The 142,336-nt window shown below is 46.5% G+C and overlaps 3 protein-coding genes and 3 long non-coding RNA genes across 18 annotated transcripts; 5 read left to right on the top strand and 1 right to left on the bottom strand.

Annotated features, from left to right (window-relative positions):
* The first annotated feature begins 30,999 nt into the window (after positions 1 to 30,999).
* On the top strand, positions 31,000 to 46,596 carry LOC310758762 (gallinacin-13-like). Of its 2 annotated transcripts, XM_083605696.1 has the most exons (4): positions 31,000 to 31,138; positions 35,314 to 35,462; positions 45,234 to 45,317; positions 46,516 to 46,596. In XM_083605696.1, exons 1-3 carry the CDS (start codon positions 31,081 to 31,083, stop codon positions 45,273 to 45,275), a joined length of 249 nt encoding a protein of 82 aa, XP_083461822.1. In that variant the 5' UTR covers positions 31,000 to 31,080; the 3' UTR covers positions 45,276 to 45,317; positions 46,516 to 46,596. The 2 variants fall into 2 exon arrangements, with proteins under 2 accessions (XP_083461822.1, XP_083461821.1); XM_083605695.1 differs by lacking the exon at positions 46,516 to 46,596 and having other exon boundaries at positions 45,234 to 45,816.
* A 2,785-nt stretch (positions 46,597 to 49,381) lies between these two features.
* MTMR9 (myotubularin related protein 9) lies at positions 49,382 to 82,288 on the top strand. 4 transcript variants are annotated; one of them, XM_083605239.1, is made up of 11 exons: positions 49,382 to 49,455; positions 51,086 to 51,450; positions 57,398 to 57,506; positions 59,565 to 59,690; positions 60,415 to 60,588; positions 61,022 to 61,239; positions 67,416 to 67,577; positions 68,496 to 68,637; positions 72,401 to 72,621; positions 74,134 to 74,285; positions 75,693 to 82,288. In XM_083605239.1, the coding sequence occupies exons 2-11, from the start codon at positions 51,266 to 51,268 to the stop codon at positions 75,869 to 75,871; spliced, it is 1,668 nt and encodes a 555-aa protein (XP_083461365.1). In that variant the 5' UTR covers positions 49,382 to 49,455; positions 51,086 to 51,265; the 3' UTR covers positions 75,872 to 82,288. The 4 variants fall into 4 exon arrangements, with proteins under 4 accessions (XP_083461365.1, XP_083461364.1, XP_083461363.1 ...); XM_083605238.1 differs by lacking the exon at positions 49,382 to 49,455 and adding an exon at positions 49,533 to 49,675; XM_083605237.1 differs by lacking the exon at positions 49,382 to 49,455 and adding an exon at positions 49,618 to 50,129.
* On the top strand, positions 75,560 to 116,206 carry LOC310758647 (L-threonine 3-dehydrogenase, mitochondrial-like). 9 transcript variants are annotated; one of them, XR_014545852.1, is made up of 10 exons: positions 93,897 to 94,252; positions 105,599 to 105,791; positions 106,341 to 106,383; positions 106,795 to 106,865; positions 108,432 to 108,581; positions 108,688 to 108,860; positions 110,499 to 110,589; positions 111,998 to 112,267; positions 113,894 to 115,181; positions 115,330 to 116,206. XR_014545852.1 is itself a non-coding variant. In XM_083605455.1 (9 exons), exons 2-9 carry the CDS (start codon positions 105,608 to 105,610, stop codon positions 114,040 to 114,042), a joined length of 1,131 nt encoding a protein of 376 aa, XP_083461581.1. In that variant the 5' UTR covers positions 75,560 to 75,572; positions 105,599 to 105,607; the 3' UTR covers positions 114,043 to 116,206. The 9 variants fall into 9 exon arrangements, 5 of the variants coding, with proteins under 5 accessions (XP_083461581.1, XP_083461583.1, XP_083461579.1 ...); XR_014545853.1 differs by lacking the exon at positions 93,897 to 94,252 and adding an exon at positions 101,304 to 101,967; XR_014545854.1 differs by lacking the exon at positions 93,897 to 94,252 and adding an exon at positions 101,941 to 103,051.
* Positions 86,025 to 90,094, top strand: LOC310758980. Its single transcript, XR_014546147.1, has 2 exons — positions 86,025 to 87,180; positions 89,947 to 90,094. It is a non-coding gene; the product is annotated as an uncharacterized lncRNA (long non-coding RNA).
* Positions 116,207 to 118,415: 2,209 nt separating the features above from the next.
* LOC310758789 lies at positions 118,416 to 128,070 on the top strand. The gene is made up of 5 exons (XR_014545905.1): positions 118,416 to 118,532; positions 119,294 to 119,352; positions 120,985 to 121,012; positions 125,811 to 125,867; positions 127,858 to 128,070. It is a non-coding gene; the product is annotated as an uncharacterized lncRNA (long non-coding RNA).
* Positions 128,071 to 134,915: 6,845 nt separating this feature from the next.
* LOC310758774 lies at positions 134,916 to 141,472 on the bottom strand. Its single transcript, XR_014545882.1, has 3 exons — positions 141,320 to 141,472; positions 139,584 to 139,713; positions 134,916 to 135,139 (listed from the first exon to the last, which is right to left on the bottom strand). It is a non-coding gene; the product is annotated as an uncharacterized lncRNA (long non-coding RNA).
* Between the last annotated feature and the right edge of the window lie 864 nt (positions 141,473 to 142,336).

The raw sequence follows: 142,336 nt of genomic DNA, 5'->3' as shown, positions 1-142,336 counted from the left end.
TGCCAAGCAGGAAACACCATCAGAGCACTCCTGACATATGGTTGTCAAGCCTCTGCTTAAAGACCTCCAAAGAAGGAGACTCCACCATACTCCTTGGCAGCAAATTCCACTGTCGAACAGCTCTTACTGTCAGGAAGTTCTTCCTAATGTTTAGGTGGAATCTTCTTTCTTGTAGTTTGGATCCATTGCTCCGTGTCCGCTTCTCTGGAGCAGCAGAAAACAACCTTTCTCCCTCCTCTATGTGACATCCTTTTATATATTTGAACATGGCTATCATATCACCCCTTAACCTCCTCTTCTCCAGGCTAAACATGCCCAGCTCCCTTAGCCGTTCCTCATAAGGCATCGTTTCCAGGCCTTTGACCATTTTGGTTGCCCTCCTCTGGACACGTTCCAGTTTGTCAATGTCCTTCTTGAACTGTGGTGCCCAGAACTGGACACAGTACTCCAGGTGAGGTCTGACCAGAGCAGAATACAGTGGCACTATTACTTCCCTTGATCTAGATGCTATACTCCTATTGATGCAGCCCAGAATTGCATTGGCTTTTTTAGCTGCCGCGTCACACTGTTGGCTCATGTCAAGTTTGTGGTCAACCAAGACTCCTAGATCCTTTTCATATGTACTGCTCTCAAGCCAGGTGTCACCCATCTTGTATTTGTGCCTCTCATTTTTTTTGCCCAAGTGCAATACTTTACATTTCTCCCTGTTAAAATTCATCTTGTTTGTTTTGGCCCAGTTCTCTAATCTGTCAAGGTCGTTTTGAAGTGTGATCCTGTCCTCTGGGGTGTTAGCCACCCCTCCCAGTTTGGTGTCATCTGCAAATTTGATCAGGATGCCCTTGAGTCCATCATCCAAGTCGTTGATAAAGATGTTGAATAAGACCGGGCCCAAGACAGAACCCTGTGGCACCCCACTAGTCACTCTTCTCCAGGATGAAGAGGAACCATTGATGAGCACCCTTTGGGTTCGGTCAGTCAGCCAGTTACAAATCCACTGACCTCCTGTTCTCCTTGCTGTTCTACTGCTAAGCTGTGGCTTCTCCTTAGAAATGCCTCCCAGATCAAAATGCTCTTTGAAGTCCAAATGAGGATCCAGTTTAGACCGAAGACCACCTTCTCTGTGCCATCGCTTTTCCATGGTGCCCACACCACCCCTTTGAGGTCTGTCTTCACCACAAGGACATAAGAAGAGGCTTCTGAATCAAGCCAATGGCCCAACTTGTCCAGCACTCTCTTCTGTCAGTGGCTGACCAGATACATGTGGAAACCACAAGTGGGATCCAAGCACAAGGGCACTCTTCCCTCCTGGGGTATTCAGAAGCATCTACTGCCTCCAGCTGTGGAGATGGAGCACAGCTAACATGGCCAGTAGCCACTGATAGCCCTCTCTTCCATGAATTTCTGTAATCCTCTTTGAAGACCATCTAGGTTGGTGGCCATCGCTGCCTTTCCCATTAAACCCATACCTCTATGTAGTCTGGTGGCTATTACTGCCTTTCCTATGAAACCAATACTTTTCTCTTGAATTCAGGCCAAGGCAGAAGCCCCTTCAGTCTGTCTTATCAAACACAGCCCCTTCTTCCCACCATGTAGAAGTTTGGTTCATACCTGCAACAGCCATGTCAGCAACAACCAACATCACGATGGCCAAGGCAAGGTAGAGAGCTCTCATGGTGGAGTTCTGGTTGGGTTCTCTGGATGAACACAGAAGGACAGTGGATGAGCTGAGGACTCGGTGGTGCTTGCAGTCAGGGGCTCTGCTCTTTTATAGTGGGAATATCTGGTAGAGATGACATGTGGACATTCATGTGGCTTACGTAGCTTCTGCCCTTTTGGTGCATGCTTTTCTTATCTTCTCTTGCCCAGTACAATGCACACTGATGCAGTCTTTTCAATGGCCATTGTTCATTGGGTTCATCCACTTTATTCTTTTTGTGATAGCCATGTTCACCTGACCACCAACCTGCCAGACTCCAAAGGAGGAACTCTATGTCTTTATGATCTGCTGTGAAATGTATGACTCGCTGTTAAGTCATAGTCAAGGCAGCCAAATTCAACAACCATTTGGGTGCTGACAGTGTCTCAAGATTAGTGAGCCCAATGGAGCAAGGAATTTGGGTATTGGAGCAGCAATGGGTCTGAAGGACCTGCTGCAAATGAAAAGGGAGCAATAAGGCAACCAATTATTTTGAGTACTGGTCTGCAAGGTTTGGTTGTAATGCCCATTGGAGAGATGGGGAATCTACTCAGGGGGTACTAAGAGGCAAAGGAGCAGTCGTCTTCTTCTCCTTCTTCATTGGCGATCACTCATAGCTGAGTAAGATTGTTTTCCATGAACACGGTTTTAACAATGAGTCTGTAAGTGACTGTGGAGGCCAATTCTGGATCCACACATCCTTCCACAATGGGGACATTGGTTTCCGGGTGGGAGTTGATCACGTTGAGGGTTTGCCAAGTGTGCCTTCCTGTTAGCATGTTTCTCCCTTTCGTCCTGAGTTGGAGCATCTTCAAAGCCCATGACACCTTTCTCATACACACACACACACACACACACACACACACACACACACACATTGTTGAAGGGTGTCACTACATCCAACTTATAAATAACAAGACCCAAAACCGACTCCTCTATGTCATTGCTTTCCGATGGGGCCAACACCACGCCCTTGAGTTCAGACAAGGGCAGGAGCATCTTCTGTCTTCACCATAAGAACATAAGAAGAGGCTGCTGGATTAGGTCAGTGGTCCATATTGTCCAGCACCCTCTTCGGTCAGTGCTTGACCAGATGCCTGTGGGAAACCCGCATTTACTGTCTCCAACTGTGGAGATGGAGCACAGCTAACATGGCCAGTAGCCACTGATATCCCTCTCCATGAATTTCTATAATCCTCTTTGAAGGTCATCTAGGCTGGTGGCTATTACTGCCTTTCTATGAAACTGATACTTGTCTCCTGAATTACGGCCAAGGCAGAAGCCTCTTCAGTCTGCCTTATCAAACACAGCCATTGGGCTCCATTGGGTCTCTAATCTTGAGACACCGTAAACACCCAAATGGTTGTTGAATTTGGCTGCCTTGACTATGACTTAACAGCGAGTCATACATTTCACAGCAGATCATAAACACATAGAGTTCCTCCTTTGGAGTCTGGCAGGTTGGTGGTCAGGTGAACATGGCTATCACAAAAAGAATAAAGTGGATGAACCCAATGAACAATGGCCATTGAAAAGACTGCATCAGTGTGCATTGTACTGGGCAAGAGAAGATAAGAAAAGCATGCACCGAAAGGGCAGAAGCTACGTAAGCCACATGAATGTCCACATGTCATCTCTACCAGATATTCCCACTATAAAAGAGCAGAGCCCCTGACTGCAAGCACCACCGAGTCCTCAGCTCATCCACTGTCCTTCTGTGTTCATCCAGAGAACCCAACCAGAACTCCACCATGAGAGCTCTCTACCTTGCCTTGGCCATCGTGATGTTGGTTGTTGCTGACATGGCTGTTGCAGGTATGAACCAAACTTCTACATGGTGGGAAGAAGGGGCTGTGTTTGATAAGACAGACTGAAGGGGCTTCTGCCTTGGCCTGAATTCAGGAGAAAAGTATTGGTTTCATAGGAAAGGCAGTAATAGCCACCAGACTACATAGAGGTATGGGTTTAATGGGAAAGGCAGCGATGGCCACCAACCTAGATGGTCTTCAAAGAGGATTACAGAAATTCATGGAAGAGAGGGCTATGTTAGCTGTGCTCCATCTCCACAGCTGGAGGCAGTAGATGCTTCTGAATACCCCAGGAGGGAAGAGTGCCCTTGTGCTTGGATCCCACTTGTGGTTTCCACATGTATCTGGTCAGCCACTGACAGAAGAGAGTGCTGGACAAGTTGGGCCATTGGCCTGATTCAGAAGCCTCTTCTTATGTCCTTATGGTGAAGACAGACCTCAAAGGGGTGGTGTGGGCACCATGGAAAAGCGATGGCACAGAGAAGGTGGTCTTCGGTCTAAACTGGAGCCTCATTTGGGCTTCAAAGAGCTTTTTGGTCTGGGAGGCATTTCTAAGGAGAAACCACAGCTTAGTGGTAGAACAGCAGGGAGAATAGGAAATCACTTCCCCTCAGAAAGGATGTTGTGTTCGAGGCAAAGGTTTAGAAAAGGACAAACAAAGGGGTGGAAGCAACTCCCCCAGGAGACAAGGGTACAACATTTGGGACTTCTTCAGCTAGAGAAAAGGCAGACAAGAGGAGGCATGAAAGGGGTGCCTAAAATCATGCGTAGAGAGGAGAAAGGGGACAGAGAAAAGTCAGAGGTTTCTGTCCACAACCCCATGCAGACATTTCTCCGTCCTCTGGCCAGAGGCAAGAACGAGGCAACATTCCATCTCAAGAGCACATTCCAGCCAGGGAAAACCACAAGAGGAGTGTGTGGAGCTGGGCAGTGGGAGGGGTGGCCTAGGAAGGGGGTGTGGCTTGAGCCAGGCAGAGAGATCTGAAGGGCTGCACTGAGCACCCAAGGCTGAGGTTCCCCACCTCCAGCCTCTAACATAAATGTTTGGTGTGAAGCTGCTTCCAGAGAGAGACCATAGCTCAGGGGTGGAGCATGTGATTTGTCTTGCATGCAACTGGGCATTCCCTCCCTGCAGATCCTTGGTGGGAGCTCCATCCACAGGGAGGTGATCTTGCTTTGCCTCAATATTTATTATTCATTCAATTATTTCATTTATATGCCACCTTTTCCCCATGTTGTGTACATGGTTCTCCCCCTCCTCATTTAAGCACCGCAACACCCAGTGAGTTTCACGGCCGACCAGGGGTTTGCACCCTGGTCTTCCAGGGCCTAGTCCATCATTCTAACCACTAAACCACACTGCCTTTCTCTTCCTCCTGCAGGAACCTGTAAGGGGAAGCCCACCTGCAGTAGCTACGGAGGCATCTGTGGCACCCACTGCCTGAAGACTCGACACTACCACACCTGCGACTGCGGTAGTGCCGTCTGCTGTTTGCCTCACAAGAAAGGCTGAGCAGGAGGCAGGCCGCCTCACGAGGAGGAGCTGGAGACCCTGTCCTTCACCACCCAGCTGTGTAGAGGGGCCCACCATGGATGCTTCTCCTCAATAAAATGACATGAACGTCCTTGGCGAGTTCTGTGTGCTTCTTGCAGAGGGCAGGCAGGGAGGGAGAACTGTAGGGCGGTGGGGGTAACACATACGGTTCAGATGCTTGGCATTTCCAGAGCCTCTCCCTAATAATCATCCCAGTGCACAAAGTCCTTTAAGGTAGCGTCAGTCAACCTTGCTCCTCTAGCTCTTCCCTAGCTCATGGGACACTCCCACCATATTATCATGGAGTGTGCTGGGCCCAGGGGTAACCCGGCTAATGTGGTCTAGGTCCAGTCCCGAATCCAAGGTTTCCGCGAGGAGTCAGTCCGACAGGACAGAGGCAGGAAACCAGGCAAGGTCAGGCACAGGATCACAGGCATGTTCTGGCAAACAGCAACATTGCTCCCGCAACCTGGGGTGGGGTACAGCAGCCTTTTATCTCTGTTGGGGTAACAGCCGGTCCTGATCCCCCAGTGACTCGCCTCCCTGTCTCACCCGAAAGTAAGCACTTCTCCTGCGAGTACTCAGGTCTCTCCTTCTCTCAGACCTCAGTCTCTTCAGCTCAGGAGACATCTGTGGGTTACTAGACCCAGAGGCCGTCTCAGCCTCTCTTGACCTAATTGGTAGTGGTGCAGCTGTAAGTGATGGCCCAGCTGAAGGCAACGAGGTCATCCCTGCATCTGGAGCCAGGGCAGGCTCAGGCCCCTGACTCGGTCCAGCTGGTGTTTGTTGCAGGGGAACCTGTGCAGACTGGGGCTCTTCAGGATCAGGACCCAGACTTGGTTCAGCTGCTGCCTGAGGCAAAGGATCCGGTGTGGACTGAGACTCCTCTTTCTCTGAGTCCGAGCCCGAGTCCCAGGCCATCACATGGAGCAGCGGAATGCAGAGGAGTGGGGAGAGGCACCAGCTGGGGAACCCCAGCTAGTCAAGATACCCATACATTATCTTCAGGATCATTGGGCACCCCTGAATGCCAGCCACTAGGTAACAACACCAGGAAAGGGCTTTTGTGTCAATCAAAACAGGTGATGCTGAGACCCTGAACCTCCCCAACCCCCACAAAAAAAGAAGGCCAGGAATGTTTATCGCTTCCATGAAAACAGACAAAATAAGCAACCAATGTATCCTCAAAACTGGACCCCATTTCTTCCCCTGCCCAAAAATAGGAGGTGGAGTTTTTGAGGGCACTGAGGTGCTCCAGATACCATGTTGCCCCCTCCCCCGATTAATAGAACCAGATGTCATGGACTGGCTGGATTCAGATGTGCAGAGGTATCAGGGACTGGGCAGAGGTGGAATGGTGGAGACCACCTCCCCAATCTGACCCTTCCAGAGAAGAGGAAGACAGTTCAGAATTAAAACCAAGGTTTGAGGGAGGTCACAGCTCAGAGGCAGATGAGGAGGAAAGCTGGGAAATAAGCATTCCAGACCCCCCCCGAACCTGGCAAGCCTTGAAAGTAGGAGAGCAAAGAGCTCAGAGACAGAGGACCCTAAGTGTCACCCAATGGGGAGGTGATGACAGTGATGAATAAGGAAGTGTGAGAAAGGGGGGGGGGTTAAGAGTCACTCGGGACAACGCCATTATCCAAGAGGCTGTGTTCCAAGACTTTCTCTGTGAATATTGAATAAAAGCGGATGGTAAGACACATTCCTTGTGAGGGTGGTTCCTCTGCCGCCTGACATACAGTCCCTTGGGGGAGGGGATGAGGGGACTATTTAGGGGGTAAAGGTAAAGGTAAAGGTACCCCTGCCCGTACGGGCCAGTCTTGACAGACTCTAGGGTTGTGCGCTCATCTCACTCTAGAGGCCAGGAGCCAGCACTGTCCGCAGACACTTCCGGGTCACGTGGCCAGCGTAACAAGCTGCTCTGGCGAACCGGCACCAGAGCAGCACACGGAAATGCCGTTTACCTTCCCACCAGTACTAAGAGGCAAACGAGCAGCAGGGGTAGCTGGAACTGTAAATGATGGCATGCCAAGGCTCTATGACCTCCTCACCTCTGATATAGTAAAATAACCAGACAGGACAATGAGTGTAAGTGAAGAAAGGGTCAAATAGGCCACAAGTTTATTGTTTATATGTGAGAAGGTTTGGCATTGCCATTGGGTATGCCATTTTAAATCTAGCCCGTCTGCTAGATTTATACAATCCGTCTGGGATTGTATTCTAGGGTAAACCAACCGAAGGTGGGGGCCCGTATGATCTACATCAAATTGGGGCATCCCCTAGGGGTCGCCGTTGGAGGAGTGCTATGACCCAAATCCCCACCTGGGCATCTGAACAGAGGCATCTCCTCACAGATACCCTTTCCTAGGGAGGGGCAGGCAGAGGCTACAACCTCCCTTCCATGCAAGACTAAGGCTTACCCAATGCCTAGCCGCACAAAGCTGTGACAAGTATTAAGAGCCAATTTGCTCAGCGGAAAAATTACTGCCCAACCCCAAATACTGCAGCCAAAAATGTCCATAGCAAAGTCAATAACCAGCAAATAGCCAATATTAGACCCAGGGCTGTCATTAGCAGATGTGGCACCGGGGTGCAAATATCCACTGAGCACCCCCAAATTACCACGGATAGTGTGTGGGGAGGGGAAGCTGCGCACTGTCAGCCATGGGTGGGGGCACAACTCTCCCCCATGCTACTGCGGGAGAGCAATCCCCGCAGAGGCTTGGGAGGGAAGCTGTGCGCCTGCCAGCCATATGGTTGATGGGGCGCAACTCCCCCACTCGCTGGGGCGCCCCTGAGAGGCCGGCGCCCTGGTGCAATGCACCACTAAGCCCTATGGGAAAGACGGCTCTGATTAGACCTCAAAAGCTTGCTCGTTATTTTGTGACATTTTTTGTTGCTCCTAGCAAACAAAGCAGGGACACAGGTGGCGCTGTGAGTTAAACCACAGTGCCTAGGACTTGCCAATCAGAAGGTCAGCAGTTCAAATCCCCGTGACGGGGTGAGCTCCCGTTGCTCGATCCCTGCTCCTGTCAACCTAGCAGCTCGAAAGCACGTCAAAGTGCAAGTAGATAAATAGGTACTGCTCCAGCGGGAAGGTAAACGGTGTTTCCGTGTGCTGCTCTGGTTCGCCAGAAGCAGCTTAGTCATGCTGGCCACATGACCCGGAAGCTGTACGCCGACTCCCTCGGCCAATAAACCGAGATGAGCGCCTCAACCCCAGAGTCGGTCACGACTGGACTTAATGGTCAGGGGTCCCTTTACCCTTTACCTAGCAAACAAAGCACCCAGTGGTAGGGATGGGGCCAAACATTTGATTCAGTTCTCATTGATGACTCTACCCAGTTCAGTTTCTTAAAATGAGGAACTGAATCAGGGAGATTCATCGATCCCTACTCAATGGTCAGTTTTTTGGGGGGAATGTTTCTTATGGACCAACAAGACTTCCTTTGTATTTTCATGTATCAGACATTGTGACTTTGCTATGAATCTGAAGTAACTCCTGTATGTTTGTTGCTTGTTTTTAAGGTTAATATTGGTGGACTGATTGCTGCCTTTAAAAAATGGAAGATGCTCCCACTTTTTGAGAGTTGCTGGATGCAGCTTCCTCCCCAGTTGGAGACTTCTTTTGCTTCTGCCCCAAAGCACCCACATTTTTTTAAAAAAATTAATAAATCCCTTGCAACATTTTCAATGCTGATATGAGCTTGTGCCTTGCAATAAAAGCAGATTAAAATACCCTGTTCCCTTTGTTTCTGATTTTCAGTTGCTTGTAAAGCCAAAAAGGCACAATGAGAAGGCGGTGTCAGCAGGCATGGCTGTGCAGAAGCTCAAAATGTCACTAGGAAAGAAGCCTAAAAGGGGGAGAAAATCTCCAAAAACAATCCAGTGAGGAGGACTGGGCCACAATGGGGAGAAGGAAGAATGCCAAAATATGGGGGATGGAATGAGAGGGAGAGGGAGTTCTGTTCAGTTTGCATTTAAATGACAACCAACCTGATGAGCACTATTTGGAAAAACGCACAAACTGAAACATGGCCATCCTGCCAAATTCACATTTCTCTGAATTATGTGATGCAGTTCTCCAATCAAACAGTGTGTTCTTTGAAAAAAGTGTATGGTGAAGAACAACTGCACAGCTATGCCGATATTCATGAAAACAACATACCAAAAGGAATCATAACAGGGAATATGGCTTTGCAAAAAGTTGTGACTTCTTAAGTGCAGCACCAGTCCCTTGGATGTATAATATTTTATTAATTATTTCAATCAAATCCCCGATAACTTTCAGATCTTGACACACACAACCCTCTCCAGCCTCCTCTTCTGTCACTGGTTCTGGACTGCTCCCTGCCACAGCCTCTCCCTGCTCACTAAACCACATTACAGTGGACCCTCTGGATACGAATGTAATTCGTTCCAGGGGTCCGTAGATACCCCGAAAAATCTGCAAGTAGAGGCACTGCGCACGTGCATGGCGCGATAGACCGCTTCTGCGCATGTGCGGTGAAACCTGGAAGAATACACTTCCGGGTTTCCACGTTTGCAACCCGAAAGTTATGTTACCCGAAGGTAACGTAACCCGAGGGTCCACTGTACATCTTCAGTTTCCAACAGCTCCTCCTCCCATTCTGCTGCTTTTTCTCCCTCTGACAACTCATCGTCATCCCACCACTGATCCCCTGGCTCTGAACCTTCTTCTTTTGGAGATTTCACAGCTGGTTCCTCCCACTACCCCTCTGAATCCAGCCAGTCCATGACATTTGGTTGTAGGGCCCACGTACCTACGGGACCGCCTCTCCTGGTATGCCCCACGGAGGACCTTAAGGTCCACAAATGACAACATTTTGGAGGTCCCAAGTCGCAAGGTGGTTAGATTGGTCTCAACTAGGGCCAGGGCCTTTTCAGTAGTGGCCCCGACTTGGTGGAACGCTCTGTCACAAGAGACTAGGGCCCTGCGGGACTTGACATCTCTCCGCAGGGCCTGCAAGACAGAGCTGTTCTGCCTGGCCTTTGGTTTGGACTCAGTCGGACCCTTATATTTCCCTCCCCTTATGGTTTTGATCTATGAGCTACTATTAAAATGAGGCTGCATTTTAAATTGTATTTTAACCCGTATTTTAAATTGGTTCCCCCTGCCTATTACATTTTTTTTGTAATTTTACTGTTGTTAGCTGCCCTGAGCCCAACTCTAACTGGTGAGGGTGGGGTATAAATAAAAAATTATTATTATTATTATTATTATTATTATTATTATTATTATTATTATTCCGGGGGCAACATAGTATCTGGGGCACCTCAGTGCCCTCAAAAACTCCACCTCCTTTCCCCCCCTTTTTTTTTTGCAGAGGACGGTGTTGGGGGACTGTTTTGGGGAGACATTGCCTGCTTTTTTTGTCTGTGTCCTATTTGTTCATGGAGGTGATAAAGATTCTTTGTCTGGTTTTTTTTTTTGTGTGGAAGAAATTTTAGGAGTCTCAGCTTCGCCTGTCTTTCTCATGAGAGAACAGAGAGCCAGTGTGGGGTAGTGGTTAAGAGAAGTAGTCTCGTAATCTGGGGAACCAGGTTCGCGTCTCCGCTCCTCCACATGCAGCTGCTGGGTGACCTTGGGCTAGACACATTCTTTGAAGTCTCTCAGCCCCACGCACCTCACAGAGTGTTTGTTGTGGGGGAGGAAGGGAAAGGAGAATGTTAGCCGCTTTGAGACTCCTTCGGGTAGTGATAAAGCGGGATATCAAAATCAAACACCTTTTCTTCTTCTTCTCCTGTGAAATGGGCATTTTGCAGTGGCCATGGCAGCTCCTTAAATTTCCAGATGTGTCCCTGGGCCCTAAAAGTTTGATGCAAAAGCCTTCTCCTGGTATTGTTACCTGGCTACTGGCATTCAGGGGTGGCCTCTGAACCTGGAGGTAATCTACAGTCATCATGAATAGTTGGGGTTCCCCAGCTGGTGCCTCTCACCAGACTTCTGCATTCAGATGGTCCATGACAATATGGTAGGAGTGTCCCATGAGCTAGGGAGGAGCTAGAGGAGGAAGCCTGGGATAGGCTACCTGGACAGGTGCTATGCAGAGGGGCACAGATGTTGCTTTCAGCCTCAATGTGACAAGATGGAAACCCTTTTTTCCTTTTGCAGGTGGAAATATTTGCAGAAATCATCAAAGGTTTTGGCTTAGTTCCTGTGGGGACAGTCTAGCCACATTAGACTAAGGGTAGTAGGAATAGTAAAGGACTTTGTACACTGAGAAACGGCTCTGGAAACACCAAACATCAGAACTGAATATGTTGCCCCCCCACCCTATTGTTCTCCCTCCCTGTCTGCCTTCTGAAGGAAGCACACAGAACTCGCCAAGGACATTCATGTCAATTTATTGAGGAGAAGCATCCATGATGAGTACTCGCAGGAGAAGTGCTCGCTTTCGGGCAAGACAGGGAGGTGAGTCACCGGGGGATCAGGACCGGCCGTTACCCCAACAGAGATAAAAGGCTGCTGGACTCCACCCCAGGTTGCGGGAGCAATGTTGCTGTTTGCCAGAACATGCCTGTGATCCTGTGCCTGACCTTGCCTGGTTTCCTGCCTCTGCCCTGTCGGACTGACTCCTCGCGGAAACCTTGGATTCGGGACTGGACCTAGACCACATTAGCTGGGTTACCCCTGGGCCCAGCACACTCCATGATAATATGGTGGGAGTGTCCCATGAGCTAGGGAAGAGCTAGAGGAGCAAGGTTGACTGACGCTACCTTAAAGGACTTTGTGCACTGGGAAAAGGCTCTGGAAACCCCAGGCTTCTGAAATGACTATATTACTGCCACCGCCCCACACTTCTCCCTCCCTGCCTGCCCTCTGCAAGAAGCACACAGAACTCGCCAAGGACGTTCATGTCATTTTATTGAGGAGAAGCATCCATGGTGGGCCCCTCTACACAGCTGAGAGGTGAAGGACAGGGTCTCCAGCTCCTCCTCGTGAGGCAGCCAGCCTCCTGCTCAGCCTTTCTTGTGAGGCAAACAGCAGACGGCACTACCGCAGTCGCAGGTGTGGTAGTGTCGAGTCTTCAGGCAGTGGGTGCCACAGATGCCTCCGTAGCTACTGCAGGTGGGCTTCCCCTTACAGGTTCCTGCAGGAGGAAGAGAAAGGCAGTGTGGTTTAGTGGTTAGAATGATGGACTAGGCCCTGGAAGACCAGGGTGCAAACCCCTGGTCGGCCGTGAAACTCACTGGGTGTTGTGGTGCTTAAATGAGGAGGGGGAGAACCATGTACACAACATGGGGAAAAGGTGGCATATAAATACAATAAATGAACAAATAATAAATATTGAGGCAAAGCAAGAGCATCTCCCCGTGGATGGAGCTCCCACCAAGGATCTGCAGGGAGGGAATGCCCAGTTGCATGCAAGACAAATCACATGCTCCACCCCTGAGCTATGGTCTCTCTCTGGAAGCAGCTTCACACCAAAGATTTATGTTAGAGGTTGGAGGTGGGGAACCTCAGCCTTGGGTGCTCAGTGCAGCCCTTCAGATCTCTCTGCCTGGCTCAAGCCACACCCCCTTCCTAGGCCACACCTCCCATTGCTCTGCTCCACACACTCCTTCTGTGCTTTCCCCTGGCTGGAATGTGCTCTTGAGATGGAATGTTGCCTCGTTCTTGCCTCTGGCCAGAGGATGGAGAAATGTCTGGATGGGCTTGTGGACAGAAAGCAGCCTGTTCACTTTCTCCATGCCACACATGATTTTAGGCACCCCTATAACGCCTCCTCTTGGCAGCCTTTTCTCTAGCTGAAGAAGTCCCAAATGTTGTACCCTTCCCTCCCAGGGGAGTTGCTTCCAGCCCTTGGTCATTTTGTTTGTCCTATTCTGAACTTTTGCCTGGAAGACAGTATCCTTTTTGAGGGCATGTGACCTCCTGTTCTTCTTACTGTTCTACCACTAAGCCTTAGAAATGTCTCCCAGATCAAAACACTGTTTGAAGCCCAAAGGAGGATTGAGTTTAGACCCAAGACCGACTGCTCTATGCCATCACTTTCCCATGGGGCCCACACCACCCCCTTGAGTTCAGACCAGGTCAGGAGAACCTTCTGTCTTCACCATAAGAACATAAGAAGAGGCTGCTGGAGCAGTTCAATGGTCCATCTCATCCAGCACCCTCTTCTCTCAGTGGCTGACCAGATGCCTGCGGGAAACCCACAAGCGGGATCCAAGCACAAGGGCAATTTTCCCCCTGGAATATTCAGAAGCCTTTACTGTCTCCAACTGTGGAGATGGAGCACAGCTATCAGGGCCAGTAGCCATCAATAGCCCTCTTCTCCATGAATTTCTATAATCCTCTTTGAAGGTCATCTATGTAGGCTGGTGGCTATTACTGCCTTTCCTATGAATCCCATACCTCTCCTTTGAATTAAGGCCAAGGCAGCAGACCCTTCACTCTCTCTTATCAAACACAGCCCCTTCTTCCCACCCTGTAGAAATCAGGTTCATACCTGCAACAGCCATGTCGGTGACAACCAACATCACGATGGCCAAGGCAAGGTAGAGAGCTCTCATGGTGGAGTTCTGGTTGGGTTCTCTGGATGAACACAGAAGGACAGTGGATGAGCTGAGGACTCGGTGGTTCTTGCAGTCAGGGGCTCTGCTCTTTTATAGTGGGAATATCTGGTAGAGATGTCATGTGGACATTCATGTGGCTTGCGTACCTTCTGCCCTTTTGGTGCATTCTTGTCTTATCTTCTCTTGCCCAGTACAATGCACACTGATGCAGTCTTTTCAATGGCCATTGTTCATTGGGTTCATCCACTTTATTCTTTTTGTGATAGCCATGCTCACCTGACCACCAACCTGCCAGACTCCAAAGGAGGAACTCTATGTCTTTATGATCTGCTGTGAAATGTATGACTCGCTGTTAAGTCATGGACAAGGTAGCCAAATTCAACATCCATTTGGGTGCTGACGGTGTCTCAAGATTAGAGAGCCCAATGGAGCAAGGAATTTGGGTATGGGAGCAGAAATGGGTCTGAAGGACCTGGTGGAAATGAAAAGGGAACAATAAGGCAACATGGGCAATCTTCCCCCCTGGAATATTCAGAAGCCTGAAGTACTGGTCTGCAAGGTTTGGTTGTTCCCCCTTGGGGGGGACTACTTAGGGGGTACTAGAGGCAAAGGGGCAGCAGGGGTAGCTGAAACCATAAATGATGGCATGCCAAGGCTCTGTGACCTCCTCGCCTCTGATATAATAAAATAACCAGACAGGACCATGAGTGTAAGTGAAGATAGGGTCAGATAGGCCACAACTTTATTGTTTATATATGAGAAGGTTTGGCATTGCCATTGGGTATACCATTTTAAATCCGGCCTGTCTGCTGGGAGTATATTCCAGGGTAAACCCAACCTAACGTGGGGGCCCGTATGACCTACATCAAATAGGAGCATCCCCTAGGGCAGTGGTTCTCAACCTGTGGGTCCTCAGATGTTGTTGGACTACAACTCCCATCATCCCTGAGCTCTGGCCTTGCTAGCTAGGGGTGATGGGAGTTGTAGTTCAACAACAACTGGAGACCCACGGGTTGAGAAAAACTGCCCTAAGGGATCCCCGTTGGAGGAGTGCTATAACCCAAACCCCCGCCTGGGCAACCCTACAGAAATATGTCTTCACAGATACCCTTTAACGGGATACCATTTCCTAGGGTGGGGCAGGCAGAGGCTACAACCTCCCTTCCATTCAAGACTAAGGTTTACCCAATGCCTAGCCACACAAAGTTGTGACAATTGTTAAGAGGAAGGCCAAAACCACAGGACCAGAGTCAATTTGCCAAGTGCAAAAATTCCCTCCTGGCCCAGAATATTGTAGCCAAAATGGTCCATAGCAAAGTCAAAAACCAGCAAATAGCCAATATTAGACCTCCAAAGCTTGCTTGTTATTTTGTGACATTTTTTGTTGCTCCTAGAAAACAAAAGTTTTTAAGGTTAATATTGGTGGACTGATTGCCGCCTTTGGAGAGAACTCATGAGAGTTCTCTCATGGTGTTCTGGCTGGATTCTGTGGATGAACACAGAAGGAAGGACAGAAGATTGGCTGAAGAATCAATAGTGCTTACAGTCAGGGGTTCAGCTGTGTAATATAGGGGAGGCCTGGGATAGATGTCATGCATGTATCAGCAAGCTGCTTGCATAGATTCTGACATTTTGTAGATGTTGTTTTTCTAGTCCTCAGAACAGGGAATATAGAACATAGAATACATCACTTGCTATGAATCTGCAGCCAATGAAGGCCCAAACCAAAATCTATTTGACTTTGATGGTCCATCATGGTTAGAGATAGCCGGTGTCAGAAGTTGGGTGGGAATCAGTGCCACAGAAGGATGTGTTAGACAGATAAAAACAAAGGAATAAAGCGACCTGTTTGTCTGAAAAACATGTATGGAATGATGCACCACTCACACTCCATATTTATCTATCTATCTATCTATCTATCTATCTATATATATATATATATATATATTGTCCAATAGCACCTTATAGAACTGGGACGCAGGTGGCACTGTGGGTTAAACCACAGAGCCTAGGACTTGCCGATCAGAAGGTCGGCGGTTTGAATCCCCGCGAAGGGGTGAGCTCCCATTGCTTGGTCCCTGCTCCTGCCCACCTAGCAGTTCGAAAGTGCGTCAAAGCGCAAGTAGATAAATAGGTACTGCTCTGGTGGGAAGGTAAATGGTGTTTCCGTGCACTGCTCTGGTTCGCCAGAAGCGGCTTAGTCATGCTGGCCACATGACCCGGAAGCTGTACGCCGGCTTCCTTGGCCAATAAAGCGAGATGAGTGCTGCAACCCCAGAGTCGGTCACGACTGGACCTAATGGCCTGGTGTCCCTTCACCTTTACCTTTACCTTATAGACCAAGTAAGTTTGTTCTGGTATAAGCTTTAGTGTGAATGCACACTTCTTCAGAAGAAGTGTCTGAAGGGATCTGAAGGAGTGTGCATGCACACAAAAGCTCATACCAGAACAAACTTACTTGGTGTGTAAGGTGCTACTGGACAATTTTTAAAAAAAATTAATTTTTATTTCGATTGCGTCAGACCAACATGGCTACCTACCTGAATCCATATTTATCTATGTTTAACTCAACAGTTGCCCTCCAGATGTTTCCTGTCTACAAATTCCATTAAGAAGAGTCCTGATGGATCAGTCTGAAGGCACATTGGGGCCAGCATCCTGTTCACTCAATGGCCAACCAGGTCCTTATATGGGAAGCTCGCAAGTGGCATCTCAGTCCTGACAACCTGACTATTTCGCCATTTTATCTGGGGCTGATGGGAGTTGAAGTCAAGCCACATCTGGACCTTCACAATCTCTCCATCCCTGGTTTAACCCAATCAATGTGCATAGTGGTTTGCAAAGTACAGAGGGAGAGGTTAACACTCCTGGAGAGTTCACAGTCTAAAATTCAGCACATTGTAGAACTCTACAATTCTATGAAATCATAAAATTAAGTTGGCTAAGTCCTGGAGAATAAAATATGCATAGACCCCAGGCCTAGAATGGATCCTTGTGGCACTTCAGAACTGAAATATACTCAGAGTCGCAAAGTGATTTCATGCTCTTTATTCAGCTCATAGTGGTGAGGAGGAATGAATGAAAGTCCCCTCAAGGTATCTGCTTTATATACATTATTTACACAATGGGCTGCACATGATTGGCTAATTCCGGAATTCTACTGTAAGCCAATCAGGTTGTGGATTCACTTCTATCTGGAGCATGATTGGGTGGTTCCTGCCAACCAATCATATTGCTGCATTGTTCTAGGACCAATCTGACTGCTGCATTCTGAATCCTATTGTTCTAGGACCAATCAGACTGCTGCAGTTTGGATCCTATTCAACTCAGTACATAACACCCCTCCCCTCTAAGTTCCAGTCCTGCCCGGGAGGTCGCATTCATAGTCCTCGAGGTACGCCGGTGGCCTACGTGTGCGTTGCGGCCTGGGGTGTTCCCTGGTCCGGGGTTCAGGTTCTGGCTCATGTTCCAAGGATGCTGGCTGTGATGGGCCTGTCTGGTCTGGTACAACCGGCTCGCTCAGTCGTGGTTCTGGTTCCGGTGTCCTTTTGGCTTCGCGGGTCCTCTCTGTATTTACTGATTCTGCCTCTCCTGCTGGCCCCTCCTGCTCTATGGGCCTCACTGCCCCTCTGTTCCCTTGGGACTCCTCTGACCTTTCCTCCTCCTGGTTTTCTCCCGGGAATCGTCGCCGTATCTGGTCGCAGTGGCGGCGCCAGCATTGCCCCCCATCCGTTAGCACCTCGTACGACACGGGACCAGTGACCCTGGTGACTGTGGCGGGTACCCATGCAGGGCCTGCCCCAAAATTCTTTGCGTACACTGGGTCCTGGGCCTCGAAGGTCCGGGGGTTCCTGCCTTCCCCCACCACTACCTCATCCTGAGCTCTATCGGGGTGAAGGCGGTCCAATCTGATTGCAAGGCGCCGACCCATTAGTAGTTCAGCGGGGCTCCGGCCAGTCGTTGAGCTGGGGGTGCTGTGTTGTGCTAGGAGGAATGTGGCAAGGCGGTACTCCCAATCCCCTTGCGTCATGCGGCGAAGGGTGTCCTTGGTGGTCCGCACCATGCGTTCTGCTTGGCCATTGGTGGCAGGGTGGAATGGCGCCGAACGGATGTGGCGGATGGCGTTCTGCGCTGTGAAGGTTTGGAATTCTCCTGACGTAAATGCAGTCCCGTTGTCTGAGACGAGAGTGTCAGGGAGCCCGTGGGTTGCAAACAGCCTGCGTAGTACCCGGATGGCTGCGGACGTAGAAGTGGACGGTACCAGTGCGACTTCCAGCCATTTGGTGTAGGAGTCCACCACTATGAAGAATGTTTTCCCCTGAAAGGGGCCAGCGAAGTCCACATGCAGGCGTGACCATGGTGCTCGGGCGGACTCCCAGGACTGGACTGGGGCCCTTGGGGGATCTGGGCGGGATTCTTGGCAGGCCTGGCAGTGTTTGACCCAGGCCTCTATCTCTCCGTCGATCCCCGGCCACCACACATAACTCCTGGCAAGGGCCTTCATTCTTACTACCCCTGGGTGTGTCTCGTGTAGGGCTGTGAGGACCCTTTTGCGGAGGGGCTGGGGAACAACGACCCTGCTTCCCCATAACAGGCACCCCTTGTGGGCTGACAGTTCATGTTTGCGGGTTGTGTAGCCGGTGAATTCTGGCCCGGGGCTGCTGCTGGGCCATCCCCTCCACACCCAGTCCAGGACGCGGGAGATGACCCTATCTTTCTTGGAATGGTGTGCAACTTCTTGTGCCTGAATGGGGCGGTCGGGAAGCAGCTCCAGGCTCATAACCTCTTGTGCAGGTGCTGGGTCGGGGCCTGTTTCCGGTAGTGGTAGCCTGCTGAGGGCGTCCGCATGGCCCATCGCCTTCCCAGGGCGGTGAATCAGTGCATACTGGTAGCTGGCAAGGAAAATTGACCACCTGAGGACACGAGGAGACAGCACTTGGGGGGTCTGCTTTTCGGAGGCAAACAAGCCAAGCAAGGGCTTGTGGTCAGTCACCACGGTGAAGGGCCGCCCGTACAAGAAATCATGGAATTTTTTTACTCCCTTCACGATTGCCAGACCCTCCTTGTCGATTTGCGAGTAGTTCCGCTCGGTTGCGTTGAGTGTCTGGGAAAAGTATGCCACCGGTACCTCTCTTCCATCCGGGAGTTGGTGTCCCAGGACAGCGCCAATGCCATAGGGTGAGGCGTCGCATGCTAGCACCACCGGCAGCCTCTCGTCGAAGTGTGCCAAGACCGAGTTTGAGACAAGCAAGTCCTTGACTGCCTGGAATGCGGCCTCCTGGCGCTGGCCCCACACCCAAGGGGCCCGCTTGTCCAGGAGTCTGTGTAGGGGCTCCGCTACCGCCGCCTTGTGGGGAAGGAAGGAATGGTAAAAGTTCAATAGTCCCAAGAAGGCCTGAAGTTCAGTCTTGTTCTTGGGCGCTGGGGCATCACAAATGGCCCGTACCTTGTCCCCAGTCGGGTGGACCCCTTCTGCGTCCACCATAAATCCCAGAAAGTCCACCTGAGGCACTCCTAGTAGACATTTTTCCCGCTTCACCTTGAGACCCGCCGTCTGGAAACGGTGCAGAACGGTGCGGAGGCGGTCCTCAAACTCCTCTGGTGTGGGCCCGGCAATCAACACATCATCGAAGAAGGGGGTGACGCCAGGAATCCCTTTAAGGAGAGAGTCCATTAGATTCTGGAATATGCCTGGTGCCACGCTGACACCGAATTGCAGCCGCTTTACCCTGAACGCTCCTCTGTGCGTCACAATCGTCTGTGCCTCTGCTGTGGCCTCATCTACTGGCAGTTGTTGATATGCTTGGGCCAAGTCCAGCTTGCCAAAAATTTTCGACCCAGCCAGGGTGGCAAGGACATGGCTGACCACTGGCACTGGGTATGCATGGGCCGTGAGGGCCTTGTTTATGGTACATTTGTAGTCTGCGCAGATGCGGACCGAACCATTCGGCTTGACGGGTGTGACGATTGGGGTTTCCCAGGGGGCATTAGGCACCGGCTCCAGCACGCCTTGCTCCACGAGTCGGTCCAATTCCTCGTCTATACGGGGTTTCAGGGCGAACGGGACCCGGCGGGCCTTGAGCCTGACTGGTCGTACTGCGGGGTCAAGCTGTAGAGCAATGGGGGGGCCCGTATACTGTCCCAATTTCCCATCAAAAACCCCCGGAAATTCCTTGCATATGGCGTCCACGTCCACTTGTAAGCTCGTGTGGTTCACCCCGGTGACGGCTAGCCCCAGTGGTCCAAACCATGCCAATCCCAGTAAGCTAATGTAGGGGCCCTTGACCACAAGCAAGTCCAGTTGCCGCGTCCGCCCTCGGTATTGCACCCTGAAGGTCCCCACCCCCATTGTGGGGACCTTACGTTTCTGGAAGTCCCGGAGGGTGAATGGGGCCGGCCTGAGTTTGGGACCCCCAGTAGGACACAGTTTCCTTAAGGTCCTTGCCGAGATTATGGATAGAGTTGAACCCGTGTCAAGCTCCATGCGGCATGGGGCCCCCTCTATCTGTACCTCTACATAAATTTTCTCTACGTTGGGGTGGGGCAACTGGTATACCTGGAAGTCCGTGAGCTCCGTCGAGTTGCCTTGGTGTGTTGGGCCCCGGGACCTGGGGCTCTTGGATTGGTCATCTGATGCCTGGCGTCGGGTGGGCCGAGCTCGACACACCCGGGCGATGTGTCCCAATTTTCTGCACTGCCTGCACTCTGCGTTGCGGAAACGGCAGGTCCTCCTCTCGTGACTGTCTCCACAGCTTGCGCAGTTCCCTGCTTCTCGTCGAGGCAGCTGTGGTATGTGGGCTGCTTGAGTGCGCTGCTGTACTCGGTGCACCTCCTCCCTGTTGGATCCTGAGTCGTCGGTGAGGTCTTCGTGGTGGACCCTCGGTTGGGACGGCTGGCTCGGCCGTGCCTCTTGCGTCGACCTCTCGGCAGCTTCCGTTGCCAGGGCCTCCTCCAGAGCGACCTGGAACGTTAGGTCCTTCTTAGCGTAGAGGCGTCGTTGCAGCTTCTCATCCTTCAGGCCACCGACGAGGCGGTCACGAAGCATGTTCTCCAGCTCTGAGAAGTTGCAGAACCGGGCAGCTTGGCGGAGAGAGGTCACAAACCCAGTTATGGTTTCCCCAGGGGCTTGCCGCTTTGCATAGAAGGCATTTCGACGAGCCACCACAGAGGGCTGTGGCGAAAAGTGCCCCTTCAGCTGTTCCATTATTGTTTTGTATGGAACAGTAGCGACGTCTTCGGGTGCAAGGAGAGCCCGGGCGATTTCAAACGTCTCCTCTCCGCAGACGCTGAAGAATATCGCCCTCTTCTTGGCGTCTTCTTCATCGGTGACCCCTTTGGCTTCTAGGAGGAAGGTGAAACGGGAGGCATACGCTTCCCAGTCTCCAGATGCTGGGTTGAACGGCGAGAAGCTGCTGTCGGTTGCCATTCTGAGTTCCTTGTGTCCCGGAGCTGAAGCCTGGATACACGGTGCGAGGCAGCGGTGCGGCAGGTGGCGGTGCTGCGGTGCTGTGTGTGGCAGTCAGCTCAGCGGGATCCCACCTTCGTCGCCAGTGAAATATACTCAGAGTCGCAAAGTGATTTCATGCTCTTTATTCAGCTCATAGTGGTGAGGAGGAATGAATGAAAGTCCCCTCAAGGTATCTGCTTTATATACATTATTTACACAATGGGCTGCACATGATTGGCTAATTCCGGAATTCTACTGTAAGCCAATCAGGTTGTGGATTCACTTCTATCTGGAGCATGATTGGGTGGTTCCTGCCAACCAATCATATTGCTGCATTGTTCTAGGACCAATCTGACTGCTGCATTCTGAATCCTATTGTTCTAGGACCAATCAGACTGCTGCAGTTTGGATCCTATTCAACTCAGTACATAACAAGAACCAAAACTTTCCTCCTTGTTCTCCCTCCAAGCTGGATATTAAGGAAGAGAAGCGATTTTGTGCAATCAGCTGAGTCATGGTTGAACTAGCAGGGAGAATGTCCCATAAACAGTGGGAGGAGGCAATGAACAATAAGCATTGGAAATGTGGCAACTGGGAGGAAAATGCCTGTGAGGAAGTTCAGTGGGCCAGCATGACAGTTTGGAAGAGCAGGCAGGGAAAACCTGCTGACCCACAATCATCGGTCTTCCTGAACGACTCGGCTTCTGATAGCTTTGCCAACTCACCACATAATGAATCTGCTCCAAGTTCCATCCAGTAGAAATGCATTCTCCCTATTACTCCCATCAGCACTACTAAGAAGACCCCCATTCCCTCAATAAAGAAACTTCTTTTCTCCCTCTCTCTCCCTGCTAGAACTGAGGGGTAGCCAATGAACCTGGGTGTTAGAGGACTCGGTACAGATAAAGGAAAGTATTTATTCAGGCAGTGCATAGGGAAACTATGGAACTCACTCCAGCAGGAAGCAGATGGCTTTAAAAGAGTATTGGAAAAATTCATGGAAGAGAAGGCTATCATTGGCTACTAGGTGCAATGGCTATCTCCAGCTGGATACTCCCTGGTTCTAAATGGGGTAACTGTGGCCCTGAAGGACCAGGTGCACAGCTTGGGAGTCATTTTGGACTCACAACTGTCCATGGAGGCGCAGGTCAATTCTGTGTCCAGGGCAGCTGTTTACCAGCTCTACCTGGTACGCAGGCTGAGACCCTATCTGCCCGCAGACTGTCTCACCAGAGTGGTGCATGCTCTGGTTATCTCTCGCTTGGACTACTGCAATGCGGTCTATGTGGGGCTACCATTGGAGGTGACCTGGAAACGACAACTAATCCATAATGTAGCAGCCAAACTGGTGACTGGGAGTGGCTGCCGAGACCATAAAACACCGGTCCTAAGAGACCTACATTGGCTCCCAGTACATTTCCGAGCACAATTCAAAGTGTTGGTGCTGACCTTTAAAGCCCTAAACAGCGCAGTATCCCTGAAGGTGTGTCTCCACCCCCATCGTTCAGCCAAGACACTGAGGTCCAGTGCCGAGGGCCTTCTGGAGGTTCCCTCACTGCGAGAAGTGAGGTTACAGGGAACCAGGCAGAGGTCCTTCTCGGTGGTAGCACCCGCCCTGTGGAATGCCCTCCCATCAGATGTCAAGGAAATAAACAACTATCTGACTTTTAGAAGACATCTGAAGGCAGCCCTGTTCAGGGAAGTTTTTGGTGTTTGTAGTTTTATTCTGTTTTTAGTGTTCTATTGGGAGCTGCCCTGAGTGGCTGGGGAAATCCAGCCAGATGAACGGGGTATAAATAATAAAATTATTGCAATATTATTATTATTATTATTATTATTATTATTATTATTATTATTGCCTGCATTGTCAGTATGCCCCTGAATATCAGTTGTTGGGACTCACAGGCAGGGAGAGCACTGTAGTGCTCAGGTCTTGCTTACTGGCTTCCCTTTGAGGGAACTGTGGATTGGATATTCTGGACTTACTGCACCATAGGACTCTTCTTAGCTTATTGAAGAGATTTTCACAGTGTTATAATCAAGTGTCCATACACAGGGCTAACCTGCCCGAGGAAATGGGGCGTGCAGATAGAAAAATGCACTTTGCGGTGCATTCCCCGCCCCTTCCTTACAACAAACAGTCCGATTTTGCTTGAAGTGGGTGTTAGAATTCCTGATCTATGGTTGCAGTCATGGGATTGTTGTCTTTCACATGACAGTATATGTTTTGACTCTACAGAGTGGGAAGTGACGAAGACAAGATGTTTGTGTTGCTGCGTTCCATGAAGTGGGACTATTGTCCTTTGTTCTTTTTTCTGTCTGATGCTAGAGAGAGAGGGAGCCATGTTGCAGTGCTCCGTGTGTGTTTATATGTAAATAGGTAGATTAGCCAAAATGATGAGTTGCTGTCACGCAAGGGGCGCAAATTCTGTGGATCTCTAAGTGTGCCAGTGTCGGTTGGCATTGGTCTCTGTGATGTTCGGGCTGAAGAAAGCTTATGAAGCTCCTGAACAAACGACCAGGAGGGAGAGAACATGCCAGTCGGGCATGTGTCTCTGCCAGGGTCCTACTCGAGTGTAGGCTGAACTCCTGACAGCGGGTCCATTGGGTGAGAACACCAGCTCTGCCTTAATTGGTGAGCCTGAATTTGCTGTTATGCACTTGAATCCCACCTGTCTACAAGCAGTTGCAGACACATTCCAGATCACCTGGGATGATCGATTCCCAGTGTACACCTAGAGAGCCCAAGGTTGCATCAGTGGGTATTGGTCTTTGCCTGCGTCAGACTCCTCCTTAAGGTGCAGCTGTGCTTCCCACAGACTCGCCTGACGCCGAGTGAGACTCTAAAGGAGCTCCTGGTTCTTTTGGGACCCCGGTCGTATGCAACGCTGCTTGTGCCCCGATTAACCTCTCTGAGAAAGTGAAGTGAGGCAGGAGGAGTTGGGAGGGAGAAGGAGGCTGGTTTGGCAGCTGCCTTCTGCTCCAGAGGGAATGGTTGGAGCAAAGGCACTTTCCTGCCTTGCTCCAGTGAAGCTGAAAGAGCCATCCGTGGCTGAGAGAGAGCGTCCTCAGAGGAGAGGAAGCCTGGGCCACTGAGTTTTTCAGTGATCATGCCTTACAGAAGGGCAGATCTCCAATGAGATGGAGAAGTCACTGTGGAGATCTAAACTCTTCCCATGCTTCATGGGAACAAATAGGAATCTTCTTTTTTAAAAACCCTTTACCTAGAGCATGTCTGTCTGTCGGCATATCTATCTATCGCTATATCCATCTATCTAAAAGCTCAGCAAAAAATATAACAAGGTGTGACTGGACCATTCTGTGAATGGTCACAGAAATTGGACAGCGAGAAATAGTCGAACATACAACAACAACAACAATTTATTATTTATACCCCGCCCATCTGTCTGGGCTTCCCCAGCCACTCTGGGCGGCTTCCAACAAAATATTAAAATATAGTAATGCATCAAACATTAAAAGCTTCCCTCAACGGGGCTGCCTTCAGATGTCTTCTAAAAGTCTGGTTGTTGTTGTTCTCTTTGACATCTGGTGGGAGGGTGTTCCACAGGGCGGGTGCCACTACCAAGAAGGCCTTCTGCCTGGTTCCCAGTAACTTGGCTTCTTGCAGTGAGGCAACCGCCTAAACGGTCTCGGCCTACTATACCTGAAGGAACGTCTCCACCCCCATTATTCTGCCCGGACACTGAGGTCCAGTGCCGAGGGCCTTCTGGCGGTTCCCTCACTGTGTGAAGCAAAGCTAATGTATTAACTTATGTGCATTGCTTTTGTATACATACAATAAACATTTCCCATTCTTTTTTTTTAAATAATATTCATTACTTTTAAACCTTACAAAAAGGAGAAAAGAAAAGAAAAAAGAAAAAGCAAAAGAAAGAAAAAACAATACAGTACAATATATAAACAACACACAACACAACATTAACACATTAAACAAAACGAGAGCAAAAACAATTCAAAAAACACACATCATACCATCTCAATATCCTCTCTTTCATTCCCTTGTTTCATCGACCTCCTCTCACCTCCCTTTTTGTATTCCATTTCTATTAATTATTTCAGCAAATCCTTTCCATCTTTCTCTATTTTCTGTCATATGGTTATCTTAACATATTTTAACCTTATTTTCCATTAATACTATAATACTTATTTATGCTTAATTCCTTATAACATTTCTGCTAAAGCCGTATAATTCCCTTCCAACATTTTTCTAACACTCATTAATTTTACATTATTTCCATATATAGATTTTAAACTTTTTCCAATATTCTTCCACCGTCTCTTCTCCCTGGTCTCGGATTCTGCCAGTCATTTCCGTCAATTCCATATAGTCCATCAACCTGGTGATCTTCTGTCCGAGGCTCTTAACTCTTTTCCAAGTCCCTTCTGCAAGTCTTCTTCATATTTATACATGCACTTTACTTTGTCTTCTCCTGATCTTGTTCTTATTTTCCTTCCTTTGATGCTGAAGAATAGATCTCGGGGAAATTCCCACCTGGCAATGTTTTTATTTTTTTATATATAAAATATTTATTAAGGTTTTACAAAAAACAGAGATTTACAGAATAAAAGAAAAACAAAAAAAGAGAAAATAAGGAAAAATACAAAAAATACAAAAATACATGGAGAAAAAAAAAGAAAATACAAAGTACAAAAAACAAATAGATAGGAAAAACTTAAAAACAAATCCATTTTTTGATATCTTTAAGCTCATTTGCTTGTTTCCTTGACCTCCTCTCACCTCCCCTTTTTGTATTCCCGTTTACATAATCAATTCAGCAAATCCTTACCCTCTTTCATTTATCTTAACTCTATATCTTAACATATTATAGCTATATGTTTTCATCCATTATCAATCCATTTTTGCATATTCTTATTAACCTTGTTGCTAATGCCACTTAATTTCAATCCAACATCATTCTAACATTCATTAATTTTACAATATTTCTGCAAATAGTCTTTAAATTTCTTCCAAACTTCTTCCACCAACTCTTCTCCCAGGTCTCGGATTCTGCCAGTCATTTCCGCCAATTCCATATAGTCCATCACCTTCATCTGCCACTCTTCCAGGGTGGGTAAATCTTGTGTCTTCCAGTACTTTGCAATAAGTATTCTTGCTGCTGTTGTTGCATACATAAAGAAAGTTCTGTCCTTCTTTGGCACCAATTGGCCGACTATGCCCAGGAGAAAGGCCTCTGGTTTCTTCAGGAAGGTATATTTAAATACCTTTTTCATTTCATTATAGATCATCTCCCAGAAAGCCTTAATCTTTGGGCACGTCCACCAAAGGTGAAAGAATGTACCTTCATTTTCTTTACATTTCCAACATTTATTATCGGGCAGATGATATATTTTTGCAAGCTTGACTGGTGTCATGTACCACCTGTATATCATTTTCATAATATTCTCTCTTAAGGCATTACATGCTGTAAATTTCATACCAGTGGTCCACAACTGTTCCCAGTCAGCAAACATAATGTTGTGTCCAACATCTTGTGCCCATTTAATCATAGCAGATTTAACCGTTTCATCCTGCGTATTCCATTTTAACAGCAAGTTATACATTCTTGAAAGTATCTTAGTTTTGGGATCTAACAGTTCTGTTTCCAATTTTGATTTTTCCACCTGGAAGCCAATTTTTTTGTCCAAATTATAAGCCTCTCTTATTTGATAATAGTGAAGCCAGTCTCGCACTTTGTCTTTTAATTTCTCAAAACTCTGCAATTTCAATTTGTCTCCTTCTTGCTCCAAAATTTCCCAATATTTCGGCCACTTGGCCTCCATATTGAGCTTTTTCTGAGCCTTTGCTTCCATCAGTGATAACCACCTTGGGGTTTTATTTTCAAGTAAGTCTTTATATCTTATCCAGACATTAAACAATGCTTTCCTGACAATATGGTTTTTAAATGCTTTATGTGCTTTAACCTTGTCGTACCACAAATATGCATGCCACCCAAAAACGTTATTAAAACCTTCTAGATCCAAAATGTCTGTGTTCTCAAGAAGCAGCCATTCTTTCAACCAGCAGAATGCTGCTGATTCATAATAAAGTTTAAGGTCTGGCAGGGCAAATCCACCTCTTTCCTTTGCATCAGTTAGTATTTTAAATTTTATTCTGGGCTTCTCGCCTTGCCAGACAAATCTAGAAATGTCTCTCTGCCACTTCTTGAAACAGTCCATTTTGTCCAAAATTTGCAATGATTGAAACAAAAATAACATTCTTGGCAATACATTCATCTTTATAACAGCAATTCGACCCAACAAGGAAAGCTTCAAATTTGACCATATTTCTAAGTCCTTTTTCACTTCTGACCAACATTTCTCATAGTTATCTTTAAATAAGTTTAAGTTCTTAGCAGTCATATTAACCCCCAGGTATTTTACTTTCTTAACCAATGTTAAACCTGTCTCCTTCTGAAACCTCTCTTTCTCAATCGGTGTTAAATTTTTCTCAAGAACTTTAGTTTTTAACTTGTTCAACTTAAATCCTGCCACATGACCAAATTCTTGAATCAGTTCTAATACTCTTTTAGTATTAGATTCTGGCTCCTGTAACGTCAATACTAAGTCATCTGCAAAAGCTTTCAGTTTATATTGTTTGGCTCCGACCTGTATACCTTTAATCAGACGGTCCCTTCTGATCATATTTAGCAAAACCTCCAGGACCGAAATAAAGAGCAATGGGGAAATTGGGCAGCCTTGTCGTGTCCCTTTCTCTATCTTGAGTTCCTCTGTCACCACATTGTTAACTATTAGTTTAGCCTTTTGTTCTGAGTAAATTGCACTTATACCATTTTCAAACCCTTGACCAACCCCCATCCCCTGAAGATTTTTCTTCATAAAACTCCAAGAAATATTATCAAAGGCTTTCTCCGCATCTACAAAAATTAAAACTGCTTTAGTATTGATGTTCACTTGCAACTTCTCCAAAATGTTAATTATATTCCTCGTGTTGTCAGACAAGTGTCTACCTGGGAGAAAACCGGCTTGGTCCTTATGTATCTCTTCCACTAATACTTTTTTCAATCTTTTAGCCAAAATATCAGCAAAAATTTTGTAATCCACATTGAGCAGGGATATGGGGCGGTAGTTCTTAAGTTGTGTCTTTTCAGACTCAGTTTTCGGTATAAGCGTAATATAGGCTTCCTTCCACGACTCTGGCGCTTTTTTCCCCTCCAAAATTTCGTTTTTATTCCTTCTCGACAAGTCAGCCAAATCTCCATAGTTAAAACTAAGATTCAAAAGATATTTCCAGACGTATTTCAAAGTTCCTCCAAATCTGGCGGTCCCCACAACTCCAGTCTCCTCCTGACCCAAGTCCAGGTCCCAAAGGTCAGTAAATCCCTGCATGAAGGGATCTATCCAACTTTCCTTCTCCAGTCCAAGCGGGGCTCCAATCCTCAAAATCTGACTTTCTCTAAATTCAATCATAAAAGGCATCAACTTATAGTCATCAAATTGCATCTGTAAGGCTGGGGCTCTCTCCCTCTCCACTTGTGCTACTTTAGGTTCCACAACAACAACTTTCTCCTCCGCCTTCTCCTCAATTTGCCATGTCAAAGTAGATCCCTGTATCGATTCCTGAATAGTTTCTGTATTAATATTCACTTTTTGTCCCAAATTAGTCACTTTTTGTTCCAAGTTATCAATTTTTATAGTCATCGCATCCGTCTTCTTATGGAGCTGTTCCAGTGAATCATTTATCTTACATAATGCAACCACTAAGGCTTCTGTCAACATCTTAACGGTCCAAGGTCAATCCCAGATTCTCACAGTTTTTTATCTTGCAGCTGGAAATTCCCCCAGCTCAGCTCATGTAACAATTTCAAAGGCTTCCTCTAGGGGGAAACAATTTCTATTTGTATCAATCCTTTTAAGCACAGTTCAAGCAATAAAGTTAGTTTCAATTTTCAGTTACTTTTACTCCTTTTTAAACGCAGAAGGAGACAATGGAAACAATGTATTTCTCTTATTTAACTAACTGTCAACAAACGATCTATTCACAGTCAATGAGCATTTCCAAAACTTCAGTCTTACTAGCAGCCCGTTTCCAGGTTCAGAGCGGTGGTAATTTGACTTTCTTCACTCTCTCCTGCAGGCTTACGCGATCCAAAATTTCCCCCCTCTTCTCCTGCTTCCAAGGGGGGTTTGATGATTTTAGCCGATGGAAGTTTAATCCTTTATGGAAGGCTTTCCAAGACTTTAGCTTGCAGCCTCTTTACTTCAGTCTATTGACAAAAGGGGAAGCGGACTTCCTGTTTGAAACCTCCCCGTTTCAGTGCCAAATTAAGACATTTAAAAATCCAATTTTCCGTTCTACTCATGGGTAGTTGTTTTAAGATCAAATTGTCCACAGGAAAAAAGTCAGCGCTCTCCGGCAACAGCAATGCGGCTTCACTCCGTGAAAAAAGCAGTCAATTCGAAGCACCGCCCCACTCACCCCACAGCGCTCCGGATCCCCGAAACCGGGTTTCCCCGCGAGTAGGGGAGGCGCAAAAGGTGCCAACCGAATCCCACATTCACAGGCTTCTCCCGCCTGTGATTTTTTGTGGGTCCCCGCCTTTGCCGTGGCGGCCAGACCCTAATTTCCACGAAACAAATTCCTCCCGATCAGAGGAATTCAGCCATTGCCGGAGGCGCTAACCCGGAAGTCAAACATTTCCCATTCTTCTTTATATTGTTGTCATCTCAATTTCTCAATTTCCCAATTACCGGTAACTTAACGATTTCAGGGTATTCCATTAATTTACCAGCCTTCTTTGGTTGGGACTGCATTGGGCTAACAGTATCCAAACGGTCTTCTTCTTCTTCTTCTTTTACATTTCCAACATTTAAATGAGGTACAAGCCGTAAACTTTCAACCGTTCTTCCAAAGTCTTTCCCAATAGCAGGTACACCCTTGTGCAAATTAATTGAAACACATATACGTACATTAGTAACGGATATGACCTCCGTTATTTTTAAGCAGCATTTGAACACTGCTTGGCATGCAGTCTACTAGTTTTGAACAGTCACTGTTGATTTTTGGATCCCTGTACCACACTTGAATCAGCGCCTGAAGGAGCTTCTCCATCGTGGTACAGTCTACAGCACGGAGACGACTTTTCATACACAGTGGTACCTCTGCTTGCAAATGGGATCCATTCTGGAGCCCCGTTTGCAACATGAGCAGAATGCAACCCACGTCTGCCTGTCTGCGTGTGCATGGGTCGCGATTCACCGCTTCTGCGCATGTGTGTGATGTCATTTTGAGTGCCTGCGCATGCATGAGCGGTGAAACCTGGAAGTAACCTGTTCCACTACTTCTGGGTTGCCGCGGGACGTATCCTGAAAGAACGTAACCTGACCCGAACGTAACAAGAGGTATGACTGTAGCCCACAAATTCTCAATGGGATTTATGTCTGGGGAATTCCCTGGCCAATCAAGTACCTGTATTTGCTGATCTTTCATGAATTTCTTCACCACTTTCTAGGGGGCTAGATCCTGCTGCAATATCCCAGTACCACCAGGATACCTCTTTTCCAGCTCTGGACTAACTCTCTTTTGTAGAACCTCAATATATTGTGGCGAGCGCATCACTCCTTCTGTTGGCTGCAGGCTTCCGACACCATAATGATCAACCGACTTTTCATGTTTGTTTTGAGTACAGGATTATGAGTAAGACAGAAAACAAGCTTTGTTTCAATTATTTTGCACAAGGGTGTAGCTTCACTCTCACCCTCCAGGCTCTGTCCTGCCTATGCCTGCCCCACTTCTGATCACTGTCTCCAGTATGTTTAACGTCAGAGGTTGGCTGCCCTGAATTTGAGCAATGCTACAAAAGCCTTACACATCAATCAGGGCGCCCATCGTTCTCCGAGCTGGTGCACTGGGGTGGAGCGACACTCGAGCATGGAGGAGGAAGAGTTGGGAGGCCGGAGACTCTGTGTTCCTTCACACACACACCCTGCAGTTTCTCAGGCACATCTCTTTTGTCGTTCACTTTCCTTCTTGGGTGCTGCCAGGCCTCTCACATCCTATCAACTCGCACCCATGGGGCATTCTGTAGTTCTTTTCCCTCTCTTCCTTTTTCTCTCCATTGCTCAGGCAGGTAAGAAAAGCATTTTGTGTATGTGTGTGTATGTGTTGGGGGGGTTCCTCTTATAGCCTTGGTTTGTCTTCTAAGGGCTTATGCACAACTCCATTTCCTCCCACCTCTTTCCCCTGGGAAAACATGAAGTTTAGCACCAAAGGACAATCGGGTTGTCCATGGATTGCTCCAATTTAGCACTAAAGAGCAGTATTTCCAGGGGGGAAACAGTGTAGCAGTGGCAAAACCACTCGGACGCATGCCTAGAAAAGTGCAGGACACGCAGAAAAGTTCTCAGACCCGGGTTTTCTAGCCACGGGACATGCAGAAGTGTGGATGTACCCTAAGTGAAAGGGAGATATTTTCCTCTCTTTTTCAAACTACTAGATATCCAGAGAAACTGAATGTGCAAATATTCAGGTCAGACAAAAGGAGGGACTTCTTCACGCAGAGAGTGATGATGATGATGATGATGATGATTTTATTTATACCCCACCCATCTGGTTGGGTTTCCCCAGTCACTCTGGGTGGCTTACAGCACATAAAAAATTGTAAAACCCTTCCAAGGGAAAACCTGCTCTTTAGTGATACATCAGAACAAATGGCAATCTGGGGGGAACCCAAATTCCTGTTAGCTCCGATTGAGCACTAAAGAGCAGGGTTTTTTCCAGGAGGATGATGGAAGCAGCAGAACAAGGGGAGGTGTAGATAAGCCAGTGTGTATATGCATATGTTTTTATTGTGAAATCAGTTTGGGAAGCTTTATGAGAAGCGATTTGTAAAGGAAATTAAATGAATAAATATTCAACTGAACAGTGCTTTTGGGTTTACATATCTTTGTGGATAAAACATATTTTTGAATTTGCCAATTCAAAAGTAGATTATAAAGCAAAGTGAGTGCTAAATATGGCAGTTTTGGTAAAGATTAGCAGGAGGAAATAAGTTAAAAAGTGCAATGGAAGCAGAGTATGCCTATTCACAGAACAAGATAAATGTTTACCCACACCAAAGTTGTAAAGATCAGAACGCATGGATGCTCAGAGCGCACAGTTAAACTATGAAACTCAATCCTGCGGAAGGCAGGGATGGCAACCAACTCAGATGACTATAAAAGAGGATAATAATAATAATAATAATAATAATAATAATAATAATAATAATAATAATTTATTATTTATACCCCAGCCACCCTGGGCGGCTTCCAACGGAATATTAAAATACAATAATCTATTAAACATTAAAAGCTTCCCTAAACAGGGCTGCCTTCAGATGTCTTCTAAAGATCTGGTAGTTGTTTTTCTCTTTGACATCTGATGGGTGTTCCACAGGGCGGGTGCCAATACCAAAAAGGCCCTCTGCCTGGTTCCTTGGAACTTGGCTTCTCACAGCGAGGGAACCATCAGAAGGGCCTCGGCGCTGGACCTCAGTGTCCGGGCAGAACGATGGGGGAAATCCATGGAGGGTAAGACTGTCAATGGCTATGTTCTGCTTCCACTGTGAGACGCAGTGTACCTCTGAATGTCAGTGTACTGCTGGGAAAGTAGGGAGAGTGCTCTGGTGCTCAAGTCTTGTGGACTTCCAAGAGACATCTTGGAGGAACCAAGGACTGAGCTAGGTGGACCTTTGGTCTGACCTATCAGGGTTCCTCTTATATTCACCTTACATTCTCCACTAGGTTGGCTGGGACTGGGAAGGAACCCGCCCGCTCTGTGTACCCCACTCTGCCAGCTTAAAATGGGAGCCCTGCTCATGGAGGGCAAGCTCCCTGGCACTGTAGCCCAGAGGAGAAAAACAAGGGCAGAGCCAATCAGGGATCCAAGTATTCGCAGTTACACCTTCCCCAGTTCCATCTGAACCGTGTACAGTCGTACCTTGGAAGTCAAACGGAATCCGTTCCGGAAGTCCATTCGACTTCCAAAATGTTTGGAAACCAAAGCGTGGCTTCTGATTGGTGGCAGGAAGCCAATCGGAAGCCACGGAAGCCCCATCGGACGTTCAGCTTCCAAAATATTGTTCGAAAACAGGAACACTCACTTCTGAGTTTCAATCGTTCAGGAGCCAATTTGTTCAGGAGCCAAGTATGACTGTATTGCAATAATAATAATAATAATTTATTTGTACCCCAGCCACTCTGGGCGGCTTCCAACAAAGATTAAAAACACATTAAAATGTCACACATTAAAAACTTCCCTGAAAGAGCTGCCTTCAGATGTCTTCTAAATGTCAGGTAGTTGTTTATCGCTTTGACATCTGATGGGAGGGCGTTCCACAGGGCGGGCGCCACTACCGAGAAGGCCCTCTGCCTGGTTCCCTGTAGCTTTGCTTCTCGCAATGAGAGAACCGCCAGAAGGCCCTCGCCGCTGGACCTCAGCGTCCGGGCAGAACGATGGGGGTGGAGATGCTCCTTCAGGTCTACTGGGCCAAGGCTGTTTAGGGCTTTCAAGCTTAACACCAACACTTTGAATTGTGCTCGGAAACGTCCTGGGAGCCAGTGTAGGTCTTTCAAGACCGGTGTTATGTGGTCTCGGTGGCCGCTCCCAGTCACCAGTCTAGCTGCCGCATTCTGGATTAGTTGTAGTTTCCGGGTCACCTTCAAATGCATATACAGCGCATTGCAGTAGTCCAAGCGGGAGATAACTAGAGCACGCACCACTCTGGCGCATGGGGTGCCCTCACTGTGGCCCAGTCCTTAAGATTTTAAGAAGAGCCTTCAACTGCATCAGGCCAATGGCACATCTAGTCCATCGTCTTGTTCTCACAGTGGCCAATCTGATGCTTGTGGGAAACTAGCAAACAGGATCCAAGCATAAGAGCCCTCTCCCTTCTCTGCAACTGGTCTCCAGCAACTGGTATTCAGAAGCATTGCGGTTGTGGAGGCAGAACAGAGGCACCCAGTCATTGATAACCTCTTCTTCCTCCTCCATGAATTGTCTGGTTCTCTTTTAAAGCCATCCAAGTTGGTGAGCATCACTGCCTCCTGTGGGAGTGAGTTCCATAGTTTAATGGCACCGTGTGAAGTTCTTTTATCTGTCCTGAATCAGAGGGCACAAATGCGCACCCTAGGCTAGGCCAGGGGTGTGCCCAGTAGCAATGGCCACTCCCCTTCTTCTCTTAGCAAACACACGCACAGGACACCCGAAGCATAGCTGTCAACCGTCCCTTATTTGGCGGGAAACTCCCTTATCCCAGCGCCGTTTCCCGCTGCTGTCCCGGATTGATGATGTCCCTTAAATTTCCTGGGTTTCATGCTCGTCCAGCTCGGGAGGGAAGCAGCGGCTTGGGGTCCTCCGCCGCGAGAGAGTGAAAGAGAGCGTGCGCACGAGCTGCCGCATCTCTGTCTCTCCCTTTTCCCCCTCAGGGACACGTCGTGAGGAGACGGGTGGCGGTGGGCAGGCAGACAGCCCCTCTCTTGCGAGACTTCTGCCGCGCTGCCAGGGGAAGCCGGAGGCGGAAGCGGCGGTGGAGGAGGTGGCCTGAGGAAGGAGGAAGAGGAGGGGATGGGGAGGGACGCAGAAGGGGGGCACTTCAGCGGCCGTCGCGGCGCCGCAACCGCCTCATGCCGGGCTCGTGGGCGGTGTGGGCGAGAGTCTCTCTCCCTCCCTGCCTCTCTCTCGGGCGGGGAAGAGCTGATGGAACTCCTCGCGCCAGGAGGATGGCAGCAGCCCTTACGTGCTGCTTAGCATACCGTCCAACCAGTGCAGCATCTTAATGTAGTGATTTCCCCCTCTGCATTCCTTTCATAACTCCATTTTTATAAATCATTTGTCCATCCATAGTTCAAATTTTTACTACAAGTTTTCTGTCAATCCTACCAATGTATGTAACTCTTTACAATAGCTTTTCAAATAAATTATAAACTTTCCCCATTCTTTATTAAAGAGGTCCTCTTCCTGGTTTCTAATTCTGCCTGTAAGCTTTGCCATCTCGACGTCGTTCATCAGTTTTGTCTGCCACTCTGCTTTGGTCGGAGTTGTAGACCCTTAGGATCACCTAGTCCAACCCCCTGCAAAACACAGTCAGTCGCAGTAAAAGCAGCATGGCTCCATCATTGCCGGATTTCTGTATAAGCTAAGCCAAAATCCCTTATTTTGGCTGCTGATCCCTTATTTTCGAGGCTGCTGGTCCCTTATTTTCAAATCTGTAAGTTGACAGCTATGACCCGAAGCTGATGCCCAGAACTGTTTTTCCTGGTCCAGGACGGAGAAGGCAAACAGATACGCAGACCTGCATCCTCCGGGACGGCTACTGCAGGAGCAAATGCAACGAGACCACCTGGGCCATCCCAGAATTAGACCTTGGGACCTGCGCCAACGGGAAGCAGAGGTGTTGCCGACCTGAGGAGCTGGTAAGGGAGCCTGTAGCAGTGACACCAGCAGGGTTGTGGCAAATTCAGAACTGCAGGGTCTCTTTGTAGGGTTGCCAGGTGAGGAGCATCCCAGATCCTGAGATTTAAGGCCCAAAGCTGTTGACCTAGGGGTGGCCCCCTGATAGTGTCACAGCCCCTCCAAGTGTCCCTATTTTCCAGGGACAGATCCAGACTTAACAGAGTCCATCCCGGTTTCTGACTTGATCCCGGAATGTCCCGCTTTTCCTTCTGACGTCCCTATTTTTGATAAATGTTGGAGGGTATGAAGTTATGCGACTCCTGAGCCAAGGAGATAAGGAATTATACAACCGGCTTCCACGCTGGTCATGGGACCGAGACGGCTCTGGTCGCCCTAACAGATGATCTCCGCAGGCAGCTGGATTGAGGCGGGTCAGGGCTGCTGATTCTTCTAGACCTGTCAGCAGCCTTCGACATGGTCGATCACGAACTCCTAGACCACCGCCTTGCCGACGTGGGGATCCAGGGCACAGTCCTCCAATGGCTGTGCTCGTTTCTCTCTGGTCGGGGACAGAGGGTGGCGCTTGGGGGGGAATTGTCATCGCGCCACTCCTTGGTGTGTGGAGTGCCTCAGGGTGCGATTCTTTCCCCGATGCTTTTTAACATCTTTATGCGCCCCCTCGCCCAGCTTGTTCGGAGTTTTGGGCTGGGCTGCCATCAGTATGCTGATGACACCCAACTCTATCTGTTGATGGATGGCCATCCTGACTCGGCCCCAGACACACTGATCAGATGCTTGGAAGCTGTGGCTGGATGGTTACGTGGGAGCCGGTTGAAGTTAAATCCTTCGAAGACAGAGGTCCTCTGGCTGGGACGGGACGATATGGGATTGAGGGGGCAACTCCCATCTCTTGCGGGGGTGCAGTTAGTGCCAGCACCGTCCGTTAAGAGTTTGGGTGTAATCTTCGATACCTCCCTCTCTATGGAGGCGCAGATTACAGCTATAACAAAGGCGGCATTTTTTCATCTCCGCCAAGCTAAGCAGTTGGCCCCTTATCTCTCTCGCCCTGACCTAGCCACTGTGATCCATGCGACGGTCACCTCCAGACTGGATTATTGTAACTCGCTCTACGTGGGGCTGCCCTTGAGACTGACCCAGAAACTCCAGCGGGTGCAGAATGCCGCGGCGAGACTCCTTATGGGGTCTTCGCTGCGAGACCACATTCATCCGGTGCTATATCAGCTGCACTGGCTCCCAGTGGAGTACAGGATCAGGTTTAAGGTGCTGGTTTTAACCTTTAAAGCCCTATACGGCCTAGGACCCTCGTACCTACGGGACCGCCTCTCCTGGTATGCCCCACAAAGAAACCTACGGTCTGCAAATAACAACACCCTGAAGGTCCCAGGCCTCAGAGAGGTTAGGCTGGCCTCAACTAGAGCCAGGGCCTTCTCGGCTGCGGCTCCAATCTGGTGGAACGCTCTGTCACAAGAGACTAGGGCCCTGCGGGACCTGACATCTTTCCGCAGGGCCTGCAAGACAGAGTTGTTCCACCAGGCCTTTGGTCAGGGCGCAGCCTGACTCCCTCCTCTGGCAACCTGCACAGAGTTTTGCTTAATGGTTGCCATTAACTTGATTTTAATTAATTTTTATAATGAAATATTTTTAGAATGTTGGTTTATTTGATTGTTTGATTATTTGATTGTTGTTAGCCGCCCTGAGCCCGGCTTCGGCTGGGGAGGGCGGGATATAAATAAAATTTATTATTATTATTATTATTATTATTAACCTTTAGAAGACATCTGAAGGCAGCCCTGTGTAGGGAAGTTTTTTGTGGGGTTTTTTACTATTTAATGTTTTATTATGTTTTACATATGTTGGAAGCCTCCCAGAGTGCCTGGGGCAACCCAGTCAGCTGGGCAGGGTATATTAATATTAATTACTAATTACTAATAAATAAATAATAACTAATAATAATGGCCTCGGTCCAGTATATCTGAAGGAGCGTCTCCACCCCCATTGTTCTACCTGGACACTGAGCTCCAGCACCGAGGGCCTTCTGGCGGTTCCCTCCCTGCAAGAAGTGAGGTTACTGGGAACCAGGCACAGGGCCTTCTTGATAGTGGCACCCACCCTGTGGAATGCCCTCCCGCCAGATGTCAAAGAGAAAAACAACTACCAGACTTTTAGAAGACATGTGAAGGCAGCCCTGTTTAGGGAAGCTTTTAATGTTTGATGCATTACTGTATTTTAATATTTTTTGGAAGCTGCCTAGAGTGGCTGGGGAAGCCCAGCCAGATGGGCACGGTATAAATCATAAATATTATTATTATTATCTTATGATTTAAACATTAACATTAAAAATATGATAAAACATCAAACATAAATAATAATAATTGAATAGGATGTCCCTATTTTCATCAGAGAAATGTTGGAGGGTATGGTGCCATGGGGGAGACCCCAGCTGATGTCACTGGGCAGGCCCTGGAGACGGAAGTTCATTGGGAAAGGGGAGCAGAAGAGTGCAGACTCCCCTCACTGAGAGTCTATGCTATAATTTGCATCCAGCTTAAGCTTGAATGCTACATGCACTTCTTCTTCTTCTTCTTCTTCTTATCCTTCTTCTTCTTCTTCCTACTTGGAGGTTCAGGCCCTCCACTGGTCACTTGGAGGGGGCCAGGCAAACATCTCTATTCATGATAATCACAGCCATGCCCCACTCACATCCACAACCCTTCTAAGATTATACTGCCTTCTACGACTATACGATACGATATGATAATCTTTATTGTCATTGTCCCATACAGAACAACAAAATTGAAAAAATCTACATCAGACGTTCAAAAACCAACAAGCCTGCTATCCCAGCCTGGTTAACCCCCTAGAAACTCTGATACCCCATAATTAAATGCAATATACTCCCATAGAGACTACCTTAAAGGTAAAGGGACCCCTGACCATTAGGTCCAGTCGTGGCTGACTCTGGGGTTGCGGCGCTCATCTCGCTTTATTGGCCGAGGGAGCTGGCGTACAGCTTCCAGGTCATGTGGCCAGCATGACTAAGCCGCTTCTGGCGAACCAGAGCAGCACACGGAAACACCGTTTATCTTCACGCTGGAGTGGTACCTATTTATCTACTTGCACTTGACGTGCTTTCGAACTGCTAGGTTGGCAGGAGCAGGGACCGAGCAATGGGAGCTCACCCTGTTGCAGGGATTCGAACCGCATACCTTCTGATCGGCAAGTCCTAGGCTCTGTGGTTTAACCCACAGCGCCACCGACCTTCGCCCTGGAGCATACAGTGGCTAAAAGGCTCTCCTTTTATGCTGACTGGGCGCTCATCCACACCTTTGCTTGTGCAGTGCTAAGAAAGCAAATGGCTGGGTGACGCTGTGGGTTAAACCACAGAACGTAGGACTTGCCGATCAGAAGGTCGGTGGTTTGAATCCCCATGACAGGGTGAGCTCCCGTTGCTCGGTCCCTGCTCCTGCCAACCTAGCAGTTCAAAAGCACGTCAAAGTGCAAGTATATAAATAGGTACCGCTCCGGCGGGAAGGTAAACAACGTTTCCGTGCGCTGCTCTGGTTCGCCAGAAGTGGCTTAGTCATGCTGGCCACATGACCCGGAAGCTGTACGTCGGCTCCCTTGGCCAATAAAGCGAGATGAGCTCTGCAACCCCAGAGTCGGTCACGACTAGACCTAATGGTCAGGGGTCCCTTTACCTTTACACTTTATGCTTTTTAGGCATGGGTGTGTGAAATATACTCAGAGTCGCCAAGTGATTTCATGCTCTTTATTCAGCTCATAGTGGTGAGGAGGAATGAAATGAAAGTCCCCTCAAAGTATCTGCTTTATATACATTATTTACACAATGGGCTGCACATGATTGGCTAATTCCGGAATTCTACTGTAAGCCAATCAGGTTGTGGATTCACTTCTATCTGGAGCATGATTGGGTGGTTCCTGCCAACCAATCATACTGCTGCATTGTTCTAGGACCAATCAGACTGCTGCATTCTGAATCCTATTGTTCTAGGACCAATCAGACTGCTGCCTTTTGGATCCTATTGTTCTAGGACCAATCAGACTGCTGCAGTTTGGATCCTATTCAACTCAGTACATAACACCCCTCCCCTCTAAGTTCCAGTCCTGCCCGGGAGATCACATTCATAGTCCTCAAGGTACGCCGGCGGCCTACGTGTGCGTTGTGGCCTGGGGTGTTCCCTGGTCCGGGGTTCAGGTTCTGGCTCGTGTTCCAAGGATGCTGGCTGTGATGGGGCTGTTTGGTCTGGCGCAACCGGCTCGCTCAGTCGTGGTTCTGGTTCCGGTGTCCTTCCGGCCTCACGGGTCCTCTCTGTGTTTACTGATTCTGCCTCTCCTGCTGGCCCCTGCTGCTCTATGGGCCTCACTGCCCCACTGTTCCCCTGGGACTCCTCTGACCTGTCCTCCTCCTCCTGGTTTTCTCCCGGGAATCGTCGCCGTATCTGGTCGCAGTGGCGGCGCCAGCATTGCCCCCCATCTGTTAGCACCTCGTACGACACGGGGCCAGTGACCCTGGTGACTGTGGCGGGTACCCATGCAGGGCCTGCCCCAAAATTCTTTGCATACACTGGGTCATGGGCCTCGAAGGTCCGGGGGTTCCTGCCTTCCCCCACCACTACCTCATCCTGAGCTCTATCGGGGTGAAGGCGGTCCAATCTGATTGCAAGGCGCCGACCCATTAGTAGTTCAGTGGGGCTCCGGCCAGTCGTTGAGCTGGGGGTGCTGTGCTGTGCTAGAAGGAATGTGGCAAGGCGGTACTCCCAATCCCCTTGCGTCATGCGACGAAGGGTGTCCTTGGTGGTCCGCACCATGCGTTCTGCTTGGCCATTGGTGGCAGGGTGGAATGGCGCCGAACGGATGTGGCGGATGGCGTTCTGCGCTGTGAAGGTTTGGAATTCTCCTGACGTAAATGCAGTCCCGTTGTCTGAGACGAGAGTGTCAGGGAGCCCGTGGGTTGCAAACAGCCTGCGTAGTACCCGGATGGCTGCGGATGTAGAAGTGGACGGTACCAGTGCGACTTCCAGTCATTTGGTGTAGGAGTCCACCACTATGAAGAATGTTTTCCCCTGAAAGGGGCCAGCGAAGTCCACATGTAGGCGTGACCATGGTGCTCGGGCGGACTCCCAGGACTGGACTGGGGCCCTTGGGGGATCTGGGCGGGATTCTTGGCAGGCCTGGCAGTGTTTGACCCAGGCCTCTATCTCTCCGTCAATCCCCGGCCACCACACGTAACTCCTGGCAAGGGCCTTCATTCTTACTACCCCTGGGTGTGTCTCGTGTAGGGCTGTGAGGACCCTTTTGCGGAGGGGCTGGGGAACAACGACCCTGCTTCCCCATAACAGGCACCACTTGTGGGCCGACAGTTCATGTTTGCGGGTTGTGTAGCCAGCGAATTCTGGCCCGGGGTTGCTGCTGGGCCATCCCCTCCACACCCAGTCCAGGACCCGGGAGATGACCCTATCTTTCTTGGAATGGTGTGCAACTTCTTGTGCCTGAATGGGGCGGTCGGGAAGCAGCTCCAGGCTCATAACCTCTTGTGCAGGTGCTGGGTCGGGGCCTGTTTCCGGTAGTGGTAGCCTGCTGAGGGCGTCTGCATGGCCCATCGCCTTCCCAGGGCGGTGAATCAGTGCATACTGGTAGCTGGCAAGGAAAATTGACCACCTGAGGACGCGAGGAGACAGCACTTGGGGGGTCTGCTTTTCGGGGGCAAACAAGCCAAGCAACGGCTTGTGGTCAGTCACCACGGTGAAGGGCCGCCCATACAAGAAATCATGGAATTTTTTTACTCCCTTCACGATTGCCAGACCCTCCTTGCCGATTTGCGAGTAGTTCCGCTCAGTTGCGTTGAGTGTCTGGGAAAAGTATGCCACCGGTACCTCTCTTCCATCCGGGAGTTGGTGTCCCAGGACAGTGCCAATGCCATAGGGCGAGGCGTCGCATGCTAGCACCACCGGCAGCCTCTCATCGAAGTGTGCCAAGACCGAGTTTGAGACAAGCAAGTCTTTGACTGCCTGGAATGCGGCCTCCTGGCGCTGGCCCCACACCCAAGGGGCCCGCTTGTCCAGGAGTCTGTGTAGGGGCTCCGCTACCGCCGCCTTGTGGGGAAGGAAGGAATGGTAAAAGTTCAATAGTCCCAAGAAGGCCTGAAGTTCAGTCTTGTTCTTGGGCGCTGGGGCATCACAAATGGCCCGTACCTTGTCCCCAGTCGGGTGGACCCCTTCTGCGTCCACCATAAATCCCAGAAAGTCCACCTGAGGCACTCCTAGTAGACATTTTTCCCGCTTCACCTTGAGACCCGGCGTCTGGAAACGGTGCAGAACGGTGCGGAGGCGGTCCTCAAACTCCTCTGGTGTGGGCCCGGCAATCAACACATCATCGAAGAAGGGGGTGACGCCAGGAATCCCTTTAAGGAGAGAGTCCATTAGATTCTGGAATATGCCTGATGCCACGCTGACACTGAATTGCAGCTGCTTTACCCTGAACGCTCCTCTGTGCGTCACAATCGTCTGTGCCTCTGCTGTGGCCTCATCTACTGGCAGCTGTTGATATGCTTGGGCCAAGTCCAGCTTGCCAAAAATTTTCGACCCAGCCAGGGTGGCAAGGACATGGCTGACCACTGGTACTGGGTATGCATGGGCCGTGAGGGCTTTGTTTATGGTACATTTGTAGTCTGCGCAGATGCGGACTGAACCATTAGGCTTGACAGGTGTGACGATTGGGGTTTCCCAGGGGGCATTAGGCACCAGCTCCAGCACTCCTTGCTCCACGAGCCGGTCCAATTCCTCGTCTATACGGGGTTTCAGGGCGAACGGGACCCGGCGGGCCTTGAGCCTGACCGGTCGTACTGCGGGGTCAAGCTGTAGAGCAATGGGGGGACCCGTATACTGTCCCAATTTCCCATCGAAAACCCCCGGAAATTCCTTGCATATGGTGTCCACGTCCACTTGTAAGCTGGTGTGGTTCACCCCGGTGACGGCTAGCCCCAGTGGTCCAAACCATGCCAATCCCAGTAAGCTAATGTAGGGGCCCTTGACCACAAGCAAGTCCAGTTGCCGCGTCCGCCCTCGTTATTGCACCCTGAAGGTCCCCACCCCCATTGTGGGGACCTTACGTTTCTGGAAGTCCCGGAGGGTGAATGGGGCCGGCCTGAGTTTGGGACCCCCAGTAGGACACAGTTTCCTTAAGGTCCTTGCCGAGATTATGGAGAGAGTTGAACCCGTGTCAAGCTCCATGCGGCATGGGGCCCCCTCTATCTGTACCTCTACATAAATTTTCTCTACGTTGGGGTGGGGCAACTGGTATACCTGGAAGTCCGTGAGCTCCGTCGAGTTGCCTTGGTGCGTTGAGCCCCGGGACCTGGGGCTCTTGGATTGGTCATCTGATGCCTGGCGTCGGGTGGGCCGAGCCCGACACACCCGGGCGATGTGTCCCGATTTTCTGCACTGCCTGCACTCTGCGTTGCGGAAACGGCAGGTCCTCCTATCGTGACTTTCTCCACAGCTTGCGCAGTTTCCTCCTTCTCGTCGAGGCAGCTGTGGTATGTGGGCTGCTTGAGTGCGCTGCTGTACTCGGTGCACCTCCTCCCTGTTGGATCCTGAGTCGTTGGTGAAGTCTTCGTGGTGGACCCTCGGTTGGGACGGCTGGCTCGGCCGTGCCTCTTGCGTCGACCTCTCAGCAGCTTCCGTTGCCAGGGCCTCCTCCAGAGCGACCTGGAACGTTAGGTTCTTCTTAGCGTAGAGGCGTCGTTGCAGCTTCTCATCCTTCAGGCCACCGACGAGGCGGTCCCGAAGCATGTTCTCCAGCTCTGAGAAGTTGCAGAACCGGGCGGCTTGGCGGAGAGAGGTCACAAACCCAGTTATGGTTTCCCCAGGGGCTTGCCGCTTTGCGTAGAAGGCATTTCGACGAGCCACCACTGAGGGCTGTGGCGAAAAGTGCCCCTTCAGCTGTTCCATTATTGTTTTGTATGGAACAGTAGCAACATCTTCAGGCGCAAGGAGAGCCTGGGCGATTTCAAACGTCTCCTCTCCGCAGACACTGAAGAATATTGCCCTCTTCTTGGCGTCTTCTTCATCGGTGACCCCTTTGTCTTCTAGGAGGAAGGTGAAACGGGAGGCGTACGCTTCCCAGTCTCCAGATGCTGGGTTGAATGGCGAGAAGCTGCTGTCGGTTGCTATTCTGAGTTCCTTGTGTCCCGGAGCTGAAGCATGGATACACGGTGCGAGGCAGCGGTGCAGCAGGTGGCGGTGCTGCGGTGCTGTGTGTGGCAGTCAGCTCAGCGGGATCCCACCTTCGTCGCCAGTGAAATATACTCAGAGTCGCCAAGTGATTTCATGCTCTTTATTCAGCTCATAGTGGTGAGGAGGAATGAAATGAAAGTCCCCTCAAAGTATCTGCTTTATATACATTATTTACACAATGGGCTGCACATGATTGGCTAATTCCGGAATTCTACTGTAAGCCAATCAGGTTGTGGATTCACTTCTATCTGGAGCATGATTGGGTGGTTCCTGCCAACCAATCATACTGCTGCATTGTTCTAGGACCAATCAGACTGCTGCATTCTGAATCCTATTGTTCTAGGACCAATCAGACTGCTGCCTTTTGGATCCTATTGTTCTAGGACCAATCAGACTGCTGCAGTTTGGATCCTATTCAACTCAGTACATAACAGTGTGAGTGGTTTCGCACTCAATCAGAGCAAATGACAACCCATGAGAAACCTGCTTGCCCATTGTTCCAATTCAGGGCTAAACTGTAGGTTTGTCGGCTGGGGTGGGGGAGCGACAGGGAAAACAGAGATGTGGATGAACCCTGACTCCAGGATACTGGAGACAAAGACCCTGCTATGGAAATAATGATAGGTCATGTGTTGGCTACTCTACTTCTCTGCCTGGCCCTATCAGTCCCTACGGTTGCCATACATCCCAGACATAGCCAGAATACTGCAGTTGGAAGCAATGTCTGGGCTGAGATCGTTTAAAAGTCCTAGAAAATCCGGATGTCTGGCAACCACTGTCGGAAGTGTAGATTTTGTGGTTTTTAATAATAATAATAATAATAATAATAATAATAATAATAACACACATCTGGCTGGGTTTCCCCAGCCACTCTGGGTGACTCCCAACAGAATATTAAAAACACGCTAAAACATCAAACATTAAAAACTTCCCTAAACAGGGCTGCCTTCAGGTGTCTTTTGAAAGTCAGATAGCTGTTTATTTCCTTGACATCTGGTGGGGGGGGCGTTCCACAGGGCGGGCGCCACCACCAAGAAGGCCCTCTGAGATTTTGCAAAGAAAGCTCAACAACTTTTGTGTCCGGGTTTTCACTTTTTGAAATATGGCAACCCTATCAGCCCCCCACTCCACACAGGGCTCAGGACAACTACAAGGGCGGGGGGGGGGGGGACAACACTCCTTCCTACTCCCTACAGATGGAAAATGACTACAGTGGTACCTCGGGTTAAGAACTTAATTCGTTCTGGAGGTCCGTTCTTAACCTGAAACTGTTCTTAACCTGAAGCACCGCTTTAGCTAATGGGGCCTTCTGCTGCCGCTGTGCTGCCGCTGAACAATTTGTGTTCTCATCCTGAAGCAAAGTTCTTAACCTGAGGTAATATTTCTGGGTTAGCGGAGTCTGTAACCTGAAGCGTATGTAACCTGAAGCGTATGTAATCCGAGGTACCACTGTACAGAGCTGCAAAAGGAGAATTGTTATGCTTTCATGGTCTGACTGCAAACGTTCTCACTTAGCTTCCCAGCCACCAGGAGATCTCAGATGGACCCCAGCCGTGACAATTGCCTTCCTTTCCTTTGGTGTGTTCTTCATTCGGGAAGGTAAGAAGGGCTTTGCCTTAGTGTCTTGGCTCTGCAGGCAGAGGGTTTGCATGACAGGACTGGGAAGGTCTCTTCCCTGAAGCCCCACAGAACGACCGCCAGAGTCCCTCCAGACACAATTTCTGTTCTCATCCTGAAGCAAAGTTCTTAACCCGAGGTACTTATTTCTGGGTTAGTGGAGTCTGTAACCTGAAGTGTATGTAACCTGAAGCATCTGTAACCTGAAGTACCACTGTAAATATATAAAGAGATATTTGAAGATGGCTCTCATACCTCCTCTGAGTCTCCTCTTTTCCAGGATAAACATACCCAGCTCCTTCAAGTGCTCCTCATAAGGCTTAGTTTCCAGACCACTGATCACCTTGGTTGCCCTCCTCTGCACACGTTCCAGCTTGTCGACATCTTAAATTGTGGTGTCCCGAAATGGACACAGCATTCCAGGTGTGGTCTAAGATGGAACAGAGCAAAACCTCTTACTTCCCTTGATCTGGACAATATACTTCTGTTGATGAACCTGGAGTGATACTACAGTGGCTGCTCCAAGGCACTGTGGGTAATTAAAATGACTTCTGGAAGCTAAGTCTGCAGATGCCGCACGTCAAAGCCCCATAGGACCATGGTCATGGGGGGACCTTGAGATGGTCACCATCACTCAGCATAGCCTACCTCACAGGGTTGTTGTGAGAATAAATGGGAGGGGAATGGGGGGGAAGAACCATGGGTATCACACTGAGCTCCTTGAATGGTCTCCACCCCCATCGTTCAGCCAGGACACTGAGATCCAGCGCCGAGGGCCTTCTGGCGGTTCCCTCATTGCGAGATGTGAGGTTACAGGGAACCAGACAGAGGGCCTTCTCGATGGTGGCACCCGCCCTGTGGAACGTCCTCCCATCAGATGTCAAAGAGATAAACATCTACCTGACATTCAGAAGACATCTTAAGGCAGCCCTGTTCAGGGAAGTTTTAAATATGTAACGGTATATTGTTTTTTAACACTTGATTGGAAGCCGCCCAGAGTGGCTGGGGAAACTCAGCCAGATGGGCGGGGTATAAATAAATTATTATTATTATTATTATTATTATTATTATTATTATTATTATTAGGGTTGCAAGCTGCAGAAATGGCTGCCAGGATTCCCCTAGGACTGGGGAAAACAAGCTTCGCCATCCTATCACCTCTGTGTCTCCTCTTTTCCAGGCTAAACATACCCAAGTCCCTCAACTGTTCCTCATACGGCTTGGTTTCCAGACCCTGGATCATCTTGGTTGACCTCCTCTGAACATCTTCCAGCTTGTCAACATCCTTCTTAAATTGTGGTGCCCAGAACTGGGGCCTGACCAACTCAGAATGCAGCAGGACCACAACTTCCCTTGATCAGGACACTATGTTGATGCAGCCTAGAATCACATCAGCTTCTTTTGCTGCTGCATCACACCGTTGACTTGTGTTAAGCTTGTGGTCCACTAAGACCCTTAGGTCTTTTTCAACTGGCAAGCCCAGTTGTGCGTCTGATTATTCCTGCCTAAGTGCAGAACCTTTCGTTTATCCGTAGTGAGACTGATTTTTTGTAGTTTAATAGTTTTGGCCCAGGACTCCAATCTGTCAAAGCCCTCTTGAACTCTGATTCTATATTCTGAGGTATATTCTCCTCCCAGTTTGGCACCATTGGCAAATTTGAGAAGTATATTCCTTTATCCCCCCCAAATAAAAAAAATTGCCAGTAGCACCTTGGAGACCAAACTAAGTTTGTTCTTGGTATGAGCTTCCATGTGCATGCACCAGACCTTTATATATAGTGAGAGGGTGGGGAGGGGTATTACTCAGAAGGGTGTTGGGAATGGGTGATTTTGGCTGATAGGTGTGGTAAACCTGTTGACGACTGTTAACGACTGCAATTGGTCTTACAGGAAAAAGCAAGGGATGCAATGGCCAAAAATAGCTTTATCATGTATAATGAGATAAGAATCCAATGTCTCTCCATGGCTTTAAGTTACAATTCAGCAACTTCTCTTTCCAGTCTATTTTGTTGGACATTTTAATTTTTTTTATACTGTACAGTGGTACCTCAGGTTAAGAACTTAATTCATTCTAGAGGTCCGTTCTTAACCTGACACTGTTCTTAACCTGAGATACCACTTTAGCTAATGGGGCCTCCTGCTGCCACCGCGCGATTTCTGCTCTCATCCTGAAGCAAAGTTCTTAACCTGAGGTATTATTTCTGGGTTAGCAGAGTCTGTAACCTGAAGTGTCTGTAACCTGAAGCACCACTGTATATTTCTACTGCGTCAGACCAACACGGCTACCTACCTGAACCTTTATCCCAAGTTATTGAGGATGATAGCTTATGATGCCAATACAAAATTGTTGCATGGAAGGGAATGGACTTACGTGCTCTGTTTGACCAACACTGGAACAGCAAACTGCTTCCCTCTAGTGTCCACATCCACAAAAAACCACAAAGCCTTGTTATTTGCTTTAACAGCATTCACATTCCCAATTTTGAAGCACCTCATTTATGGGGTTAGTCCTTAAGACAGAGAGCACCCTACCCATTAATCTCACACACATGGGAAGGTACTCTGCATACACTCAGAGGCACTTCTCTCCCTTCAAATTCTACAAAGGACTGAGCCAAGCCCCAGGCACAATATATGCATATGTACACATAAAAACAATACACTCACACATATATGCATATTAGTATAGTGGTGCCCACCCTGTGGAACTCCCTCCCTTCAGATATCAAGGAGATAAAAAAATACACAACTTTTAGAAGACAACTGAAGGCAGCCCCGTATCGGGAAGTTTTTAATGTTTGATGCTTAATAGTTTATGTTTTTATATGTGCTGTAAGCTGCCCAGGTAGGCTGGGGAAATCCAGCCAGATGGGTGGGGTATTATAAATAAATAAATAAATATTTTAAATTAAAAAAAAATACACACACATATTCAATGACCAATAAAAGGAAATACAACACACACACACACACACATACATGTACAGTGGTACCTCGGGATGCGAACAGGATCCGTTCCAGAGCCCCGTTCACATCCTGAACATACCGCAAGACGTGACAGCGCATCTGCACATGTCGCCACTTCCGCGCATGCGCATGACGTCATTTTGACCGTCTGTGCATGCGCGAGCGGCGAAACCCAGAAGTAACGCACTCCGTTACTTCTGGATTGCCGCAGAGCACAACCCGAACGAGCTCAGCCTGAAGCGTATTTATCCTGAGGTATGACTGTATATGAGGGATGCGGGTGGCGCTGTGGGTTAAACCACAGAGCCTAGGACTTGCCGATCAGAAGGTTGGCAGTTCGAATCCCCGCAACGGGGTGAGTTCCCGTTGCTCGGTCCCTGCTCCTGCCAACCTAGCAGTTCAAAATCATGTCAAAGTGAAAGTAGATAAATAGGTACCACTCTGGTGGGAACGTAAACGGTGTTTCCATGCGCTGCTCTGGTTCGCCAGAAGCGGCTTAGTCATGCTGGCCACATGACCCAGAAGCTGTACGCCGGCTCCCTCGGCCAATAAAGCGAGATGAGCGCCGCAACCCCAGAGTCGTCCGCGACTGGACCTAATGGTCAGGGGTCCCTTTACCTTTTATGACTGTGTGTGTATGTGTGTGTGTGTGTGTATATATATATATATACACATACATATACACACACACATACATATATATACATGCATACATATACATATACACACACACACATATATTTAATACATATATATATATATACACACACACACATATACAGTACATACATACATATATATACATGCATACATATACATATACACACACATATATATTTAATACATACATATATATATATATATATATATACACACACACATATACAGTACATACACATACACACACACACATATATATATATATATACATACATACACACACACACACATAATATATTTTATATATTATACCCACCCACACCAATACACACGCACATTCACGCACAGCAACATTCACGCGCACAACGGCCAATTCAAAGCAAACCCTCGCCTTGCCTCGCCCGATTATGACGGGGCAGGATTTGACACCGGAACCTCCGCATTGCGCGGCCGAGTTTCCAGCCGGCACCTTCCCTCCCGCGGCCCATTTCCGGTAAGGGCAAAAAGAGAGCGAGAAACACACTAAAGAGAGGTGGGGAAGGAGAAAAGCGAAGGACCCGGATGCAACTTCCGCGCTTCTCAGCGGCCTCCCCTCATTTCGCCGCCCGGCGAGGGCGGATTGGTCGCCGGGGAGCGTCACGTGGGGGCGAGGCGGCCCTGCCCCCCCGACACTCCGCCTCCGGGCAGCGCCGGCCCCGCCTCCCGGCTGTTTCGTGTGTATTATCATTATTATTATCGCTATTATTATCATCATCACTATTCCTCTCTGTCTCTCTCCTCATTTCCTCTCCCCCCTCCCCCTCCCTCCCCAAAAATAACGGCCAACCGCCTCAACATCCGGGTACCGGCGGGGAGCTCTTCCTGTCTCCTGGAGCCTCTATAGGGGAGGCAGAGGAAGGAAGGAGGGTTGGTTGGGGGCAAAGGAAAAGGCTTCTAGACTGGGAGAAAGGCGGGGTGTGTGTGTGTACATATATACACACCTCTATCTCTACAATATTGCATATATTGCGTGTGGCATCCAGACTATTATTATTATTATTATTTTAAAAAACAGCCTTTTGTTGCCAGTCCCCCCCACCCCCCAAAATATTCCTCCACTATGGAGTCCAAGACCCCCCTCTGACAGCTGGGGGCCCAGCCCCCCAACCTCCTTCCCCTCTCCAAAAGGTGGGTATTGATTCTTTAATTCTTTCTCTCTCTCCCCCTTCCTCACCTCACCTCAACAAGTCCTTCTAAGATTAGGGGGGTTCCCTACCCCACAGCCCTCTGATTTGTAGAAAGGAGTTTGGGGGGGGTTGTTCGGTTATTGGTTTGTTTTCATTGCACTTTTTGTGTTCGCGTGTTGCGGGCGAAGGGCGGTGTGCAGTTTTTATTAAATAGAGTAATAGAGTAATAATTGCTCCCATTTCTGCTCCCATTTTATTAAATAGAGTAATAGAGTAATAATTGCTCCCATTTCTGATTCCGTGAACTGGGCAGGGGTAGGTGGGAGGCGGTTACCCTTTTCTGTTGTTAGGAGCGGGGAGTTCAGCTGCCTCTCCCTCCCCTGGGTGTGTGGGTTATATGTATGGAGGGGGGAACCATTCTCAGGCAACTGGACCCTCCACTGAATTGGAATCGCTGTTCTGCACAAGGTCTTCCCTGGCTTCTGTGTTAGGGGAGCGTGGGTTTATTCTGCACCTGTTATCCATGCCTAGGAGCTGGAAATGGATCCGCTTCTGGTGGTTTGTGGATGGGAGAGTCCGAGTGGGTGGGTTTTGAGGTGTTCTGACCACACCAGGTGCTGTGATTTTAGTCCTTAGTGGTGGGAGGGCAGGACCTTTGAATTCTCTCCAAAAGTCCTTAAGGCCCTTAATAACATGTTAAGACTTCTGCTTTACATCCTTTTGCACATTTGCACCTGGAGAGAGCTGTGATTGTGACATCCCCAGATACCTGCCTTTTCATTAGCACCTTGGTTTGTGACATCTTCCCCACCCACTCCCCAGAGAGCTTTCCTCTTTCCTAAAACTTCTCCCATACCTTGTAAGTTATTCTGCCCCTTCCTCAAAACACCCTTAATATTTGCCATCCTTTTCTAAGCTAGAAATGGTTCATAATTTCTCATGTCTTCCCCCAACCAGTAAGAAATTGGATCCTGCAGCGATGACCTCTGCTGGGCTGCTAACTCTCAGCTAGTGCCGTGACCTTGAAGCTTGTGGCCTCCTGTGGAAGCTACCAAGAATTTTGGGTTATATCTTGCTGGAAGATTCGAGTTGGCACCGGTTTGCTTACAGGAACGTTGTGCTGGAGCTGAGGGAAACATGGAGTTTGCTGAGCTCATCAAGACGCCACGGGCCGACAACGTGGTCCTTCACCGCCCCTTCTACCCGGCAGTGGAGGGGACGCTGTGCTTGACAGGCCATCACCTCATCTTCTCCTCACGGCGGCAAGACAATGTTGAGGAACTGTGGCTTCTGCATTCCAACATTGACTCCATTGAAAAACGGTGAGGGAGCTTTTATCTTTGCGTTGCAGGCAGTTACCGGAGGAGGAAAATGAGCTGTGTACTGCAGAAGAAACATGTAATTTTCATTCAATACCAACATTTGAATGTGTAAGAAAAAAGCATTTGGAGACAGCATGGTGGGCAAGGAAAGCATATACAGTGGTACCTCGGGTTAAGTACTTAATTCGTTCTGGAGGTCTGTTCTTAACCTGAAACTGTTCTTAACCTGAAGCACCACTTAGCTAATGGGGCCTCCCGCTGCTGCCGTGCCGCCGGAGCACGATTTCTGTTCTCATCCTGAAGCAAAGTTCTTAACCCGAGGTACTATTTCTGGGTTAGCAGAGTCTGTAACCTGAAGCGTCTGTAACCTGAAGCGTATGTAACCCGAGGTACCACTGTACACTCAGGTCATTATTGTGTGCTTCCCAAAGGCATCTGGTTGGCCACTGCGAGAACAGGATGTTGGACTAGAGGGGCCATTGGCCTGATCCAGCAGCAAGTTATTCTTATGTCCTTATGAGTTTGTCCCACAAAGCCCTACATAAACTGCCCCCAAGTGACCTGAAAGACTGTTCTCCCATTCCATACTGCCTGAGTTTTGAGATCTTTGGGAGATGCTGTCCTTCTGCCCTTCCATCATCTGTAGCCTGTTTGGCTGGAACTCAAGACAAGAAAGGGCCTTCTCAGTGGCTCCTCTCAAGTTCTGGATCTTCTTAAGAACGTAAGAGCCCCACTGGATCAGGCCAAAGGCCCAGCTAGTTCAGCATCCTGTTCTCACAGCAGCCAACCTGCAGCTTGCCAACTCCTTCTCATAGAATCAGTTTTTTAGGGTTTGTGCAGGCAATCCTCCTCTTTGCAGGAAGTCTAGGGCTAGAGTGTCCTTGGTAGAAGGCTGTCCAGCCACTGCTTAGGGACCTCTAGTGAAGGTGAGCCCATCATCTCACTAGCCAATTTCTCCTCTATAATTACCTTCTGCTGGCTCGATTATTCAGTCTCATAAGCTGTTTTTTATGGCCATTGTAAAGTTTTATTAATGTGTTCCAGTCTGCCTTGGTTTTCCCCCCCTATTATGTATATTTTCTTTTTCTGTTGCCTTCAACACTGTTTGTTGGGATAGTATTTTTTTACAGAACACTGAAGAAATGTATCTATGTACTCAACACCATTCCAAGCAACCCAGTTTAATTATTGTCCATTTTACTGAGAGAGGAGGGGTTGCCGGGGCTGACCACCTAAGTGAATATATTCCTGGCCTGACATTTAGACATAAGGAATGTACAGATCTTATTGGACAGCGACAGTGGTTACATGCCAGTGTCCTGCTGTCCCATGGAAATGAACATGGGTGTAAGCATGCCTGGTTTTGTGCTGGGTCTTAACCAAGGATGGAATCATAGAATTATAGAGTTGGAAGGGAACCTGAAGATCATCTCATCCAACCCCTACCAATGCAGGAATATGTATTGTATGTCCTGCATGGGGATCGAACCTGTGACCTTGGCATTATCAGCACCATGCCCTAACCAACTGAGCTATCCTGGCCTAAGGAACATAGAAAGCTATCTAGTACAGAGTCGGACCACTGGTCCATCTAGCTCAGTACTGTGTACGTTAACTGGCAGTGGCTTTCCTGGATTTTGAAAGGGCAGCCATTCAGCCCTGTCGAGATGCCAGGGATTGAGGCTGGCACATTCTGTGTGCCAAACAGATGCCCTACCACTGGGCTGCAGCCCTTCTGCAAGAATGATTGATGGCATGACTTGGCATGCTTGTAATATTTCCCTTAACTGAGTGGGTGGATGCCCTGCCCTGCCAACGCATATGCCTCAGGACTGGATTATTTTTTTCAGTTGTGGTCAGGAAGAACTTTTGCCCTAGTCAGATTAGCTAAGCATCTGTTTTATCCTTTTTACTTTTCCTGCTGGTTAGGAGTGGGGAGCCTGCCATCCTTCAGATGTTGTTGGACTCCCAACTCCCATCTGCCCCAGCCAGCACGGCCGATGCTGAGGGATGATGGGAATTGTAGTCCTGCATTGTTGTCGGGAAGGCCACAGGTTCCCCACCTCTGCTACAGTTCACGATTCTGGGAAAGACTCAGCCTCTGCCTTTAAACAAGGGAAAGGTCTGCTCATACTCAGCTGAATTTTACTTTATGGCTGTCAGTTTTTATATTTGCACCCTGGAGGGCAGGACTCTGGGGATTAATCACCATATCTAAACTGCTGGGTTAGACTACAAGGCGCATCTAGTTTAGCAACTTGCTTCCTGGAGCATCTGGCCAAATGCCCTCAGGGAGCCCACAAGTAGAGCTTGAAGGCAGTGGGCCTGTCTGTTTGCATTGCCCCACTCCCCAGCAACTGTTATTTCGTGGTATACTGCCCCTGAGCATGGAGGCTCTGCTTAGCTCCCTTAACTTGTAGGCACTAGGAGACCTAATTGACCTCCATGAATGTGCTTGATCTTTCTTTCAAACACCATTTCCGTAAGGCTCATGGGCACATTGGGATTTTAAAGTCAGCGCCTTTGGATTTTTAAATGGGTGCCTTAGGCACCATACTTCTTGGAGCTTAATTCTCCCCCTGCCTCAGATTAATTCCCAACCCCAAATGAGAGACAGACAGAATGTGCGTGTGGACACACTTCGCTTTCCAAGGGATCTGGATAAAAGTCGGATCAAGTAGAATTAATCTGAGCCTTGAGAAGCACATAAGAGGAAGTGGGGAAGAGCGTCAGTCTTCCAACTTCCTAGTTCAACTGTAGGGACTTTCCAAAGGAGGCAGGGGTGACCACCCCTCACCATCTCATGGCCAAGAGGGGCGGCAAGTGGCAGTGCCAGGGGGAGGTCAGAGGCTTTGTGGGCATCAGGAGAAGCCTGCAAGGGGGATCATTGCACCCACGGGCACCACATTAGCAACCCCTGCCGTAAAGTAATTTTGCAGAAGAAATACCTTCCTTTTGTTTGTCCTGAGCCCACTGCTACCCAGAATGAGACTGTTATCTAGATGCGGGTGAGTGGGACCGTACTTTGGGAAAGGCATTGAAGTTTATACGGTTTGGGTCCCTCCTCTTCCTTTGTCTCCATGACTTCTCCCCTGCCGTTTTCAAAATCCCGAGCGAGCAAGAGGCAATTTGCTTGCAAGGGCTCAGTGTTGCTTTTCTCCCGGTAGCCTGGTAGAGAGAGACGAACTGCAATCTGCGGAGCCTTCATTTTTGTTCTCGCATCCTACTCTCTGGCACGCGTACCTTTCTTCCGAACTAAAGAGCAGCAAGCAGTTTGGAACAGTGTTGAAATGGGACAATTAACCTGCTTACCCTCCTGCCAGGCTCTTTTGCAATTTCCTTGAATGCGAGTAAATGGGGAACTGGCGCAGCGGAGCTTCTCCTTGTAAGGGCAGCAGTGGCTGCTTGATCTATTTAAAAATATTACCAGGGCCGTTTGGCAGTTCACAGGATTACTTGGAAGGGCGTTAACGTCCCATAGTGGTTGGCTAGTCACTTCTATAGGGTTGTGTGGCCTTGCCGAAGGTGGGGAGGGGCAGCAGCTCAGGGAGTAGCGCATCTGCTCTGCATTCAGAAGGTTTAATCCAGGCATAGGCAAACTCAGCCCTCCAGATGATTTGGGACTACAACTCCCATCATCCCTGACCACTGGTCCTGTTAGCTAAGGATGATGGGAGTTGTAGTCCCAAAACATCTGGAGGGCCGAGTTTGCCTATGCCTGGTTTAATCCCCAGCATCTCCACTCTGGGCTGGGAAATGATCTCCATCTGAGACCCTGGAGAGCTGATGCTGGTCAGAGTAGACCACACTGACCAATGGCCTGACTCTGGATAAGGCAGCTTCCTGTGTCCCTTATACAGAGGCTGCATCCACATTGTACATTTAAAATGCCGCACTTCCACTTTATAAACAGTCACGGCTTCCCCCAAAGAACTCGGAGCTGTAGTTTGTTCAGGTTGCCAAGAGTTGTTCAGGGACCCCTTTATCCCCCTCACAGAGTTGCATTCCCAGCGTTCCCTGGGAAGAGGGATTCCCACTGTGGCAACTGTAGTACTGGGAGGGGAGCAGCGTGTTGTGCGGATGTGGCCTGGGTTTGAACTCTACGTATTTCCCTAGAAAAGGTTTAAAAAAGAACATTCTGTATGTGCCACTCGTTGCGTTTCCGTCTCACGCCTCCCCAAAGACAACACTTTTCAGTAAATCAAAATGCATGCTGTAAAAGTCACAAGGTAACTGGAATACACCTCCCATGGGCCCCTGTGGAAGAGCATTCCTGCTGAGATACGACAGGCGCTCGCTGTCTGAACCTTCTGGAAACCACTGAAGACATATTTGTTCCAATAGGCGTTCCCAGCTGGATAACCAGGTCCCTGGTTAATCTCAGGGTTGTAGGTTTGAGGGTTGTAGGACTCTTAATCTCAGGGTTGTAGGTTTGAGCCCCACATTGGAACAAAAGATTCCTGCCTTACTGGGGGTTGGACTAGATGACCCTCGTGGTCCCTTCCAATTCTGCTCCCCTCCCCCAAAATGTCCAGATGTCACTTTGTGTACCTGTCTTAGTTGCCTCTGGGTAAATAACTGGAAAGAGGTAGATGACAAACACCCTTCCTGTTATCCAAGCTTGGCTGGAAGGTCAGTAAAACTTGGGTTTTGTAGTACTAACACATGTTCAGCAGGAAATAAACAAAAAACTGCCAATGTAAACACAGCACTCCCTTGTGTATCAGGTTTCCTCCCTGATAAGATGCCTGAAGCAACAGAAGCTCAGCTGTTTGCAGGAAGGGAGAAAGCTGCCTTTTACTGAATTGAACCTTTGGCCCATTTAGCTCAATATTGTCCACACTGGCTGGCAGCAGCTCTCCAGGGTTTCAGGAAGGCTTTACGTGGAGATACCCAGAACCTTCTTCATATAAGGCAGATGACACTGAGCAGCGTCCTCCTGGGTGGGGAAACTGTTTCCTATTGAGGAAGCATGTGTGCTACATGCTGTATAGGGTCCAAAGTTTTAAGAACCCTTGCTTTAGACCAAAGGATTGTTTAGACCTGACAGTGCATAATGTAACCCGCAAATCCCTGGCTGACCTCATCCACTCCTGCTAATTTGGTGCGTCTGCGCCAATGACTTAGCAGTCCCTCGCCATGGAAACCCTGATCTTTTATGTCTGGCCCTGCATGTCTGACTCTCCCTAATCCTTCCTGGTTGCTTGATTGAGCTTAACCTGATCACAACTGTGATCCGCTTTCCTCTTTTTAAGCCCACTTCACTTTCTCTGCTACTAATGCTTCAAACTGACGGGATCGGAGTCCCCCTCATTCCAGTTTTCCGTATGAGCAAGGGCTCTTCTGTGCATCCCCTCCAGAGCTGCAGAGTTCTGTGTCGTTGCAGTTTCTCTCCTTTCTGCACCACCGTCAAATTATAATACCAAGCTCCTATCCCTCATGGTTTGGGAGGGAAATCTATGTCTTAGGTAAGTGAAGGAACCAAAGAGACACGCGGGCAGGCTCTGCAGAGGCGAAGGATGGAGCTTCATATTTATTTATTTGCATACCACTTAATTGTAAAAACCTCTAAGCAGGTTACAGAATGTTTAATGGTTTGGACAGTGGTGGGTGGAATACTTGCAGGAGCAAACCAGCAGGTGTGGGAAAAGCTAAGCACCCCCCTTCCCACTTGACAATTCTCCTTTACGAATCACATCCCACCCCTTGCTAAGATCACTTGCAGTTCTGTTCTTACCATTTTTCAAACCAGCTACTTCTGCCCCTTAAATGAAGGGTGTGTTAGCAGCTACATTGTGATGGGTTATAACCTCTTGTTGGTTGCGCTGCTTGCTGTTGAATGCAGCAGGTTCACTGTAAGCGGCTGCCTTTGCAGGCTTGCAGAGCATCCCTGCAGAGCATCCTTGCATCCTCCTCTTAAACGCACCTGCCTTTTGTGTTGCTGCAGTTTTGTTGGCACCATCGGCACCATCATCATCAAATGCAAAGACCTGCGGATTATCCAGCTTGACATCCCCGGCATGGAGGAGTCTTTGAACATAGCTGGCTCCATCGAGGTAAGCTGATCTGTAGAAGTTGAGAGAAAATGGCAAAAACCTGACCCGGTTTTTCAGGGGTCCTCGTTGGAAGCTAGGGTGGTGCTCAGTTCCACAAGAGCAGTGGGATTTTTTTTTTTTAAATGATCGTTCAATCTTTGAGAATCAAGAAAATAAAAATGCAAGGATGTGTGTATAAAAATAGCATATATCTGAGGAGTTGAGAGATATTCTGTTTGCTTATTAGAACACAGGGATCATCTCATTCCATATTCACAGATATAGTCCCCCATCTCGAAGGGTAGCTCTGATGGGCCGAAACCTCACTCTCACCAGCAGCGTTAGTCATTGGCTGAGCTGCTGTGATGTCATGGAATGTTTGCAAACATTCTTCTAAGGCAGCGGTTCTCAACCTGTGGGTCCCCAGGTGTTGTTGGACTACAACTCCCATCATCCCTGAGCTCTGGCCTTGCTAGCTAGGGGTGATGGGAGTTGTAGTTCAACAACATCTGGGGACCCACAGGTTGAGAAAGACTGCTCCAAGGGGAAAGCTGTCATCAGTGGAATGTTGATAAAACAGCAAACCATCAGGAAGGCAAGAGGAAAAGTCAGTCTGGCTGGGCAAAGAAACTTAAGTGCGGACCAGCGGAAAGAGGAGGAGGAGGGCTTCATAAGTGTTCAGGAGATAACACACCTCCCTTAATCCCCATTATTTAGACTGGGCTGCTCTAAGGTGCAGCTTCATTCTCTGTGCACCTCCTACTTGTGATAGCTGCACCACTCTTAGCTATTACATTTCTCTGTGACATTCTGAATGCTGAATATTGTAAGGCAGCGTGGTGTCCAGAACTAGGATATGGTAGGCACTTCTAGTAACAAAGCAAAAAAAAAAAAGTGGCAGAGGGCAGACCTGTTCCTTCCTGTACCCTGTGTACCATGCACTGGGATAGCCTGCATGTAGCCAGTTCCATCAGGCCTCCCATCCCTACAGCCATTCCAGCAGATTTCCTCAGTGAGAGATGGGAATAATAATAATAATAATTTATTATTTATACCCCGCCCATCTGGCTGAGTTTCCCCAGCCACTCTGGGCGGCTTCCAATCAAATTTTAAAAACAATACAGCATTAAATATTAAAAACTTCCTAAACAGGGCTGCCTTCAGATGTCTTTTAAAGAGAAGATGGCTGCTTATTTCCTTCACATCTGAAGGGAGGGCATTCCACAGGGTGGGCGCCACTACCGAGAAGGCCCTCTGTCTGGTTCCCTGTAACCTCACTTCTCGCAATGAGGGAACCGCCAGAAGGCCCTCGGTGCTGGATCTCAGTGTCCGGGCTGAATGATGTGGGTGGAGATGCTCCTTCAGGTATACTGGACCGAGGCCGTTTAGAGCTTTAAAGGTCAGCACCAACACTTTGAATTTTGCTCGGAAACGTACTGGGAGCCAATGCAGATCTCTCAGGACCGGTGTTATGTGGTCCCGGCGGCCACTCCTAGTCACCAGTCTAGCTGCCGCATTCTGGATTAATTGCAGTTTCCGGGTCACCTTCAAAGGTAGCCCCACGTAGAGTGCATTGCAGTAGTCCAAGCGGGAGATAACTAGAGCATGCACAACTCTGGCAAGACAGTCCACATGTAGGTAGGGTCTCAGCCTGCGGACCAGATGGAGCTGGTAGACAGCCGCCCTGGACACAGAATTAACCTGCACCTCCATGGACAGTTACCCCTTTGCCAAAAGCCCAGCTCCATTGTGCAGGTTCTGCCCCTGGTCATTATAAGAACAACTGTTTAGAAATTGGTGTCTGAGTTTTGATTCTGGTTTTCCTCTTCCCTCTTTGGCCCTTTTGCCTTGTATGCCATGCTTTTTCTCTGCCTGTAAGCTGACACCCACCTGTCTTGTTTTACTTGATTGTGTGTATCTGGGAGCCTTTTTGGCCGAAGAGCGTCGTATAGATGCTTTAAATAAATAATAAACAGAGGCTGCGGAAGCAACATGCGTCTAAGGGGCCGAGACCCACTGAATCTTCAGGGTCGTTCGATAAAAGTATGTCTCTGCATGTCTGTGTTTTCCATCCCGCAGGCACTGTCCACCTTGGATTCCATCACCCTGATGTATCCTTTCTTTTACCGGCCCATGTTTGAAGTCATCGAGGATGGCTGGCACTCCTTCTTGCCGGAACGGGAATTTGAGCTTCTCAGTTCAGTTGTAAGTCCCTGTTCATGGAGCAAGGCCTCTCCTGCTGCGCTTAGGGAGAGCGAACTTGCATAAAATGGGAACTTGTACTGGGGATGGGGAGGGGACATGGTTCTCCACAGAATGAGCAGTACCATTTGGAGGGGAAATCACTTCCAACCAACCCTGGGGAAGACCATTCAGCTCATGAGGTGCAGAGTGAAAACCCCACCCCTTCTCCCCTTCTAGCACAGTGTTTTTTGTTGCAGCCTTGTAAGACTTCTCACGGCCTCAGGCTGGAAAAGCTTCCCCAGCCCTGGATTAAGTAAATACAGCTTGTGTTTGGCATTGACCTCTGCACTTGTGGGATTGCAGAATCTGCCAGTCTCCTCCCTGTCTGTGTGTGTCTGATTTTACACACCAGCTTTGTTTAAAGCTCCATAAAGTGGCTGCCTTGTAGGGTGCTAAATTATGTAGCAGTGCTGAGAGGCGGGGAAGGCCAATCAACAAGATGTCTCTTGAAGAGGCAGCTAAGTGGGTGGGTATGTGCCACGATTAGGAGGAAAAATGAGTCAGGAAAACCGTGTTGCAAAGAGGCTGCTCTTAGCCGACTGAGCATCCTTGGGGACTTTTGTCTGCTCCTGAAATCTGATGGCTTAAAGCCACAGTAGTTTATTATTATTTCTGATCCCCCACCTCTGGAAATCCCATTATATTACCTTCACCCTTAGTTAACCATGATTTTTCTCCCCTCCAGACAAACGAATGGCGGTTGAGCTACATCAACAAAGATTTCTCCGTCTGCCCCTCTTACCCGCCCATCGTCACTGTCCCCAAATCGATTGACGACGAATCCCTCTGGAAAGTTTCCACCTTCCGCCACGGTGGGCGCTTCCCAGTCCTCAGCTATTACCATAAGAAAAATGGGATGGTGAGTTGGTCGAGGTGGATGAGTTTCAACTGCAAATGTATACTTGTTTCCTGGACGTGCATATTCTCAGATCTTGATCTTGAGGGCAAATATTAAATCCTCCTTCCCCAACCCATTTGAAAACGAGTGCATAGGTTGCACTAGATTTTTGGCATTTTGACCTAAAATTGCGCCCTGAGTGTGCATGCCAACTTTCATCCCGCTACCTTTGTGTTCAGGGGAGATGGTCTGCGTGTTTGCAGAATAACTTCTTCCAAGCAGATGGGTTGGCAAGATAAATGGAAGTCCTTGCTTTCCCACGCCAAGGATTCTTAATGCCCATTTTGCCTTTGGGCCGAGCGGACGTTCTTCAAGTGAGGTGTCAGGTCTGTGGGCCGGTGGAAGACTCAGCTGAGGCGTCACCTGCTCACTGGACCCCGTTTGCCCTTCCTAGGTGATGATGCGCAGCAGCCAGCCGCTCACGGGTACCAACGGGAGGCGCTGCAAGGAGGACGAGAAGCTGATTAACGCCACGCTGAGAGCCGGCAAGCGGGGCTACATCATTGACACACGCTCTCTGAGCGTCGCTCAGCAAGCCCGGGCCAAAGGGGGAGGCTTTGAGCAGGAAGCCCACTACCCCCAGTGGCGAAGGATCCACAAGTCCATTGAGAGGTGAGTTGATGAGTGAGGCATGGTATGAAGGACCTTGTGAGGTTGTTGCTAAGCTCTAAGACGGGGATGGGGAGCCTGTGGCCTCCCAGATGTTAAACATAAGAAGAGCCTGCTGAATCAGGTCAATGGCTTATCTAGTTCAAGCATCCTCCCCTCACAGATATCTGTATCTACTCAGATATCTCTTATGGGAACTTGCCTTCTTGGAAGGCCTGTTGGAACAAAAATGTCTCTAGTCATTTCCAGAAAGTGCAGACAGTGGGTGTGTGCTGTATCTCAACAGGAATGCTATTCCACACAGAAAGTCCTGCTCTGAGTTACCACAGAGCTGGCTTCTGATTTCTTTGGAACTTGCAGGAGAAATTCTCCTACAGACCTGGAGCCCATTGCAGAATCACTGCAGGTTAAAGGTAAAGGTAAAGGATGCCTGGATGGTTAAGTCCAGTCAAAGGTGACTATGGGGTTGTGGCGCTCATCTCGCTTTCAGGCTGAGGGAGCCGGCGTTTGACCACAGATAGCTTTCCGGGTCATGTGGCCCGCAGGACTGTACTGCTTCTGGCGCAACGGAACACCGTGACAGAAACCAGAGCTCACGGAAATGCCATTTACCTTCCCGCTATTTACCTATTTATCTATTTGCACTGGTGTGCTTTCGAATTGCTAGGTTGGCAGGAGCTGGGACCGAGCAATGGGAGCTCTCCCCGTCGCGGGGATTCGAACCGCCCACCTTCTGATCGGCAGGCCCAAGAGGCTCAGTGGTTTAGACCACAGCACCACCCGCATCCCTTAGAATAGGCATAGGCAAACTTGGCCCTCCAGATGTTTTGAGACTACAACTCCCATCATCCCTTACCCCTGGTCCTGTTAGCTAGGGATCATGGGAGTTGTAGTCCCAGAACACCTGGAGGGCCAAGTTTACCTATGCCTCCTTTTAGAATCACTGCATGAGGCTTAAGGAGATGCAGAGGTGGTGTATGTGTGCACTCCACTCCGAGCTCTTTGGAGGAAGGCTGGAGTAGCAATATAATAAATTTTAAGGTGGGATATTTTACAGTCCAATGCTTGCACATGGCCAGTGAACTCGACCAGAGTGGATTGTCCCTGTGGTCTACTGAGTTCATAAAGCAGCCTGTGATGATATCGCAAACACTTTTATTTCTCTGTTCGAGGTAGCTGAGAGTACAAAATCTGAAAGTTCACATCCACTGGGCACCAAAAGAATTACGGCAGCATTCTGTGTGAACCTCCTTCCCAAACAATTGTGTCTGATGTCTCTTATTTGACTGGCTTCAAATTTATTGTAAATCGACAGGCAGTGTGGTGTCTAGGCAACTTCAGCTGCCTGATTGCACATTGCCTGATTGCACTGTGGTGTGGAAATGTTTTTTTAAAAAAAAACAGAAACAAAACCCACGTTGTTAGTATGACACACTGAGAGCTTGGGTTCTCATATTCCAATCCTCAAGGCTATGTTGCAGCATGCAATTTGAAAACATGTTAAAAGACATTAGAACCAGAGAATGGTTTTGCAGGGTTTCAGGTACAGTGGTACCTCGGGTTAAGTACTTAATTCGTTCCGGAGGTCCGTACTTAACCTGAAACTGTTTTTAACCTGAAGCACCACTTCAGCACCTGAAGCACAGCTAATGGGGCCTCCTGCTGCTGCCGCGCCGCCGGAGCCCAATTTCTGTTCTTATCCTGAAGCAAAGTTCTTAACTTGAAGCACTATTTCCAGGTTAGCGGAGTGTGTAACCTGAAGCGTATGTAACCCGAGGTACCACTGTATAGTGGTTGAGGGAAGCTCTGCACAAAATAGAAAGTAACAGGGGCCTCTTCATTACTGGATTCCCACGGCCCCAATATATATGAATATTTTTGCACAGGCTTGAGAATGAATGGCTAATATAAAAAAAACCCTCATACAGTCAAACCTCGGTCCTCGAACAGCTCTGTTTTCGGACATTTTGGTTCCCGAACGCCAAAAACCCGGAAGTAAATGCTCCGGTTTTCGAACGTTCCTCAGATCTCGAACGTCCAACACAGCTTGAGTGCAAGAAGCTCTTGCGACCAATCGGAAGCCACACCTCAGTTGTTGAATGTTTTGGAAGTCGAATGGTCTTCTGGAGCGGATTACATTCGACAACCAATGTTTGACTGTACTAGTTTTGTTTTGGTCAATTTTGGAAGAGTTAATCTAGCTCTGCAGATCTGGTTATTTCTGTATATTTTTTGTTTGCAAACACTGCCCTTAGCCTCCAGCAGGAATTTTTAGATTCTGGAAAGTTAATGCCAGGTTCTTCACTTGTGAGGCAATAATATTTCTAAAAGTATAGAAGATAAATTATTTCTAAATAAAATCACATTTTGTGTAGAGGTGCAGTTTCACTCTTGCAGAAGATGAGTGGGGGCATTTTAAAAACCAGTTTTGCAAATTAAAAACAGAGAGGAAAAATATATAAAAAAACTAATGCAAAATTAATAACATTCTGGGTACATATAGAAATTACGCAATTCTTGGTTTTCTATATCTTTTTAAAAAGATTGCCCATTCTTATTTGCAACATTTTCTTTTCTATTTAAAGAAAGGAACTATCCCTGATAGGTTTTCTCAAGTGTGTGGCTAGAGGGGAGAGAATTAGCCTCTTTTGTGTTTGGTTTGCTGACAGCCGTCTGGGTTTGGGGTTTTCTTGGTTGTAATTTTAGGTGAAGCACCTCCATGGACTCCTCTTTTAATTGGTTTCATCCTAGTAAGCGTGTCCAGTAAAGGAGAGCCCCGAAATCCATTTCCACGGGAGGCTCCTGTCAACTTCCTTTTAAATCCTGCCCCGTAAGCCTTCGTGCCTTACAGTTCATTGCCCCTGTTTCTTGCTGCTCCTGCAGCTGACAGACCTTGAGTTCACCAAGGTTTGCTTCTCTCAATTAAGATCCTTCCTGCTCTGCTATCTTGTCCTCTCCTCCATCTCCCCCTTCTGCCCTCTGGGCATCCAATCAAAGGACATTAAGTGTCCCAATTCATAACCAATTAAATGTCCTGTGCTTTAGACCTCCGGGCAGAAGTTACAAACCCATGGAACTTGGTGGGTAGACTGGATACAGTGGTCTCTCTGTCAGAACCACAGGCCAATGGCTTAAGGGGGGGTGTCACCCACAAAGCCAAAATTCTATTATTATTTTTATTATTATTATTTATTAAATGTGTACAGTGGATGCTCGGGTTGCAAACGTGATCTGTGTGGGATGCACGTTCGCAACCTGCAGCGTTCGCTGCGCGTCTGCGCACGCGCGGGTTGCGATTTGGTGCTTCTGCGCATGTGCGACCGCTGAAACCTGGAAGTAACCCGTTCCGGTACTTCTGGGTTTCGGCGATCCACAACCCGAAAAAACACAACCTGGAGTGTCTGTAACCCGAGGTGTGACTGTATACTGCTTTTGTAGATCTCAGGGCGTTGCACAACATAAAATTGCAATATAAAAAAGACGAAATGTATAATAAAAATTAGAACAAAACCACACCAGTAATTCCCGCCCCCGCCCCCCTTGCACAACACATTTAAAAGGGCATCGGACGTCAGAGTCAGCCTAATAATAATAATAATAATAATAATAATAATTTATTATTTGTACTCCACCCATCTGGCTGGGCTTCCCCAGCCACTCTGGGCGGCTTCCAAAAAAAATTAAAATACTGTAATACATCAAACATTAAAAGCTTCCCTAAACAAGGCTGCCTTCAGATGACTTCTAAAAGTCTGGTAGTTGTTGTTCTCTTTGACATCTGGTGGAAGGGCGTTCCACAGGCGGGCGCCACTACCAAAGGCCTGGCTGAATGGGAATGTTTTCGCCTAGCGCCTAAAGGCGTATAATGAAGGCGCCAGTTGAACCTCCCTGGGGAGAGCATTCCACAAACAGGGAGCCACCACAGAAAAGGCCCGTTATAGTTTTGCTGCCCTCCGGGTGATTTGTATCAGTTACACAAAACGAAGTGTAATTGCTTGCTTCTGCTTGTATTTGCATAATACAAGCTGCTGCCAGTCAAGGGGAGGTGCCATGCATTCTGTCCATTAGAAATCTCCTTTATGCAGAGCACCTTGAGGACTAGTAGCTGAGATTGTCAGGGTGATGAGTCTGCTGCCCAGTCCCCAGTTTGTCTGCCTGTGTGATGTGAATGTGAACCTAGCCCAAAGCTCAGCCCCAGGGATTGTCACAGCGTTCATTCTCACTGCCATGAAATACTTTTAGAATGTTCCGTTATGAAGACCTAATGGGTCTGCAAAGAGGGTATCGTAACTCTAAGCCCAGGCCGTTGTCCATCTTCCTTCCCCAAAATCCCTCCTTGACCAACCCTTTCCTGTGAAGTCTTTGACTCCCCCAAGTCAACGTTGTTGTTGTTGTTTAGTCGTGTCCGACTCTTCGTGACCCCCTGGACCAGAGCACGCCAGGCACTCCTGTCTTCCACTGCCTCCCGCAGTTTGGTCAGACTCATGCTGGTATCTTCGAGAACACTGTCCCACCATCTCGTCCTCTGTCGTCCCCTTCTCCTTGTGGCCTCCATCTTTCCCAACATCAGGGTCTTTTCCAGGGAGTCTTCTCTTCTCATGAGGTGGCCAAAGTATTGGAGCCTCAGCTTCAGGATCTGTCCTTCCAGTGAGCACTCAGGGCTGATTTCCTTAAGAATGGATAGGTTTGATCTTGCAGTCCATGGGACTCTCAAGAGTCTCCTCCAGCACCATAATTCAAAAGCATCCATTCTTCGGCGATCAGCCTTCTTTATGGTCCAGCTCTCACTTCCATACATCACTACTGGGAAAACCGTAGCTTTAACTATATGGACCTTTGCATCCTCTAGCTAATAAGAATAAGTGCACGCAACAAATAATTGCATCTTTGTAGTGCACGCCACACTTCACATGCCCTCTTCCAAGATTCTTTCCTTCCCGTTGCCTGGGGGGTGTATTGGGAGGGAAGGCCCATTGCGACCGTCAGGATCCCATCTGGTTTGCTGTGTTTCCACATGGGCGTTGGAGACTGTTGCCCCTTGGAAGTGGTAGGGCAGAAGGCAAGGAGACTGGCAGTTGATGAAGCCAGAGCTGACTAAGACGTGTTGTGTCCCTGTCCTCCACCTCATCATCATCATCATTTATTTATATCCTGCCCTCCCCAGCCGAAGCCGGGCTCAGAGCGGCTAACAACAGTAAAAATAACACAGTGTACATAAAATCACAATCAATTAATTGAAATACATTCTAAAATCAGCTCATTCTAAAATCAATTCAAAATCAAATTAATGGCAACCATTGGGCTAGAGTTCTATGAGGATTACAGAAGGAGGAGGTCAGACTGTGCCCTGGCCAAAGGCCTGGTGGAACAGCTCTGTCTTGCAGGCCCTGTGGAAAGATGTCAAGTCCCGCAGGGCCCTAGTCTCTTGCGACAGAGTGTTCCAGTAGATTGGGGCCACGACCGAAATAGCCCTGGCTCAGTTCTGCAAAGGCAACACTGAGGCAGGGGAAGAGGAAGCTGCCAGGCAGTTCCACCCTCTTAGACTGGTTGTCAATAAGAAGGCAGGCTGAGATTAGTTGGGCAGCGCCCCATTCGTCCTAATGGACGAACCACTGATGTGTATTATGTATGCATTCACACGCAGAATCAAAAGTAAGCATAGTCCCCAGACACAGACAGCAAGGCTGTGCATCTTGCCATGCTTTGGCTGATGCCATGGCACAATTCAATGTTAGCTTCACTTGGGGATAAGCTTTGCCATTGCTGTCGTTGTTCTGTAGACTGCTATCCAGCCTATCTCCAGCTCTTGTCCTGCTTGCAAGGGGGGAGAGCCATGCAAACATACTCTCCCCACACACCCCGCCTTTCTGTAAATTCAGTGCATAGATAAGATGGTATTGCCTGGAGTTAGTAGACCAGTGACCAAAGCCAGGTGGTATAGATCAGGGTGTACTTGGAAAACGCAGAGTTGCCACAGAGTCACTCCCTGGGCTCTTTCTGCTCCACCTGATGTCAGCCCTGCAGGTCAGAGGGAGCAGGTCTCGAACCAAAGCTGTTTTGCTATAACAAGGAAGGCCAGAGATCCCTGGGGCATTTCAGCACTCCAGGTACAACCAGATCCCTCTGCAGGCTCATTGTGGTCATTCTTGTTCCTTCACCCGGTACAATATTCCTCGCAGGTACAACATTCTGCAAGAGAGCCTCATCAAGCTAGTGGAGGCCTGCAATGACCAGTCGCATAACATGGACCGCTGGCTGAGCAAACTGGAAGCTTCCAACTGGCTGACTCACATCAAGGAGATCCTGACCACTGCCTGCTTGGCTGCTCAGTGCATCGACAGGTGGGACCCACTTTCCAGTTATCTATTTATTTATTTGCAGGTTTATAAGCAGTGTCACTGTCACCAAAGCGGTATGCAATAAGATAAGATCCAAGAGGTTGCAGACCCATTAAACATAAAGAAACAAACATGCTTCTACAATTACAAAATTATTATTCCGTAAAATGATTGGGTCACACTTCGGGGAGAGCATTTTCAAACAAAAAAGGGCTTCAGTGGTTGCCTGAATATCAAAATGCTAGGTGCTTGTCTAACTTAGGTTTGCAGCTGATTCCAGAAGGCTGGAGATGCAACACTAAAAGCCCCGTTTCTGGTGCATATTCTAAAAACGCACATGGGGAGCATGTTGTATGCTTAGCAGTGCCCCATTTGAGGAGTGCAGTTGCTGGGCAGGGATGTATAAGTCCTCAGGTCTGAAGTTGTTTGGGGCTTTGGAGATGAACTGCAGTTTAACGGAATGAGCCGCTCCAAACAGCTTTGCTTGTTTAGAACGTTAATAAAGAACATAAGAAGAGGATTGCTGCTGGATCAGATCAAAGGTCCATCTAGTCCTCTTATTGCAATCATAGCAGAATTTTCCAGGAAACTCGCTGGCGGTCACGGCCCCTGTTGTTTCTCTCCAAGAAACTGATATCCAGAGGTATGCTGGAATGTGGAGGCTCTGTCCACCTTTTGTGGCCAACAGCCCTTGAGAAACCAAAACATCTCCTCAATAAATTTGGCTAACAAACATTGGGGGTTGTTATTCTGGGGCAGCCGGTAAGATCTTGCCCACCTCTGGCCTCCAGAAGGTTTCCTGCCAGAGAACATGGACCTTGGGCTGAAAAAGTGTTCCCGCCCCTGCAATATGTTGTCTATGCATATGCCAGCTCAGTATGTTTGCCTCCCTTTCTCAACCTTCCTCTGGCCCTTTCCTAGGGAGGGAGCATCTGTCCTGGTCCATGGGACTGAAGGCACAGATTCGACACTACAGGTGACCTCGCTGGCTCAGATCATCCTAGATCCCAGATGCAGGACCATCCGCGGTTTTGAAGCTCTGGTTGAGAGGGAGTGGCTGCAGGTAAGAGCTGACGAATTGCTAGTTCCTGGATGCAGTGAGGAGCCCACAGTACGAAGTACGCTGCCCAGAATGTTGTTGTTAAGTCGTTTAGTCGTGTCCGACTCTTCGTGACCCCCTGGACCAGAGCACACCAGGCACTCCTGTCTTCCACTGCCTCCCGCAGTTTGGTCAAACTCATACTGGTAGCTTCGAGAACACTGTCCCACCATCTCGTCCTCTGTCGTCCCCTTCTCCTTGTGCCCTCCTTCTTTCCCAGCATCCAGGGAGTCTTCTCTTCTCATGAGGTGGCCAAAGTATTGGAGCCTCAGCTTCAGGATCTGTCCTTCCAGTGAGCACTCAGGGCTGATTTCCTTCAGAATGTAGAGGTTTGATCTTCTTGCAGTCCATGGGACTCTCAAGAGTCTCCTCCAACACCATAATTCAAAAGCATCAATTCTTCGACGATCAGCCTTCTTTATGGTCCAGCTCTCACTTCCATACATCACTACTGGGAAAACCATAGCTTTGACTATATGGACCTTTGTTGGCAAGGTGCCCAGAAACAAAAGGGCAAATTCATGGGCGAGAGGTCTGCCATTGGCTGTTGGCTGGGACAGCTGCCGCCCCCTTCCCTCTTAGCAACCCTGTAGGTAATCCTGATCAAATCCAGATTTGATTTAGATCAAATCAATTTAAATCACGGTTTAAATCGCTAGTCAGTAAGACTTGATTTAAACCATGTTTTTACAGAAAGACTAATTCTTGCTGGTATAATATAAATATTTACAACCGGAGGAAGGTTTAATTTTCGGAATAATAAATTTTCAGAGTAGTTTTTACAGTTACAGTCAAAAATTACTGATTTGGTTATACTATTAGAAAGACATAGATAATTATGAAATTATTGTGAGGTTTAATAAGTTAACTGTTTACATTTGGGCAACTTTTCTGCTGTACTTTATTGGAAGGAGAAGAGTAATCATTTCCTTAATAACAATTTAAACAATTTATTTTACTAAAACAACATTCTAGAATATGTATCCATGTTTGTTAACTGATGGGGTTAAACAATTTTTTATTTTTATTTTTAAAAACTTAGACTGAGTTTTAGCACACATGAAAAACTTAAAACAAATCCTTATTTCCTGATGGGTAGCCTTTGGACTATAACGTAACGTAAACAGAAAACTATAGAAATCTGATTTAAATTTTAAAAATCTGTGTGTGTGTGTGTGTGTGTGTGTGTGTGTGTGTTTAAATCATTGATTTTTATCCACCCTGATCCTGATGCCCCCCCAGGAAATGGTACCACCCACTTTAGGAACCATTGCTTCAGATTATTTATGCGAAAGGTAAAAGACACAAGTGTCAACACCGATCCTTTGGGGACTCCACTTTCTGTGCCCATCCTGCCAAATGGGAGAAGAGTCCATTTATCCCCATCCTGGGCTTCCTTCTTCTTAACCAGCCCCTGATCCCGAAGAGTTACTGGCGTTTGAATTCAACATGCCACATTCACCTCCCTCCTGCCCGCTTGGCAGCTTTGCGCTTGACTGTACCCCCTCCGGTGCATTCGCTCGTGGTGAGATGTGCTGCGACATTTCTTGCAAAACAATCACTGGCTGGAAAACCGTGGCCTGCATCCCTGCGCTGGCCCTCCTTTCTGAGCAACTGCTGACTCGCGGCAGTCAGCTCGAAGCGCCTCACTTTTTGCCCCTTGTAACAAAACATTAAGCGACCTGCACGAGACGCATCCATGCACGTCTGGGTTGACGTTTTAATCTGTCAAAACGGAGGCTTGTAAGGGGAAACGACTCGGATGCATATAGGCGCACGTTTAGCTAGCAAGTGCACGACCTGCTTCAGAAAATTGAAAAGACGTGTGCAGCACAGCGGGGAGCTACTAGTGTGTGAACAGGAAGCGCTAACTGCAGAAGACTGGCAAGAGAAGCCCGACGGCAGGATCAGATCGAAGGTTCAGCTAGTCCAGCTTCCCATCGCCACCCAGTGGCCAGCCAGATGCCCTGATGAAAGCCTGAATGCAACAGGACTCTTCACCACTTGGCACTCCTAGTAGTTGGCATTCAGGCGCATACTGCCCCCAAAGAGGAGGAAGAACACATCCATTGTGGCTAGTGGCCATTGTCGACATGCGGAGGGCCGGAAAGCCAGTTGACAAGCCCCAGCTGTGCCATCTCCATCCATCGGCCCGTGCTCCAACGTAAATCAGCAACCCGGACTACGCACACAGAATAGGCGTGAGGCTTGTGAAGTCATACATTAACTACAGATTTATTAAACATAAATCAGAACAAAGAAACATGTCGTCTCTCTCTCTCATGTCGTCTCAGAGAGAACAGCAAAAGCTATACACAAACGGAAGTTCCCAGGAACCTGGGCCGGAATGTAAACAGATATGTGACACGCAACAATCTCATGCTAACTACAGATTTATTAAACATAAATCAGAACAAAGAAACATGTTGTCTCTCCCTCTCTCATGTCGTCTCAGAGAGAACAGCAAAAGCAAAACTATACACAAACGGAAGTTCCCAGCAAGCGGTGCTGGAATGTGACACGCAACAATCTCATGCCTGTTCCTTAAGGTGGAATGGAAATGTCAACACCTTTTACATCCATGAATTTGCCTAAGCCTTCTTCCAAAGCCATCCTAGTTGTTGGCCATGACTGCATCAAGTTGGAGCAATTTCCACTCTTTTAAGTAGCTCCAGCTGTCAGCTGCCTCTGGGATGTTCACAAAGGGGGGCGGGGATTAAGAGCCCTTCCTGTTTGATCCCCAGTAGTTGGTATTCTGTGGTACACTGGTTCTTGCTCTGGAGGTTCCACTTAGCTGTCACCGTCCCTTTTGACTTTGAATAAACCTTACAGGTATTTCCACTTCTGGGGCATTTTTCCATCAAGGGTGGTATCCAACAAAGTCACTCTACTAGCTGAAGGACATCTGGCTGCAGCATCAGACTCCTCCACTCTTTTCAACACATGCACCTCTTAAATCTATTCTGGATGTTCACCCAGTTCTGCAGAGCAGATCTGCGGAGGGTGCAGGGAGAGAGGGAGGAGAAGTTCCATGATGGAGGCAGAAATCCTTGCACTTCTAGCAGAATGACTGTGGCCACCTTAACGATCAACCATCACATAACCCCTACTGTATCCTACTGTAACTAAGCCTGCAATTGAAATAAATGCACATTCTTCCTCCAGTTACTCACGACTCTATACCTGGCCTCTGTTTGCTCCCCGGACTTAAATTGTAAGCTCCTTGTGGGCAGGGACCTGACCCATTACTGTGATTTGGAAAGTGCCACGCACTTTTCTGCTTATGCATAGAATTTCCTCTCTGCAACCCAGCAAAAAGACATACTGTATTTTTTGCTCTATAAGACTCACTTTTTCCATCCTAAAAAGTAAAGGAAAATGTGTGTGCGTCTTATGGAGCGAATGCAGGCTGCGCAGCTATCACAGAAGCCAGAACAGCAAGAGGGATTGCTGCTTTCACTGCACAGCGATCCCTCTTGCTGTTCTGGCTTCTGAGATTAGAATATTTTTTTTTTCTTGTTTTCCTCCTCCGAAAACTAGGTGCGTCTTGTGGTCTGGTGCGTCTTATAGAGCGAAAAATACGGTGCTATACGGGCACTCTTTCCATCAGAATTCTTTGTTTTTTAGGCTTTCCATGTTACAGATTTTTAAAAGAACTCTTTCCTAGCTGTACCCTTTGCTCTGCCTAACGAAAGACCCTCTCTCTATTTATTTTTTGCCCCTGCAGGCCGGCCACCCATTCCAGCAGCGCTGTGCCCAATCCGCCTACTCCAACAGCAAGCAGAAGTGGGAGGCCCCCGTCTTCCTTCTCTTCCTAGACTGCGTCTGGCAGATCCTCCGCCAGTTCCCTTGCTCCTTCGAGTTCAACTACCACTTCCTGATCATGCTCTTCGAGCATTCGTACGCCTCCCAGTTCGGCACTTTCCTGGGCAACAATGAAAGCGAAAGGTAGGTGAGCTTTTTGCTTCTGGGGTTCCATGAGGCAAAGAGGGAGGGCTGTCGGCATCCTATGCAGTCTCAGTTGCGCTCGGCACCGTGGATGAGAAAACACGAAGAGATGTAGGGGTCTAGGCAGTCTCAGTTGCACTGTGCAATATGGATGAGGCTCATAATGAGGAATATACAAGCCTCTTGGCAGTGGCATAAAAGGCAATCAATAAATCAATCAATAAATCAATACAGTGGTACCTCGGGTTACAGACACTTCAGGTTACATACGCTTCAGTGAGCCAGTGTGGTGTAGTGGTTTAGAGCGGGGGACTCGTAATCTGGGGAACCGGGTTCGCTTCCCCGCTCCTCCACATGCAGCTGCTGGGTGACCTTGGGCCAGTCACACTTCTCTGAAGTCTCTCAGCCCCACTCACCTCACAGAGTGTTTGTTGTGGGGAGGAAGGGAAAGGAGAATGTTGGCCGCTTTGAGACTCCTTCGGGTAGTGATAAAGCAGGATATCAAATCCAAACTCCTCCTCCTTCAGGTTACAGACTCCGCTAACCCAGAAATAGTACCTCGTGTTAAGAACTTTGCTTCAGGATGAGAACAGAAATCTCGCAGTGGCGGCACGGAGGCAGCAGGAGGCCCCATTAGCTAAAGTGGTGCTTCAGGTTAAGAACAGTTTCAGGTTAAGAACGGACCTCCGGAACGAATTAAGTACTTAACCTGAGGTACCACTGTAATTATGATCATCACTGATTTATTAATCAATTGCTTACATCCAGTAATCTTCCTTTTTTATTTTTACTGAGCTTCTGAGCTAGTTTAGAGTTTTGCTTTGTAGGATATCGGGTGACTAGCAGGTAGTGAACCGCCGAGTGGTATACAAATGAAATAAATAATCATAACAGTGTGTGGGCCTGGATTTTTGTGCAAAGCCTCCGTATTTATATCTCGGAGGTGACCTTGAACTGTATAATAACAACCCGGTAATCCACACGCACTTATGTTTCCCACCACAAGGGGGAAGCCGTGCATCATGTTGCTGGGCAGTGTTGCAGAAACATCGCTTTTATTTGCACAGAGGAGCAAAGAGGCACATTTTCTAAATTTCTACATTTGCAAAACAGGCTTTACTGGCTTGCTCTTCATTGGCCCCTGCGAGAGTTCCCTCATACCTGCCTTTGGCTTATTCAGGAGCACGTGATCTACTGTTTTCCCTGGGGTCAGTGTTGGTATCCAGAGTTTGTTGCTCCCTTGATTCCATGGGAATTTAGTCAAAGGCAGCATGAAGGTCTCTTGTTTCTGCCTTCTCACATGCCCTGTACAGAGAGTGTGTGTGTGTGTGTGAAAGAGAGATCCATCTTCCTCTAGGTTGTTTGCAAATTTGCAGAGAAATTAGAGGAAAGATTTGGCAAGAAGCCGGTGACTCCCATGCTTTCTGAACCCTTAGGCTTGACTTAGTGAAGGGAGTTGATGTTTTTTATGCTCAAAAGAGACATGTGGCTGACGGCTGGTCTCTTTGCCAGGTGTAAGCTCAAGCTGCCCCAGAAGACGATGTCCCTGTGGTCCTGGGTGAATCGGCCGGAAGAGCTCAACAGATTCAAGAACCCCCTCTTTGAGGCCAACAGCCTGGTCATCTGGCCTTCTGTGGCACCGCAGAGCCTGCAGCTCTGGGAAGGTAGGTCGTAGAGAGGTTCTTTGATCTGGTGCAATTTGCGGATGCCCAGGTGGTGGCAGTGGCTGGCAGCAAGTTCTGCCTGCTTAGACTGGTGTGCTAGCTGCCCCCTTTCTTTGTGAAAGGAAGATATTCCTGGCCATAGTCAGGCACCCGTGCCTTAACATCATCACAGAAACATCTGCCTTTGGTCATTCCCTAAGTTGGTGAGGCTCATTTGACAACAGTGAGAAACCGAGTCTTTTGTGTCATCGGCCCAGTCCTCTGGAACTCTCTGCCACTAGATATTCAGCAGGTGCCTTCTGTTCCTGCTTTTAAACACCTGCTTAAAACTCGTCTATCCTGCCAGGCCTATGCAGGCAGTTAATAATACCCAACGGTTCATTGATGTCTATTTTAAGCTTTCTATGGTTTTATTGTCCGCTTTTGTTGCTTTAAACTGCTCCAATATGTGTGGTTTTTTTAACGACACAGTACTATACAATTTTTTTTGTAAATAAATAAGATGCCAGCATGTTGCCCCTGGGCACTAGTGTGCCTGCCTTTGCCCGCAGAGGATCTCGGGAAGTATCCTCTCAAAAATCCACAATGCGTGAGAATCTTCCTGCCCAGTTCCTGTTTGCACTCACTCAGCCTCTCCTGCATTGAGCACCCAGTCAACACAGTCACGTTTCATTGGATGCCAGGATTAGATGCCCACCCAGCCTTCTATTCCGAACAGAGTTAGAGTGGTTAGAGTGTTCAGACTATGACCTGGGAGACCCGAGTTCAAATCCCCATTCAGGCATAATGTTCGCTGGGTGACCTTGCACCAATCACTGTCTCTCACCCTTACAGGGTTATTGTTAAAGGCGAAATGTGGATGAAAGAAGATTTATATATCACCCTTTACACAGGTGGTTTACGATAAAAACTGGTCAAGAAGAATACAATTAAAAAGCCACAACCCGTTAAAACACACACAAAAATCACTAAATGCCATTTGTTAATAGCAGTAGCAATCTGGTCTCCTGAAATAAAATTACTTTCCCAAGTACAGGAAACTGATCCTACTTTAGTCTCCAACCTTTTTTTTTTTTTTTTTGGTCTTCATCTTAAAAACTACTCCCTTTTGGTCTTCCAGATTGCTGTTTCTACATCTTACCTATTTTTTTTTTTTGTGTCCTCCAGTTGCTTCCATTCCCTCACCCCTGTGCCCCAAGACACAGTACAACATAGCTGTCAACTTTTCCCTTTTCTTGCGTGGAATCCTATTCGGAATAAGGGAATTTCCCTTTAAAAAAGGGAAACGTTGACCGCTATGTAGTACAAAGACTTAAGTTCACAGTCTAAAGTTTTGGCACGTTACATTTTGTGTGTTATTCCATATCTCTCAATTGTCTGAGAAAAAAAAAATCTCTCCCACACCAGGTGTCTTCCTGCGCTGGAACCGGTCGTCCAAATTCCTGGATGAATCCTACGAAGAAATGATCAACATCATCAAGTACAATAAGGAGCTGCAGGTGAAAGTCAACCTGCTGAGGCGGCAGCTGGCCGAGCTGGAGACGGACGACACCACACAGGAAGATGGAGTGCCAGAGAGCCCCTGAGGCTTCGCCAGGCTCCCTGCCGCGGGCCAGATTGTCCCCCTTTCTCTGTCGGGCAAGTCGCCCCCACACACTATAAAGCACTAAACCCTCCAAGACTTGCATGCGCTCGACCTCCTTTCTGGTGCAGTCGAGTCGAACATTCCTCCCCCTACACACACATTGTTTTTATTATTATTATTATTATTGCATCTCAGTTCCTCACTTGACACTATTTTCTCCCCCTCTCTCACCTCCCCCCTTCTGTTTGGAATGGCGGCATTTCTCTTTTGTTTACAGGAGAAGACTCTTGATTTAATTCAGCCGACTGTCCTCTCCCGGCAGCTCTTGCCACCTCTAATAAATGGTGTGTACAGTTCCAGTGTCAGCGCTAGCCGCTCCCGAACCTCATCCCCCGTGTGGCATTCAGCAGGGGGTGCCTTTTGGTCTTTTGACTTGAGAGAGGTTTCATTCATTCAGGACTTGATGGGCGTCTTGCGCTCTTTGCGTGGCCTGAGAAAGGCTGTCTTGATGACGCGTCTATCCTGCTTCTCCCAAACGCATGGGTTTTAGTTTTTTATTTTGTTCCTGGGCTAGACAGCGTGCTTCAGCTTCATCCCAAATCCAAATAGCATCTTTCCGTGCTTGTCATTGTAGCACACAGACGGTAAACGTGGAGATGATCTCTCGCAAAAGGCAGGGACTCCTTTCCACCACTTTCCTTGGGTGCCTCCTACACCATCCTGAAATCTTAATTTGGCTATCTGAATGGGCACAAGATAAAATGTATGGTAGAGCCCTTTAAGGACCGTACCACTTCACGCTATGGGGGAGGGGGGTGTTGTTGGAAGGTTGCCCATTGTGTTTGCGGGAGAGTTTGTTCTTAAGCCCTGCATGTGGAAAGTGAGAATGGCTTGCCAGCTTTGCATAAACGGAGAAGACCAAAGACCCACCTAGTCCAGCATCCCGTTTTCTCACAGTCTGATGCCTCCGGGAAGCCCCCAAGTAGGAGGTGAGTCCAACGGCCCTTCCTGCTGTTCTCCCAAAGCGAGTGACGTTCAGAATCCTGTTTGCTGGCCTCCCACAGGCACCTGGGTGGCCACTGAGAACAGGATGCAGGACTAGATGGGCCATTGGCCTGGTCCAGCAGGCACTTACAGGATAGGTGCTAAGCAAATCATTCCTCGAGTGCAGCTTTGGCTATCAGCTTACGTTGCAGAACGTTTCCTGCATGCCCCCCTGAATCTTTCCTAGGGGTTCCCCAAACCTTGGGATCCGATTTAGGGAGGGCTTCGGGGGGGCGGTTCCTGTTGCGCAAGCAGGAAACCTTGCTCCGAAGGGACAGGGCAGCTAAACAACCCCCAGGGAATGTTTCTGCTGCGGAGGAAGCATCCAAACTGATGGTCCTCTCGCTTGCTCCCAGGAGCGGCTGATCTACCTGCCTCAAACCAGCCTTCACCAACTTGGTGCCCTCCAGATGTTTTGGACTCCCATCATACCCCCAAGAAATTGTAGTTCTGGAGGGCGCTCCGGGTTTGTGAATGCTGGTGAGGATCTCGGCTCTGAAGATCAGCAGGCGTCCCATGTAGGAAGAAGCATGCCAAAATCATGGCTCCATAATCTCCCGAACTTGATCGTTGCATATGTTATTAATAGGAAGAAAACGGAGGTTAAGCCATGATGGCAAGTGTGCTTTGCAAAGCCTTATCCTAATGCCATGAAATCTTAAGACTTGCTCTGTGGGCCATGAAGCCCAGGATTCAAAAGCTTCCAAGTGGAGTAACGGAATTCCAGCCCACCCAGCTGAACAGGGAAGCCCCTGAGTTTGCTGTCTGGGATAGATTCCGAATATCTGCTAGGCTTGCCGTTCCCAGCTGGTCGCCTGTATTCAGCTTAGCTCGCACGTGCAGTCAGTTTGGCGTGGGTTGAGCTCTCTTCTCTGATCCTGTGGATCTAAGGCCTGCTCATGGAATCAGGATCTCCAGATAACCATCTCCTCTGCTGTGTGTGTCTTTGCACCTGCTCATCCTTTGGCAATGGGTGACTAACGCTTGGTGTGGCCGCTGCCGTCGCGTCTTATTGTGGAACCTCGAGTGAGTCAAAGCCTTTTGGAGAACGTTGCTGTGCTTTTTGGCTGTGCGGTTTGAATATATATATATTATAGCTCCTCCTGTGGCTTGAAATCTTTGCCACCCTTTTCAGGTGGCTGTGGCCTAGATGCTTTTTTCTGACTACCATCTATACAGCTGCTTTTCCTCATAGTATTGAAATGCTTTTATGGCCTGCTTCCACCCCACTTCCTGCAGACTCCCAATCTCTTAACCCTCTCCTCCTCTCATACGGCCCCTCCTCATCTGAAGTGGTGTGAAATTCCTCAAGCCCCCTCTCTGGATAATTGCCTCCTCTTGCCATGGGTCCCAGCCAAACTGACAACTGTTGCTTCCCTCACAGAACCAGGACACCAAATGTTTGCTGGGCAGCTGAACACATCGCCGCATCAGCTCGGCCATTTGCTGTCAGGGCTTCCCTCCCACCCCAACAGATGCAAAAGATGATTGGATCTGACACGAGGCGCTTTTGCGAAACCGGTGATTCACTGCAAACCAATATTTTTATGGTGCTGAAATACAGGTTCTGCTGTCGCCTACTGAGCTTGGCAAAGGGTTTCCTGAAGAGGTTACAACTTGTTCCTCTTTAGAACTTGCCGCTGCCCGGAGGGCGATATTCTAAATCTGGAATAGGCAATCGACGGTTGTTACCTGACTTGCATATCTCCCCCATTCTGTCTCTTGGAGGGGAGGAATCCCTGCACTTAGGGACTGTGTCATTGCCATTCCCAATAGCACACATTTCTGTCCTTGGAGAGGGCAAGCACATCCTGGGCTAACCAGCTACAGCCCCTGTCGGTGCTTGCAATGAACACTCCATCCCAGGTCTTTTGGCATGGACAGAGCACTGGGCAGAGAGGCAGGGATTTCTCTTATTTGGGTTGGTGAAAGGAGAAGGCAGTCCTACCTTCCCCCAAGCCGCAGGGAGGAGCTCAGAGCTGCTGGGCACCATCAAAGTCTTTGCCATGTAGGCCTGTAGACACCTTCCCTTGGCTTTGCATCACATTGCAGTGTAACAGGGACAGACCTGGTTGAAAATGCGCCGTGTTAGTGGTTTTCTTTCCAGGGGAAAGAGTAAAATCTCAGGGTAAAAGGATGCTCAGTTTGAGTGCATTTGCTGTTAGCTTCAGCTTGTGTTCTCTTCCGTTAGACCCCCCTCCCCAAGGATGGGGGTTCCTGTGACTTTCCAGGGGGACTCCCCAAGCCCCATTAGCCCTAGCCAGCATGTCCAGTGGTCAGGGGTGAAGGGAGCTGTATCCCAAAAACCTTTGGAGGGCCATAGGTTCCTTGCCCCTGCCCTAGTTGCATCCTAGCTCTGTCCCCACTCGGCTTCAGCCCTGATCTATGGGGCATCATCCTTATGCTCCCAGTCTCTTTCAGTTTTGGGCAATAAACTGGAGGAGAATTGGAGCCCTTATAGACACAGGTTTCTCTTCAGATCGTATAAATCTTTCGCCTTTTACTTATAGAAACATTTCAGTTTCTGGAGGCCTAAGAAAGATCAAACCTAATTCCAGAACTGGTTTCAGTTTCAGTCCCTTCTCAAATTTGCCTGGTTTTGAAATTCTTCTTCTTCTTCTTCTTCTTCTTCTTCTTCTTCTTCTTCTTCTTCTTCTTCGTGCTTATTCTTAAAGGATTTTTTAAAAGCTCGTTCATAATCTTTGAAGGCTGGCACTGCATGGTTCTTAATCTCGATTGCACTGTTTGAAAACAGCTAATCTTTTGGTGCTTTTAATTTTTTTAAGTATCTGGTTAAAGGGAGTTGTACATACAGTCTGTAATATTATTATTATTATTTTATTTTATTTTTATTATTCCATGTTGTTTGCTTGGTTTTGAAACTGTTTGGTGAATGTTGCCAGCCAAAGCATTAATCATGTTGATTCCAGTTGTTAGAAGCCCATGTGAGTTTCATTGGGGCAAAGGATCTTGGGATTGCCCGGGACTCCCCTGAAGGCATCTTTTCCAAGTGCATTTCTACACTACAAAGAATTCTGGGAATTGTAGTCCTGGGAGATGGTTGGGAATTCTTCCAGATGTATTCCAAAAAGCCTTCACAGAATCAAAGTTCCTAATGATTGGACCTGTCATAAATCCCCTCTCCCATTTTTATTTTTCTGTATATATACATAGGTGTTGGTTAAAAATTGGTGTGAGGACACCAAAATCTGCTTGGCTGCTTGTTTTGGGAAGTGATTATTTCTCACCCAGCTAAAGCAGTAAAGCTGCATTTTCTTCCTTTCTTTCTTTGATGCTGTTGCAACGGGTGACATGAAATTATGCTACTGATAATTTTTTTCCTCAAGTTCACTACTGTACCAAGAATGATATTCAGCTACATTTGCTCAGAGTAGGCCCACTGAAATGAATGAACACGGCCAAGTTAAGACCATTAATTTCAATAGGTCTGCTCTTGAGTAAAGTATAGCTTAATACCACCCCAAATCTTCAACCTATTTCTGATGGATGATATGAGTTATGGGCTCGGTGAGTTACTGTGAAAACAGAGAAAAGCTATTTTTGAGTAGTCAAATTCCTAACTGTCTAGCTGTACATCTCCCTCCTTGAATGCTTGCATCTGAAGAAATTGGTGAGCTTGCTGTGATTGATAGGTGTCAGATTCTTGCCATGTTGCAGATGTGTTCCTGTTCCGATTTTCACTTTGTCGGGTCCCCCTCTTTAAATGTTTTGAAGTTACGGCTTCTTCCTGGCATTCAAGAAGACTCTGCTACCTTGATTTTTGAAATTAGCACACGTTTCGGAAACAACTCGTTCCCTTGTTGGATCAATCCATATTCTTCTACCACGTGGTTCTCTGAACCTCTGCTGTTCCAAAGTAAGAAGCCTGGGTAGCTGCTTACTTTTCAAGTACTTGGCATTGTGATGTACCCTTGCTGGACCATGATTAATGTGCTTAGCAGAAATGCTCGAGAGCTTTAAATTTGGCCCACGTTGCTTTGCAATGGTTGTATCAGCTGGATACATCCCTGCTGGTGTGGCTAACACTTGAAATTGTGTGAGGTTGCACAAATGCCCAGACCCGAATGTTGATGGAGAACTCGCCAAATTCACTGCGTCACCAACTGTACTTTGCCAGAGGAAGATCAGGATAGCAGAGGGGGAAGGCAAGGTCTCACATTGGGTTCCTGGGACCGGGGAAGAAGGAAAGACTTCGGCAATGATGGAGCCAATCACTTATTCCACTTGTGTCCATGGGTGATATGAGTTATGGGCTCAGTGAGTTACTGTGAAAACAGAGAAAAGGGATGCCTGCTGAAAGCTTTGCTCGAGGCTTCCCAAACTCCTGGTGCCGGTCCTCCTCTTAAATTTGGGAGCTTGTGCAACCTTCAAAATGCAAAGCCTTTTAAGTAATCCTACTCGCCAGAGCATGAGCCAGGTGGAAACCTATAGCTACCCCTGCTACCCTTACCTCCAGCCAATATCTCTCATATCTTAATTATTCTGTTGGGTGCTCTTGAGAAAGGTAGAATGTAGGAAGCCATGGTCGACCTTCCAAAGGGAAACACTTTTGTCGTAGATAGTTTGCATCGAACGCTGAACATTTCTGATTGTACCCAAGCTTTACTGTTTCCCATGTGGCTTGGGGTGCCTGGATGTAGTGACCCTACCCTTCAGCAGCACATAGGACAGCCCCACAAGTGTGTACACAGTTTGCCAAAAATGACTTGATTTTGCACGTACAGTAGTGGGCATTGCACCTTTTACGGGGAGGGCTGCAGTTTGATTGTATTTGGGACTGAGCATTTTCTTGAATGTGGCAATCTTGTTTTCAAGTGCACTACTGTCTGTTGTCTCCTCCATCTCTCTTATTTAATGGCATATTGGCGCCTTGATGCTTTCTTAAGCCTTGCAAAAGAAAAAAAGAAAAAGCAGTGCTTTTCTTTATAAAGCAGGAAAACTCCAGTATATTAGCAGATCTTTGTGCAGCGGAGTAGAACCATTGTAGCCTACTGTACCACACTGTGTCTGTTAACGATTTACAAACTAAGTTGTAACTGCATCTCAGTCCTAAATGTGGGCCTTCTGCTGCTTCTGAGTTTTCATTTTTCAAGCGAACCAAACCTGGGAGCATCTGGGGGAAATCGTGCGCTCGCATGCTGGAGAATGTTTGCCGTTTTCTGTACAGAATCTGGAAACGCTGTTACATGGCCTTTTGTCAGAGAGGGGGAATAAATTTTAAAAAGAGAGTGGGGAAGGGGTTGAAGTTTATTCGTCTGTTTTAGGAAAGCTGCAGTGGAAAAATAGCTATCAACTTTGCTTATAGATTTGTGGGTGTAGCGTAAATGATCTCAATTAAAATATTTAAAGACTTTTTTTGCTACACTTGTATCTTTCTTGTCTGCCTTTCCAGTGTCATTTATTTTATGAAATTTACGAGGAATTCGCATTCAAACTGATTTACCCATGCAGATAAGATCATTGTGTTACCAACTCCTGGAGATTCACTCCCTCCCTCCCCACACTTTCTAAATATATCCTGCCTTCTGGGAGAAACCATTTGGATCAGTATTTTTTTACTCCTTTTCAGCCATAACTGTCTCTAAGCCAGGCATAGGCAAACTCAGCCCTCCAGATGTTTTTGGCCTACAACTCCCATCATCCCTAGCTAACAGGACCAGTGGTCAGGGATGATGGGAATTGTAGTCCCAAAACATCTGGAGGGCCAAGTTTGCTTATGCCTGCTCTAAGCAGTTCACATCAACAAGGCCAACAAGTATAGGTAGGGTTGCCATATTTCAGAAAGTAAAAACCAGGACAGCCTGAAAGCTGTTGAGCTTTTTTTCCTAGGCAAATCACAAAACTATTGTCCTTTTTAAGGAAATCAATGAGAAATCCAGACATATGGCAACCCTAGTAATATTGCCCCCAATAGTAATGGATCCAGAATACCAGTCGCTGATGCTGGCATTCAACAATGGTACCTTTTGGCTCCTGCCTCTGCACCCCTGAAAGGTGGTGGTAACAAAAGCCAATATTGGGGGCAGATGATGCTCAGAGTCCTCTCCTGAGCTCAACAAATGTTCCTCAAGCTGCTATGAGCAAGAGAGAGAGAAAGAGCTATGAATCAGGAAGCCCCTAGTTCCAAATCTCAGTACAACCATGAACTCAGTAGTGGTGTAGGAGAGCTGAAAAAAACAACATCATTGGCAACCAATGCACTCCTTTGATTTTGGATAGTACATGGGTAAAAGGTAAAGGGACCCCGACCATTAGGTCCAGTCATGACGGACTCTAGGGTTGTGGCGCTCATCTCGCTTTACTGGCCGAGGGAGCCGGTGTACAGCTTCCAGATCATGTGGCCAGCATGACTAAGCCGCTTCTGGCGAACCAGAGCAGCGCACAGAAACGCCATTTACCTTCCCTCCAGAGTGGTACCTATTTATCTACTTGCACTTTGACGTGCTTTTGAACTGCTAGGTTGGCAGGAGCAGGGACCGAGCAACGGGAGCTCACCCTGTCGCGGGGATTCCAACTGCCGACCTTCTGATCAGCAAGTCCTAGGCTCTGTGGCTTAACCCACAGCACCACCCGCGTCCCAATACATGGGTAGACGACGTCTAAAAATTCCTGGACACAAATTTTCATAGCCTCCTTGAGCTATGGCGGCTCATTTCGCATAAGTAATGTATTTAGCATTAATTCTGGAAGCGCATACTCAATTCTGACCAAAACTAAACCTGCTATTGCGTAATATACATCAGGAAGCTGTGCCTTGGGATAGATGATAGGAGAAACGAACCTGGGCTTGATCTTAAGTGGCACCCAAGACCTGATGCAAAATGCTGAACCAATTGGGTATGGTGAATACAGTGCTATCAAGTTCAGCACAGCATGGTGGACTGTGTACTCTTTGACTTGCATAGCAATATACCGTATTTTTTGCACCATAACACTCACTTTTTTCCTCCTAGAAAGTAAGGGGAAATGTCTGTGCGTGTCATGGAGCGAATGCCTACGGGTGGCATGCCTACGGATTTTCCTCTAAAAACTACATGCGTGTTATGGTCGGGTGCGTGTTATAGAGCGAAAAATACGGTACCTCCGGCATGCCCTTCTCTGTCTCTTCCTCTAGGATTTGTATCTGGAAATAAACATACCCCACCAAGTCTCTCCATTTCCACCAGGTTTCTGTTACATTCACCAAAATCTCCCTTGAAATCAAGCTCACTCATTTTGGCTTATAGGTTTCTAGTATTTGCACAGTAGAACCTATACTGTACATGACGTGTTGTTTCCCAATGTCTCTACCACCTGTGTTTTTGCCCATGAGCGTAAGCATCTGGGAAGTGTGGTCTTTTCCAAAGACAATTCTCCATCTTGGTGGAAGGGAGTATGGGAGAAACGAAAGCAAGCGATCGAAACAAATGCAGCGATGGTGCAAGAGCAAGCCCAAAACATCTGTGTCGCGAAATGCAGCAGCGTTCCTTTATGATACTGGCTTGGTTTGAAGCTGAACTTTCTTCCCCCACTCCCAAAAGAGAAATTGTCTGTGCAAATAAAGAAGTTGGTAGACCTGCTGACTCCCGCTTCAAAAGTGACAACTGACTAGATCAGTAAGGTAGGTTGTATAAAAGAGTATTGGGAAATGCTTCATAATGAATTGAAAAAAAATGTTTAAAATTACTTTCTAAAAAAAACCAGAGTCCTTTCTGTTGGGGGTAACTCAGACTGAAATCCCCAGGTATCAGAAAAGGTTATTTATTTAGGTATGCAACAACTGAAGCCCGCGTTTTGTTAGCCCAGAAATGGAAAGTGAGCGAGGTCCCAACTAAATAAGATTGGCAACTTAAATTGACAGAATATGCACAACTTGCAGACTTAACATATAGAATAAGAGAGCAAGAAGAACATATGTTTAAAGAAGATTGGAAAACGTTTATTGAATATATGGAAAATAGCTGTGTACAGCACAAAATGCTGGCAACATTAAGTTAAGTTCAAGAGTGTAAGTAATCTTTGACGGATGCAAACCAATTGGAATAGTTTTTGTAAAATATGTAGGGATGGAAGAGATGCAAAATGAACCATGGAAAGAGAAGGAGAGTCACTGATATGTATGTACAGTAAAATGTTTATTTGAAATCGTAAAACAAAATTTAATAATACATTATATATATATATATATATCCCTCACAGTGAGGGAACTGCCAGAAGGCCCTCAGAGCTGGACCTCAGTGTCCGAGTTGAACGATGTGGGTGGAGACGCTCCTTCAGGTATACTGGGCCGAGGCCGTTTATGGCTTTAAAGGTCAGCACTAACACTTTGAATTGTGCTCGGAAAAGTACTGGGAGCCAGTGTAGGTCTTTCAGGACCAATGTTATATGGTCTTGGCGGCCACTCCCAGTCACCAGTCTGGCTGCCACATTATGGATTAGTTGTCGTTTCCGGGTCACCTTCAAAGGTAGACCCACATAGAGCACATTGCAGTAGTCCAAGCAGGAGATAACCAGAGCATGCACCACTCTGGCAAGATAGTCTGCGGGCAGGTAGGGTCTCAGCCTGCGTACCAGGTGGAGCTGGTAAACAGCTGCCCTGGACACAGAATTGACCTGCGCCTCCATGGACAACTGTAAGTCCAAAATGACTCCCAGGCTGCGCACCTGGTCCTTCAGGGGCACAGTTGCCCCATTCAAGACCAGGGAGTCCTCCACACCCGCCCGCCATCAGCCCTTGTCTTTGTGAGAACCCAAGCCTGTGGAGCATAGGAAGCAGCCTCCTACCAAGTCATACCACTGGTACACCGAGGTTAGTATTGTCTACACTGACCTGCAGCAGCTCTCTGGTCTTTTCCAACCTTGCCTGGAGATGCCCAGGACTGAGCCTAGGAGCTTTTTGCATGCGAAGTGGATGATCTGCCACTGGGCTATGGCCCTCCCCTGAGCTGTGAACATTTTCTGCATTTGGTGGGGAGGGGGAAATGATATTCAATGGTTAGCAGTGAGAGCAAGCAGGTTTTAAGATACAGTCATACCTTGGGTTACAGACGCTTCGGGTTGCGCAATTTTGGGTTGCGCACCACGCCGAATCCAGAAGTACCGGAATGGGTTACTTCTGCGTTTTGGCGCTTTGCACGTATGCAGAAGCGCCGAATCGCAACCCGCATGTGCGCACAAGTGGAGCTGTGGGTTGCGAACATGCTTCCCGCATGGATCATGTTCGCAACCCGAGCATCCACTGTAGTCTGGAAAAGTGTGCCTTTGTAACACATATCTTCCATACTTCTGTGTGTGAGAGGGAGTTGCGTTCAATCTATCGTAGCACCAGTATTCTCTGCATCCAGAACACTGCTATTCTTCCATCTCATCAACAAACCATCAGGTCTATGAAATTTGGAAAATACTACTTGGCACAGAATTGTAAATCCTCTACTGTTTTGTTGCCCGTGCAAAGTCAGTTCCAGGCAGGTCCGAAATAAAAATGGGTAGAGAGGAGAATTAATTAGCTCTGTGAAAAGCTTTTTAATTCCTCCCCTAAAACAAGGAGAGAAAAATAGCAGCAAGCCTAGGGAAGGCGTAAAGCGACTGCCTTCTGGAACAATTCTGCAATGTTTCTTTTTGTCTAGTTCAAAAGGCTCATTAAGGTAATTCCTGTTTTTGCTTCTGGCTCTCAGACTTGCTTTTCCTCCTAGCCAATGCAAGTCATTACTTCCTCCCCCTGAAGGGAAAATCGGGACTTGTGAACTCTTGCACCGCCTTAAATTGCAGGAGCATCTCTTATCGGACAAATCTAGTTTGCAATGCCCTTTTTGGGTGAAGAAGGTGGCAACGCCCAACATCTTCCCATAGGGTGTGTGAGAACTTCAGAGCTTGTGAAGGCTTCATTTACAAAGACTTTTATTTATTACTCATTTGCAGCAGCTTCCCAGGGTGGTAGCAGTGTTAGGCCACATCAGGACCATATATTTATAGTATTATAATGCCAATTTAAACAGTCATGGCTTCCCCCAAAGAATTCTGGGAGCTGTGGTATGCTAAGGGTGTGTGGAGAGTTGATAGGAGGACCCCTAAATTCCCCTCACTGAGCTATACTTCCCAAGCGTGGTTCAACATTCAATCCCTCTTCATGACTCTGAAAATTGTAGCTCTCTGAAAGGAATAGGGTTCTCTTAAGAACTTTCAGCACTCTTAACAAACAAGAGTTCCCATAATTATTTGGATGAAGCTTTATTCATGTCTATGCTATGGCCATTTGAACTGCCTACTGTAAGTAAATGAATTGCCCTTTCCTGATCTTTCTTTATTACTGTTTCTTTGATATACCCAAATAATACAATTTGGGAGTTATCCGGGATCGCCCTCTTTCCCTGACACACATAGAGACTAAAGTTGATATCTTCTAGTGATTGAGATTGCTTTTAGCAGTGAAACAAAGGCTATACGTGTATATATACAGTGGTACCTCGGGATATGAACGGGATCCGTTCCGGAGCCCTGTTCGCATCCTGAACGCAACATAAGCCGTGACGGTGCGTCTGCATGTGTGTGGGTCGCGTTTTGCCGCTTCCGAGCATGCGCGTGACATCATTTTGAGCGTCTGCGCATGTACGAGCGGCGAAACCTGGAAGTAGCACGCTCTGTTACTTCCGGGTTGTCGCGCAGCGCAACTCGAACGCGCTCAACCCAAAGCACATTCAACCCGAGGTATGACTGTATATGCCCTTATTTCATAAAAAAAATCAATGCAGTTTATGACAAAAATACATAAAACCATACAAAAAATTAAGGACACATCAATTATCCATTGTAGCAATATAGTACAGTGGACGCTCAGGTTGCAAACGTGATCCGTGCAGGAGGCATGTTCACAACACGCAGCGCCACGTCTGTGCACGAGTGGCTTGCGATTCGGCGCTTCTGTGCATGCGCGAGCACTGAAACCCGGAAGTAACCTGTTCCGGTACTTCTGGGTTCAGTGCAGTGCGCAACCCAAAAACACACAACCTGAAGGGTGTGTAACCCGAGGTGAGGCATCTGATCAAGGCCTGTATTTTAAAAATGAGCTTAAAGATGTTTTTATGCCAGGCAGAAGACCAGCTGGCTAAAAGACTGGCATATGTTTATCCTCCTGGACAAAGGCCCCCCTGATTTATTTATAGCAGGAGCCAAAATTCTCAAAGTTGTAAAAAGGGAATTACAGGCTGAGAGCAAAGGTTACTAGGTTACTGGCCCTACAGAATACAATCAAGCTGCAAAAGCACTAATTAAGAGTTGGTAAATAGTAGGATTCATTGTTTAACAAAATATAATACCATGTGTCTCCCATTAGAGACTTGAGCCACAGGTTAAAGGGCAAGAGCTAATGGGAAAAGCAGCTGGCCAGGAAAGGGGGGTTGCTTTTGGAAAGTGTTTTTTACTAAGTTCCTTTTTTACTTAGAAAAGGCCTTTGCTTCTAAAAATCTATATATGTTATGTATGAAATATATTGGCTTAAATGTAATTATGCAAAGGATTTAGAAAGTAATAAATGTTAGATTCTTATGTTAGATTCTTATTTCATAGAATCATAGAATCATAGAGTTGGAAGAGACCACAAGGGCCATCGAGTCCAACCCCCTGTCAAGCAGGAAACACCATCAGAGCACTCCTGACATATGGTTGTCAAGCCTCTGCTTAAAGACCTCCAAAGAAGGAGATCTTTCATTGATGGTGTGTGAGAATGTGAACCCAAGATCTCTGACCTCTGTTTAAGATAAAAATTTAAAACCATTAGCCATCTGTTTTGGAGGGCAAAAGGGCAAGAGGTGATCTGGTAATTAAGGTGCCTTGTTGAGGCAAATGTAAGATATATGGCTACTTGTTTGCCATTTATAGATAGAAGGAAATATAGCTCTTTGTCTCCCATAAAAGGTAATAGGAAATGGGTGTATCTTTTATGATTGGTTCTAGCAAACAGCCAATAGGAATTTCAACCAGGCTGATTGGACAGAGGCAGCCAAAGGAGGAGCAAGGGGGCTGGGCTGAGGAAATATAAGTGCTGACCATCAGGGCTGGAGGGGGCAGAGCTTTGGTAACCATATACCACTGTGTCTCTCATTTATTTGTCAGACAAATAAATTATTATTTTAATTTCTCTATTGCTGCGTTGAATATTTCATTCCAGCTAAGCGTTAACCACAAGCAGGGTGCTACAGAGGTATGACTGTATTCTTAATTACATATATAGGCCTGGCTGAATAGATGGGTTTTCAAGTGGTTAAAAGGAGGAAGAGATGGTGCCTGTTGAAGCACCAGTGGCAGAGAGTTCTACAAGACTTGCCTGATGACACCAAAGGCTTTGTTCCTTGTTGGGAAATGAGCCTCACCAACTTGGAAAATGACCAGAGGCGCTCTTGCAGATAATCTCAGTGTTCGGTCTTTTAAGACCACACCTGCCATGATGCACAATACTTTCTGCCCCCGATCTTACTATATATGCAAAGCTTTTCTAAACTGCTGCATATTTAAAATATCAAAGCACCATACAAAAGCACAAACATAAAACAGTGTGATAAAAGCAGAAATCTTGTATCAACAGATATTTCTGTAATCTGCATGCATACATGCATAATTAGGTTGCATTCCTAGCCCCGCTTTCCCAAGAGTAGGCTAAATACCAAACTCTGGGATTTAATTGTGAGCAGACACTGACAGGACTGCACTTGTTAATCAGTTTAAACTAATCAGATTCATTTAAGATTTCTTTAATTGAGTGACAGCTCTGCCTCATGCTTCTAATGACACACTTGTCTCCAAAAGCCTCTTGCCACAATAAATCTGCAATTTTATTATCAATACAGATGCTGCTGTAGTCTTCAAAGCGCTGGAAAATACTGCTTTTTTTCTTCTTCTATTGCTCAGCAAGTATTTTAACAACTCAGTCCTGCAGATGTCTGCTTAGAAGGCAGTGCGATAGGCTAATGTTTGGCCTCTCCCTCCTCATGTTTCCACACTTTTGCAACAGGGGGTTAATCATACTGTTCTGTGTCACAGGATCTCTGTACGGCTTACAACAATGTTTGTGAAGCAATCCTGGCGCTCTGAATTGCTGCATCAGTGTGAAGTACTGTATCCATCCCTGGATGCAAAAGTCAAAAGGAAAATGTGCTGAGGTAAGAAGCGGCTGGCTCTCTCTACTGGTTTCCATTTTGTGTGTGTGTGTCTTTTGTATTGAATTATGCTAGTGTCGTTTCTGATGGATGAGGTAGGGTGTTTGAATGTGTGGTCACAGCTGGCAAAATATGCTGCTTTCTTCCCATTTGCTTTCAACCTTTTATTGTTTGGGTGCTCCCCTCCTGGCCCACAAAATGCAACGATGAGACAAGCACTAAGACAGGCACAGACAAACTCGAGCCCTCCAAATGTTTTGGGACTACAACTCCCATCATCCCTAGCTAACAGGACCAGTGGTCAGGGATGGATGGGAGTTGTAGTCCCAAAACATCTGGAGGGCACTAAAATGTCTAAAATATAGGACAACACAGAAATGTTAATCTGAGAGGGGAAGGAAGAGTAGGAGGAGAAGGTGGCTGGATCGGGTCCAAAGCCCATCTCGTCCACCACCCCATGTGGCTCAGGACCCTAATTCCCTGAGGACCGCCTGCAGTAGTGAAGTGTGGGTTGCCAGGGCAAGGCAAGTATTGCATCCCTTAAGGCAAGCATAGGCAAACTCGGCCCTCCAGATGTTTTGAGACTACAATTCCCATCATCCCTGACCACTTGTCCTGTTAGCTAGGGATCATGGGAGTTGTAGTCCCAAAACATCTGGAGGGCCGAGTTTGCCTATACCTGCCTTAAGGCAGTGTTTCTCAACCTTGGGTCCTCAGATGTTTTGAGACTACAACTCCCATCATCCCTGACCACTGGTCCTGCTAGCAAGGGATCATGGGAGTTGTAGGCCAAAAACTTCTGGCGGCCCAAGGTTGAGAAAGGCTGCCTTAAGGCAACTATTGCACCCCTTAACCGAAGAGTCCATGCAGTGCTGCTGCTGGACAGATCTGTGGAGCAGCGGTGGGGCACATGTGTGCATCTCCTTGGGCTGGGGTACAGCCGCAAGCCCTGCCGTCTGCCTGCCTCCCCCGCATGGCCAAGAGATGCAAGGGCCCATCTTCTCCCAGCTCCTGTTCAGGTAAGGTACATTGGACGGACAGCGCCTCCAGTCATAGAATCATAGAATCATAGAGTTGGAAGAGACCACAAGGGCCATCGAGTCCAACCCCCTGCCAAGCAGGAAACACCATCAGAGCACTCCTGACATATGGTTGTCAAGCCTCTGCTTAAAGACCTCCAAAGAAGGAGACTCCACCACACTCCTTGGCAGCAAATTCCACTGTCAAACAGCTCTTACTGTCAGGAAGTTCTTCCTAATGTTTAGGTGGAATCTTCTTTCTTGTAGTTTGGAACCATTGCTCCGTGTCCGCTTCTCTGGAGCAGCAGAAAACAACCTTTCTCCCTCCTCTATGTGACATCCTTTTATATATTTGAACATGGCTATCATATCACCCCTTAACCTCCTCTTCTCCAGGCTAAACATGCCCAGCTCCCTTAGCCGTTCCTCATAAGGCATCGTTTCCAGGCCTTTGACCATTTTGGTTGCCCTCCTCTGGACACGTTCCAGTTTGTCAGTGTCCTTCTTGAACTGTGGTGCCCAGAACTGGACACAGTACTCCAGGTGAGGTCTGACCAGAGCAGAATACAGTGGCACTATTACTTCCCTTGATCTAGATGCTATACTCCTATTGATGCAGCCCAGAATTGCATTGGCTTTTTTAGCTGCCGCGTCACACTGTTGGCTCATGTCAAGTTTGTGGTCAACCAAGACTCCTAGATCCTTTTCACGTGTACTGCTCTCAAGCCAGGTGTCACCCATCTTGTATTTGTGCCTCTCATTTTTTTTGCCCAAGTGCAATACTTTACATTTCTCCCTGTTAAAATTCATCTTGTTTGTTTTGGCCCAGTTCTCTAATCTGTAAAGGTCGTTTTGAAGTGCGATCCTGTCCTCGGGGGTGTCAAGGCAGCAACTGTAGAGGTGCGCCTCTAAAAAATTTTGTGCCTGGGACAATTGCCATGGTAACACGCCCCCCCCCCATGCCTCTGACTGCCTCTCCACATATGATCCAACTTGGACCCTGCGATTGTCACCTGAGGTTTTTCTTCATGTTGCCGTTCCACAGGAGGTATGGAGGGTAGCAGCTCAAGAACCAGCCTTTTCTGTAGTGTCTCTGCTCCTGTGGAATGCTGTATCCAGGGAGGCTCACCTGGCACTCATCATTATCTTCAGGCTTGAGGTGGAAACTGTTAGAATTCCTGCTCCATGATTGCAGTCATGGAATTGTTGTCTTTCACATGATGGTATATGTTTAGACTCCACAGAGTGGGAAGTGACAGAGACAGGATGTTTGTATTACTGTGTTCCGTGAAGTTGGACTATTGTCCTTTGTTTTTTTCTCTTTGCTGTCTGATGCTAGAGAGAGAGGGAGCCATGTTGCAGTGCTCCGTGTCTGTTTATATGTAAATAAAGTAGATTAGCCAAAGTGCTGAGTTGCTGGGGTTCTGTTATGCAAGCTGCGAAGACTCTGCAGATCCCTAAGTGTGCCGATGTCTGTTGGCATCGGTCGCTGTGATGTTCGGGCTGAAGAAAGCTTTTGAAGCTCCCGAACGATTGACCAGGAGGGAGAGAACATGCCAGTTGGGCATGTATCTCTGCCAGGGTCCTTACTCAAGAGATCTTCCTCATCTGTGTGAAATCTGGTTCTTGCTTACTGGCAGTTGATAAACTGGATCTTTCTGGCAAATACAGCAATTGGTGCAGTAACAATATACAGGACCGTTTTTCAAAGCAGCAGAATATGCTAACCAGGAAGAATATTTAGAAAGCCGTGCATGGCAAAATGCTCTTGGACCTGTACTACCATGCCTGAAGTCTTAGCTTTCTTTAATGGCTCAACATAGTGTAAGGAGCTCAAATTTCAAATCTATTAGAAGTTTTGTGTCCAGGTTTTTTTCTTCCTGTTGCTCAAGTTGTACATTACGGGTACTTGGATATTTCCTGTCTCTTTTGAGGCAATCAAATACCAGCATGGTGTTTGATGAAGCAATTGCAGACCCTAATAGCTAAGCAAACAGGCTAGCTCTGATTCTTTGCTTTCTCTTTCAACCTTCAAGTAGAAAAAACTAATTGCACAAGGTTCCTGTTTCCAAGAAACGGATGCTTTCTGGGAAAGTTGTCTGCACTGTGGATTCCTGTTCTTCTGGGTTCCTTTTGGTTTCTGTTCTTTGCAAACTCCCCCACCTGCCCATCAAAAAGTAGGCCCAGATCCAGCATCAGCCCCCAGCTCCTCACCTGTTCACAAAAGTTCACCACAAGTCCTATGTTTATATTAGCATGGTATTTATATTGTTTGTGACATTTCAATGGTTTGCAACAGTATGGTTTGCAACATCTGCAGAAGCATTAAATTGGTAGCAGCGGCACTCATCTCACTCAATAAAGCATGAGACTCAATCTCAGGGTTGTGGTTTCAATTCCCAAACCTTATGAGGAACGGTTGAGGGAGTTGGGGTTTTGGAACGAGGAGACTGGGAGGAGATATGAAAGCCATCTTCAAATATCGCAACGGCTGCCTCATGCAGGATGGAGCACGCTTGTTTGACCAGAGGGTTGGACCAGAAGCAATGGCTTCAAGTTACAAGGAAGGAGATTCCCTTCTGTCAGGACTTTTCCATCATTGCAGGGGGTCGACTAGATGACCATTTGTGGGGGAGGCGCGTGTCCTTCCTAAATGCTGAGCTTCTAGGTTGTAAGAAATGCTAAACTTGGATCCGCTTCAGTTTTGCTCTTTGTCTGCCACCCACCCAAGCAGCATCCCTTTCCTTTCCAGGTATTCCTGCCTTTATAAACCTTCACAAATGACGTCATGTGAAGGCGCTGACGCGGCAGGTGCGGGGGTGACGTCACTCCCGCTCCGGCCTTCGCTTTAGCAGCGCGTCCTCTGCTAGGCCGCCGCCAAGCGGTTTCCATAGTAACCCCGTGCGGCTCGGCAGTTGCCGGCGCGGCGCCCCTCATTGGCCGAGGCCGCTTTGCCTCCGCTACGTCGAGCGAGGCGCGGCGAGGGAGGGAGGCGGCGGCCCGACAGCAGCCTATCAGGAGGCGGGAGCCGGAGGGCGGGTCGCCGCGAGCCGGCGCTAGGCTATATAAGGGCAGGTGCCGGAGCCGTTGTGTCAGGTGGGTCGTGAGGAGGAGCGTGAAGGATTTGGTCGCGTGTGAAGGGGGGAAAAAAAATTAAAAGAAAGACAGCAGGTGAGTGAGGGAGCGCGTATTTATTTCCTCTCCTCAGAACCGTCCTTTGTCCTCCTTTCTCTCCCTTTATTTTATTTTATTTTATTGTTATGGCGGTTCGCAAAAGAAAAAAAATACAAAACGAGAACACAATAAAACAAAAACCGAATACTCGAGTTCTCAAAATGCCCCAGAGGCTCCACCTCAATTAATTTTAAGGGTTTTTTTTGGGGGGGGTAGGTGAGGGTCTCTGCACATGCTCAGAGGAAAGCCTCATCTCTTCCACCCGCTGCTGTGGTTTCCATCAAGCCTCCACTGTCTCCTGGGCATTTATGTATTTTTCTTTAAACACGCACACACAGAACAAGAATGCATTTTGAATGTATGCATTATACTTGACTTTCTTCTGTAATGTTTTATCCTGGGTTGTTTTATTAGGTGCTTTAATGTAGGTTGTAAACTGGTTTGATGCTGGGGTTTTGTTTTGTTTTTAATTAGAAGTGGTATAGACATGAAATTAATAATAATTGTAAAGTGTTTCTAGGGTGGCTAACAACAAAGATCAGAATAAAGTGGTACGTTTCAAAAAGGAAAGAACAAAAGGTTTTTGTTTTCTTGGCCGGCTTTTTTGTGGTGTAATCTTATTAAACTCCTCTGTTTTTCCCTCCCAATGGAATGACTAAGATTTTTCAGCAATCTCGATCTCTCTCTTTCAGCAGCAAATGTACTGAAATAGCATTTTATTTAAATTTATTATCTATGCTGTTTTGTTTTGGTTGAAAAATCTTAGCCCTCCCTTAAAAAAAGCCAACAATCAGCAAACCCCTTTCTTCCCTGATATGTTTCCAGGTGGCATTTTATTTTATCTTCTATTCTGATTTATTTTGGTTATTATTTTTAAGCAGACCTACCTTGCTTGCTGAATAGCACTCCCAGTCCTTCATGTTGCAATCCTTCTTATTCCTGGTGCTTTACAGAGCAGAGGCAAAAAGCGTGGGTCCCTGCCCTGAGGTGCTCAGTCTTGAAAATTTAATATGTTGGTAGCTGTAGGTGGCAGAAGGCATGTGTGTTCCATTAACATTTAAAACACATCACTTTCCCCCAAAAGAATATTGGGGAACTGTAGTTTCCCTCTCAGAGTTGCAATTCCTAGCACCCTTAAAGTTCCCAGAACTTATGTGCTTTAAATTTATGTTGTGGATCTGGCTTTAGGCTCTGTTTCAGTAGGGGATGAGGCTTAAGCCAGAGGCTTAGAAGATTATTCATACCAAATCAACAGCGAGATAAGTGTAAAGTGCAGAAATGCTGTACAAGTGCATGTACTTCTCTAGCCCTTATTTTCCCTGCCCCATGATAGACCCTCCCAGACAGGTTAGCCTCTCTCTCCCTCTCCCGTACCTGTCACTGAAAGTCCTTCTGCCACTTTTGCAGGGCCACAGTTCTTGTTCCCTAATGGTGTCCCATGAGGGACGCGGGTGGCGCTGTGGGTTAAACCACAGTGCCTAGGACTTGCCGATCAGAAGGTCGGTGGTTGGAATCCCCGTGACGAGGTGAGCTCCCATTGCTCAGTCCCTGCTCCTGCCAACCTAGCAGTTCGAAAGCACATCAAAGTGCAAGTAGATAAATAGGTACCGCTCCGGCGGGAAGGTAAACGGCGTTTCTGTGCGCTGCTCTGGTTCGCCAGAAGCGGCTTAGTCATGCTGGCCACATGACTCGGAAGCTGTACACCGGCTCCCTTGGCCAGTAAAGCGAGATGAGCGCCCCAACCCCAGAGTCGGTCATGACTGGACCTAAAGGTCAGGGGTCCCTTTACCTTTAATGGTGTCCCAGAAGGGGAGACACCAAATCGATACATTTGAGGTGACCCCCCACAGACACCAGTGCATCACTGGTGTTTGCAGCATGCTCAGTTTCTCTCTTCACATCCTGAAACACACTCTTGGGCTGAGTAGAATCTGTTTGCCTGCCTCTACACAGCAGCAGTTAATGAGGACTGACCCATGCACCAAATTGCTGTTAAATTAGTGCAAAAAGTTAAAAGGTCTCGGAGAGTAGCTTAAAGGGCAAATGGTAACCTGTTTTAAGTTCACTTCCTTTTTCTCGATAACCTGGCGGCCAAGATGTTTTGTTATCACCACCTGCATCATACCCGACTTTGTCTCTCCCCATCCTGAGGTCCAGCTGGTCCACCTCTGCACACTGGCAGCTAAGTAGCACCATCCCATGTGGTCAAATTGCTGGTATGCTTGTACAGAGAAAAAGTCTTGCACATTGGCTGCAGATGTGAAGGGCAGCTAGTAAGATGTGTGAAGCTCATCTCCCTTTGAAACCTTTATTTCCCTTGCTGCTGTGGGTCCTGCTTTCCTAGCTGGATGCATGGACTATTCCTTACTCGCATTCTTCTCCTCCTCCATAGCAGCCAGCTCTTGAAAGATGAGGCTGCAGGAAATCTAGTGTTGTCTTTGCTGGCGAGGGAATTGGTCCAGGGATGTGGGAGTACATTTGAAGGCAAGCTTCCCCAAAAGCTTTCCTCACCTCCAAGAGCCTTTTAAACTGGTGTGTGTGTGTGTGTGTGTGTGCGTGCGTGCAAGTGTGTGTGTAAGTCCCCATGGGTCCCCTTGGAGCTTTAAGAATCCAATGGAGTCAGGGGCTTGGGCACAGGTCTCATACGTTCTCCTCAGCTGGACTCTTCTCTTGTACTGCCCCAGGCTGAAGGCAGGCAAGCAGTAAAGGTAAAGGGACCCCTGACCATTAGGTCCAGTCGTGGCCAACTCTGGGGTTGTGGCGCTAATCTCACTTTATTGGCGGAGGGAGCCGGCATACAGCTTCCGAGTCATGTGGCCAGCATGACTAAGCCGCTTCTGGCGAACCAGAGCAGCGCATGGAACCAGAGCAGTACCTGTTTATCTACTTGTACTTTGATGTGCTTTTGAACTGCTAGGTTGGCAGAAGCAGGGACCGAGCAACGGGAGCTCACCCCGTCTCAGGGATTTGAACTGCTGACCTTCTGATCGGCAAATCCTAGGCTCTGTGGTTTAACCCACACCGCCACCCACGTCAACTTCTTTCCCAATACAGTGGTCTAAACTTGATCCATAAGGGTTTCCTGCATGGTGCTTTCTGCTGCTGAGGCAGCATGATCACAGGAGAGCAATGTACATGTGTAGCCTGTAGTCTGTTTGGGCATTTTGGGAAAGCTATTGCTTTTTCTCTTCATGTTTTTTTTTTTTAAGAAAGAAAGGAAACCACCTTTATTTCTCCCTGGCCTATTTGTGCACCCAGTGTAGAAAGAGGATTATTTCTGTAATACTATTCCGTTTACACAATACCTTACAATTTTCATCTCGTGTCCTCAAGGTGAGGTGAGGCAATGACTTAACAAGGCCATGAGGGTCACTCCTCATGTTGGTGAAACTTTTGTTTTCAGAGGGAGTTGCATAATGCTAATAGCAACTTTCCTCAGCTTCCCCCCCCCCCCCACCAACTGCAAACATATGCCTTAAGAATCTAGGGCAAATTGTAGCTTCCCAACTAGAATATTTATACTGCAGGTGCAGAGGAGATGGAGTTTTCTTCTTACATTCCAGAGTTTGCCATTAAAATGTGCAGAAAATTAAAAATGTGTATACTGTAGTTAATTGTCTTTAAGTCCCACTTTATCAAGTTGCTAGTTAATAATTTAAGTTACGCTCATTTTAATAGGATGAGAGCACAACCACCTTTCTCTGGATTGCAGTCAATGTGGCATCCTGTTGTGCTGTAGGAGGCTGATGCCTTTAATGGAAATGCGAGGTGGCAACTGTTTGTCCCAAGAGGCAATGGGAGAGTGCACCAATGGGGATGAAGTCAAACTGTTGGAAGGGAGAGGCATGTTTTGTTGCAGCTCGGGCAGATCAAGGTGTCCAATTGTGCTGCTGCAGATGCACCATGGCCTTTCTTCTCTCTGCAGTCATCCCTGCGGTCACTTCTCCTGGTCCCTGCCGTGGATACACAACCTTACTGTCTGTCTCCAGGCACTGCGGTTGTCTGCAAAGGATGTCATGTTTGCAGACATCTTTGTAACACAGAGTTGGTCTGCCAACAGGCCTACTCCCTTAAGCCAGCTCCCTACAGAGCATGTCCTTGGGGATTCCGCCACCTTCCGTTCTGTGTACATGACTAAGCCAGTGAAGACTTGTTCAGATAGAAGTGCGAACGTTCTGGGAATGTGGGCTTAAAAAGAGAAAACAAGCTACAGTGGTACCTCTTGTTACAGACGCTTCAGGTTATAGACGCTTCAGGTTACAGACTCCGCTAATCCAGAAATAGTACCTCGGGTTAAGAACTTTGCTTCAGGATGAGAACAGAAATTGTGCCGTGGCAGCAGGGGGCCCCATGAGCTAAAGTGGTACCTCAGGTTAAGAACGGACCTCCAGAACAAATTAAGTTCTTAACCCGAGGTACCACTGTATGCTTGATTTTGCACTTTGCGAAAGTTCTGCAAAGTTCAGGTATCAAATTGCATAGAAATTAATGGCAAAGGCGCTGCCTGCCACCTTCCAGAAATAAAACGCATCATGGTCTGCATTTCATTCCAGTGCCACTTAATGTTGAATTCCAACGTTTGTCTTTCACTTTCCTCTGAACTTCTATTTCATCAGCATTTTTCAAAAAAAGTCCTTGCACGTGTTGCTGCAGCAGCACTCCATTCCTGCAGTAGCTGAAGAGGCAATGGGAGACCCATAAATCGTCCGCTAACTGTGCTGCAGGCAGTGCGTAGTAACTGCTGCACAAGCTATATTGCTCAATGCAGTGTGTGAGCCAGAGGTTAACCTAGCACTTGGCTGTCATGAGCTAAGAGTTATGGGTTGTAATTTAAGAGCGCCTTGAAATCAAAATGGGCATTGCAGTTTTAAAAGCAATTCCAGGAAAGGAACTTGCTGTAATAGACCTAGAGACATAAAACTGAGAATCTGCGTAAACATGGGAGTGACGTTGCACACTGTTCAGTGCTGCCAAGAAGTTAAAAATGAAATCCTCTTATTAAATGGATATGTCTAGTCTAAAATTGCCTTGCAACAATAATGACATGGGTAAAAGGTAAAGGACCACTGGACGGTTAAGTCCAGTCAAAGGTGACTATGGGGTGCAACATTCATCTCAATTCAGACCGAGGAAGCTGGCGTTTGTCCACAGCTTTCCAGGTCATGTGGCCAGCATGACTAAACCACTTCTGGCGCAATGGGACATGATGACGAATGCCAGAGAGCATGGAAATGCCGTTTACCTTCCCACCACAGCAGTACCTATATATTTGCACTGGTATGCTTTTTAACTGCTAGATTGGCAGGAGCTGGGCAAGAGCAATGGGCGCTTACCCCGTTGTGCAGATTTGAACCCACCAACCTTCCGATCAGCAAACCCAAGAGGCTCAGTGGTTTAGACCACAGCGCCACCCACTCCCCCGAATAATGTAGGGTACAATTCAGCCCAAGTAAATACTTTTGAATATCATTGATTGCAGTTGGGAAGAGTTAATTTGTAGAATTTTTGATAAAGAGATCCCCACACAGTCCCATGCAGGCTTTGTTTGTTTTAAAAAAAAATCTCTGCAAGTGGAATGAAATGCATCCTGTCAGCTCCTCTCCACTCCTCCTCCTCTAAATTTTTTGATTCCCAGGAAGTGCAAAATACGGAGATTCCAAGGACTACTAGAAAAGGGAAAAGGGAAGTAAAGCAGAGGGAGAAACAGCTCTTTAAGGTCCCAGGGATTCCTGTTGCCTGGTATGAATACAATTCATCAGTCACTGCATTGGCTTCACTCATTGGCTAAAAACATGGATAGGTGGGAGCAGCCAGACTGGGTCGTTTCACCCAAAAATTTAAAAAAAAAATTAGAAGAGTGCTTGCACAATTTGCTTAATTTTCTTTCTAGGAGGGCTATGTTTTTTCTTAATGATAGCTCAGAGTTTGGATCCTCTGTGGACAGTGGCAGGTGCAGTGTTGGTGATTTCTGCTCAGTAGTAGAGTCTGCACAACTGTGAACTTCTTCCTGACTGCCAATGCATTCGTAGCAGAAATGGCACCGTCCAGGCACAAGAGGGAGGTATTGGCGTGTTCAGGGGAGCCCTGATGCTTGCAGAAATAGCAAGCGGAATGGAAAAAAGTGGAAACCTCTAACAGGAGAGACCTCGTAAAACAGCTCAGTGAGCACTGAACATACTGTGTGTAAGAGGAGGTGTTTTTTTTTGGGGGGGGGGAGGATGCCAGGTGGGGAGTTGGATATATGGAGCCCTGAAAAGGAGTTTTTCAGACTGCAACATTTTGTTGCAGGACTAATTTGCAGTTTTCTAGTGCTGAAAACTTTGGGTGTGAATCTTGTCCCTTTGGATGGCTTCTCCAAATAGCAGTGTGTTTAACTTTAATTGGACAGCTATTAAGTACATCGATGAAAGAATTACAGTAGATTGATATAACATAATCTCTAGTTTTCTCATTTTGTTCACTGGAATCTACAGCTCTTAAAAGCTTCAATTCAGCTTACCTAAGGACCAAACTACACGGTACATTAAGTTATCTTCATAAAAGCATGCTTATTGCTACCAGTTTTCTTCTGTAGAAAACCAGCTGGTGGGTCATAGTCCAGTTCCTCAGTTTTCTTTAGAGGCCTTCTATTGATTTCATGCTTCAAATTGCTACCCTCTCCCCTAAATTTGTTAATTACAGCAAAAGAAGACCTCCAGGGTCCCTAACAATAGCCTTATTGTTGCTGAATGAACCTGAGGTCTGCCAATTTATGCAAAATGTTCTTGATTTCTGTGTGTGTAGCAGGTGCCTAGGTTACGTTATCACTCTGGAGATCTGTCACGCTGCAGCCAGAGGATATTACTTCTATTACCTATCTGCCAGCAGTAAGGCTTACATAACTTTGTTTTTAGAACATAGGAAACTGCCTGGTACTGATGAGTCACACCATTGATCCATCAAGTTTGTGTTAATAAATTTAAGTATTAAGTGTAAAAAAAATGCCCCACCATTCATACTTTGTGATCCATCTTATATTCTTATATATACTGTGTGTGTGTGTGCGCATGTGTGTGTGTGTGTGTGTGTGTGTGTGTATATATGTATATGTTTAGGGGCTCTTTTAATACTGGATGAATCATTGTATTTTAATATTCTGCTGGAAGCCACCCAGAGTGGCTGGGGAAAGCCAGCCAGATGGGTGGGGTATAAATAATAAATTATTATTATTAAATAATAAATTATTACCACCATCATCATTTCAGACTAAACCTTAGAGGCTTTTTAGTTTACCAGTTGTGTAAATTGAAGTACTATTGGAGAGTTTTTAATCTTTCTTTTTAAGCCAAACAAATCCAGTTTATAGTACCATTACTTCAGTTTCCATTAAAACAATAGTTGGCAGGTGTTAATTTAGGATAAAGTATTAATCCAGTGAACCAGGCAAGCATGCCCTGTATTATTAGAAAAGCAGTGTTGCTGTTGCTTCTTGTCTTCAAAGTTCTGTACCCATTGTGTGGTGACGCTATTTTTAAATCAAACAACCTGGATTATGATGTGTGTTTTGTGCTGATACCATGTGTTCTCGAGCACACCCTTTTTCTGTGTAATGGACAACTCCCACTCTTTCAAGAACTCCCATTGGCTTGACGGAGAGAGGCTGTGCCCTATAAATGTCTTTCCCCTCTTCTTTTCCTTCTTGCTTTGCAAAGCCACTGGCAAAAAAGGGGAAGGTAAGATGAGAAAAAAAATCTTAATGTATTGGGAAGAAGGAAGACACTGTTTAAAGATTTGCTTTTTAGAATTTTTTTTTCCAGTTGCATTTAGAATAAATGAATTATCTCTAGTTTGATGGCTTCTCTTAGATGCTAAATGGGACCCAGTCAGCAGAATTTTAATAACCAGACACAGATGTCATTTTCCCTTCAAGTACTAAGGCTTAGCACTATTACTGATATACATGAAAAGTAGTAGTTTCCGTCAGTTGGTGATGTGAGGATTTATGTAAGTTCCGAGAGTATAATGTGTGTTCTTGTATTCATGTATATCAACTTTAGAAGGTGTGTAGCTTTTAACCTTATTGAAGCACTTTAATGCCCTTTTCTATTATTCTAATCTTTTAATACCCTGATATAATGTAATCAATTATGAACTGTGTGAGTGTGAAGAATGGATTCTGACTGGATGCTTAGATTGTGAAATAGCCATCATTAGCTCTTGCCCTCTCCAAGGTCCCAGGGCAGGTTACAACAATTAAAACAGAGTATTAAAAACAGTTTAAACAACACCAGAAAAAAAGCAAGTCCTAAAAATATGAAGCTGAGGTTTCAAAAGCTAGAGTAAAGAGATGTGTAGGATCTTAGGTCAGTAGGGCATTAGAACTCTGTCTTTTACAACAAAGAAAAACATGGGATAAGAGCAACCTTTCTTTAAAGTCACATTCAGTATTGGGAAACTCCAGAGGCATAATGGATGGAAATTAGACTTCCAGGATACCCGGTGCACACTCTCCCCAAAAAGACGAGCAACATCCTGATAAGGATGGAAAACCTGCAGTCGTGGTACAAGTGCTTTGCCTATACAGGAAAAAAAACTTCAGTACACATTTGCAAACAGATGAAGGAGGTCAAATGATCAATTTCTTTTAACAGCTGGGGGATACTAAGGTATTAAGAACTCCAGACTGACAGCCATTGTAGGGCAAGAACTTGGCACCCCAAGATGACTGTGAAGCTTTCACCCTAGCCTGACTTCAGCTGTCAATTACCCTTTACTTCTAGACTGGCCATCTAGCTAGATGGAACACTTGTTGACTAGGTAAAGGTAAAAAGGTAAAGGACCCCTGGGCAGCTATATCCTTGCAGTGTGTGTGTGTGTGGGGGGAATCTTTATTACCGTATTTTTCGCTCTAAGACGCACCAGACCACAAGACGCACATAGTTTTTGGAGGAGGAAAACAAGAAAAAATATATTCTGAATCTCAGAAGCCAGAACAGCAAGAGGGATCGCTGCGCAGCGAAAGCAGTGATCCGTCTTGCTGTTCTGGCTTCTGGGATAGCTCCGCAGCCTGCATTTGCTCCATAAGACGCACACACATTTCTCCTTACTTTTTAGGAGGGAAAAAGTGAGTCTTATAGAGCAAAAAATACGGTATTTATTATTTTTTAAATGTGTCAATAAGTGTGATGTCTGGCCTTCTACCTCCCCACCCCCACAATGTATGCGTCTCACTAATTTATTTCTGGCTGAGCTCTATTAACCGTAAGCTTTGAGCACTTATTATAGTGAAGTTGGGCTGAGCAAGATTCTACTTTGTGGTTGGGGGTGTACAGGAAAATGGTATATATTTTGTAATAGGTGTGTTCTCTCTAATCGAATCCCTATTTCTTTGCACGGTTGTGAGGGAAGGTACTGCAAATTTAATGAATTGCATGAGCCTGCAGTCAGTCTTCTTAACCCCTCTGCACTAGATTTATAGACAACAGGTGTAGCTAGGACCTTGCTGATTCTGGCTGCCTTCAAGAAGCTGTAACATTAGGTAGCAAGCCAGCAGGAATAGTACTTAATACTGTGTTGTGCGTGCGTTTGTTACTTGGAAGTTTCAAAAGTATGTCTCATGCTGAACAGCAGGAATTTATGATAGAAATATGATTAGTATGCAATATGATTTCTATTTTTACTGCAGTGATGTATTGTGATTTTTTTAAAAAAGTGTCTATGCTATTCTATTACATCAGTGAAGATTTATTATTGGTCTTCATTCTGATCTTAACATTATACAGTGTTCTCTTACAATCAAAGCTAATCTTAACTGGTTCATAAAATCATAGAATTGTAGAGTTGGAAGGGACCACAAGGGTCATCTAGTCTAACCCCTGCAATGCAGGAATCCTTTGCCCAATATGGAGCTCAAACCCACAACCCTGAGATTAAGAGTCTCATGCTCTACTGAGTTAAGTAGGGTGCGCAGAACTTGATGGTTGCGGAAAAGCATGGTACAAATTTAATGTACAGTAGTCCCTGAAATAATATGTTCTTCTGTAGCATCTGTTCATTTCAATGGGCCTTGTGCAAGAGAAGTTCATTGCATGCCGTGTTGTTAATACAGTGTAGACCAGAGCTTTCCAAACTGTGTGTCGCAACACATTAATGTGCTGGCTGCAGTGTGTAGGTGTGTTGCGTAAATGCTCCCCGTGCTCTTCCCAGGGCTGGAAAGAGGTTAGTTTAACCTGTGGTTTGTTAGTAAAACTGAATTACTGTGTGGCAAAATGATGCATGTGTAAAAAGTGCGTCACCAACATGAAAAAATTTGGAAAGCCCTGGTGTAGACTTTGACTGTGTAGACCAGCAGACATGACAATTTAGCAGTCAGAACTGATAATTTGTTTTATAATCAACAGTTATAACAAGGGAGTCCCCTCAAGCAAATTGCCATATTGGGATAGCAAAGCTTTGCTGGCCCTGTGTTGATTCAGGCACTTCCCTTTCTGACAGTGGCATGCCAGTGTTCTGAGCGCATAGTAAACTGTGTTGCAGAGTCGAACTGTTCCAACTACATGAGTGTTGTTCGTGACTGGCAGCATTTTTCTATGGTTTTCTGGAAAGACTCCTATGTGAAGATGCAAAGCACATGCTAAGAACATAAGAGTTGCCATCTTGGATCATAACCAAAAGCCCACCTAGTTCTGCAGTCTGTTCCCGTGGGAAGTCAACAAGCAGGGCCTGAATGCAATAACACTCCCTAACAACTGTTATTCAGAGACATGCTGCCTTCAATACAGGACATAGATCAGGCATCCCCAACCTGCAGCCCTCCAGATGTTTTGGCCTACAACTCCCATGATCTCTAGCTAACAGGGCCAGTGGTCAGGGATGATGGGAATTGTAGTCCAAAACATCTGGAGGGCCGAAGGTTGGGGGTGCCTGACATAGATACTAGCCATGACTGCTGTGTACTATCGACTAGCAGCTCTACCATTGAGCGTACAGTGGTACCTCGGGTTACATATGCTTCAGGTTACATACGCTTCAGGTTACAGACTCCGCTAAACCAGAAATAGTACCTCAGGTTAAGAACTTTGCTTCAGGATGAGAACAGAAATCATGCTCCGGTGGCACAGCTGCAGCAGGAGGCCCCATTGGCTAAAGTGGTGCTTCAGGTTAAGAACAGTTTCAGGTTAAGAACGGACCCCTGGAACGAATTAAGTACTTAACCTGAGGTACCACTGTATATGAGTACTCCCACTGTAGCTAATGAATTGTTGGGTAATTCAGGCAGAGCTGGCTTTTCTGAAGTGCTTATGAAAAATGACTGCTTGTAGAACCACTTATTAGTGACCGTGAAATTTCCTTTTCTTCCAACAGCCTTGAAAAATGCCTGCCATGAGGAGCTTGAGCCGAGCTGTCAAGCAGGTGCTGCAGAAACCTGGCTGTGGCTGTCAAATTGCTGTTGTGCCGGTTAGGTGTCTTGGTTTCTCACCACGGCAGGTAGCTTCAGATGCCAGCTTTCACTCGGTGTCGTTCTCAGAATCGGACCATCCACGGGTGTTAATTACAGGTCAGTCTGCTGTTAAGCAGTACTCTGCTGTTGATTTCCTCTGTTCTGTTTGTATTTCTTTGTATCAGACCACCTGTATTGATATTCATCTGATTATATGTAAATACTGGTTTAGAGAAACACTGTGAACCCTCTTGGAGCCCTTATCCCCTTGTACACATAGGCCTGTCCATTCTACCTCACTCCAGACCACTGAGAACAGGAGCATTGCTCCAAATGTAGCCCTGGAAAAAGAGGGTTCAGCTTCCATCTGATTATTGTAGATGATGGATCATCTGCCACTTCTTTCTTGAACCAAAGCCCTCTTGAAATGCCAATGTTTTGTGAGGTAGTAATTTTGAGGTTTGAGGATTTAGTACACTACAGGTCATTCTTGTGCAGGTCAAAGTCACTAAAGTAAATAACCCATCTGTAGCTTCCTTTGATGGCTTCTGTTAATTGAGTTTATGTCTAAAGTTCTCAGTCTCTGCAGAACATAAAGTATTTTTATTTGTGTTGTTATAAGGCATAACATTTCAGGTGCTGTAAACATTTAATCTTGTTTTGTAGGGGGACTTGGCCAACTTGGAGTAGGACTTGCTAAGCTCTTGAGGTAAGCTGTAATTTCTATTTACAACTAGAAGTTCTGGTGCCCTTTTTGAAGATACAGGTTAAGATTCCCCATGAATGATCACATTTACTTGTAGTTAGAAGGTGAAAATCAGGCACATCTCATTCACAATCCTAAAGTTGTGCCCGGGGAAGAAAAGCAGGGAGGCAATGGAGATTGTATTGTACACTGATCTGGGTTGATCACAAAACTGAATCCATATGTTGTCGGCTGATGTTTTCTGATGCAGGAGGGTTGTCGATGCTGCTATTTCAGAGTGCAGGAACTTTGGGCTAGAAGGCACATCACCTAGCAAAACTAGTTCTGTTCAAAGAGTCTTGTCCAGAACCTATCGTGCTAATTAAAATGAATTCAGAAGAGCTGTTCTGAGTCTAATCTTTCTGTCTTCTCTAGAAAACGCTTTGGAAAGAACAATGTAATCCTATCAGATATTAGGAAGCCCCCTGATAATGTCTTTCATAGCGGTAAGTGACCAGATTATGATGAGAGAGCCACACTATGATTGCATTCCAGCAGCAGTGATCCTCTTTGACAAAGGATCTTGAAAACTTAGTTATATGCTATATTTCACCTTCCTGTTTCTTCCAGTTCACCTGAATTTGCTGACCTAAGCCTAAAAATAGGCATTTGGCATATTAAAATAATGGTGAATGTATTTTGAAAGAATCTTTGCCCAACAATTTTCATATTTTCCATAAAACAAAGCCAACATGTATGCAGTATAACTAAGAAAGGGTTTGTGTTGATGCTAGTGCAACAGCAGTTGAATTGACTCGCTTATTTCTGTGTGAACATAAATAGTAAACGAACCAAAGGACACCTATACATTAAATGTATGCCATATCTAATCATGCTGAAGAGGCAACAGTGTGATGTTCTGCTTTGAAGAGAGGCAATAGAGTTGAAAAGTGGAATGAAGAGACATCCTAATTTGTGGTGTACTCACTCATTCCACTGTTGCTTTTGGTTCACAGGGTATTGCAGTACTTCAAAACCTTGTAAATCCTGTTTGACAGTTGCCAATGGCAGGAAAAATAAATGAGTGTGTATTCCAGTGGAAAACAATGTTTTTATCATCCTTTTACCTTTCTTAAAAGCTATTGTCTGGTTCCAGCTTAGGGCATATTGTAAACCTTTATCATAGTGACCCCAGGCATGTAAGAAAATCCTGTGTGGTATTCCATGCATGCAGCTCTATATTTTAACCAACTCTTCAGTACAGTAGTTATACAAGCAGCATTGACAGGCCAGCTTAGTGCTAGCTATAGATCCCTTGCATGCTTATCACAGCACACAAAAAAATGAAGTAACCAGTTTAACCAAGCTTCTAGTTTTGTATACGGTGTGGTGGGAAACTTTTTCCTCATATGCCTGATACATTTTTCTCTAAATCTCGCCATGCAATTTGCCTTGTCAGTGGTATTTTCCTGGTACAGAAGGAAACTGATCAAAGCAAAAAGATCTTCCAAATGGATGTTCAAACAAAGCAAAATGCTTGCATCAAATGAGATCTGGCTCTGTGAACAGTGCATAGCTTTTCAAGAGCTGGAGATGCTGTAGTTATGTCGTCCTTAGCTTTGTTGTGCATGCACTCATCTTTTTGTATACTTTGAAGGTTTCTGGCGAAATCAGTTTTGCAGTTCTTGTGCTGTTTCAAACAGTGCCTTGGTCAACTGAAACGAGTGTCAAATTTGGCCTAGCTGCTATGCAGTAGATGTATGTATGTTTGGGGGTGACTGCCATGGACACCTGCTGATTAATGTGCACAACTGATGGTGCACAACATCATGGTCAAAACATTTTTGCGCCTGTTTGTAATGGATCGTTCTGTATGTACATGAAAGGATGCACAGACATGTGTATGAAGTTCGTTACACATGCAGTGTTCTGCAGAGAACATGAGAATGGAATTCCTTGAGATTCTGTTTTCCATCAACAGGCTTTTGTCCAAAAGGCAGGTGACCCTCTCCAGTTTGTAGGTTCTTACGCTGCTTCTTACCTTCATGCTTTCACCTTCCTCCTCCTCTTAGGTCCTTTCATCTACTCTGACATTTTGGACTACAAGAACCTCCGTGAGATAGTGGTGAACAACCGGATTACGTGGCTGTTTCATTACAGCGCTTTGCTCAGCGCCGTTGGAGAAGCCAATGTCCCTTTGGCAAGATCTGTGAATATCACCGGTAGATGTCAGCTTGCTTCATATTGTTTGTTTAGCTTTTCCTGCCTCCCTCTGGGAGTGTTGAAACGCTTGGTTTCAAGCCTGATAACTCTGTTTGCTGTTCCCAGGATTGCACAACATTCTTGATATTGCTGCTGAGCACAGCTTGAGACTCTTTGTCCCCAGCACAATTGGAGCATTTGGACCCACGTCCCCTAGGAACCCAACTCCCGATCTCTGCATCCAGAGGCCAAGGACAATCTACGGTGTTTCCAAAGTTCATGCTGAGCTCATGGGAGAAGTAAGAGTTGCCCTTTCCTTATGCAGATGCCTCCAGCCCTCTTCAATATGTGGTGGTGGTTCCCCTTTCATGAGCATTTGTCTGTGGTGTTGTGGATGGACAGCGAATGCTGCTAAAAGCGCAGAAAGTGCTTGTTGTTGTTTAGTCGTGTCCGACTCTTCGTGACCCCATCGACCAGAGCACGCCAGGCACTCCTGTCTTCCACTGCCTCCCGCAGTTTGGTCAAACTCATACTGGTAGCTTCGAGAACACTGTCCCACCATCTTGTCCTCTGTCATCCCCTTCTCCTTGTGCCCTCAATCTTTCCCAATATCAGGGTCTTTTCCAGGGAGTCTTCTCTTCTCATGAGGTGGCCAAAGTCTTGGAGCCTCAGCTTCACGATCTGTCCTTCCAGTGAGCACTCAGGGCTGATTAAGCAGAAAGTGGTTAAAGTTGCTTAAATGAATTTCTTGTATTTTGTTTCTGAGTTACCTGTACCAATAGCATCTTAACGCAAGATAATTCATCAAATGCCAGTACAGTCGTACCTTGGATCTCAAACGCCTTGGCTCCCGAACAAATCAGCTCCTGAATGATCGAAACCCGGAAGTGAGTGTTCTGGTTTTCGGAAGCCATACGTACTCCGCTTTCGTTTCCTAATGTTTTGGAAGTCGATCAGACTTCCAGAATGGATTCCATTTGACTTCCAAGGTACGACTGTATGAAAATGTGACATGCACTGTGGAACATTCCCTCTCTCCTTCCACTCCATGAAATCTGGACTGACACTCTTAACTTTTCAGGCCTTTTTCCATTCTAAGAGTGAGAATGTAAACAACAAACTCCTGTATTACCAGTGACACGAGCTATGTTTATGAAGGTACATGAGGCCACCACCTTGCTGAATAGGTCTGACTCTGGTTGGTTTGTGGATGGACTGCCTGCCTGGGAACCGCATGTACATGCAAGTCCCGCTTTCTGGACACAATGCGTTCCCGGAAATGGTTCGCTAGGCAAGTGTTTGCATAGCAAGCTGACGATTTCCAATATTTCCTATGGGAACATTTCTAATCCGTGATTTGTCCAGTCTCTCTCCCTGCTCCCTCCATGGTTTCTTCCTGAAATGGCTGCAGCCAAACAGCAAAGAAGAGATAAAGGAAAAACTGATTTGTCCAATCTCCCTGCATGGTTGTTTCCCTCCCATATGGCTGCCACAATTTAGCATAACATAAACAAGTAAGAAAGTGAGAAAACTCCATCTGCTCTGATAGCTGAATCTGTGGTGTGCATAGTGAGCTTTAGGTACCAGTTCTTCACTTTGGATAATTGCTTTTTCACATTGTGAGCATTCGGAAAGTGGGACCTGCATGTATGCTGCTTTGGGTTCCCTGATGGAGGAAAGGAAGGGATATAAATTTAATTAATTAAACAAAAATAGCTGATAGGTTGTGAAATGCTGTCATCAGCCACAATTAATTTCTCAGTTTTGAAGGTGCCACAAGACTTTGTTGCAGCAAACGTCTCTTTTTTTGCTCCTAAAATCAGTCTGTTTCCCTAATTTCCTCTATAAACATTTTAAGAAGCCACTAACACCAGGTAGCTAGAGTTGCTACTGTAGAAGAATTAGCAGCTAATTGTATCTTTTTTTTCCTTGTTCAGTATTACCATTACAGGTATGGACTAGACTTCCGGTGCCTAAGATACCCTGGCATTATCTCAGCTGATTCCCAGCCTGGTGGGGGAACAACTGGTAAGGGGGCCAATGCTGCCTGGACAGATTAAGTTAGCCTATAAAATACAATAGTGATATTAAGAGGGAGGGGGGAAATGGGGGTCTTGCCTTAGATCATGGCAGAACATTTCATGTGCTATAGGAGAAGGGAACGATGGAGGGAATAGGTATCTCTCACACATAAACACTCCAGTCGTTGTTTATCATCCTTTATTTCTTTCTCTAGTGCAGGAATAGCCAGTGTGATACCTTCTGTGGATTCCAACTCCCATTGGCCCCAGCCAGCATGGTCAGTGACCATAGATTATGGGAAGAGTAGTCCACAATATCTGGAGGTCCTCATGTTAATAATAATAATTAATAATAATGTATTCCCCTGTCCATCTGGCCAGACCTTCTCAGCCACTCTGGGTGGCTCCCAACAGAATATTAAAAACACAATAAAAGATCAAACATTAAAAACATCCCTAAACAGGGCTGCCTTCAGATGTCTTCTAAAAGTCAGTTTATTTCCTTGATCCTTGACATCTGGTGGGAGAGCTTTCCACAGGGCGTGGGTGCCACTACTGAAAAGGCCCTTTGCCTGGTTATCCTTGCCCTAGTCAGTAACTTTACTTCTCAACTGTTAGGGGAAATGGTATGTAAGGGAAGATGAACATCAAGGAGAGAGAGGCATTCAGTAGCTCCTTCTTCGCTGTGTGTGACAGAGATGGCGGTCTACTTGGATGGCTTTACGGGAGGAGTAGACAAATTCATGCAGGTGACTGCTGCCAGTGGCTACTAGCCACGATGGCTATGCTCTGCTTCTACAGTTGGAGGCAGAATGCATCCGAATACCATTTATTGGAAACGGCAGGAAGAAATAGTGCTCTTATTGCTTGGGTCCTGCTTGCCAGCTTCCTGTAGGTATCTGGCAAGCTACTGTTGTTGTTGTTTAGTCGTTTAGTCGTCCCCTTCGTCCTCTGTCGTCCCCTTCTCCTTGTGCCCTCCATCTTTCCCAACATCAGGGTCTTTTCCAGGGAGTCTTGCCTTCTCATGAGGTGGCCAAAGTATTGGAATCTCAGCTTCATGATCTGTCCTTCCAGTGAGCACTCAGGGCTGATTTCCTTCAGAATGGATCGGTTTGATCTTCTTGCAGTCCATGGGACTCTCAAGAGTCTCCTCCAGCACCATGATTCAAAAGCATCCATTCTTTGGCGATCAGCCTTCTTTATGGTCCAGCTCTCACTTCCATACATCACTACTGGGAAAACCATAGCTTTAACTATACGGACCTTTGTCGGCAAGGTGATGTCTCTGCTTTTTAAGATGCTGTCTAGGTTTGCCAGCTACTGTAAGATGGGCCATTGGCCTCATCCGAAAGGCTCTTTTTATATTCTTACAGCTGCATTACCAGTTAACATTGTTTAACTTTCCTCGTCTCCAGATTATGCCGTCCAAATCTTCCACGATGCGATGAAGACGGGCAAGTTCCAGTGCAACCTCAAACCCGACACCCGCCTCCCAATGATGTACATTGATGACTGCCTGAGAGCTACCTTGGAGATCATGGAAGCCCCTGCCGAAGGGCTGAGCATGAGGACATACAACATCAGCGCTTTGAGTTTTACTCCCAAGGAGCTGGTTCAAGAGGTCCAGAAGCATATTCCAGAACTTGAAGTTTCCTACAAAGTAGATGCTGTCAGACAAGCCATAGGTCAGTACTGGGCTCTGATCTTTCGCTGCAATGTGTGTTCATCTTGTTGCTGGGTCTTAAAATAGGCTAGATGTAGTTGGGTCTGGGTGTTCCTCTCAGCTCTATCCCATTGTTTCTTTTCATCATCATCATCATCATCATCATCATCATCATCATTTATTATTTATACCCCACCCATCTGGCTGGGCTTCCCAGCCACTCTGGGCAGCTTCCAACAAAGTACTAAAATACCGTGGTCTGTTAAACATTAAAAGCTTCCCTAAAGAGGGATGCCTTCAGATGACTTCTAAAAGTCTGGTAGTTGTTCTTCTCTTTGACATCTGGTGGGAGGGTGTTCCACAGGACAGGTGCCACTACTGAGAATGCCCTCTGCCTGGTTCCCTGTAACTTGGCTTCTCGCAGTGAGGGAACCGCCAGAAGGCCCTCAGCGCTGGACCTCAGTGTCCGGGCAGAACGATGGGGATGGAGACGCTCCTTCATATGAATGGCATCGGGCTTTGGGCCAAGGCATGATAGATGTAACTAGCCTTCACTAACCTGGTGCCTTCCAGAACTTTTGGACTATAGCTTCCATTGGCCCCAGCCAACATGGCTGTAACCCACAACTTCTGAAGGCCGTCAGGTTGGTTAAGGCTGATCTAAGTAGTACTTAAAAGTTGTGAAGTGAAGGTGGGGGACTTGGATAGCAAGGCTGCGCCTGGAAAAACACTTTTCAGCTGGTAGACTCCTGTCAAATGGCATACAGTTGGTTTGGCAGATCCAAAGGTCTGACTTTGTAAGGCATCTTGATAACAAGAAAGGAGTCTTACAGGTGGATTATGTCGGATTTTATCCGTAGTGAGCAATGTAGGAGTCAGATCAATCAGAGGAGCATTTGTTCCTGCTAAGAAGAGTTGGTGGGTGGTGTTCTGCAGTGGTCTGGTGCTATATAGGCAATGGGGATGCTCAAATTTGCTCTTGGGAGACAGGAAAGTATTAAAAGATGTACTGGGGTGTGTGGGAAGCGGAGCCTCAAAATGGTAAGGCAAAAACCACTGGGTTTTATAAAATAGTAAAATTTCGTAGTAAAATGCGCAACACATTCCAGTGAAAACCTTCAGGGCCACCAGAATCTTGTCTTCCTCCCCACACCCCAAAGGCAACATCTCTAAGTTAATGCCTGGTGAAAATTGCTTTACTTTGGGCCAAGTGGGGAAATGTGTGCATTGAAACCTAGGCAGAAGCTTTTCCTACTTTATGAAGGAGGTGACTTCAAATGAAGGAGGGGCGGCTGTGTTCCATAGACATTTACCATCACAAACAGACCTACAGATACCTTGTATATGATATATAGATCCCAGTGAAAGAAGGAAACTCCTCCCTTTGGAACATTATTTTTTGGTAAAGAGATGAGAGAAGATTTGTGCCCTCTCCCCTCCCTGATGCTTTCCTGTTTCAAAACTTCTCCCTCCTGAAGCTATTGTTCCTTTTCTTTTTTCTTTTAAAAATAGAAAAGCAAACCCGGGGTTTTTTGGGGTGGGGGGTGGGGAGAGCCACTGAAGTTATTGAATTAAGCATAAAGCGAGGAAGAATTTGCTTATGACACAATCTGTTTTGTCTCTCCCCCCCCCCCCCCCCGTGCTACAGCTGACAGTTGGCCAATGATTTTTGACGACAGCAATGCTCGCCAAGATTGGGGGTGGAAACACGATTATGATCTACCAGACCTGGTGAACACCATGTTCACCTTCCTCGACTCGACCCGCTCCATTTCCAGGGTTGCCCAGGTCAACTGACTCTCCAGGTGTGATGCAGCCTCAAGTGATCAGCTGGCAAGACCTGGGCAGAGCCATACTGAGTGTTCATCTGTTTTGAAGTCTTGAAGCAGCACAGCACCAGAATGCCATCTTCTAGGAAGGCTTGCTCATATCTCCGTTCATCTTTCTTCCTGTTTGCCCCCCATCTCCTGTGCACCCACATAGATAATTTCAAAAGCACTTCTGGATGCTGTGTAGCTCCTGGGTTTCACAGAAAAACATCATTCCTGTCTCATAATGTGCAACTTGTTTGCCTCAAGCTCCAACAAATGTTCACAGGGACAGTCTCCTCTCCCTCTTGAGTATCTCTTCCATGCGATAAAATATTTGGCTTAGTTACTGGATGATATTCTGTGGAATTGTATTCACATAGAGATATTACAGGCTCTCACTGTCTGCACTTTCTGGAAACAATTGGGGATATTTCTGTTCTGATAGGCTTTCCCACCTAGATAAATGAGTCTTTACTTTGTCCTGTTTTCACCTTGTTTTAAATGTGTTTGCGTTCTTGACGTTTAAATTATTTTATGTGCACATCTCCTTGAGACCTTATTCCAGGTTGCAGTTGATACATTGATTGAGGGTGTTAAGGATGACATATACAGTGTGGTCTTAACCCTGAAGCTGCTACGATAATGGGAATAGACAGCGGGTGATCATTATGGGGAGAACGGACTCAATCTATGGGGTGAACAGGTCATCTGTGGGGCTCACCTTAAGCACACATTGCTGGTCAGCTGAGCGTCCAGTTGGGTTGATCGTGGGGTGCAATCTTAAAATAAACATTAGATCCATCTGTCCTTGCAAAATAAAGAACAATGTTTATTCACTTCATCTTTTGGATAACATGGCTGCAGTTATAGGATGGTATACAGATTTAAGTGGTAGTAATAATAATAATAATGGCTGATGCCAAATCCAGGTGTTCTAGGCTGATGCAGATTATCTTGGCCGTTTAGAGGGATGGAAATTTCCTTGAGAGTTAGAAATATAGTTATATTAGCATCTTTCACTTGACAATCCTTTTGGACCATGTCTGTAGGCTTGATATTTTAGACACTCAAAATATGGGGTGGGGAGAAGCTGGCATGGGAGAGGCATTTTTAACCCAACTGCATGTATTATCTTTCTCTCTTGCCCCTGCCACTGGTTCAGGGACATGATATGTTTCTGAATACAAGTTGCCAGGAAGCAGCAGCAGCAGGAAAGGGATATGTCTCACTTGTAGGCTTTGGGGTCATCTGCTTGACCACTGTGGAAAGTAAGATGCTGGACCACACAGATGTGTTTGGACTGATCCAGTAGGCTTCCTGCATTCAGCATCTTCATATACAAAGTACATAATGACACATGGGCTATCTACTGCAACCCCCTCTCCCTTTCTCAGTTAGGTACCGGGATGCACTTCTTTCATTCGTTTCTTACCCAAAGTACTTTCATCTGAAAAAAATATGTGTTGCCATGTTCAGATTTTGCCCATAATATTTACAGTTCCAAGAGAAATTTGAACTTCTGGTCAATTCTTTGTTGCCAAACAGTTCAAATTTTAAAAGATTTGGCCCAGTGGGTCTTACTAAGTTGAACTTGATCAAATACGTTTTAGGGCTCCTCAAGATCTCAAGGAGTAACTCGCCAGCACCTGTCATTCTTATTTTGCTTTCTCCATTTCCTTTAACTACGTTCAATGAACAATATAAGAAGCAGCAATTCACGAGCAAAATGTTTCCCAGTGTCCTTTATCCTGTGAAGGTGAGAGGTGAATAAGAGGAGGTGTCAAGAAGTCAAACATACCATCATGATCTATGTTAAGATTTGGGCTGTAGATGCAGCAGTTACTATTCATATGAAGACACATTTAAGAGGGTTCTGTCATTTGGGTTTTGCCCCCAATGTGCAGTCAACAAAATCCTGTTGTTTTACAGCCTGATGTATTTAGTTGGAAGTAAGCAAACCACCTCATTCTGCATATTTCTAAGTTCTGCAGTTTTGTTTTAACAAAAATAAATTCCTGTTTCTGAGAAGAACTTTGCTACTTGGCTTCTGTATCACTTATGTGCCAGTTTTTAGGATTTTGTCTTCTTTCTCCACCGCGCCCCCCCCCAATCTAGTGTAATGGTTACTTGAATAAAATCCTAAATGCAAAGGCGACTGTGTTTGCTTCTATTTACCCTGCAACCCAGATGTTAACTATAGTCACCTTCTACGAATGCTGTCTGCATTATTTAATTTCTATAGCAGCCCATAGGTGAATATTCTCTTGGCGGATTATAAGCAGAGCAACGCTAAGTTTCAATATATTGAAATCAAACAGGAATAATTTCTTGATAGGAAGAGCTGCTCAACATGGAGTGGACTCCCTCTGAAGGCACTGGACTCTACTTCGTTGGAGGCTTTTAAACAGGTTGGATGGCCAACTGTCAGGGGCTCTCCAGCTGTGATTGCACGGGGTTAGACTAGATGACCCTTGGCGTCCCTTGTATCCCATCTAGGATATTCATGACTACAAACAGACTTTACATATAGATCCTCAGCAAATCCAGTGTGTGGCAGCCTGCTGGGAAGGGCTTACCTGGGTCAGGTGTTCAGGCAGAGTAATAATAATAATAATGTATTATTTATACCCCGCCCATCTGGCTGGGTTTCCCCAGCCACTCTGGGCAGCTCCCAACAGAATATTAAAATCACAATAAAATATCAAACATTAAAAGCTTCCCTAAAGCCTTCGGATGTCTTCTAAATGTCAGATAGTTGTTTATCTCCTTGAGACCTGATGGGAGGGCGTTCCACAGGGCGGGTGCCACTACTGAGAAGGCCCTCTGCCTGGTTCCCTGTAACCTCAATTCTCGCAGTGAGGGATCCGCCAGAAGGCCCTCGGTGCTGGACCTCAGTGTCCGGGCTGAACAATGGGGGTGGAGACACTCCTTCAGGTATACTAGGCTGAGGCCATTTAGGGCTTTAAAGGTCAGCACCAACACTTTGAATTTTGTCAGCAGCAGAATGAATTATATTTGTATATAACACTTTGAATTGTGCTCAGAAACGTACTGGAAGTGCATTCCATGCTCCCATACTGTATATAAGGTCTCCACACTTGAGTTCTCATTTGAAACATTTTTGTAGTTTTTTTCTAGCCCTTCATCCGTAATTTTAGGGAAACAACAAAAGGAACAGCACTTTAAAGGCAAAAAGCTTTGTTGCAGTAGCATCATTTGTGGTAATTCACCAAGGTTTAGATGGCAATACATTTGGTAGCCTTTAGAGTACTACTGGACTATTGCCCCATTCCTGCTACTCTTTTGACAAGGTAAAGGTAAAGGGACCCCTGACCATTAGGTCCAGTCGTGGCCGACTGGGGTTGCGGCGCTCATCTCGCTTTATTGGCCGAGGGAGCCAGCGTACAGCTTCCGGGTCGTGGCCAGCATGACTAAGCTGCTTCTGGCGAACCAGAGCAGCGCACGGAAACGCCGTTTACTTTCCCACCGAAGCGGTACCTATTTATCTACTTGCACTTTGACGTGCTTTTGAACTGTTAGGTTGGCAGGAGCAGGGACCGAGCAATGGGAGCTCACCCCGTCACAGGGATTCAAACCGCTGGCCTTCTGATCAGCAAGTCCTAGGTTCTGTGGTTTAACCCACAGCGCCTCCCGTGTGCCTTTTTGACACAGTACCAGGAATAATTTACCCAATACCATAAGGTGAGCTTGTGGCAGAATGGGGGAATTTTAAGTTAGCTTTCTAGATCTGGGAGGCTGACGTAGGTATGAAAAGAAATTGTGAGCCCCAGAAATAAATGACATGAGCATGCGCAGAGTGCACCTTTCTGACCAAATCTCAGTATTTATTAGGATGATACCACAGCATCCATGGCTGGCCAAAAAAGAAATAGCTTTAAGGACGTCATTGAGGATCTCACCCCCTGTACTGTTCTAGGGGTTCCCTGACCCTCCAGAGCAGATTTTTTGGCGGGCTAGGCCAGAGGGAAGCCCTACTGTGCTAGCAGCAGTCCTTGTGCTGGTTTTTGCTGGTGGAATGCGGTAGCTGAATCTGGCCCATCAAAATTAATGGACACTATCACTGTAATTGATTTCAGTGGGTCTGCTCTGAGTAACAGCTAGCTGAACACCACCCTCTGTGGCTAGCCAGTAAATTTCTTTCCAAGTAAGTCAGACAAGAATATCTCTTGTTGGTTGTATAGTCTGGATAAGAGCAGCGCTACAGGGTCAGACTGAAAGTCCATCTAAACCAATTTTCTGATACCCAGTGTGGTCAGCCATTCCTGAAGCCGCAAGATGGTTTCCGTTCCAAATGAGTATTGCGTTGCTATGGAGCTGTGTGACTGTTGGTGGCGGCGAGACACTGGTTTACTCAGAATTCCAGTCTTGTAGTTGCATCATCAGTTCAGAAGAACTGGAGTCTGAGAACGTTTCTTTGTCCAGAGTTTGGGAACGACGAAAGCCAGGTGGTTTCTGGTAAGTTCTTCTTATGCAGGACTGGTGTTTTCTAATAGCTGAAAACATGCCAGGTATGTGGCTATTCAGTGATACTGTCTTCATTAAGGACCAGGGATGTGGAGAAAATCACAAGATTCACCTTTCCTCTGTATCTGTAGCATTTGGAAGCAGCCCAATCTGTTTTGGATCTGCTGTGTGTAACTCCAGTTCATTATTCAGATCTGAATCTGATCTGTTAAACCCAAAACTCTGTTTTGACCACATTGACTACAACGGGGAATCTAAAAATGGCTATATATTTCCCCCTCTTCTTACATAAGAGGGTGAAATTTGCAGGCAAAGAGTGGATCAAGACTGCCAAATTTGAGGCAGAATCCAAGGGAGTTTGGTTAAGTAACTTTTGATTATTATTTTTTTAAAAAAAGGAATGTTTTTATTTTCTGCCAGAATGGGCCGCCACTTCTGAGGGGATAACGCAGAAACCGATAGTTTTGGGAAGGCCAAATCTAGGGAAGTCCTTGTTAAAATGAGATCTTTAAAACACGGTGCTTAAAATATGAACTGAACTGAATTTCCCCCTGTCCCTTATTAGGTACACTGTGCCTATGTCCCAAGTCACTTTTTGCCACCTTAAAACTGGAGGCACACATTCCTCATCCACCCAATGAGGGTAGTTCCAAAAGCAGGTTTTAACAAAATCATTAGGTTAATGTGCACCTTGGGACCAAAGGAGTTTGCAAGGAACATAGCCAGTATTGTGCGATCTTTTCTATGTTTAGACAATGGCAGACAACCTTCTGCAGGAGAGCATTTACCAGCTGCAGAGAGACTGGGACTGGTGAGTGTGCACCCTTTCTGATGCGCGTGTTATTGAGCAGGGGATACGATATAAAGGTGGGTTCTAGACCTTTGAGCAGTGGAATTGGCCGCGCATAATACTGTTTGCAGGTGTGCCTGTTGCACAGATGCTCCAAATCCCCCTGTTGATACTCCGATGGACTTATTTGTAACTCATCTATTTTGGCAGCTTCTCTCTTGCTGCTTCCTTCTGCTAGGGACAGTCCCTATTGGCTAGTTCCCGATAAGTCACAAAATTTAATTTTGTGTTATGGGGAGATTGGGGGCTCTCGGTGCCAACCAATTGTATGCCCCACGGAGGACCTTAAGGTCCATAAATAGCAACACCCTAGTGGTCCTGGGCCCTAAAGAAGTTAGATTAGCGTCAACCAGAGCCAGGTCTTTTTCAACACTGGCTCCGGTCTGGTGGAACACTCTGTCTCATGAGGCCGGGGTCCTGCAGGATCTGATTTCTTTCTGCAGGGCCTGTAAGACAGAGTTGTTACGCCTGGCTTGGAGCCAATTTGATTCCCTCCCCCTCTTTCTTTTTCCTTCTCCTGTGATGAGGCTGCATTTTAACATTTTAATATTTTAATGTTTCAATATTTTAATGTTGTATTTTAATCTTGTTTTTAAGTTGTATTCATTCAAGTTGTTTTTATTATTGCTTGTTAGCTGCCCTGAGCCCGGTCTTGACTGGGGAGGGCAGGGTATAAATAATAATAATAATAATAATAATAATAATAATAATAATAATAATTATAATTATTATTATTATTATTATTATTATTATTATTATTATTATTATTAATTGTGTGCAGGATATGTGTGTACAATCACCCTTAACTCTACCGGTTTAAGTCTAGCTTTAAAGGCCAGCTGAATCAAAAGTACTTCAGAGACGTACACCCGAGCCATTCTCAAAATCCAGGAATAATGCCGTTGTCCTTATCATGAATTCCTGTGGGGAAAAGAACACAGGGAGCCTTTCTAACATTTTGAGGAATGCAATTAGACTCTGGTCCATCACATGCAGAAACAAGTGGCGTATGGATTTCCCACCCACCAGCTGCACAAGGAAACTCACTTAGACTGCAATACGTTACACACTACTCTCAGAGTAGGGTTTGCCAAGTGTGCCTTCCTCTTAGCATGATTCTCCCTTGCGTCCTGAGTTCTATATCTTCAAAGACCAGAACACCTTTGGGAATGGCTGTTCTCTAGTGAACACTCACAGGCTAGTGTTTCCCAATTTTCGGTGTTTATACTACATTTTTTAAAAATTGCCTTGAGAGAGTCTTTAAACCTCTTTTGCTGACCACCAGCATTATGCCTTCCATTTTTAAGTTCGGAATAGGGTAGTTGCTTTGGAAGACGATTATCAGGCATCCAGGCCAAAGAAGCTGATGTTGAAGAATCATTGCTTCGACACTAGTGATCTTTGCTTCTTCCAGTACACTGGCATTAGTTCGCCTGTCTTCCCAAGGAATGTGTAATTTTTTTTTTGGAGACACCGCTGATGGAATCTTTCGAGGAGTTGGGGATGGCGTTTATAAATTTAAAAATAGCATTTAAAATCCTTGTGTATGAGGGTCCTAACGTCTCTTTTTCATTCTTATCTTCCCTTCTCCAGTCAGCTATTTGAAAAAATGGAAAGTGCGGTGAGTAGAGAAATCTCTTGGTGTCTGACCTGGGCTGCAGGGAATTGTCTGAATTGTTAATTCACTGTAGGTTGTCATAAGAACAGGTGGGAGGGAATGTCCAAATTGGAGGAAGATTGGGAGGGGCAGGATCTGAACTTCATTTGCCAGGCCTTAGGGGCTCCTTGTGATGTCACCAACCCTAGACACTCAAGGCAACCTTCTCTGTTTCTTCTCCTTTCACCCCAGAACTGGCCCTACTAAACCTCTTCCAAGATGACAAAATTAATATTTTCTTGTACGCGACAACAGCAGCAAGAATGTTGATAGCCAATAATTGGAAAGGAAATTATGTTCCAACCAAAGAAGAATGGTTGAATAAATTATGCGATTAATACTTGGAATTAGCAAAGTTGACTGATTTGATAAGACAAAAACCGAAAAATATAATCCAGAAACAATGGAAATGTTTAAATGGCTATTTATGTAGACAATGTAAGGTATTGGTTGTGTATAGAATAGATTTACGAAAGATTTAGAAAACATTGATTGGAATATTTGTGTGAGATTGTATCGGAAAAATACGGAATAACAGATACAATCTTGCTTAAAATGTATATAGGAAGTGCAGTGTAAATGATGGAAGTCAATCAATGAAATTTTATTATTATTTTCATATTGAGATATTTGTAGAATAAACTTGGAAGAAATTCTTCCAACTTTTCTTCGTCTTCTTTTCTCTTTATTTCTTCTTCTTTTTTCTTTTCTTCTTTTCTCTTTTGTTCCTTTTTCATATATATGTGCTTATTTGAAATATACCGTATATGTATATATTTGCAATATTTTGCTTAACAATTATGTTACATAATTTAAAAAAAAAAATCTTCCAAGATAATAATTCCCACTCTCATCACAAAGAGCTCATAACTCACTTACTCTCAGTAGCCAGAAACACTATAGCCAGACACTGGAGAGACCTGTCAGGAGTAAGCATGGGCCAATGGTACCAAATAGTATGGGAAATAACCTTATTAGAATAAAACTAACCAATAAACTGAAACTGACATGGGGACATATGGAAGAAGACGCCTTCACCCCCTTTATCACATACACAGCCCAACAAGACAACGACAAGAATCTGCCAACAGTATACAAATCAATCTGGCTAACCTGATACAAAAACACCCACCCGCCACACTCACACATGAAAACAAAGTTTCTTCTCCTTTCTAAATCAATATTCTGTTTCCTGGCAGCCACTTTTCGGGGGGTGAAATAGGGGAGCAATCTTATACTTTAGTCATGTGAGATAGATGACTGAGGCTTTCAAAATGGTAAACTGCGCTGGGGAAAAAAATACCGTATTTTTCGCTCTATAAGACACACCAGACCACAAGACGCACCTAGTTTTTGGAGGAGGAAAACAAGAAAAAAAAATATTCTCAATCCCAGAAGCCAGAACAGCAAGAGGGATTGCTGCGCAGCGAAATGTCATAGACCGAATGGAGCAAACAGCACGCAGACCTAGTGGTGGGAGGAAAAAATCCTTAAATAAGAGACACGGGGGAATGATTAATGGACTTCAATGTCTGTACACTAATGTGCAAAGCATGGGAAATAAACAAGATGAGCTTGAGCTCTTGGTACAGCAAACTAAATATGACATAATAGGAATCACTGAAACCTGGTGGGATAAGTCCCACGATTGGAATGTAATAATGGAGGGATACAATCTATTTCAGAGAAACAGACCAGACAAGAAAGGAGGAGGAGTGGCGTTATATGTCAGGGATGTGTATACCTGTGAAGAGATCCAAGGTTTAGAACCTCAAAGCCAAAGTGAGAGCATTTGGGTCAAAATTAAGGGAGAGAAGAATAACAGTGACCTCATTGTGGGAGTTTACTATAGATCCCCAAGCCAAACGGAGGACATAGATGATGCCTTCCTGGAACAGATGGCCAAGCATGCAAAAGGAAGGGAGATAGTAGTAATGGGGGACTTCAATTACCCGGATATTTGTTGGATGTCAAACTCAGCCAAGAGCATAAGGTCAAACAGATTCCTCACTGGCCTTGCAGACAACTTCATTGTCCAGAAAGTGGGAGAAGCAACAAGAGGAACAGCCATTTTAGATCTGGTCCTAACCAATGTTGATGACCTGGTTAGTGGGGTAGAAGTGGAAGGATCATTAGGCGCGAGTGATCATGCTCTTCTGAAGTTTACTATACAGCAGAAAGGAGCAGCCAAGCATACTAGGACTCAATTTCTCGACTTTAAGAAAGCCGACTTCATAAAACTTAGGGAAGTGCTTGGTGAGATCCCATGGACAGTAATACTAAAAGGAAAGGGAGTTCATGATGGCTGGGAGTTTGTTAAGAGGGAGATAGTAAAAGCACAACTTCAGGCAATACCAATGAGACGGAAACATGGAAGGTGCCTAAAGAAGCCAGGGTGGCTATCTAAAGAACTTTTAACTGAGTTAAGATTAAAAAAGGATGTGTACAAAAAATGGAAAAGGGGGGAAACCACCAAAGAGGAATTCAAACAAATAGCCAGCACGTGTAGACACAAAGTCAGAAAAGCTAAAGCACAGAATGAACTCAGGCTTGCTAGAGAGGTTAAAAGCAACAAAAAAGGCTTTTATGGGTATGTTCGTAGCAAAAGGAAGAACAAAGAAACAGTGGGGTCACTCAGAGGAGAAGATGGTGAAATGCAAACAGGGGACACAGAAAGGGCTGAACTCCTCAATGCCTTCTTTGCCTCAGTCTTCTCCGATAAAGAAAACAATGCCCGACCTGAAGAATTTGGAGCAAATGATTCAGCAGAGGAAACACAGCCCAGAATAACTAAGGAGATAGTACAAGAATACTTGGCTAGTCTAGATGTATTCAAGTCTCCAGGGCCAGATGAACTGCATCCAAGAGTATTAAAAGAACTGGCAGATGTGATCTCAGAACCACTGGCAGTCATCTTTGAGAATTCCTGGAGAACAGGCGAAGTCCCGGCAGACTGGAGGAGGGCAAATGTTGTCCCTATTTTCAAAAAGGGGAAAAGAGAGGACCCAAATAATTACCGCCCAGTCAGTCTGACATCAATACCAGGGAAGATTCTGGAGCAGATCATTAAGCAAACAGTCTGTGAGCACCTAGAAAGGAATGCTGTGATCACCAATAGTCAGCATGGATTTCTGAAAAATAAGTCATGTCAGACTAACCTGATCTCGTTTTTTGACAGAATTACAAGCCTGGTAGATGAAGGGAACGCAGTGGATGTAGCCTACCTTGATTTCAGCAAGGCATTTGACAAGGTGCCCCATGATATTCTTGTAAAGAAGCTGGTAAAATGCGGTCTTGACTATGCTACCAATCAGTGGATTTGTAACTGGCTGACTGACCGAACCCAAAGGGTGCTCATCAATGGTTCCTCTTCATCCTGGAGAAGAGTGACTAGTGGAGTGCCACAGGGTTCTGTCTTGGGCCCGGTCTTATTCAACATCTTTATCAACGACTTGGATGATGGACTCAAGGGCATCCTGATCAAATTTGCAGATGACACCAAACTGGGAGGGGTGGCTAACACCCCAGAGGACAGGATCATACTTCAAAACGACCTTGACAGATTAGAGAACTGGGCCAAAACAAACAAGATGAATTTTAACAGGGAGAAATGTAAAGTATTGCACTTGGGCAAAAAAAATGAGAGGCACAAATACAAGATGGGTGACACCTGGCTTGAGAGCAGTACATGTGAAAAGGATCTAGGAGTCTTGGTTGACCACAAACTTGACATGAGCCAACAGTGTGACGCGGCAGCTAAAAAAGCCAATGCAATTCTGGGCTGCATCAATAGGAGTATAGCATCTAGATCAAGGGAAGTAATAGTGCCACTGTATTCTGCTCTGGTCAGACCTCACCTGGAGTACTGTGTCCAGTTCTGGGCACCACAGTTCAAGAAGGACATTGACAAACTGGAACGTGTCCAGAGGAGGGCAACCAAAATGGTCAAAGGCCTGGAAACGATGCCTTATGAGGAACGGCTAAGGGAGCTGGGCATGTTTAGCCTGGAGAAGAGGAGATTAAGGGGTGATATGATAGCCATGTTCAAATATATAAAAGGATGTCACATAGAGGAGGGAGAAAGGTTGTTTTCTGCTGCTCCAGAGAAGCGGACACGGAGCAATGGATCCAAACTACAAGAAAGAAGATTCCACCTAAACATTAGGAAGAACTTCCTGACAGTAAGAGCTGTTCGACAGTGGAATTTGCTGCCAAGGAGTGTGGTGGAGTCTCCTTCTTTGGAGGTCTTTAAGCAGAGGCTTGACAACCATATGTCAGGAGTGCTCTGATGGTGTTTCCTGCTTGGCAGGGGGTTGGACTCGATGGCCCTTGTGGTCTCTTCCAACTCTATGATTCTATGATTCTATGATTCTATGATTCTATGAAAGCAGCAATCCCTCTTGCTGTTCTGGCTCCTGGGATAGCTGCGCAGCCTGCATTCGCTCCATAAGATGCACACATATTTCCCCTTACTTTTTAGGAGGGAAAAAGTGAGTCTTATAGAGCAAAACCCACTCTCAAGTTTCCAGCTCTCCTTCATCTCCTGTTTAGGCTACAATTTGCTTCTAAAAAGCAGTACAGATATAGAATGCTGAATCATGCAGAGTGCATCTTCTAAGGGTTGGGTGTTTTGTGGGTTGTTTTTTTTTTTTTGCAATTTTGACTGCTGAATAATGTATTTCTTATGAATCTAGGATTGATGGTGACTTACTCATGTGGCTAATTCTCCCTCTCTCCCCGCCGCTGCCTCCTCCAAATCCAGTTGCTTGAATTCACCCATTTGAAGGTTGAAATGGAAAATGCTCCACCAACTTTCCAGGCAAGTGTCTTGCCCTTTCTGGGGATTTTTTAAAAAAATATATTTTGAAATTCAGAAAGATGACTTAATAGCTGCAACCTCTTGCCCGCCTCCACCTGGACAAATCTTAGAATCATCTAGTCCAGCCCCCTTCAATGCAGGAATCTCAGCTAAAGCATCCATGATAGATGGACACCCAACCTCTGCTTGAAATCTTCCAAGGAAGGAGAGTCCACCACCTCCCGAGGAAGCCCATTCCACTGCTAAACAGCTCTTACCCTCAGAAAGTTTTTCCGTGTGTTTAGTTGGAATCTCCTTCCTTGTAACTTGAAGCCGTTGAGTCCTATCCTCAGAAGCAGGAGAAAACCAGCTTGTTCCCTCTTCCATGGGACAGCCATTGAGATTTTTGAAGATGGCTATCACATCTCCACTCATTCTCCTCTTTTCCAGGCTAAACATACCCAACTCCTCCAACTGATCCTCATAAGCCTTGGTTTCCAGGTCTCTTTTAACTTCCAGGCATCTTTTAACAGTTTCCAAGAATAGTTCAAAGTGTTGGTCCTGATCTTTAAAGCCCTAAATGGCCTTCAGCCCAGTATAACTGAAGGAGCGTCTCCGTCTCCAGTGTTCAGTTTGGGCACTGAGGTCCAGCTCCGAGGGCCTTCTGGCGCTTCCCTCCCTGCAAGAAGTGAAGCCACGGGGAACCAGGCAGGGGGTCTCCTTGGTAGTGGTGCCCGTTCTGCGGAACGCCCTCCCATCAGGTGTCAATGAAATAAACAACTATCTGAAATCTGAAGGCAGCCCTGTTTAGGGAAGTTTTTAATGTTTAATGCTGTATTGTGTTTTTAATATTCTGTTGGGAACCCCCCAGAGTGGCTGGGGAAACCCAGCCAGATGGGTGGGGTGTAAATAAATTATTATCATTATAATTATTCGCTAGTCAGGCCCAGACACACTTTACCAGGGGTCGCCAAGGTGCTGCCAATATCCCTTTTGGCCTCCATGAAAGGTCTCACTGAATACCCCCTCAAAAATCCACAGTGCCTGAGAGACTGTTTGCTCTTCCCATTCAGTTCCTGTTTACACTGACTTGGCATCTCTTACACCAGGCCTAGGCAAACTTGGCCCTCCAGATGTTTTGGGACTACAACTCCCATCATCCCTGACCATGCTCCTGTTAGCTAAGGATGATGGGAGTTGTAGTCCCAAAACATCTGGAGGGCCAAGTTTGCCTAGGCCTATCTTACACTGAACACCCCCCCTCCCAAGTCCCCACATTTTCTTTGAATCCAGGATTGGACATCCATGTTCTTCTTGTGAACAGAGGAGGGGTACAAAGAGCTTCTCCCCGTTAGCAAGTCCAGCAGGGGCTGAATGCAGGGAAACCCAGCTAGATGGGCAGGGTATAAATAAATTACTACTACTACTAAGGGATGCGGGTGGCGCTGTGGGTTAAACCACAGAGCCTAGGGCTTGCCGATCAGAAGGTTGGCGGTTTGAATCCCTGCGAACCTAGCAGTTCAAAAGCATGTCAAAGAAGTGCAAGTAGATAAATAGGTACCGCTCCGGCGGGAAGGTAAACAGCGTTTCCGTGCGCTGCTCTGGTTCGCCAGAAGCGGCTTAGTCATGCTGGCCACATGACCCGGAAGCTGTACGCCGGCTCCCTTGGCCAATAAAGCGAGATGAGCGCCGCAACCCCAGAGTCATCCGTGACTGGACCTAATGGTCAGGGGTCCCTTTACCTTTACCTTTACTACTACTACTATTATTATTTATTATGTGTTATAGCATGTACTCATGGTATCCGTGTCAGGACTGTCCCCCACAATGCTTTCACAAAATTTCACATCTATCCAGCACACAAAGTTTACCAAACCCCTGCTCTGGGAGTTGAATTTGGTGGTGCGGAAGAATAAAGCCTATAGACACTAGGTGTCATGTGTCAAACAGGAAAGCAGGCAGTGCAGTATTTGGCATGAAAGATGCTTGGTTTTGGATTTTTCTCCCCTAGAACCTTCAAGGTGCCAGACCTGAGGAAGGAGCTGTGGAAGATAGAGAGGCAAAAGGCAACCGAGACAGTTGAGTGAACACTGAACGCTGCCTTTCTTTATCAGAGCAGGGAATGAAGGGCTCTAGGCGATGCCTTAGCAAGTGCAGGCGGCTGTTTTCTTGAAATTTAAATTCGTTGTGGCAGGTTGCTATTAAATGGAGTGCTTTTGTTGTGTTTCCATTGTGCTGCCTTTCCTTTTTAAAAAATGTGTGTATTGCAGAATCCCGACCCTGGGGCTGGTATCTTGAGACAGGTGTCCAAAGCATCAATTCTCCGGCGATTAGCCTTCTTTATGGTCCAGCTCTAACTTCCATACATCACTACTGGGAAAACCATAGCTTTAGCTATACAGACCTTTGTCGGCAAGGACAAGGCAATGATCCATGGAGGAGAAGCCAGGTGTACCTCATCTTATATTTGTACAGCTAGTTCTTCCTGCCTAAGTGCAGAACCTTACATTTGTCCCTATTGAAATTCATTTCGTTAGCTTGCGCCCAGTTCTCCAGTCTGAGGTCATATTGAATCTGGATTCTGCCTTCATTAGCGACCCCTCCCAGTTTGTTGTCATCTGCAAATCTGATGAGCATCACCTCAATTCCTTCATCCAAGTTATTTATAAAGACTTTGAACAACCAGGACAGGGCCCAGGACAGAACTCTGTGGGACTGGTTTAGAATGATCTCAGAGGCCACTCCTTTTGAGAGCAGCTGCCAGAATCAGATTCTCTGCACCTTTCTGCAAGAGAGACTTTCTGGGCCAGTGCAGATCACAGAATCACACAGGGGCCATCTAGGCCAACCCCCTGCAATGCAGGAATCTTTCACCCAACATGGGAATTGAAACCACAACCCTGAGATTGAGTCTCATGCTTTATTGAGTGAGATAAGTGGTGCTGCTACCAATTTAATGCTTCTGCAGATGCTACAAACCATACTGTTGCAAACCATTGAAATGTCACAAACCATGCTAATACTGTATACACATAGGACTTGTGGTGAACTTTTGTGAACAGGTGAGGAGCTGGGGGCTGATGCTGGATCTGGGCCTACTTTTTGATGGGCAGGTGGGGGAGTTTGCAAAGAACAGAAACCAAAAGGAACCCAGAAGAACAGGAATCCACAGTGCAGACAACTTTCCCAGAAAGCATCCGTTTCTTGGAAACAGGAACCTTGTGCAATTAGTTTTTTCTAGTTGAAGGTTGAAAGAGAAAGCAAAGAATCAGAGCTATCCTGTTTGTTTAGCTATTAGGATCTGCAATTGCTTCATCAAACATCATGTTGGTATTTGATTGCCTCAAATGAGACAGGAAATATCCAAGTACCCGTAAATGTACAACTTGAGCAACAGGAAGAAACAAACCTGGATACAAGAACTTTCATACTGAAAGCAAAACTTCTGCCAGAGTTGAAATTTGAGCTCCTTACACTATGTTGGGCCCTTAAAGAAAGCTAAGACTTCAGGCATGGTAGTACAGGTCCAAGAGCATTTTGCCATGCACAGCTTTCTAAATATTCTTCCTGGTTAGCATATTCTGCTGCTTTGAAAAACGGTCCTGTATATTGTTACTGCATCCCATCCGACTCTGCAATTCTATAAGTCTATGAAAATGCAGTAGGCATTGTGATGATAGGTGCCAGTCTGAACTTTATGCATGGTTTATTTCTAAGGATCGTGGCCTTAGAACAGCTGGCATAAGTTCAACATAAAATATTCCCCTTGGGAACTATCTGTGACCTGGGTACATGCTCCAATCGCATACATGACCTAGATGGAGCAGAGTATATTTGCAGAAAAGATTGGAGCACCAATTGGTGTATTTGCCAACAGAGCTGGTTTATTAACCTCCAGGAAGCAAAAACCATAAAATGCAGAACAAATATCCAGCCCTGAATCAAATTAACTCTGTACAAAACTTGGCAAAACATGAAAAAGGCCCAGCATATTCTTAGAGGTCTTTAGCAAGCCACAAAATATCAGCATTGGAGGTCCCTGTCTGGTTTTACTGGGAACAGCAGACCCTCCCAGTGCCCCTATTTTCCAGGGACAATCCCGGATTTACAGAAGCCGTTCCTGTTTCTGATTTGATCCCAGAATATCCCGCTATTCCTTAGGACATTCCTATTTTCATAGGAGAAATTTTGGAGGGTATAAAAGACCCTGATGTTGGGAAAGATGGAGGGCACAAGGAGAAGGGGACGGCAGAGGACGAGATGGTGGGACAGTGTTCTCGAAGTTACCAGCATGAGTTTGACCCAACTGCGGGAGGCAGTGGAAGACAGGAGTGCCTGGTGTGCTCTGGTCCATGGGGTCAAGAAGAGTCGGACACAATGAAATGACTAAACAACAATCTTCATCAGAGAAATTATTTAGGGTATGGAACAGTCTTCCAAGGTACTGATGCCTCTACCCCTAAAAGACTTCATTTGCTTTTCTTCAGGCACAAGACCATTGTGGTGTAGTGGTTAAGAGCAGTAGATTCGTAATCTGGGGAACGGGGTTCGAGTCTCTGCTCCTCCACATGCAGCTGCTGGGTGACCTTGGGCTAGTCACGCTTCTCTGAAGTCTCTCAGCCTCGCTCACCTCACAGAGTGTTTGTTGTGGGTGAGGAAGGGAAAGGAGAATGTTAGCCGCTTTGAGACTCCTTAGGGTAGTGATAAAGTGGGATATGAAATCCAAACTCTTCTTCTTCTTCCCATCTCTCCAGCTTTTGTATCCTTCCAGTGCATAACTTCCCTCTCCTCCAACTCTCCTTCCCAGTCCAGGCTGTTTGTACCAATAGCTCAGCTGATGCAGCTCACACCCCTGCCTGGGCTGGATTTCCCTGGCAGGGCTGGGTTTCTGGGACTCAGATTACACCAGTTCCTGACAGACGGTGAAGAGGTCAGGGGCACAGCTGCATGGCAGGTCAAGCTAGTAAATAACCACCCCAGGAGTGTCTGCTTGACAGGCCACGCTCTGTGCCTTTGCAGGCAGCCTCTGCTCAGGTCATGCAACAGTCATGGCTCTTCTCCTTGCCGGCTTGAATATATCGCGTCTGGGTTTCTCCCTGCTTCTTTAGAAAGAATGCCTCCACAAAGTCCTGAGCAAGGCGGGGTTGCTGGCCCACCCAAAACCACACTGGCCTAACCGGAATTGGAGATAAGAAGAAGTTTGGGCTTGCAGCCAGACCTGGAGGATGCAAGGCCAGGGAAAAGCACTGAGCTGAGCTGCCGATTGTGCCTTCGAATACCCAAGAGAAATAGAAAATTATGCACATCATGGAAACAGTGGTGGATCTGCATTTTTTAGGTCCTGAAGCCTGAACTGTCACAGACCCTCCAAGTGTCCCAGAATCAGTGCCGGATTTACGTATAAGCTAAACAAGCTATAGCTTAGGGCCCCACTCTCTTGGGGCCCCCCAAAAAAAATTTAAAGGAAAAAAACACCTGGATGTACATTACCAAAATACAGTGGTACCTTGGGTTACATATGCTTCAGGTTACCGACTCCACAAACCCAGAAATAGTGCTTCAGGTTAAGAACTTTGCTTCAGGATGAGAACAGAAATCGTGTTCCCGCGGCGCAGCGGCAGCAGGAGGCCCCATTAGCTAAGTGGTACTTCAGGTTAAGAACAGTTTCAGGTTAAGAACGGACCTCCGGAACGAATTAAGGTACCACTGTATAAGATAAAAAACAAATAAAATAAAACCTACATACAGCAACAGTGTTTTGCGTTGCGTTGGCTCATATGATGTAAGTCAGTCATGTCCAAAGTCTGGCCCGGGGGCCAATTGTGGCTCACTGGTTGGTTTAATACGGCCCCACAGCTCACACAGCTGCCCACCGTGCGTCTTGCGGTGCAAGCGCAGTCATGCGGTGATAGGTTCAAGAAGCCGCCCGCGCATCCCGAAGTTTACGTAACCAGAGCGTTACGTAAACGGAGGTACGGCTGTATATGTTAGTACCAACACCTTGAACTTGGCCCAGTAGCAGATTGGTGGCCCGTGCGAATCCCGCGAGCAGGGTATTATAAGCTGAGGATAGTCTCCAGAACACATCTTGTTTGGCAGGGCGAAAGGCTGAATTATGGTGTTGTGGACTTGAGAGGGGTGGTTTTGTTTTGTTTTTGTATAAGGCTGCAGTTGTTGGAGGTTGCGGGCATTTGTACACTTCAGTCCTGTGAGAATTCTTTGTGGGTAGAAAATGTATGTTTTTTCAAAGGCCAAGATATCAGGTTTTGAGTCAGGCTGTTTGGATGGTGCTATGTGGAAGGGATTGGAAATAAATATTCCTGCATTGCAGGGGTCCCATGCAGCTCTACCATTTTGTGATTCTATTCCCCCCCCCCCAATTTTTTAAAATAGTTTTCACAAAATTATAAACAAACAAACAAATAAACAAACAAACATAAATCATAACCTTATTAAAATTATACTTATTAACATTCTTAAGTGGCTTCCTTGCTCTCCCTTGTTTGGACTTCAATGCATATCTTTTTAACGGTTTTCCAAATCAAAGTTCTTATAAACTTAACTTAATCTCTTAACACCATTCTATCTTTTCAATTCAGGATTAAACATATTAATTCATCACTTAACTTATATAAAATCCTAGGCCGATCTAGTATTTGCAAGCTAATTCCAATTAGTTTAACTTAACGTATTTAACGAAATAATCATTAAATTTCGTGCATTCTTCCTGGTACTCCTCCTCCTTCTGGTTGCGGACTCTCCCGGTCAGGTCGGCTAGCTCCGAAAAGTCCATCATCTTCATCTGCAAGTCGAAAAGTCCATCATCTTCATCTGCCATTCTTCTACAGTTGGTAGTTCTTGCGTTTTCCACTTCTTAGCTGACCATTTTGTGATTCTAAGCAACCTAGCTCGTCCATTCTGCTGGCATTTTGAAGTGGCGCCATCCACTGAATTAACAGGTCTGTTCTAAAAATCTCGATTCAAACCCCCCCCCCCTTTGAAACAGATCACACACAGTGGCTAGTTTTGCAAGCAGATTTTGAGATGTCTGTGAAGAAATGTCCTCCACCTTTGCTCATTATGGGCTTTGTTAACCCACATTGACTCTTTGTCCCCGGTGACCTGGGCTATGTTATTTTGCAACTGTGGGCATTACCCTTCTCGAGTTTCGCAACGCTTTCTCCAAATACCGCAGTGACAAAAATTACAAAATCGATGAGCTCTGGAGCTGTTGCAGCCCGAAATCAAGGTTGCTGTTTGGTTCATCTCCCGTGCCCTGTGTCTGCCACATTTACGGAAGCACCATAGCTCATTGGTAGAGCATCAGGTTTGTGTACAGGAAGCCCAAGGTTTAATCTCTAATAGGGATGGGAATCAGCCTGGTCTGAAACTCTGGAGAGCTTGCTGCCAGACAAAACTGAGATAGGTGGACCACTGGCTCCTAATAATAATAATAATAATAATAATAATGGGATAATGCACACAGTGACTTGAGATCTCGATCACACGCAGTTTGTAGTCCACTGGCAGAAGGAGTACAACATGGGCATGTCTTTAAGTTAACATCTTACATTAAAAACCTGACAGTACCAAATTATCGAAGGCTTTTCACCAAAGCCAGACTAAACGTCTTTCCTTCTGCAGTGTTGGATGGCAAGTTGAGAGGAGTTCCCTACCAGGACAGACTTTGCTTGTGTGCTCAAGACATTGATTCTATAAAACATATTTTGTTGCACTGTGCGAAATATGAGCAAGCCTGGTTCGCCAGAAGCGGCTTAGTCATGCTGGCCACATGACTCGGAAGCTGTACGCCGGCTCCCTTGGTCAATAAAGTGAGATGAGCACCGCAACCCCAGAGCCATCTGCGACTGGACCTAACGGTCAGGGGTCCCTTTACCTTTATGGTTGGAGAAATGTGCCACAAAATTCAGAGAACTGTGAATTTTGAAAGATGGCTGTGTTTCCCTCCGTCAACATGTTTGTTTCAGGCAGTGCCAGTTAGGTTGGTTCTCCATTAAAACCAAATCAAATTTCTTCTCCCTCCCTCCCATAGAAGCCAACTCCTTGGGACTGAGTTCCTTTTGCCCCTCCCCGCAATAAAATGTTTTAGGGGCCCAGCCCCAAGTTGATGTGCATTGCCATTCAAATGGGGTGTGTGTGGTATGCTGTGTATTGTGATCGATTATGTTACCTGCCTCCCCCATATATTATTCCAGCTGGCCCCTTGCTCCCTCACATTCCTTCCTTCTCGTTTTTTCTTTCCTCATCCTAACTCAGGCTTCCTCAGCCTCGGCCCTCCAGATGTTTTTGGCCTACAACTCCCATGATCCCTAGCTAACAGGACCAGTGGTCAGGGATGATGGGAATTGTAGTCTCAAAACATCTGGAAGGCCAAGGTTGAGGAAGCCTGTCCTAACTGCTGCTCAGCCTTCCTCACTGGATTGTTTTGGGGATCTTCTCCCTGTTATGTACTGAGTTGAATAGGATCCAAAATGCAGCAGTCTGATTGGTCCTAGAACAATAGGATCCAAAATGCAGCAGTCTGATTGGTCCTAGAACAATAGGATCCAAAATGCAGCAGTCTGATTGGTCCTAGAACAATAGGATCCAAAATGCAGCAGTCTGATTGGTCCTAGAACAATAGGATCCAAAATGCAGCAGTCTGACTGGTCCTAGAACAATGCAGCAGTTTGATTGGTCCACAGGAGCCACCCAATCCAGCTCCAAGTTGAATCCACAACCTGATTGAATCCACAACCTGATTGGCCTACAGGAGAATCCTGGATTTAACCAATCACGTGCAGCCCATTGTGTAAATAATGTATATAAAGCAGATATTTTGGGGAAAAATTCATTCTTCCTCACCACTATGAGCTGAATAAAGAGCATGAAATCCACTCTCGACTCCGAGTATATTTCACTCCCCCTTTTAGGCTTTCCCCCCTCATTACATTTTGGACTTCCGCACAACCATGCCTGGTAACACCTCCCTCTTATGGCTGTAAGGTGGCATTTGGGCTAGATAACCAACAGCACTCAGGTCTGAAAACTTCAAACCAAGGAGACAAATCTCTTGAATTTGCTTTTATTGCAAGGGAACAAGCTCATATTCTCATTGTAAATGTTGCAAAAGCCCCTTCATTTTGAGCCAGATTCTCTGGTGAATAAACGGACGGGATCTCCAGCTGGGGGGGGTGATGCAGGATCCAGTAGCTCTCAAAGTCGAGGAACACCTCCCCTTTTTCAAAGGATCCTGGGTCAGCAGGCATCAATTAGTCTTCTATCACATTGGGCTTAAAAGCAAACAACAATAATTATTTCAATTTCATTGCCAAGTCACAGTCTCTGAGACATGGGAAAAGGTGAAGGAAGCAACGTTAGCAATGGAAAAAGGTGAAGGAAGCAATGTTAGCCCATCAGAAACATACCAAAACCCCATTGGGTGACTCTGTCAATAAATAAAATTTATTATTATTATTATTATTATTCAGTTTCTCACTTTCACCATTTTAAGTTCAGTTCTCGCCATCGGTATGCAAATTTTGTTTTTAAAAAGTTCCTCGTGAACTTTTGCAAGCCTTGTGACATTAACTGGGCCATCGACTGTGCAATTAAAAGACTACATGTATAGTGCAATGTGCCTTTCATGCTCTGAGCAGCTAACAAGTTACGTACTTGATACACTGTGCGTAACTAATGGGATATGCAAATAGCGCTCATTGGCCCATTAAACTGAAATTGCATGTATTTCGTAAGCTGTCTTAGTTATACTTAGCACAACCAGTGCCTGTTCAATTAACACATTACATAATTAAGGTAATTATAAATCTAGCAAGCTGCATAATCAGTAATTCCCTTCAAGAACAACAATGAAAGTGTACACGCTTCTGAGTTTTTTTTGTCTTCTAGATTTGGGAAGAAATAGAATGATTGTTACAAGTTGAAGGAAGGAAGGAAGGAAGGAAGGAAGGAAGGAAGGAATGGAGGGAGTTTTTGTATGGATCAAGTTTTTCAGTAATAGAGGAATTTAAATGGAAAAATTAAATGGATTTTAACAGAAGATAAATGCTAAATTAGAGGATGCTAAACTTGAATCCGATGTAAAAATTATAAAGGAACCGCTCAAGAAGATAACAGTGCAGGGCAGAATAAATGGGCAATTAATATTGAAAGGTAACGTAAAAAACTTGGAGACAAGAATAAATAACTGGACAGTGTTTTATGCATTTATTTATATAGCAGGGGTCCCAACTCACCTTCACACTAAGTAAAAACCACACACCAATTACTTAAAAGAGTTAACTGGGAGATATGGATAATAAGTGTAAACAATATAGGATTCCCATCGTAGGTATAAAAGAAAAAGTAGAAGGTTACTTTTAATCTTCTTAAGACCTTAAAGGCCTTTGGGATTTACTTTGTTTTGTTTTTTTAATTAGAATCCCAAGATCCACTGAGCAGGGATCGGTGCAAAAGCCTGCAGATCCTGAGCTATCATTTGCCTACTTCTGAGCAAGAGGCTGCTGGGCATCCGCTAAGACGATGGATATGGTATTTGAGGCTCCTTAGTTGTGCTAACCTTGGTCACACCCACAAAGCACATTCAAAGAAATCTTATGCCTCTGTATAATAATAATAAAGTGAAACCACCCCCTCAAAAATCGAATGGCAGACCAAATTGTTAGAATACCTAGAGTTAGCAAGGATAACCGGGTTAGTGAGCGGAAACTCGATACAAGATGTTAATAAAGAATGGATAGTAATCAAAAAATATTTCAAAGGTTACTGTGATAACAAAAGCTTTATGGCAGAGATTGAATGAGTCATGTAACATAAGGTGATATCAGAGGAAACCAGAATCAAAAAGGAGGAAAATATTTTCAGGAAACTGTAAAAAAATTAATCTCAAAATAGTACAACAGGTATAGTCGGAAGGTTTCCCCCCCCCCCCATATAAATAAAATCATATTCTGTCTCTTTTCCTATTTCTTTTCTCTTTTCTTCTTCTTCTTCTATATTCTTTTGTATGTCTATAATTTGTAATGTCTGAAATGTGATGTTTGAAATTGTATGTTTTTTAAGATTTATGTATAATAAAGGTTGATTTAAAGAAAAAGAAAAAGAAACTTCCCTAAACAGGGCTGCCTTCAGATGTCTTCTAAGAGTAAGATAGTTGTTGATTTCCTTGACATCTGATGGGAGGGCATTCCACAGGGTGGGTGCCACTACCAAGAAGGCCCTCTGCCTAGTTCCCAGAGTTCTTGACATGTGTGTTGTTGATGTGACCTAGATGTGTACAACTGGAATGTGGTCTCCACCCAGTGTTGCCTATGTCTCTTGGGTGTGAGAGGCCTGAGCTACACCTTTAACCATGTTGTTTGGGCATTTGAATTCCCCTTTCAGCAAAGCCTTCCAGGTGAAGATCTTTATCTCAGCCTGCACCTGCAACGTGAGCATTTTGAACCAGTGACATCAGCTGAGTGTTGGGAACCAAACCGTCGACTGATTCCAGTTGCGTTCACATGCTCCTTGAGTTCTGCAAAGGCAACGTGAAAGAGGACAGCCAGGGCTGACCTCTGGACTGGGTGCAAGGAAGAAAGCAGACTGGTGGGGATGTCGAATTCAGACTGAGCTTAGTGGGGCATTGCCCCATTTTCTCTGATAGGCTAGCGTCCACTTTTTAAAAAAAATAATCATGGAAGAGTTTTTAGACATTTGCATTGTTTTTATATGTGGAATTGTCCTTGTTTTTTACAAATGCGACAGATATACAGTGGTACCTCGGGTTAAGTACTTAATTTGTTCCGGAGGTCCGTTCTTAACCTGAAACTGTTCTTAACCTGAAGCACCACTTTAGCTAATGGGGCCTCCTGCTACTGCCGCGCCGCAGGAGCATGATTTCTGTTCTCATCCTGAAGCAAAGTTCTTAACCTGAAGCGCTATTTCTGGGTTAGCGGAGTCTGTAACCTGAAGCGTATGTAACCTGAAGCGTATGTAACTTGAGGTACCACTGTATGGAGATAAATACACTAGTGGAGACATCACCTTGCCAACAATGGTCCGTATTGTTAAAGCTATGGTTCTCCCAGTAGTGATGTATGGAAGTGAGAGCTGGACCATCAAGAAGGCTGATCGCTGAAGAATTGATGCTTTTGAATTCTGGTGCTGGAGGAGACATCTGAGTGTCCCATGGACTGCAAGAAGATCAAACCTCTCCATTCTGAAGGAAATCAGCCCTGAGTGCTCACTGGAAGGACAGATCGTGAAGCTGAGGCTCCAATACTTTGGCCACCTCATGAAAAGAGAAGACTCCCTGGAAAAGACCCTGATGTAGGGAAAGATTGAGGGCACAAGGAGAAGGGGACGACAGAGGACGAGATGGTTGGACAGTGTTCTTGAAGCTACCAGCACTGCGGGAGGCAGTGGAAGACAGGAGTGCCTGGCGTGCTCTGGTCCATGGGGTCACAAAGAGTCAGACATAGCTAAACGACTAAACAACAACAATACACTAGCGGCCAAAATTGTAGAAACCTTTTGGGGAAAAGTGTATTTCTGATGTTTCATAAGATCACTTTTTTGGGGAGTAATACCATAAAATTATATATCAATGGAAAGATAATTTAATGAAGAATGTAATGCAACCAAGATTGTTCAATTATCTGTATTCCATCAAAAGTTATAGCCAAATAACCAGAAAAAGGAAGCACAACTTGCTCAGGTTGATTTGCAGTCACTTTCCTTCATTTGAATGTAGCCAATGAGCAGGAGCGTTAAGAGAGCCAATCAGGTGTTGCGAACCATCAAACCTCGGAAACACACTTTCCCCCAAAGGTTTCCACAATTTTGGCCCCTAGTAGCTATAGGATTGCCTACCCAAGTTGCACAGTTAACCTAAATAAGCATTGCACTGTAAGTCATTTTCATCTTTTATCCATAGAAGCTCTGGAGAATGGCTTTTTGATGTGCAAACTATAAATCTTATAACAAAGTATACAAATATACTTAATGTACAAATTATGGTAAACATGCAAAAAAAATGTATAGTTAACTCTAGCAAGCATCTCAAAACTTTTGTTATTGCTCCTCTTCTGCACACAAAGGTATCAGAGATATACAATTAAGCTGCTTTCTCAGTTCAGTAGATCCCTTAGGCTGAATCCAGACTGGCAAATTACTGCTCAAGTAAAATACCAACTTAAAAACACTGGGGAGGGTAAGTAGGAGGTCATTATGAACACTGAGATAGAAATCAGTTTAGTTCAGTAATATACTCTGGATTTCACGGCGACTTTCATTGTGGAAGGTTGTACAGGGTTTCATTTAAGCTTTGATCTGGACTTCTGGAATTCAGAGTACTGGAGGTGGTGGGCAGGGAACCAAATGTGTTTCCTAGGAAGCGAGTTCCATTAAATTTGATGGAAATGATGGACTCTTGCTTAGGATGGCAGCTCAAATCAGGGGCTTCTTACAGGTGCAAAACTAGGCTTTATTTCACCCGGGACAAAGACCCAGTTTGGCACGCCCCACAAACATTTGCGTACACACACAAACACAGGTCGAGAACCTCAATGGCACCCCTTGGAGGCTTCACCTGGGGCAAAAAAACCCCAACCCCCCCCCCAGCTAACTGCCCCACAGCTTTGGCTCTGTCTTCTCAGCATGCTCAGTTCAGAAGGTGCTGGGGAGGGAAGAACCCCAGCAACTTGTATGACCTCTCCTTTGGTGAGCTGAAGTTACCTTTTGCAACATTTCATCAGGATTCCACATTTCCCGATCTGAAGCATGGGAGAGGGGCACTTGAAAAGTTTGCAAGCACCGTTGGCTTCATAGCATTGCCGTCTGGTGTGTGGTTTGAAAAAGGCAAATCCTGCGGAAAGTGGAGAGAGAGAGAGAGAGAGAGATATTACTGTCCACTGCATAAGACGCACCTGACCATAAGACGCACCTAGTTTTTAAAACAAATTTTTTTTCCTTCCAGTAGCACCTTAAAGACCAACTAAGTTAGTTCTTGGTATGAGCTTTCGTGTGCATGCTGTGATGAGCCTGTTGACGACTCTTAACGTGATCAGTCAACAGGCTCATCACAGCTATCTGCCAATCACCCATTCCCACCACCCTTCTGAGTAATACCCCTCCCCACCTTCTCACTATATAGAAGGATCTGGCAACTTCTGTTTCAGTGTATCTGAAGAAGTGTGCATGCACACGAAAGCTCATACCAAGAACTAACTTAGTTGGTCTTTAAGGTGCTACTGGAAGGAAAAAAAAATTTTTTGTTTTGACTATGGCAGACCAACACGGCTACCTATCTGTAACTGGAACCTAGTTTTTAGAGGAGGAAAGGGGGAAAGCCCCGTTTTTGGGGGGATCAGCTGACAGTTGTGCAGCTTCTTTTGCAAAGGGGAAAAGCCCCCTTTTTTGAGGATCAGCTCAAAGTTGTTGAGCTTACTTTGCAAAGGGAAAAAATCCCGTTTTTATAGGGTTCAACTCACAGTTCTGCAGCTTCTTTAGGAAAGGAAAGGGAGCCGTTTCTACAGTTTCCAGACAGATAATCTAATTAGCCAGTCACATGTCACTGGGAAAACAAACAGCCTCCTTCTGCAGAACATTCAGCAATGGAGGCCTGGGCAAGGGGCCGGGGCCGGAAAGGGAGCCAGCGATCGACCACACATTCACTCCATAAGACGCACAGACATTTCCCCTAACTTTTTAGGAGGAAAAAAGTGCATCTTATGGAGCGAAAAATACGGTAAATTAGGAAGAGGAAGAAAAGGAGGCACAAGTTTTCAAGCTTTATGAGAGGAGTGGGGAACCCCAGAACCATCTGGATAACTGCTGCATTCCAACTTCCCGGAAAGCTACTGCTGTTCAGTTTCCAGTCTTTCCCAACCTTGTGCCCCCAGAAGTTGTTGGACTACAATTCCCATCGTCCCTGACCACTGGACCTAGCTGTCTGGGAAACCTTGGAGGCTTTTAAGCAAAGGTTGGGTGGCCATCTCTCTTGGATGCTTTAGCTGAGATTCCTGCATTTCATTGGGGTTGGACTAGATGATGAAGAAGAAGAGTTTGGATTTGATATCCCGCTTTATCACTACCCGAAGGAGTCTCAAAGTGGCTAACATTCTAACATTCTCCTTTCCCTTCCTCCCCCACAACAAACACTCTGTGAGGTGAGTGGGGCTGAGAGACTTCAGAGAAGTGTGACTGGCCCAAGGTCACCCAGCAGCTGCATGTGGAGGAGCAGGGAAGCGAACCCGGTTCACCAGATTACGAGTCCACTGCTCTTAACCACTACACCACACTGACCCTTGGGTCCCTTCCAACTCTACGATTCTATCCTTCTGTGGCAGAAAAGCTAGAGAGAAATGCTCCTTTCCCTTGCGAGGAAATAGAGCATCTCAATTACTTTCTCCCTTCCACTCGGCTATTGGCTGAGCAGCCCCTTTCTCCCTTCTTTACTCTCCATCCCTTACCTGAGGAAGCCAGGAGCAGCACAGACAAAACAGCCCAGAACAGGTGAAGGATCTTCATGGCTCCGTTGGGGTGGACTGATGCAGCGAAGGTGAATGCAGCGTTACAAGCTAGACGGGTGTCCAGTGTTTATTGGAGGAGGGCTGGGCTGCCTGTATTTGTAGGTTCCTTGGGAAGTGGTTCCCTCCTCTTGGCTTGGAAAGTCCAGCATGCCATCACCATGACCTGAGACAAGGTGCGGCTGCTGTCCAACCCATAAGCACACTGGCTTAAACAGGCAGAGATGTGGGGATAAGTGGTTTTGTCCTGTTGCAAGACCTGGCAGAGATGCAAAACCCAGAACAAATCACTGGAGGTGAATCTCCCTCTGAATACCAGAGAGAGGGAAGAGAAAGAAAGAAGGGGAAGAGAGAGAATGATGGAGTTCCTGGAAAATAAAGGTATCGGTGATTACTAAACCATAATTACTGCTGTTGTTGCTATTGCATGCAAATCAATCTCTGTGTGCTAAGAGATTCCAAAGTTTACCCAGGGTTCAGTTTCATAGAATCACAGAATCATAGAGTTGGAAGAGACCACAAGGGCCATCGAGTCCAACCCCCTGCCAAGCAGGAAACACCATCAGAGCACTCCTGACATATGGTTGTCAAGCCTCTGCTTAAAGACCTCCAAAGAAGGAGACTCCACCACACTCCTTGGCAGCAAAATCCACTGCCGAACAGCTCTTACTGTCAGGAAGTTCTTCCTAATGTTTAGGTGGAATCTTCTTTCTTGTAGTTTGGAACCATTGCTCCGTGTCCGCTTCTCTGGAGCAGCAGAAAACAACCTTTCTCCCTCCTCTATGTGACATCCTTTTATATATTTGAACATGGCTATCATATCACCCCTTAACCTCCTCTTCTCCAGGCTAAACATGCCCAGCTCCCTTAGCCGTTCCTCATAAGGCATCGTTTCCAGGCCTTTGACCATTTTGGTTGCCCTCCTCTGGACACGTTGCAGTTTGTCAGTGTCCTTCTTGA

The sequence above is a fragment of the Podarcis filfolensis genome (assembly GCF_964270895.1).
Source record: "Podarcis filfolensis genome assembly, chromosome: 3".
Taxonomy (NCBI): domain Eukaryota; kingdom Metazoa; phylum Chordata; class Lepidosauria; order Squamata; family Lacertidae; genus Podarcis; species Podarcis filfolensis.
This window is presented reverse-complemented; position numbering and strand designations above follow the sequence as displayed.

Bases quoted from the DNA above. Each gene is read 5' to 3' on its own strand.
- MTMR9 (XM_083605239.1), top strand. From the start codon at position 51,266: ATGGAGTTTGCTGAGCTCATCAAGACGCCACGGGCCGACAACGTGGTC. The intron at 51,451-57,397 runs GTGAGGGAGCTT...GTGTTGCTGCAG, and splicing joins ATTGACTCCATTGAAAAACG to TTTTGTTGGCACCATCGGCA. The intron at 59,691-60,414 runs GTAAGTCCCTGT...TCTCCCCTCCAG, and splicing joins TTGAGCTTCTCAGTTCAGTT to ACAAACGAATGGCGGTTGAG.
- LOC310758647 (XM_083605455.1), top strand. From the start codon at position 105,608: ATGCCTGCCATGAGGAGCTTGAGCCGAGCTGTCAAGCAGGTGCTGCAG. The intron at 106,384-106,794 runs GTAAGCTGTAAT...TGTCTTCTCTAG, and splicing joins GGACTTGCTAAGCTCTTGAG to AAAACGCTTTGGAAAGAACA. The intron at 112,268-113,893 runs GTCAGTACTGGG...CCCGTGCTACAG, and splicing joins TGCTGTCAGACAAGCCATAG to CTGACAGTTGGCCAATGATT.
- LOC310758762 (XM_083605696.1), top strand. From the start codon at position 31,081: ATGGGGCATTCTGTAGTTCTTTTCCCTCTCTTCCTTTTTCTCTCCATT. The intron at 31,139-35,313 runs GTAAGAAAAGCA...TTCCTGGTCCAG, and splicing joins TCTCTCCATTGCTCAGGCAG to GACGGAGAAGGCAAACAGAT. The intron at 35,463-45,233 runs GTAAGGGAGCCT...GTTCTCACTTAG, and splicing joins GTTGCCGACCTGAGGAGCTG to CTTCCCAGCCACCAGGAGAT.